We start from the raw sequence: 144,179 nt of genomic DNA, 5'->3' as shown, positions 1-144,179 counted from the left end.
CTTCTGGGAAGTACAACTTTCCCTCTTTGGGGGAGCACAGAAACTCCCCGCTTCTCCGGAGTCTCCCCCAATGCCCAGACCATGTCAAGAGACAGCATGGGAGGCGCAGCCTGCTGCACACTTTTATTAACCAGGGTTCAAACACTTGTTCACCTCAGGTTCAAACACCTCAGGAAAAGTCTCTATCCTCAGACAAAAAAGAGAACAGCTCTCAGCTTATGACTGTGCATCAACTACAGTCTATACTGAACACAGTATAGAGACAGAAGCTGACGTGACACTATGTGAGACACTTAGACCAAGGAGCTAGTCATTGTGGACCCCAGCCACTTAATTCTGGCATCCACAGCACAGTAGGAAGCTTCAATTCCTGACACTCATTGGAGTGCCCTACTGCTCAGTTTCCTGCCTACCTACTACCCCTTCCAGATCAGTTCTCTGATCACTTGAACAGTACAAAGGCAGCAAATGGTAAATCTATACCTATTACAACCCATGAAAACTAAAAATGAAGAAACAAAAGGACACAGCACAAGTGCTAAGGCAATTCCTCCTGAAACGAGTCTCAATTCATCAGCACCGCAGAATATGCCTGAAGAGTTCATGTAACAATGCTCATAGAACTCAAAAAACAGCGGATGATAACAAACAGGAATAGAATAAAGTCCAAGAAAAAGAGAGCTGCAATTAGAGCTTACAGAGCTGCAAATATGCTATAACCAAATTAAAAATTATAATTGAGGACCTCAACAGCAGACAAATGCAATCAGTGAAGAGAATTAATGAATGTGAAAGCACAATGTTGAAGAACACACAAATAGAAAAGAGAATAAACAAATGAGAAAAGTGGGGGAGCCCTCTGGGATAACCTAAAGAAAATAACATCCATACCATGGGGGTCCCATGAGAAGACAAATGTATAGAAAATTTATTTAAAGAGAAGAAATAATTGCTGAGAATCATCTCAATCTGGAAAACAAACCAGACATTTTACATAACCTAAGAGGCCCAGAGAATTTAAAACAAAATAATACCAGACACACATACACCAAGACATGTTAAAATAACTGTTGAAAGCTAATAACAGGAGTGTAAAGTCAGGACTGGACACGGGGCAGGTTCTCTGATCCCATGCAGACCGGGTAAAGGAGCAGTCAGAGTCCTCAGTGGTTTTGCAGGTTTTTATTGGGGTTCAGCGGGTACGTGGCAGGCAGGGGTGCTGGGGGGCTGGGAGACTGGCAGTCCTCCCAGCCCCCAGCAAATCTTCACTCTATCTGGGCTCTCTGGCTTTCTCTACTTCTGCTTCGGGCTTCTTCTCTTTTGGCTTCTTTCTCAGCTTCTGCTGGCATCCCCGTGACGCCACCCTTAAAAGCACAGTCTTAGCCCAGCTGAATCCCATCTACCTATGCCCACACCCTATTCCAGGTGCCCGCCATCAGGCATGCATTCAGGACAAGGATCCATCATCTATCCTGATGGCGGAAGGGCAGAAAAGCCTGACATTTTCTTTACCCTACAAGGAGCAAAATACTAAAATTATCAAAAGAAAAAAAGGTAACTGTAGCAGCAGGATGGCACAGTGCAGGTTTTCTACGGACCTACGCAGGCAGGTGAAGGAGGATAGTCCTGGAGCCCTCGGTGGCTTTTTTTTAAAAGATTTATTTATTTATTTATTTATACAAGAACCGGGGTACAGGCCAGATGCACAGGAGGGTGAGAGCATCCACCAGAGACAGAGCAGGGAACAGAACAGGCAGACTGAGGAAATACACTGCTGAGGGGAGCAGCGGGCAAGACAGGAGAGGTCTGCAGCGCCATGTGGGACCCTCACTGGTGGCTGGGATTGAACCGGCGCTGCAGAGGCTGCGGACAGCTTCACAGCACTGCACTCAACCGCCTGTGCCACCAGGCGAGGCCCGCCCTCGGTGGCTTTTATTGTGATTTTACCAGGTACACAGCAGGTAGGGGTACCCGGGGGCCGGGAGGTTGGCAGGGCTCCCAGCCCTTGGTACATCTGTACTCTTTCTGGGCTTTCCAGCACGTTCTCTTGTGGTCTCATTCTCTCTCTTCTGCTGGTTCTCTCCTGCTCTCTCACTTGTTCTGGTAGTTCCATTCCTCTGGCATCCCGTGATGCCGCCCTTATAGGCCCAGTCTCAGCCCAGGTGTAACCACCTACATATGCCCACACCCCACTCCAGGTGCCCACCATCAGGCTTGCATCAGGACCTCAGGGATCCATCATTAATCCTAATGCAGGAGGGCAGAAAAGCCTGACAAGCATTTACCCTACAGCAACCTATAAGGGAACACCAGTTAGACTGTTGATAGACATTTCTGTAAAAACACTACAAGCAAGAAGGGATTGTCAAGAGATATTTAAAGCACTTAAAGAAAACCTAGAGTCCTTTACCCTGTAAGATTCACATTCTAAACAGAAGAATCACATTCTAAATTGAAAAGCAAAAATCAAAGAATGATTCAACACCAAGCCACACAGGAAAGAAGTCCTAAAAGAGTTACAATAAAGCAGCAGAATAACAAATGTAGAGGAAAGGGACACCTAAATTATAAAACTTGGAGAAGGAAAGGAGTGAAATGGGACCCATCAGGACAAGTAGGAAATCAGTCCACCCAACGGGTCACACAAATATTTCATCAATATGCCAAACTAAAATCAACAGAAGTAACACAGAAGAAAATGGAAATAGAACTGCAACAAAACATAAAAAGACCTCAAGAAAAAAAGACAAGACAAACCAATCAAATAAAATTAACAAAATGGCAATGAACATGTATGTATCAGATGATCATCTTTAAAAAATGACCTGAATTTACCAGTCCAAAGATATAAAGTGGTTGAATGGATTTCAAAGTCAAGTCTAACCTTCTGCTGTTTACAGGTAACCATCTTATCAACAAAGATGAGCAAAGATGTAGAGTTAGAGTCAAAAGATAATCCCGGGGCCTACTTGGTGGCACAAAGGGTTAAGACTCAGCACGATGAAGCAATCCACAGCCACTGCAGCACTAGTTCCATCCCCAGCCAGGGCTGTGACCCACATAGTGCAGCAGACCTCTCCTGACTCACCTGCTGCTCCCCTCAGCAGTGTACTTCAGTTAATCTGCCTATTCTGCTCCCCACTCTGGTGAATCCTATCACCCTTCTACCTCTGGCCTATCCCCCAGTTCTTGTATACATAAATAAATCTTTTTTAAAAAAGATAATCCTAAGGGAATGAGAGAAAACCCAACTTCCTCATCCTTTTGTGCTGTTTTTGTTAGTTACCGTATACATGTTACACAAATAGACAGGAGTGATGACGCCAAAAGCAGCGAGACAGACCGGCAGTGATGGAGGAAGTAGGGACAGGGCCTTTTGATCACAGAAAATGTCGGCCAGGTTTACTTCTTTAAGGTAATGGACTCACTCTAAGGAGCAAAATCCAAATACCCTTTTTGTCCTAAGCAGGAGTGGGGTAAAGGATGGTGGGAGTTATTCCGCACCCAATTTGTTCCTGAGAAGCAGACGAAGTGAGAAAAATCAGGATGCTCACAGACAAGGCACATATTGAAATACTGCCCCTCCTGGGGCGCAGCACAGGGGTGCAGGCGAGGGATTACATCGGGCACAGGACTCCATCCACCTGCCTGTTCTAGTACCTGAAGGATTCTCACCTATGTCCTGGGTCATCAGGACATTCCAGAAGGCGTGGATGATGACCTGAATCTCTTGCAAACACTTATCCAGAAAAACTCACCTCATACAAGGATGAGTAATCAAAAATGAGCCATTTGAGGAAAAGGCACCAGGAAAGGCAGCTGAGGACAGGAGAAGCAGCATCCCCAGAACACTGTGAGGTTCACATATGAGGATTCTTCTAGTGGCACTGTTTGCATTATTGTTTGTAATACTATTATTTGTAATAACAATAACAATAACAACAACACTCTGAAACCCGAGAATGACCCAAAACCCATGAACAAGGAATTACACAATTATTTAACTACTTTGAATTCATTAAAATAAAAATAAAAAGTTGTATCTTTACAGGCTAATTTCAAAATATCCTTATATAAATAATTTTAAGTAATTTATTAAATAAGCAACATGTAAACATATTGCAAAATTCTAACAATATAAACCGTATGCAGTGAAAGGAAAGGTACTCTTTAGCCCCAGTTCTCAGCTTCTGAGAGCCCCTCACCAGGAACAGTCACTGTTCCCAGATTCTTGTGCCTGCACATATTTAAGTTTTATAAAGTAAATTCGGAACCGTGTATGATTTTATTTGGGCACATGTACAATGCCAGGGATGAACAGCCTTAAGAATCTCCTGTGCTCTGTTTATTCATCTCTCTCTGCCCACATGGCTTCTTTACTTTCCAGTTTGCACCTTCTTCATTGAATCTTTACCAGATGTGTATATTACTTTTATGTTTACTTTTTTAAAAAGCTTATTTAAAGTAGTGATTAGGCAGTAAGGAAGTAAGGAAATTAATGCCTTCAAAGAATGTTGTCCAGGGGCCTCCCTGGTGGCACAAGGGGTTAAGACGCAGTCTATGAGGCAATCCGCAGTGAGTTCGATCCCTGGCTACCAGGGAGCTACCCACATGGCGCAGCAGACCTCTCCTGTCTCGCCTGCTGCTCTCCTCAGCAGTGTATTTCAGTCAGTCTGCCTGTTCTGTTTCCCACTCTGTTTTTGGTGAATCCTCTCACCCCCCACACCTCTGGCCTGTACCCCAGCTCTTGTATGCATAAATAAATAAATCTTTAAAAAAAAAAAAAAAGAATGTTGTCCAGAAAAGAAGTGATAGAGCAGCAGCTGAGGAAGCAGCAGCTCTGGGGAAAAGTATCTTCAGTGTGAGGGAGCATAGGGTAGTTTTTTTTACACAGGAAACAATCAATTGGAGACAAGCACAGGTGAGTGAGAGAGGATGCTTGAGGAAGCACTGGCATTCCATGGGCTGAGAGTAGGGGCAGCAGGCCAGGCAGTAAGGATAACCCTGGGGGGGATTTTTTCCTTCCAGTTCTTTCTTTCTGGCATCATTTTCCCACATAATAGTTCACATGGTTCGAGATTCCGCCAATCATATGAGGTCTGATTAAAGACAGAGGGGTAACTCATGGGGAATGGTGAGATGTTGGGGACAAAAGGAATTGGGGGAGTGAAGATGGGCTGGCAAGGGAGTACTCAAGGGGAGGAGGGCTCTGGGCCAGAAAGGAGACAAGTGGAACCAGAAAATGATGAAAGTACAGAATTGGGGAGGGGTTAGCATCAAAATGAAGATGAAAAACTGGTTTAGGGGCAGGGATTAAAGAGCAGCAATAATTAAAAACAAAAAGATGCTATGCTGAGTGACACAAAATCCAGGCTCATAAGTAAGCTCTTGGTAGATGCTTGGCAGCAAAGAAAAAAAATACTGAAACAAGACTAAAAGCAATTTCAAGCCTTTCTTGGGAAACTAACTTTACTTTGGTTAAAATGACCCCACACCTAAATGAGGTATGTTTGGCCAGGAAGTGAGTATGAGGGAAAGAAAATGCCTTCGTCAATTAGCTACCAATGCAGCAAAGCATTAAATTAGGCTTTTCAGATTATAAGGTTACAGCACCTGCCCTACACAGCAGGAGAATCTACATTCATGCACAACTGGTTATGGGGAAAAAAAAAAAAAAGAGTCCCTTACACAAGGGCTGAAATGCTCGGAGGAAATGAGTCATTTTAGAGACAGAGCATCCCATCCTTAATTGGAGAGGACAGTTTGTCCCACCCAGAGACAAGCCCTGGGTACCTATGTAGATGGAGCTGTCATTTGGAATGACTTGTCCAAAGTGCTTGAGGAAACACTCAGAGGAGCAGAATCTGGAAAATAAATACCTGAGCAGTGACTATTGAACAACATCCCAGAAGGATAGAAACAAATCAAGAGGAAACCACATTCTCTTAGCCCTTCCTTGTCCAGGAATCTTCCTCTACCCCCTTCCAGTTCTTTCTGTCCAGCATCATTTCCTCACATAAAAACGCATATGGCTCATGATTTTTCCAGGAGTATGAGATCCAATTAAAGGGAGATGAGGCATATAATTGTAACAAGAGTTATTCTTCATCAAGCTTGTGGCTAATAAATTTTGGCACACCAAAATGATAGAAAAAGATGCAGTTGTTAATGATAATGAAGGTGCTGAATTTTCTAGGGCCTAAAAGTTGAAGTTCAGGATCAAGTGTATGGGCAATCTCTTCTGTATGAATATAAAAATGTGGGCTTTGAAAGTACTATATTGTGTCTCTATATATATGTTCATATATAGAGAGGCATGTATATGCAGATACATATTTATATATGTGTCTATATATGGTTTAGTGGCAAGGATTAAATATGAATACAATGTATCTACATATACAGACACATATATGAATACGATGTATCTACATATCCTAACACGAAAGATTTCCAAATGAAAAAATATCAACCTTAAGAAGTTGCAGAAAAAAATAAATGAGAAGGAAAAAATGAGTGTGAGTGCCTGAATCCATGTTCTGTGTATGAGTCAACACTCAGAAAGTGGGCTGGAGCTAAAATATGTACAGTATATCCTCAGAGGAGAGTGGCTATAGGTGGGAGGACAGGTTTCGGGCTTTGCTCTGTAGACATCTATGTTATTTGAAACTTGTGCAATAAGGACGTATTCGTGTGTTCGTTGTTAAGTCCTTGGTGTCTGACTATTTTGTTCTGAGAACTTGGAAAGGGATTGAAACCTTGGTGTTGCAGAGATAGCCAGAGTGGCTCGGGAGCCTGAAATCAGCACACCAAGCAGTTAAATCCAGGGAAGTGTTAATATTGGGGAGCTTTGGGATTTCCTTAACCTACATTTAGAGATTTGATGTGATGTGTACCTAGAGACCCCAAGAGCTCACCATTCATTTTCTCCCTTAGAATTCCAGAAATCTTTTTTTTTAATAATTTTTTTATAGAGGCATGTTTTATTTATTTATTTGTTTGTTTGTTTGTTTATACATGCACTGGGTACAGTCAGAAGCGCGGGAGGGTGAGCGAGGAGCAGAGCAGGCAGAAGGACCGAAGTACACTGCTGAGGGGAGCAGCGGGCGGCAGGAGAAGTCTGCGCACCATGTGGGACCCTCCTCCAGTGGCCGGGGAGCGGCCGGGGATCGAACTGGCGCTGCGGAGGCTGCGGGCAGCTTCGCAACCCAGCACTCAACCGCTGCGCCACCGGGGAGGCCCTCCAGAAATATCTTGACTACCTCCCCTTGGTGCTTGGGCAGTGCCCCCCCAGAAGGGAAACCTACAATAACCCTCCCTGTAGCACTGACCTAGAGTCCTCTATAACAATTTTACTGAATTGAAGTATCTTATTTTTTATGAACAAAAATAAATCAAATCTGATTTACTGTTGTTCTCTATTCTGGATCTTCCAGTGAAGTACAGTCCTTGCAATGACTTTCAGATATTTCTGAAATCAGCAGAGGGTGTTTCCTATTCTTTTAATAACAAGTTCTTTCAGTGACTATGTGATGTCTGTGATATCCTTGACTATAGCCCCAGCTCCTTTGGGCCCTGCTGCTATGTGTGGGGCCAAGTAGCATTCCTATCTTTGGACATAGCCTGGAAGCGCTGCGCGGGGAGACTGATTCATAGGAGAGATCAGCATTGTGCTTCCTGCCATGTCATTCGGCTCCTCTTCTAACCAAGAGCAAATGTTCATTTTTGGTTGTAGGCTTCTTCTTCCAGGACTGGGTCAGTGTGTAAGGATTATGAAACCCAGTGCCTCATCCCCTCGTGATGTGAAAAGCAAATGGAAATTCTTTGAGGAGGAATAAGTGGGTGGCTGCTGCTCAGTTTCCTAAGAGTTGCATTTTGAGATGAGCAGGAGGGCAATACCTAGCTGATAGCAACATGCAGGGTGACAGGGCATCACTCTGACACCTGCAAACATTCCTGGCTCTTGTTATGCATCATTGGTGATTATGTCTTTGAACAAGAAGAAATGGTCAGAAGGGAAGTTTTATGTAAAGAAAGGGAGAGAGAGTTATGCAATTTCTATTTGGTTACTTCCTGAACTACTGGAGTTCAGTGGCAACATTAACAGAATCAATGGGACGTATTTCAAAATGGTGGTGATGGTGGGAGAGGAACCCCCAGAGGACTCTTGGTTGGGGGTGCACAGGACTGATGTTCTGCTAGTATTGGCCAGCGTGCTGCAAGGAGCAGCTGTGGTTCTGCTGAATTGGAGTTCGTGCCATCTAAGAGGTTAAATATTTTAAATATGTCTGGGTGCATTCCAAAAATCATATTCAGTGTGACACAATAATTATTACTGGAAAATTACTAAAAGGGATTTTTTTTGTAGTTCATACTACAGAAAGTGAAATTCAATAATCTTCAACTGATGAGAGGGAGGGAGAAAGGCAAAGGACAGACTGAAAAGAAGAAATCACTGGGGACCAAGCCAGAATTGGAGACGACTGTAGTAAGAATTCTCTGCTTATTAGATGAGCACGTGGGTGAAATAAGATTGTGAAACCCCTTAATATGTAAAATAGAGCTGATTCTGGTTAGCTATCAACTGGAGTAAAGCATGAAGAAAACCCTTGTTACAACCTCTTTTTTTTTTTTTTGAGGCATGTATTTTATTCATTTATTTGTTTGTTTGTTTGTTTTGTTTATACAAGCACTGGGTACAGTCAGAAGCGCGGGAGGGTGAGAGAATTCACCAGAGCCAGAGCGGGGAGCAGAGCAGGCAAAAGGACCGAAGCACACTGCTGAGGGAAGCAGCGGGCGGCAGGAGAGGTCAACCGCTGAGCCACCGGGGAGACCCTAGTTTAGTAAATTTTAAATAGGTACATTCCAGGCTCTATGTCTGTGTGTCTGGTAAGAGAAAAATATATCTCATTTCACCTAAGAAGTAACTATAAACCACCTTTAGAGTCACATGGTTTGCAGAGCATGCTGTTCTCACTCGTGGGTCAGAGGAAGAGGTGGTTCCTTCTTGGTCCCATTTGGACACCCTGTTTTCTCTTCTTCAACATATCCATGCAGGACTTTGAGAGGCTCAGCGTGGCTTAGCGTACCTCAGCGTTCTTATTTGTAAAACCGTCATGGCCTGGTAACCGTACGTTCTTTGTCCTTGTTCTGTTCCTCACTCTCCTCCTGTTTATCTTTTCTTGCAGACAAAGCCAGAAAACCAGGCATAACCAGCGGAAACCAAGATGGACATAGAAGTAAGCCAAGGGCTAAGCCACAACCTCATTACCATAGTGAAAAGCCTACCTGCCAGCTCTGGGACAGATCCAGGCAAGCTAAACCTGGAAGAAAGGGGGGCTGAATGCAGCTCCTGAAACCCTTCACTTATTTCCCTGAAATCCTGCTGACTTAGACCCTCCAGCCTCTTCCCCTCTTGGGTACACCCCTATGTAAGTCTCTGCTTCTCCCCAGTTCAACTGAGTGGACTTTGAGACTGTGGTCCCCCAGTCCTCAGGTTTGTTGTCCCCTGATTAAATCTGATTTCCTTCTACCAACTCTTGTCTCTTGAGTTTTGTTTTATGAGTGGTGAGTAGCCATACCCAAACTCCAGTAACAAAATGGGCACTTTGGACTGGTTTGGACTAGATCAATAATTTCAACTTAAAAGAAGAAGGAAAGGAGAAAGCAGCAAAATCTTTGTGCAAACCTAGCTTGAGCAGAACTGCAGCAAACTGGAGCAGTTTGGGCCAAAGTAGGGGTGTTTGGCTAGGCTCCTTCCTTGTTCACCCTCCAATGTGGCTCACAAGGTACATCCCTGAAACCCTAAGATTCTGAGAAACCATTTCATTGTCCCACCTCATTGTTCACAGTGGCCCTTGCCAGCTCCAAATTTGCAGTTCTCTTGTTCTGAGTGCTGCCTCTTTCATGAAACCATTTAGTGCCCTGCCCACCACGATTGCATCTTTTTGTGCCACTGACACTCTTGAATTTGTGACACTATTGAATTTGTGAGCATATCAAACACCCACCCTACATTTGTAAAATAACCTAGATACGGTCATTTATCTTCCTTTGGAGATGGTCTGTCCATGTGTTTCTTTTGAGAAGTGACTCAAAACATACTTGGGAAACTGAATGGAACTGAAAGTACTCCAGGGAAAAAAGAGATAGGGGCTTTATTCACAGACTGGGACTCTGGATCTCCTCCTGCAGCTTGTCGCCTGGACTGGCAGAATCTAAGCTCTTAGCCCAGAGCACATACCAGGACTGAGCAGAGCCAGCACAGACCTGACACCCAAGTCCTTTTCCAAGACCTCCTTTTGCTAGTACACATGTTGGCCAGGCCATGGTGTTGGAAGGGCATGGAAGACACCTGCATGAGTTGATTTATGGCCTCCCCTTTCAGCATCACTGAAATCAGCCCCAGGAGTGGGGGATTAAGTAACTCCTGAAAGCACCACCAGGAGGGAATGATAGGGCCTGTGCCAGTACCCCACGTGCCTTAGATATTTAAGAGCACTGGGAGTAGGGTTCTGCTTTCCAGAATAGAGTGCCTTATCTCTGCCATCCTAACTCTGGGAATTCTGTGTAAACTTCAGTGGGCTTAGAAACATACTTCACACAGTGTGATTTTATTCAAGGCCAGCCTTATCCTGTGGGGCTAAACACAAGGTGGCGTGTAGCAGAGTATGGAGGAGCAGGTGGAGACATGGTTGGAGCACCATCTAGTGTCAGTAAAGAATAGTGCATGTGATAAAAGAAAATGATTTTTTTTTTCCCTCCAATGGTTGCATAAATAGTGCTCAAAGATGTTCAGTCTCCAAAAACAATTCCACTGGAAATATGTTTTAAAGAAAAATTACACCAAACATAATTTTGAGTCATTTCTTGGTGATACCAAAGATATATAAGTATTATTCTAAGAAGTGCCAGTTATGATACAGCACTATAAACGTAAGAGATGAGAAAAAAATTTCTGGAAGAAATTTTCCATCCCATTAAAGTTTCTATTTTTAAAATATTGAACATCCAACTATAACGTACCACTTAACCATTAAAGATAAAGAAGCTTATCTATAGAAGTGGCTAAGTGATATTAAAAAGAAAGAAAATCTAAGCCGGTTTCATAGATGGTTACAGTATATGTGAGAAATGCATTGGAAGATACACACATAAATATATCAATGCATGCTTGTTTTGTTACCCTGGAGGGATACCTAATAAAAATAACTAGTAATTGTGGTTTCTCTGGGGAGAGAATCAAGGGACTGGGGAAATGAATGGAAATAAAACACAAACACACACATACACATATAATATATACATATTAAAGTCCTTGTTCTTGTCAGTGCATGCCAGTTATTACTATTTTTATTATTGTAGTAGCAGTAGTGGTAATAGTCATAAATATTGTCAATTTTCTCTTTCTTCTCGAAAAGCTGAGTGCAGAAATTATACCTGGTCTTTGAGCTTGCTGATTATTTGCATAACCGGGTAAGTTATAGATAAATGGGAGCTGAAGGTACTTTCCAAGTAAATTAATTCAGTTACTTGGAGCTTGATGCAAATGAGTCTAAGGAAGGAGTTCTCGGTGGCAAGAGTCCTAGTACCAGCATAAAAATTATCTTCATTTATAAGAGAAATTAGGAAAAAGAATATAGCTGATTCAGTGGAAACTCATTGCTGAAAAATAATTCAAGCTGCCAAATGTCTTTTGAAATATGAATCTAAGAATCTTTGTGTTGTAAAAGTCTCAAAGCTACTCCAATCCTGTGTTTACCGTTTTCTTGGCTATAGAACACTTGCTTCTTAGGAAATCTTCTTCTGCAGCCTATATTTAGGATTGTAACCCTGAAGTTGGCAAGAAGGTAAGCCATACCCTTGTCTGTGTATTTGAATTCTTTCTCTCTCTTATGCTGTATCACACTTTTTACCAAAAACATACTAAAATATATGCACCTAAAATTTATCATTAAAATAATTATCGTGGGGGCCTCCCTGGTGGCCTACGGGTTAAGTCTCAGTGCTGTCACTCCTATAACCTGAGTTCAATCCCTAGCCAGGTTGCTGACCCACATATGGGGCAGCAGACCTCTCCTGTCTCTCCTACTGCTCCCCTCAGCAGTGTATTTCAGTAAATCTGCCTTTTCAACTCCCACTTTGTCTCTGGTGAATCCTCTCACCGCTAGCACCTCTGGTCTACACCCCAGTTCTAAATAAATAAACAAACAAACAAACAAATAAATAAATAAATAATAAATAATCATTTTGGAAAGCAGTACATATATTTCAATGGTACCATCATTGATCAAGACAATTTGGGGCTTCCTCCTTTGGAATTGCTTTTTTTTTATTTTAAATTTTTTTATTTTTGCATCATTGTTCATTTTTAAACAATATTTGCTTTCCCCCACCCCTTCAGGTGGAATTGCTTTTATATCACCTTGCATTGGTGACATGAGAGATCATATTACATTATTGGGTCACACTCCTTGGAACTAAAAACTGTATTGCACAGCTCAGCCAACTTTCTCAGTCATCAGATTTATGTGTTATTTTTGCTTATTTCTGTTTTCTGTTTCTTATTTTAATTTATTATATTTTTTATTTCTAGAATTTAATATCCCCCAGTAGTGAGAAGACAATGGCAACAGGTATATAACATTTCACTGTTCTTCTCTAACTCCAAGAATTTTACTTCTGAAGGGGTTCAAAGTAACTTTAAAGGGTCCGAAGATGCAAAGACAAAGATAGATGGACAAACATGATTAATTTCAATTAAAAGTTTGAAAGTGATGGATGGGTAAGATCAGGAAGGGTAAAGGGGATGAGGATGATAAAGTCTTTAAAAAGGGGAATACCACCCTGTCTTTCAAGATGGTTTAGATGTGATGTGTATGACTGTAGAGATAGTCTTGGTTCTATGGCAACAGAAGATGTAAAACTAAAAGGCAAATAGGCCCTTTTATTTCTTCATAAATTATCCAACAGGGTTAAAGTCATAGCTCAAGTTAACCACTAGGTTTAGTGTTTAACTGGTCATAGTACTAATCAAAGTACACTTTGAATTAGTATTTATTGATATAATTTAGTTGAAATTGTAAAGTAAGTTTTATAACTATAATTTTAATACAAAAAGAAGAGAATTTAAGAGTATGGATTCTGACTCCATACCTCCCCGACCCCACCTCAAGTTTGAAATCCACCTTGATCTTGGGCAAATTAACTCATCTCTATACCTAGTCTCCTGCCTTGTAAAATGGGGATATTAATTGCACACTCTTAAAAGGCTATGGTGATATGGGGAATATAAAAATAAAATTTATTATTAAAAAAAAAAAAGGCTATGGTGAGGGCCTCCCCGGTGGCGCAGCGGTTGAGCGCTGGGTTGCAAAGCCGCCCGCAGCCTCTGCAGCACCAGTTCGATCCCCAGCTGCTCCCGGGCCACCAGAGGAGGGTCCCACATGGCCCGCAGACCTCTCCTGCCGCCGGCTGCTCCCCTCAGCAGTGTACTTTTGTCCTCCTGCCTGCTCTGCTCCCTGCTCTGGCTCTGGTGAATTCTCTCACTCTCCCGCGCTTCTGACTGTACCCAGTGCTTGTATAAATAAATAAAATACAATAAAATAAATCTTAAAAAAAAAAAAGGCTATGGTGAGAAATGTAGTGGAAAATTTTCTGCTTAAAGCAGCACTTGAACTTGGAGCTACCCAGGAGGCTAAACTCTTTCTGAATCCAAGTTTCCTAAAGGAAGATTCTTTCTTAACAGTGAGCTGCTGTTTGTTTTAACTATGTATTTAGACCTGAGGACTCATTGAGTTCTCTGCAGAGATTGCAATCCAGAGTACTAATAACCATGTGAACAATTCCCATAGCCCTTAAAAAACTGCCTTTTTCCTCTCAGAGAATGCCAACCTACTCAGTAAATTTCTTCACTAGCTTATGTTCCTTTGTCTGATAAGTCAATAGACGTAGTTTTTCTATTTGCATTTATCCATCCATTGCCCATTCATCTTTTCACTTAGTTTTTATTTATTAGTTCTGTTGTTCCTTGTTTTATTTGTTGATAGGCATAAGTAAGTTAGTATAGTGAAAGCACTGATAATTGATAGCTACTGTCACTCACTGGTCTCTTGTGTGTGAGAACAACATGTCACTGAAATTGTTGAATTATAGTGCTTTAATAAGCATACATATGTGATAATACATCGATTGACTGTTTCTAAACCAAGTTTGCGAATAAGGATGTGGGACTCAAGAAGTTTGTTTGGAACCTAGAGAAATGACTGGGAAAACTGAGTCTGTCCAGTGGGCAAGAGGCCGACATACTCAGGTCCAAGTCCAGACACTTTGAAGTTTGAAAAAATATTCATTCTGATCTTGTGGAGTTTTGAAGTTATAACTCTGAATTCTTTAAGGAAATGGGGTTAAAAGGTAGTTTGTTGGTATGGGAGCATATTTGCAGCCTTGACCTTGAATCATAAGCTCCCAGCATAGCATGCAAGGGCGGGCTTCTGTTACAAGGAAATGGCAGTTTCTCTGAGCAAAGCTACTGAGGACACCTCTCAGTAAGTGATAGAGATCAAGATAATAGTGTTTCCTAGACCTGCTGTTCTGTGTAACCTGAAGCTCCAGGTCGTGTCCCCGCCTACCTAGTCAGTTAGGTGGCAGCAGAATTCCAGTCTTTCCCCTGGTGACATCCAGCCTATAGCTGATACCCACTGCCCTTCCTACTTGCTTGGGAAATCCTGGAACACATTTGAACGGATCCGTGAAGAAAGGTCTTAGGCAAATTTGATCAGCCTCCAAGTGCTACAGAAACTTTAAACACAGAAATGGACAGTCTCACTGAGGTCAGAACTCTAGAAGGCCAGGCCTGAAGGCCAAAGCATCTTCTCTGCAGGTCAGAAACAGGACCGTGGCACTGTGTGACAAGGACAAGGGAATAGGGTCACTCAGATAGGGTCGACATTCCAAGTTGTAAAATTTGGATACCACTCTGCTCACATGTGAGCGGTTCCTCATTGAAATTAATTAGTTGCAATCTCTATTTCCTATCGATTCCCCAACTGGCATGGTGCATCTCCTTTCCCCCAACCAACACTGGAAAACTACAAGAGGAGGAAACTTGGATTCTATAGTTGACCAACAGACCACCCACCCCATTGTTCTTCTGTCTAAGGTTAAAGGTGAATCCAGACTCTGACGGCGTTAGCACATAGGAGAGGAATAGTGGCTCTAAAGTTTGGGACTCGTCACCTTCCTTCCCTTAAACTCCTGTCCTGAATCCGGAGAATGCCTGATTACCCCTTTCAACATCAGTTCAAAAGGCACAAAACGCAACACTTAAGGAATAAAATTATATTAAAAAAAGACCAAAACTGGACAATACATAATCTCTAAAGCAAAAGTATTAGAGCACACAGCAGGTAGATTTAAAATAAGCTTGATAGATACGTCCTCAAGGAGAAAGTGTATGTATTGGGCAATTTGAATAAGAAATCATAAAAAGAACTGAGTGGAAATATTAGGTGTTAAAATTAAATCATTGAATAAATACCATCATATGTAAAAGATGAAGTGAGAGGAAAATAAATTGTCGTTTTTACATTTGTTATTCTTCCTCCTCCCCCAGCATCTGCACCTCCTCTTGTAGAATTTCCTACCTGATGAAATAGATCCAGCTCACATTACAAAAGTTGAAAATTCAAACTATACACTTCGCATCAGAGGTTCTCAATGATTAACCCCTGGTCTCATAACATTTGGACTGAGGGCCTCCCCTGGTGGCACAGCGGATGAGAGCTGAGCTGCTAAGCTGCCCACAGCCTCTGCAGCGCTGGTTCCATGCCCGCGACCAGCGAGGGTCCCACATGGCGTGCAGACCTCTCCTGCCCCCCCCCACCCCCGCTGCTCCCCTCAGCAGTGTACTTCTTCGTCAGTCTGCCTGTTCTGCTCCCCACTCTGACTCTGGTGAATTCTCTCACCCTCCCGCGCTTCTGACTGTACCCAGTGCTTGTATAAATAAATAAATAAATCTTTAAAAAAAAATTTTTTTTTGGACTGAATTTTCCTCTCACAGTTTTGCCAAAAAGATAACTTAACCATCCCAACCACAGACACTAAAACAAGAAGTTAACTTTTAGACGATATTAACTTTAACCAAGATATTTGATAACTTATTTTCCTCTCACTTCATCCTGAATGTGTGTTCTATGTGAGAACATCCTCCCAAAGTATTTCCAATGTGGGTCTCTGTGGCAAACATTTTGAGCCCTTTGGGTTAGATCAGCCACCACTGAAGCCCAAATGACTCCCCATGAGGCAGAAGGATCATTTGGCTAAGTCCAGTATCTCCACACAGAATCTCCAGCAGGGTAGCTGGACTTCATACATGAACTCTTAGGGCTACAAGAGTCCAAGTTTTCTTTAAGGTTAGGCTGAGAGCTGGCATAATGATGCTTCCTCCATATTCAGTTGTTCAAAGGCATCGGAGACCAGTCCAGATTCAAAAGGATGAGAAACAGATTCTGCCTCTGAAGGTAAAACGTCAAAGAATGTGTAGCAATAGTTGGTTCATTGTAAGAATCAACAATACTTGATTCATCAACTATGGCCAGGCATGCATAGGAATAAAACATATAAAAACAAGGCTTGGTTATGTTTTCAAGATGCTCCCAATCATGTAAGCAAACACATGAAAACAGTGATCAAAATGAAGATGCCTGTAAAATTGCAAAATAGGGGCCTCCCTGGTGGTGCAGGGGTTGAAGGCAGCACTATCAAGCTACTGCCAGCCACTGCTGCATGTGTTCGATTGCCAGCTGGCGAGGGAGCTAACCCACATGGCGCAGCAGACCTCTCCTGCGTCGCCTGCTGCTCCCCTCAGCAGTGTATTTCGGTATGTCTGCGTATTGTGCTTTCCACTCTCTCTGGTGAATCCTCTCGTTCCTCATACCTCTGGCTTACATCCCAGTTCTTGTATGCATAAATAAACAAATCTTTGAAAAAAAAATTGCAAAATAACTCTAAGACGAAGGATCAACTCCAAAACTAGGATGTAACAAACTCTCTAATGCTGTTATGTATCAGTTACTCACTGATTTGCCCAAAATCATGATCTCAGCGAAGAGATTTCCCAACATAATCGCCCCCATTCTCAAATCAACTCTTCTGCTGTAACTTTAACAGAGCAGAAACCAGAAGAACCAATGCTTCTTGTTTCATTTCACAACACCTTGGAATCTTGTTTTATATCAGCTCTCATTGCTTTCCACTCAGAGATACCATTTAACAGATGCTTCTCAAATGCCCACACAGACCTCCAGCTACTTAAGAAGAGATTTTCACTTTCAAAGACCCACCCAGCTGCTCCTTAAAGGCTCTGAAACCTTCCCCTTGCAATTATTATTTTAATTCGCTGCCTCTCCTGAGCCATGAGGCAACACATTTGCAGGTTCCAAGGCTAACAGCGTTAAAGACATTTAAAGGTGATTGTGTTTTCTTAGCACAACTGAAGTTCTTACTGTGTACAGAGACTAGACAAGAGACCACTTTGAGCAAATAGTTTGAGCAAGTAATTTCTGCCTCAGGGAAGAATCACCCAGACAAGATTTTTAAACTGTCCATTTGTTTTACATGATTGATAAAGTGACACATAAACAAAATTAGACACAAACAAAAATGCAGAAAATTAGAAAAGTAAAAAACAGAAAGGGAATTAGTTATAATCTCACCATCCTAAAACAGTACTGCTTACCATTTGAATTTCTTACTTCTGGTATTCCATTTATTTATTCACATATTTAATTTTTTTTAATTAAATTAAATTTTTTTAAAGATTTATGTATTTATTTATATAAGAACCAGGGTACAGGCCAGATGTGCAGGAGGGTGAAAGGATTCACCAGAGACAGAGCGGGGAACTGAACAGGCAGACTGACGAAATACACTGCTGAGGGGAGCAGCGGGCGAGACAGGAGAGGTCTGCCGCGCCATGTGGGACTCTCACTGCCTGGCCCGGATCAAATTTGTGCTGCAGAGGCTGCGGACAGCTTCAAAGCGCAGCGCTCAACCACCTGTGCCACCAGGGGAGCCCCCACATATTTAATTTTAGTTAATGAAAGTAATGTTTTTTTTTTAAAGAGCAGTTTTAACTTTACAGAGAAATTGAGTAGCCATTACATACATTCCCCATATAACCTCCTTCCTTGAACACAACTTCTGTTTTTAACATCCTGCATTAGTTGGTGCATTTGTTACAATGAATGAACCAAACTGATGGTCCCTTTACAGTGGGATTTACTGTTTGTGTTGTACAGGATGTTGGCATAAGTGTAGGATCAGTCTCCTACATGAAGTCACGCTGACTAGGTTCAACATCTATCATTTCTGTAGTCAGGTCTCAACCACACACTTCCACATACAGCTCTTTTCTGTTTTTCATGTCAGGGCTTAACATGGGCCTCTCTTTGTGTTGCTACCCGCTTCCTCTCCATGTTGATAAGTTCTCCTAAATATCATAACACATACCAGCCTGTACTTAACTGTTTCCCTGAATGGTGAAACTTCACGCTGCTCACAATTCTTTCACTTATTGTATAGGATATTTAAAAACCAGCTCATGAAAATAGCTTCCCATGACCTAGATAATTCTTGGTTAAAAAAAAAAAGTCAATTTAGGAAGAACCACGCTGAGTGGCGTCCCCCAGCACCTCACGAACAAAAAGCTTTTGTCTGAAGGCTTGAGGCCCATACCAGCTAGCGAGTGCCATTTCAGCGTGGCAGCTGCCCAGCCCCCTTGGGGAACGCCTTCCCTGGAGGCCCAGGAAGGGGGAGGCTGGCCTGGGTCTGGCTTCCCTGCTCCTCTGGATAGGAGTGGTCTGGGCCTCTGCATTCACTGCCCTCTCAGGCTCATCCATCCAGGCCTCCTCAGAGTCATTATATATAAGCCTGACATGATTTTCTTTTGCTTATGGGACTGGCTGGTTTAAGGGAGAATATAGTACTGGTGTTGGTGGAAATGACCTTGGCCGGAGGGGGAGTGACTTGATGAATTCTGTCTCTCTGATTACCCAGCCAAGCCTAACTGCCCCACAAAAACCTCAAGCTATGTAATTCTGACCAGAAAATTTTCACACAGAGAAAGACTACAAGGATAATATCCCTTTGCCATTGGTCATGTACGTGCACTCCAGAATTAATGAGAATAGCAGCATGCATTTCTTTGTTTATTTGCTTACTTATATTTGCTTTTTCTTTTTGTTTTTTTTTTTTACAAGGAAAGCAAAGGTGGTTTTTTTGTGTTTTTTTTTTTTTTAAGATTGATTTATTTATTTATACAAGCACTGGGTACAGTCAGAAGCACAGGAGGGTGAGAGAATTCACCAGAGCCAGAGCGGAGAGCAGAACAGGCAGAAGGACTGAAGTACACTGCTGAGGGGAGCAGCGGGCGGCAGGAGAAGTCTGCGGGCCATGTGTGACCCTCCTCTGGTGGCCGGGGAGCAGCCAGGGATCAAACCGGCGCTGCAGAGGCTGCGGGTGGCTTCGCAACCCAGAGCTCAACTGCTGCGCCACCAGGGAGGCCCTATATTTGCTTCTTTATCCATGCATGCAGGCTGTAGAATCATAAATTTCAGTATCTGCTGAGCCCCAACTCTTGAAAGCACTTTCTCAGATATTAGCTCATGTCACCCCACAAGGATTCAGTGCAGGGGGTGTCACTATTGCCACTTTACAGTGAGAGGCCTTGGAATGTCTGAAGGTGTCAGAGCTGACACTGCCTGTGCTGCTCTTCACGTCAGCCCCACAGCTGGTATGTGGCAGAACTGGAAGCTGAATCCAGGACGCTGCTTTGCTCACCTGCCCCAGCTGCCTAAGAACGGGCCAGCCAGCCCTTCCAAGAGGCACCATCCCATTCAGGGTATATGCAAGCTCTAGCCTGTGGGGCCTGCTGTGAGAAGCCTTGTTTGTTTTTGCTGACCTCTGACCCAGAACTATTTGTTCCAACCAGTCCCCAGTCTGTTGTCCTGGCTCAAAACAAAGTGAAGGAAAGCTCTTTCCTCAAGCCCTGCTTTTATACTCAGACGGTCAGTGAAAATGAGTAGTGCAGTCATGTGGTCGATGAGTCATTTTGGGCCTGAAGTAAACAGCAAGATATAATATCATTCTGGGACTAGCAGGGCACTCACAGCTGGGAGGCAGTAAACATTAGGAGCATAGTCTTTGGGCCAGAGAGACTTGCACTCCAGTCCTATCCTTTACTACTTCATTGTGCTGTGTTACTTTATGCCAGTGACTTAACTCCTCTGGGCCACAGTTTTCTTATCTGTAAAGCAGAGCTAATCATAGTGCATGTTTCATAGAGCAGTTATGGATTATATAAACAGTACCCAAAAAACTTAAGCACTTAGCCTACTGCCTGGCAGAACTAAGCCCTCAAGATACTGTAGTTTTTATGATTCAGTAGTGAGGAAAATCCAGAAGAGGCAATGTGTGGGTCCACAATGTGTCTGATGTCTAGTATCCAAACATGTCTGCATTTGAAAGAGCCACATCACCCTCAGACTTCCTGTTGGCACAGACATCCATGGTTTTAGTCAGTAACTTCTTAGGGAAAGTCACGATTGTGACATACATGTGTACGTCTCCAAGAGGCCAAGAATTTCCGGAAAAATCTCCCCATGACAAATCGTCTTGAGTTTTCTGACATATATGCTAACAGCCTCTCAGAAGATGGGGAAGTTCAATTTCAGACTTCTTCCCACAACTGGATGGATTTTACCTCAGTAAAGTCTTGATCTCCATGCTCATGGTCCTTCCAGCTTGGTGGGAGGTGGTGACAGTCTGTGTTTCCATGTGGGACCATCCCAACCTTTAGGTCAGTTGTAATTCTGCTGGGAGGGTCAGGGTGCTGCAATTCACTAGGTGGAGAGTTTTATATGATATGTGAAGTGGTGGGAGTTAAATAGCAAAATTTATGTAAAAGTCTCTGCCAATTGTAGAAATTCTTACAAATCCAGCAAGGATGCTGTTGCTGTCACTTTTCCTACCTTTGAGAAGTTGGGTACATGAAATACAAGCCAGGCTCTAGGGCCACACCTAAGCGCATGCGCACGCTCCACACCACGTCGCACTACATTCTATAGCGAGGAAAGGTTTGCTTGTGTTTTTTGAGGATTGGTTTGGACAAAGGTGCACATTTCTGCCAGTGTTTTGACGCCGGTTCTTTGTTTCAAAGCCAACAGGGCACTGACAGGTCTTCCCTTCTCGGGGGTCAAGCTCAATCTGCTGAGCTACCACACGGTGTCCAGCAGATGGCGCTGCCTCCCACGTGGACCCGGCCCGCCTGCCGTGGCTCCCGAGGAGACCAGTTATGTGGCGCCTGGAAATGGGTCTTCGCGCAGCTGGCGTGCCTTGCAAACGCAAACGATGACACACCGGCTTGACGAGGGTCTTTGTCAGAAGCAATCCGGATCTGGCGTCACCGCGTAATGGAAAACAAAGTGTTTCAGCCTGCTGGCCGGAGTTCACATTTGCTCACCATTGATTCTGGGGCATTTACAGGCAGAATGAGTTCATATGAAATTTCAGGCCCTTGCCATGACTCAGATCCACTTTCTGTAAAACAGAGTCAACATTACACTTCCCCTTACTTTGGGCCATTACTTGAACTTTTGGGTCACCAATTGTATTTGTACTAACGGAAGGAATTTGAGTATTTCATAAGCACCCTTTTTTTTTTTTTCAAAAAGGCAAAACTAACTTGGGACTGATTTGTAGTATAAGATTTTTGTCACTCTTAGCAGGAAAAGTAGTTGGCCTTATTTATTATTCATGTGTTCAAAAGTATGCTGTGTAGAAATACAGCATACTGGCAGGAAGCCCACGGGGTGATTTTTCCTGGATGTGGTGAGGACTGGACCAGGCATAGAAGACAGAGGGCCAGGTGACCAGTGAGGAGAGAGTAAACTGAGGACATGGGCCCCAGAGCTTTTGTGTGTGTATATGTCTGGTAACTAAAAAATATATAGATGACTGGAGTTGATGTGTTCTGAGGATTATGGCAGAATTTTGATATTGAAAAAAGACAAGAGGAGGCTAGAATTCGAGAGAAACATCAGACCTGGCAGCACTGGGAAGGGTTTGAGCAATGGAACAAGGGGTCTGAGTAATACGCTGGATTCATATCAGGCCAAGCACCTGAAGAGAATTAACTTGGAAGGTAAGGCGAGAGGGCATGGGAAACCTTTTCATCTGCAGAAGGCCAGGAACAGCAGGTGGCCTAGCTTCCAGGTACTCCAGATAGGTTCCCCCAGTCATGCAGAGAGGATTCTCTTACCTGCCCTGCCATCTTCAACCCTATATCCCCGTACCTAATTCCACTTAATTGTCCTCTCAGGATTTTTTTCTACAAATGTTCAATCCCTTTTCTCACCTAGTGAAATATCAAATCTCACTGCCCACTAAAAGTTTTCCTACGAACATCTCTATCAGGTTGAATTTTCTGTCCTTTTATTTATGGGTGTTTTCTGTTGTTGGTTTTTGTTTGTTTGTTTTTTCCTTACAGACGAGAAAGGATCTTTGCGGACTGAAGAAGATAGGAAACTCTCTACGCCCTCCTTGAGCTCTCTTTTCCTTCCCAGCCTCACTGGGAAGCTCTCCATCTGGCCTACTGATCTCTTGCTTCAGTGAAATTGGATGCGTAGCCAGAGAAGGCTGGTGTGTATGAGCTCTTTGCTCCTTTCAGACCCAAGGATTTGGTAGTTTCAGGTGAGAGCAAGCAAGCAAATAAACAGTCCCAAATACTCAAAATCAAGTCAATCAGAGTTTATAGGTTTATAGGTCCAAGTCAAGTCACCCCCACCCCTCAGGGCACACAGGAAGAATGATGCTCGGATGTGTAATATATTCCCATGGATGTACAGGATGTTGTAATACCTGACTTGTGATGTGAATTCTGCCCTTTTCTGCCTCACACAGATAAACTTGTTGGATTAAAAAAAATAAAATCCAGAATCTTTATGGGCATGTTTGTGTGTGTATGTTTCGTGAGAGAGGAAACAAAATACAAATGGAAATTTTGCTAAGTAAAGGATTATGACTGATCTCAGCGCATCGAGGTAGTAGAGCAATAAGATCAAATAAAAACCACGCCAAGTGAAACCACACCCAAGCTATCCATTGTTATCCACACACACGCATGCACATACGCACGCAGTCTCACTCACATACATAAAACCATGCTCGGCAAGGCAAGTCTAATGTCTGATCTTTTGTCGAAAAAGGTAAGGTGAGGTCACATCATCTGGAAGTTAGGGAGACTCTTCACTCTCGCCGCTCTCTTTTGCAAGGTGATTGGGTACAGGTACAGATTGATGTCTGCTAAGTGTCTCATTCTATTTTCAGAGCCAAGGTCAGGTGCCTCCTACAAGTCGAGGAGGCTTGCCAATAAGACTGTGGCCACGTTCCACATTGCCAGGTAAGTCCTGGGTGATAGTGCCTGATGAGCCCAGCACTCGTAAAGCAGCAGGACGAGAGACTGGCTGAGATATTGCTCAATGTTATCAGGTTGACAGCATTGGTTTTATGTAATTTGAGAGGAGTGTGGAATGTCAGCCAGGCTTTTATCACTCACCCCTCTTCCCTTCCTGAGGATTGTTTGCATTGTGGAGATTTCCTGTCTATATTTTTAGTGTCTGATTCTCTGTGGTTGCTCAAGTCTCTGTGGCCATATTTTACTGACTCACACAGATCCCTCTGATAGAACTGATGCCTTTCAGTGGCAAGCAGTCGTCGTGGAAAGTCCAAGAACTGTCCCATCGTTTACCTAATTGGTTTCTGCTGAGTTTTCAGAAGTTTTACAGAAAAATTAACTTCCAGAGTTTTAGTTTCATTAGTTTCCCTTCTTCATGCTGAGTCAGAAAAAGGAGATATTCGGGGTAAAGTAAAAAGGAAGGGGTGCAGCAAATGTTCATAAAGCATTTTCTTTGCTGGCCCCTCTCCCTGCTGCCTTGGCATGCCAGCTGGCACTCCCAACCCTGCGTCTGCGGGCAGGGCTACTTGGTGAAACAGCTGAGTCACAGCTTTGCTTCTCCTCTATAATTACAAATTTTATCACCTCATCTGACATAGAAAGGGTGTTGGTTGGAAATGAAATACACATTAGGAATAAGCTCTTTAGAAACACCAAAAAATAGCAAAAGTGGCAAAAAAGGGATTTTATAACGTGAAGGCTTTTTTCCCCAAATGTCTGGAGCTAAGGTTCTAAAGAGACAGGGGAGTCATCTCCCTTTCTTTCCATACAATCATGGAAATTAAAACAGCAAAGTAAACAATGCTGCAAATTTCTCATTCTATCAACACATCTACTCCTTTTGTTTTGAGCTTGGTGCACTCGCTGGCCTACGTACCAGGCCAGCCGCTCCTTCCCCACATTTTCTCATCCTTTGCTTTTTGCACTGTCTTATTCAAAATCACCTTCGCTATGAAATTTTCTTGACCCACCTAGTAGATATTCCTCCATGATATATTACTTTGCTTCTGAAACTAAAAAAAAAAAAAAAAAAAGGCCTGAGGGCTCTGTCCATGTATACCCATCTCTGACCGATTGGAAGTTCTTCCAGAGTCAGGGCCATGCCTTCTAATGTCTGTATTTCTCTAGTGCTTCTTCCCTCCACGGGGCAGTTTTCACTGTGAGTAGCATCCAGTCTCACATTTCTGTCGATTCCACCTTCGATCAACCCTGCGTCTTCCCGATGGAGTTGAGAACAAGGTCCCCTTTCCAAAAGCACGTGTGAATAGCCCCAAAATAGCCAGGACAAGCAAACTAATTAAGTTTCCTCTTCTGCCACTATCCAAACAGGACCTTGCCCGGACCATCTCCTATGAACTGACAAATCCGGATATTTCTATTGCATGGTTGCTATTTGCCATATGGTTCCCGGACAGGTTTCCAGGTAACCTTAATGGCTGTGCTTCTGGGGAAGGAGGAGTAGAAAATAACTCACCTCTTCAGTAAGTGGTTTTAAAAATACAACAGCATTTAAAAGCTTTTAAAGAGCAGCTCTCTCCTTCCGCCTGCCCAAGCCCTGTTTGCTTTGTGATAGGAGCCTCTGTAATATCTCCCGCCTGGCAACATCTGATTAGGACAGAAGGGCAGATATAAAGGCCAGAAGATTGATTTTTCTGTGGAGGGGTTTCTGTGAGGGGCGTGGGAGAGAAATCTACAAGGGGAAGCAGCAGGCAGTGAGCCTCACTTCTCCATATGCTCTTCATTCTTGTGAAAGGCTGAACAGACTCTTTGTCTCAATAAGTAAGGCCCACTCCACTGAGGGCAGCAGCTTACCCTGGGCGTCCTAAGGGGACGGGGACCTTAGGGAAAGAGGCTGGGTCGATCACAACCCTTCCTCCCACCTGCGTTTCCATCCAGAGCTTCAGGAGAAATGTCCCCAAATTGTTTGTGTGTTTTGCTTTGATGTGGGCGGACTTACTCCAGTGTGGCTGGATCCAAGGTTCAAACTAGGCCTAACTGTCCAGTTTTGGAAACTGGGAGGAGTTTTCCCCTCTTCCCGGGCTTGGGGTTTTCCTTCCCCAGAGTATTGAGCAAGAACCTCATGTTTACAAAATCCCTGGCCCCATGATTTCTTCCTGTTAGGGCAGGAGGATAAGTAAGTACAAAATGTCAAGTAGACCTGAACTTCTTTCCCTTCGTTCTTGCACCGCACAAAGTTACCAAAAGAACAGGTGCAGGTGACGTGCCAGGCTGGGAGGGGATATACTGGTTGAGCTCCAAAAATATGATTTATTAATCGTCACTACTGTAAATCAAATCACTAAACCTTCTGCAAAGAGTGTTATTTTTTAAACACTATACCTCAAAGCTGTATATAATGGACTATTAGTAGTGAACTTATGGTAGTACTTACATGCATTAGTACTCAGATAAACATCTGAAACTTATATAATCTTATAGTGCAATGTTATGTCAGTTAAAAAAAGATTCTAGGAGAAATTTATTAAAAAGGAAAAAAATCAAAACCTATAGTTCGATTAATTTATTTTTAGTGAATAGAATTTTAAGGGGCTTACCTTATTGTTGGTATTTTGGGAGTATAGGACAGTATATTTTAAATTCCCTGGGAAATGCAGGTTTTATTTATTTATTTATTTAAAGATTTATCTATTTATGCATATAAGAGCTGGAGAACAGGCCAGAGATGCAGGGGGTGAGAGGATTCACCAGAGACAGAGCGGGAAACAGAACAGGCAGACTGACTGAAATACACTGTTGAAGGGAGCAGCAGGCAAGACAGGAGAGGTCATCTGCACCATGTGGTTTGCTCCGTGGCCGGCCCGCCGGGGATCAAACTCGTGCTGCAGAGGCTGCAGATTGCTTCATAGTGTGGTGATTAACCCCTTGCGCCAATAGGGAGACCAGCAGTTTTTATTTTTAATGCTGTTTGAGTCCTCTTAAATATATACACTCTTCCCTGGTTGGTTTTTAAGCAAATATAGACATATATAATATTTATATAGATATACATCAACAAACTTTTGAAATCCAGTCTTTGTATATTTGATGATCTTTAACAGCTGCTAAATCAACCCCAAATCTTCTCTAGTTTTTTCTCGCCCTCTGGTGTTGCCTTGAGCAGAAAATTGCAGCCCCTTGCCAACTCGATTGACTCTCCTAGACATATGTTCGGTGGACCTGTACACTTGGATGAGCAAATTGCTTCTCATATGTGAGGCAGAACTTGGTTTCACACCACCTCCTAGGTCTTGTCATTTTATACAGTGGGGCCTGTGAGACCTAATGAAAGCAGGCCCATCCATCTTGTAGACAACATGTGCTATTTTTTGTGTGTAAAGGGATAACCATATGTATTTTGGTGTTTACCAACTTCATGAAAATAGAGATTCCAAACCATCACCAAAATAAGGAATAAACCTTAATCTTTTGGCTGTAAGGACTGAAAGTATCAAGTTTCTATAAGGGGCCCTTATACAGTAACTTAGAAAACTGGGGCCATACAGGAGTGCAATGATGCGGGCTAAATAGTTCATGATAAGATACATCGAGGCTCAACAAGTTCCCAATTCCCAGAAGAATGGAATTCTCTGAGTAGAATCAACCTTGGGTGGGAAATTCTTTGGGGGAGGGAGGGAGAAGCCAAAACCAATCTGTTGGACACAAGGAAGTAGGACCTGATGATGACCTTAGAATCCAAATAAATCAAAAATGTTAAGATCGATTACCCTCCCTGTATTATATATTACCCAAAATAAAAATTAATCAAAGCCACAACATAAATGTAAAAAAATTTTCCCATGGTAACTCTCTAGTTGATTTAAATGTTATTAATTTTTCCTTTCTCTGTGAATTGCTGCCTTTCTAAGGTAAGGCTTGGTCTGCCTGTCAGCTACCAGCAAACCTAATTGGGTGGGGAGAGGAGCAGAAGGGCTACGAGGTTATCATCTGTGAGAATGTAGATGCTCCAGCTTGGGGTTAGATGTTCAAAAAGCAAACAGAATAAAGAGAGCCCCAGCAAGAGCTCAAAAGTGGGTGGATTTCAAAATATATAGAGCAGCTCCTTGTAGGTCCTAAGCCCTGGTACTTAGTTTATGGTTTACACATATTCATTTTCTGACTGGAAGGCTAGAGGCAAACAGACAGCTCATTAGGAAAATAACCAAAGAGCTAAATATAATGGAGGAAGTAGGCAGCAGAGCCCAGACAGATGAGCGTGGCTCCCTGTCCTTCATGAGCCATCAGAGGCCAAGACAAACTGGAGTGTCCGTCCCTCAAAGGTCGTCATCTAGGTCTTTGTCACCCCAGGAAGTGAAGGGAGTTTCAAAGGGCCTTTTGTGGAACACACAGAGCTCTGGCCCCTGAGACTCAAATCAGGATCTGGAAACCTGTGTAGCAACCGCTTGCATGGATAATGCTTAGACACCAGGCAAGCCCTTCATCCTATTTTTTTCTCCCCCCTTTTTTTTTTAAATGAGAACTAAGGTTTCCCTGTAGTTGGGAAAGAGATCACTAAAAAGCAAACAAAACAAAACAAAAATAAAGTCTGAAGTTATTTACTTATTTTTGGACAAAACCCAAGATGTTGCATAATATTTGTGTTGGATGTTTTTCAGACGACTATATAGGAAATATATTAAAAACCATTCACAATGTAGTTATGTACATGGTATATCATACTGCCCAGTGGGTAATGTAACATTTATACACACACACAGAGAGACATCTATAAAATGTTTACAAATGTTTACAAAATATTCAGTATGTATTACAAGTTTCAATATTTATTTTAAGATAAACCAGACCTATGAATAGATCAACAAAACCTTGTTAAACATTGAAATATAACTTCAAGTAGATCCTCAACTGTTTTATGACATTAGTTTCTTTTATTGGATCCCGTCTTCTGTGTACATTATTTCTTTCTTTTGCTTAGAATGGCCAATGATGCATCTCTGTTCTTTTCTGTCCTCAGTGAATGTGAGAAATGTTAGGAATACTCTCTCTCACAAGACCTAGGAGTTGTGCCCGTGTTTACTGTTTTGCTCCTGAGTCTCATTTAGTTTCCAATCATCACATAATTCTTGTTTTTTTTTTTTTAAGATTTATTTATTTTTTTATTTAAGAACTGGGGTACAGGGCAGAGGTGTGAGGGGTGAGAGGACTCACCAGAGACAGAGTGGGGAACACAACAGGCAGACTGACTGAAATACACTGCTGAGGGTAGCAGTGGGCGAGACAGGAGAGGTCTGCTGTGCCATGTGGGTAGCTCCCTGGCTGGCCAGGGATAGAACTCATGCTGTAGAGGCTGTGGATAGCTCGATAGTGCTGTGCTTAACCCATTGTGTCACCAGGAAAGCCCACAATTCTTGTTTATTATGTTTATTTAGTTTTACTAAAGTAGCATCTCAAGGGCGCTTCAGATTTTGTGTTGTGAGGAGACGCCCAAGCCATGGGCGCAGGAGGCCTCGCCCCCTTCCCTGACTGTTACTCCACTTTCTGGCCTGATGGCTGCTCTTTTAGGTTCTCTGAGATTTAGCTTCTGTAACTGCTCACTGAGTTATTATGGACATCGAACAAACTAGTGACTATAAAAGCACTATTCAAATGTAAATTATGAGTTATTATTAGTGAAGTTTCTATTTTATTCCAAGACAAAGGAACACTGGTAGTCATTCATTTGTGTGTGTGTTTTTTTTTTTTATTCTCATCATTCGCTTTACATGTTTTTCCTTCTATTTCTGTCTATGCTTCTCTTCAAATTTTATAAGTCTAAAATAGTGTCGTCATTTTTGAGTCATGGCTGTGAGTCAGCCATTGAGAATATGAATCAGCTGAAATTAAGGGAAGAATCATCTCAAGTCCAGTAGGACCTGACATTATGGCGTCAACTTGTGTTGAAGACAAAGAAACTTCTTTCATTGTAAAGTTCTAAATGAATCCCTAAGTCAAAGTAGTATGCTAGACCTTATAGGGAAAAGAATCAGGGAATGCAATAAATAAAGAGTCAGAGGAATTTACAAATAGCTTCAGAGGGCAATTTTGAACCTGCAGGTCTAGTCACCTATAATCATCCTTGAAGACAAGAATATCATAATCTCAGCAAGCTAAATAAAGGAGGCCAACCAGTGAATCAGGCCTATAGTTATGCAATGGCTTGCCTTGCAGTTCCAAAAGCTTGCTGACAATAGGTTCTCTTTCTCTCCACCCTTTCTTTGAAGTTTCTTGACCCAGGAGCGTTGAACACCTGTTAGAAGCCCATGCCTAAATCAAATTCCTTAGGCATTCGTCATTATCATCTGCCATGTTTCCATTGTGATTGATGTGTTCGTAAACCAGTGGTTCAAGTTCATCTGTGCAACTCTAATGCAGGAGTTGCAATCTTTGATTTTGAGCCATTGTCCCCTTTGGGTGTCTGGTAGACTCTAGGGACCTCTTCTCACAAAGGTGTTTTTAAGAATGTAAATCAAAATATGTAGGATACTAAGGAAAACAATTTTATTAAAAAGAGTTATTTAATGCATTTTAAAATATAAGCTATAGTACTACATGCTTCTTTATTAACACGTTAAATAAGATCTAGTGGTGGGTTTAGTATATGTAATACACATTCAGAGTATACTGAATGTACCAAAGGTCGTAGATGTATGTTACTGCTACTTCAAGGTTTGGGTAACAGCTGTTGATGGAAAAAAGTCACAATGGTGACAAACGATTGTAGTTTGTTACCTATATTTATAATTGAAGGAAATACTTAACGTCAGCTACAGATTTGCAAAAATCTGTGAAGAGTCTTTACACCATCCAAATTTATAGACCCTTGGAATTCCATTCAAGAGTCCTCTGGGCCTCCATGGACTATAGGATAATCACTACTGCCAGTGTGATTTCCTTCCTACTGACCCAAAGGACAGCCATGTGGAGTAAGAAGAATTGCATTATCTTCATCTTCTTGGCTCTCTCTCCTTTTAAAACCCAATATCCTCAGCTTATCTCCAACGGCAGACTTGAAGCATCACTTTTCAAAAATAAAGGTGGTAAACCAAAAGGATGATACCTAGGCACTCATGTTTATTTACTTGTTTGTTCCTGAATCACACAAAGTGTTTCCAGACAAATGTCTGAGGAAATGACTCAACTTGATACAAGTTGAGTCGAAACTAGATGAGGGAATTTCTATGAATAGAAAAAAGGAAATTCAAATTGTGTGGTAGGTTTAGGAAGTATGGAAATGAGATCATACTTAGAGAACATTAAATTTAAATTTACTTTTGAAAATAATGTTTTTTTTGAAGTGGTAAGTAATGTGTCATCTAGTTGGTGGGCAATACTGAGGGTGATGGCAACCACTGGTGTCTCTGGGAAATAGACTAAGTTAGCCTCTGCTGAAGACAGTTGCTCCTCATGGGAAGTGGGGATACTGAAGTGCAAGAGGGCAGCTTTCCAGGTTAGCCTTGCTGTTATCTTTGTACTTAATTCAATGCTATGTCTCCCACAGAAGGAGTGTGGCCCACGGCATTCTGCATTTCTCATTTTTCCTTTTTTTAAAAAAAATTATTGAACTAATATTGGTGTATACAATTACATAGGTATGTTACATAGACCCAGAAGTCTAGTTTTCATCCTTCACCATACATTCAACCCTTTTCACCTGATTTACCCAACCCCATCCCCCCTACATTTCTGGTTACCAGTATTTTTTTCTTAGAGTCTAAGAGTTTGCTTTTGTTTTGTTTGTTCATTAGCTATGTTTCTTTATCTTCCACATGTGTGAAACCATATGGTGTTTGTCTTTCTTTCCAGGTCTTATTTCACTTAGCATAATGCCCTATTGCACACAGCAGGATTTCATCTTGTTTTTGTAGGTGAGTAGCATTCTATTGTGTGTATGTGTGTGTGTACATCTTTTTTATTCAATCATCAGCTTCTTTTCAATTCTCTCTTTCTAAGAATCATATAGTTCAACTTTGGTCTCAGATTAGGGCCACTGGGATTAATGCAAACTCTCCAGCTGTGCTTAACACCACCGTCTGCACTTGTACTTGCTAACACCAGCCATGGAATCCTCTCATTTTCCATCCCTTTCACAGAAGGCTAATGGTGAAAGTCTCAGCCATGGCTTTATCCAAGGGTGTAGTTTTAAAACTGAGCTACAGGAAAAATACCACTGAAAGTTTCCCTAGAACTCATCTTTGCAGTGTTTTAAACAGAATTGGGAAGCATTTGGGGTCCCTTGCTCCCATGAAGAATTTGTTCCATGCTTTTCTTTATAGAAGCTATTTCCTTCCTGGAACATTTAAAAAACCACTGCACACAGTGTTCTGGGAGCTGTAGGAGGATTAAGAATGACCTTTAGCTGAGGAACCAGGCAGCACAACTACAGCTGATTCTGACCTATTTTCTTTTTATGTGTATAATGTTGCACCTCGAGGGAAAACACTGGCAAGGTCCCAAGCCAGCCTCAATCCAACTCTAAATATTCTCAGAGAAATGGCCTTCGGTTGGTAGAGAAATTGTCTAAATATACACCAGGGTAAATCCCAGTTTAAATCTGCTAAAGGTGCTTTCATTCAAAGGTGGGAAGGGGGCTGGGATTTCTTTGTCAAGTACAGACATAGGATAAGATGATGCTACACCTCACCCCAGCTGCTGCTTGATAGTTTGTGGAGCACTTCACATTGCCTCGTTTGATTCTTTTAGAGATAAGGTTAATTAAAGCAATGATATAGCTAAGTTATACAATTATATACAGACACAATTAACAAGGGGTAAGAGCCCTCATCTTTATTTTTAATCTTCCTATGTGTTTAATAGTTAATAAAACAGATATGCTAATTAAGAGATGAATCACAATACACAAAGTTAATTAGGAGAATAAACACTTATGAAACACCTACTGTGAGCCAGCATTGTACAATGGATTATTCCACTTGATCCTTATAACAGCTTGGTAGTCTTAGGTATTCTACCAATGGCAAAACTGATGGTGAGAGGATTCACTGAGGGTACACGGTAAGTATATGATCTGAGATGGCCACCTCTGTCACATCTGGGGAAGATTCTAGGATGCAGGAGATCAGCAGAGCCGGCTTCCTCTTCCAAGGCTAGCATCCCTGTTCTGTGCATGACTGGGGTAGGGCTAGGTACCAGACCGAGAGCCAGGTGGGAGGGAGGACTGGATGCAGCCTCAGAACATCCATGTTCAACTTCATTGGCATGTGGTGAGCTAGAGTGCTTCCTGGTGCCTGAGATTCCAGCAGCACCATGACGCGCTGTGAGATCTCTGGAAGTTGTCATTCTGTTGGACATGGTACCTGTGCTCCAGCCCACATCGCCGTACATATTGATTCTGCATTCCTGACTAAAATAAGTGAATTTTTGTGTTGAAAAATCAAAATGAATTTGAGTGAAAATGGGAAATTGCTAAATTTTACCAAATATGGTGAGTTGGACTAAATAGTAATGTAAGGAAGTTACTGGGCAAGAATTGTCTATACTCCCCCCAAACACAATTTCTTTTTAGGAGATGAGACAGGGAGGATGAAAATATGGTAACTGCAACCATCTTAGCAGTGGGTTAATCAGATTCAAACAAGCAGCTACAGATGAACATAAATTACCAAACAAAATATTAGAGAGCTGGAAGCCTCCACCATAGTTCTTGCTGACATCTTGCTTGGGTGACCCACTCACTCCAAAGGTCAGAGAATATGGTGAATATGGCTAAAAAATAGTGTGCTAATCAGGCCCATTTTGAAGCCTGTCCTCCCTTGGCTGAGCCTGATTCCTCTCTAAAATCTGGAAACAAATAGCAAACCGGGTGAGAACAGCTTTCTCTTCAGAGCAGAGTCTCTGTTTTCATGTAGACTTAGACATATTAATAACACCAAAGCAAATACAAGCAAAAATTAAAAGGAGGAAAGAAACTCACAATCAAAATGCGGATGAAGAAGAATGCTCTGAAGAGGGCCTCCCCGTGGTGCAGCGGTTGAGGGCTGGGTTGCGAGGCTGCCCGCAGCCTCTGCAGCGCCGGTTCAATCCCCGGCCGCCGGCACGAGGGTCCCACATGGCGCGCAGACCTCTCCTGCCGCCCGCTGCTCCCCTCAGCAGTGTATTTCGTCGGTCTGCCTGTGCTGTTACCCGCTCTGGCTCTGGTGAGTTCTCTCACCCTCCTGCGCTTCTGACTGTGCCCAGTGCTTGTATAAATAAATAATAAAAATAAAATCTTAAAAAAAAGAGAATACTCTGAAGAACTTTTCCAGCCAACCAAAGAATTTCAGCTGCATAATTATCTGCACACTCAAAGAAGTTAAAAATATATACACACAAAAAGAAAAATATTTTCTTTTTGAAAATAAGTTCAAGATGAAATATAAGAGAGCAAAGAAAAATAATCAAAAGATATATAAGCTAAGAGTGGTGAAAGAAATGGAAGATGGTAAAACTGTCCTAGAAAAGAACATCATATTAAAACAGATGGTGAAGACACATTCAGTAATGCAGAGGTGAGACTAAAGAAAATGGTATTTACAAAATACAGAAAAAAACAAATAAATTAAGTAGAGAGAAGATGAACTATGAAAGACAGCCAGTAGCCAGTCAGGTGTGGGATAGGAGTATACCTGAAGTAGAAAAGAGAACAAATGGAATAGAAAATAAGAATGTCAGAAATAAAACTAAGAAAACTTCAATGAAATAAAATATGACCCTGCTCTACAGATTGAAAGAGATTTCAGGAAAAAAGGAAAGCAACCCTGATATCAGAAAAATCAACACAAAGACACCATAGTGATTCAAGTTACTAAATTATAAATGCAATATTAGAAACACCTGGGTTTTTAGTCTGAAAAAGCAGGTTTCCTATAACTGGCAAAAGAGCAGATTGATCAGATTTCTTGACAGAGATAGTCAATTAGAGAAAAAGTGAACAACAACATCTGGTTGAATTGAGATGAATCAAAATAAATGTCAAAAGACTGGGGCAGAATCCTGAATCCATTTAAATAAGGAATGAAAACTAAATACATGCAAATTTATGATTAAAAAATAGACTGTAATTATTGTAAATCCTAGATATATAAATATACAGTGAAATATAATGTAATAGTCCAAAACTGCCAGTAGGAAAATAAACATTTTTTCTTCTCCTCATTCATAATATGGAACCAGAGCTACCATCAAAGAAAGCTGAATTCAAGAAACAAAATTTACTTGATTACTTTTAGAAATCGATTTGTAATATTTAAAACTTTTGATTTGTAAATGATTTCTGAATATCCTCTACACAGTCCTTATATTTTATGATTTTGTGTTTTTTCATGCTTTGAGAGGAGTCTGTGAGGCAAGGTAAGAGACTGTCAGCAGGGATGACGCTTAAAATATAACAGCTAAAAAGGAGTGAGAATGTTTCTGGCCATTGTTGGTCATTTCACTTTTGCATTATTAGGAATAATCTGAATCTCTATCAGCAGCATTTAAATTATGAAATGATGATATAAGTAAGCAATAGAATACCATGCTGTTGTTAAAAATGCTAAAATAAGTCAACAGAGACTGACATGAAGTGAGGGTCAAGTAATGACATTAAGTAAAAATTAAGTTGCAGATCTCTGGTTTAATATCCTATTTGCATAAACAAAAAAAAACAGTGCATGAATATGTACTCTCAGTGGCTCCCTGGGGAGTGTGAGGTCAGTAGTAGGGGCTTCTACTTTCTCCTTTTCAAACTATTATTTCATTAATTTTATGGTTTTACTTTATTGCTTATGTACTATTTGAAGTTTGCAAAGAGGCATTTTTCTTTATAAGAGATTAAGAAAAAGACAAAGAACAAACTTGAATTTTTTATTGGATGACTATAACAGCATGGTCAGTGAATTGGAGAGATAATTTAGTGGTATTGATTTTCCAAGGAGTATCCTTAAAGGTTTTTTCCCACCAAGAGGTGAAAACTTACTCTGGCCATGATAGAGCACCTCACCTCCAGGTGGCTAACAGGAGGAGGGCCTGGTTACAAGAGCAGATGGAGGCCTGGGAAAGCTGCAGTGGTCTGTGGAATGGCTTAGACTCCAGGGTGGTGTTAGAAGGAAGCGGACTCCTAGCAGGCTGAAGGGTTGACCTGGTTTGAAGTTGCCAAGGCAGTGAAGGATGCTGGCCTAGAACACAGGCAGGGGAATGGACATTTTACCTTCTTTAAAAATGTTTACTTCAACACGACTGAGAGGAAGAATTAAATTTCAAGGAGGTAGAATGTGAGTTGGCTCTGAGGAGACATGCTGGTTCCCTCAGAAACTTGGTAAATCTTGGGGCTTAGAGCTAAGTCCGAAGGCACCACAGCAGGACGAGAGGTACAGCAGCATGACAAGATTTGTGTTCACCACCTGGTGCTGGTACCATATGACCCCTCCAAACCTGTTTCTTCTTGGTGGGATGTCCCGCTTCCTGTGATAAAAGGTTTTGAAGGAGAATCAATTGGGAACCTGTGTGAAAATGCTTAGAAAGGGAAGAAAGCACTGTAATGTGGGCTATAAAAAAATCCACCTAACTCCCCCACTTTTGCACATTTTCATTGCCAGAGTTGCTTTATCTGCTTCTCTGACCTCTGGCACCTTTCTCCTCATAGGTCTTGCTTGAAATTCCTGCTTGCTCACCAATTACCTAGCAAGCGTCACACCGCACAGATGGTCTGCCTGTCTGCTGACAACACAGAGGGCGGGTTGGCCATTTTAATGGTGCAGATGTTATTGCTGTCTCTGGCTGATAGGACTCTATCAGTGTGGCCAGGACTTGTTGCTGTAACCCCAGAAACCTCCACCAACAGAGGGCACCTGCTAATCTTGGCTCTGTCTGCACTCATCATGCACCAGCCTCCCACCCAGGAAAGAGAGCCGATTTCTGGGAAAGGTTGGTAGTCACTGTTCCTCCCCAGCTCAGAATTTCCCACGTGAAATCTTACGGGCCAGGTTGAGATCCACTGGCCACAAAACTGATACCTCTCAATTTTGGCAACTTTCCCAAGAACTAATTTAGCAACACGAGAAGGCCATGAGATAAGAACCTCAAATACCAAACGCCTGTGATAAGACAATAACCTGAAGCACAAGCAGTTCATTTTCCCAGAAATGCTTGGTAAGGGAAGAGCAACAACTGAGTGAAAAAGTTCAACAATCAAAAAGCAGTACCCCGAACGCCTTTGGCTAATGAAAAGTGATTTGGAAAAACATGCATTCAGTGTGTCTAAAGGCCTTATCTCTGAGCCTTGCCAATATGTTCTCTCTTCCTAGTACCCTCTTCTCTCCTCCAGTTCCCACTCATCTTTCTGATATTAGCTTCCAGGCCTTATCCTGTTCCTTCATGGCTCCATGCGCCACGTTTTCATTTTGTGGCATTTACAATCGAAATAAAATATTTGCGTAATTCTCACTCATCTTCTTCAAAGGTGAATTCCCACCACCTAGCACAAAGCCTTAGTGCACTCAAATATTTGTTTTATGAATGCATAAACATATATGACCGGGTTTGAAGTCACCAGACAATGGATGCCATCTACCCTCAGTATATAAAGCAGGATGCTAGACCATGTGGAGGGCTTCCAGAGAAGGCTGTCAGAAATCCAGTGTTGCTCTCTTAGCTTCTGGTTCATCTCACTGGCATGAGGCTGAAGTTGAGAAGTCAGCTGACAAGGGGAATCAACCCTCACAGAGAGTGGAGAGTGTGATTTCCTTACCACAGCCTACTGACAGTGGCGTCATAAAGACCGGTAGATGTTGGCCAGGATGCAGAGAAAAGGGAAACCTTCATTCACTGTTGTTATATAAATTGATGCAGTGAACTATGGAAAACAATATGGAAGTTTCATTAAAAATTAAAAATAGAACTGCCATATTATCCTGCAATCCCATTGAAATTGAAATTAATTTCTTGGACCTCCCTGGTGATGCAGGGGTTAAAGTCTCAGCACTATCAAGCTATTGCCAGCCACTGTGGGCTGAGTTTGATCCCTGGCCAGTGAACTAACCCAGATGGCACAGCAGACCTCTCCTGTCTCACCCACCGCTCCCCTCCGCAGTGTATTTCAGTAGATGTGCTTGTTCTGCTCCCCACTCTGTCTCCAGTGAATCCTCTCACCCTTCCCCGCACCGCACTTCTGGTCTACACCCCAGTTCTTGTATGCATAGATAAATAAATCTTCAGAAAGAACTAATTTCTCAAAGAGGCATTTATACTCCCATGTCTAATGCAAAACTGTTCACAATAGCCAAGACAGGGAAGAAACCTAAGTGTTCATAGACTAACTCTACACAGACACACACACACAGACACAGACACACAGACACACACACACACAATGGAGTATTATTACTCAGCCTTTAAAAAAGAATCCTGCCATTTGTGACAACATGAATGGATCCGAAGAATATTATGCTAAATGCAACATGCCAGACAGAGAGATAAACACTGTACTTTTTCACTTATATGCTTTTATGTAGAATCTAAAATAGTCAAACTCATAGAAGCAAATTGGTGATTTCCAGGGCCTAGGGGGATGGTAACAGGGAGGTAATAGTCAAAGGGTACAAATTTTCAGATTGATAAATCCCCCCCCCCCACACACACATACCACATCATCATCATAAAAATGGGGAGAGGGAAGTTGGGGAGGTGATGGATATGTTTGTGGCCTTGAGGTGATGGATTCACAGGTACATATCCTCAAATCCGTTGATTTGTAGACATTAAATATGTACAGTGTTACACATGTGAATCATACCTCAATAATGTGGTTTAAAAAAACACCTGATTTGGGATTCTTAAGGCTTGGGGGGTCACAAAGGGCTGGTGTCTGATTCATGGCTGAAATAAACAACCCTACAGCCGAGTCCAGGGCGCATTTAGGAAGCCACTGCAGGGCAACGGGTCACCCGTGCTGACATTTGTTTATGGCTGGGGAGGAAAAGTGGGTGAGATACCAGGTCCTTGAAAGAAGGGCTGTTTCCTACCTGAGGAGACTGTGCAGCCTTATTATGGGATGACTGGCCGGAGGGACGGCCCTGCCAACCTCCTGAGAGGCTGGAGGAGCACAGGGCACTGTTCAGGGTGCCCAGTCCGCAGGCTGACAATGCCCGGAGGAACCAAGGTCGCACTGCAGAGGTGACTGTAAATAGGATCTCCCTGCCCCTAGAGCTCCTCCTGCCCCTCTGCTCCTTCAGCCCCATGGGATGCAGAGTAGTGGGAGGAGCGGGGAGGGTGGCAAGAAGCACTTGGCTTCCAGTCTAAAGCAAGCCTAAGCTCTAGGAATGGAGACACTTTAATTTTAAATGGATTTCAGAGTTCTGGATATTATACCAGACTGCACTGACTAGTTACAGAAATGAGGGCTATGCTAAGAGTGAACACAGGCCTATTAGAAGCTGTCCAGGAGGCATTGTGAGACCTGTCAGAGGTTTCGTCCCTGGGGGCAGAGAAATTCACCAGAATGGGTTTGTTGGAGTCCACTGAGATCAAACAGTGTTGCTTTGCGATTGCCCCACCCAGACCATCTGGTTGGACACAGTCATATCTATTTAATCCCCACACAAACATGGGCTTTACATATATCCTAACTTCAGAGATGATGGAAGATTTCAGGGTTTAGGCAAATTTTTCTGGGTCACAGTTTCATAAATTGTGAGAGTAGGACTGAGACTAGGACTCAGAGACAGGGGGTAGGGCTCTCTGATCCACTCTTAGCTCTTTATACTACAAAGCACCTTCAATTTTATTCCCCAAACTTCATGTCTTGTTTGCAGGTCCCCCTTTTGAATTGACCTCACAATCTATAAGCCAAGTCAACTTTAACCCAAAGACAGGGAAAATGTATGTATGTAGGCAGGGGGAGGAGCCATAATAGATCATTTGGGCTAGAATAGTGAGTTAAGGGCGGGGGGAGCAGATGGGGTGCTGGTAATTGGCTACCATCGCTATAAAGATTTGCACACATGGGCAGAAAGAGGAAGAAAGGGAAGTAGGAGGTGGCATTGCCTACGGTCCCTAGTGTCCCCTTACAGCTGTTCTCAGCTGTGGAGCTCTGTAGCTCAGGCGGCCCTGAGACCCCTGGAGGCGATATTGGAGCTCCTCTGATGAGGCTGACTTAAGTGAACTCTCCCTGAGAAAGAAAACACTACAGGTGTAAGGGAGGGTTGTTTTTTCACAGGTGATTTTCCCTAAAGTATCTTAGCTGAAATGAACTGTGCCAACCCCCTCTAGTAACTAGGTAACAAGAAGAAGCACTCATCTGTATAGACAAGCTTCTCTTAAGAAGTCTCCCTAGCTGATAATACTGCACCGACAAACAGGTGTTGTGGAACAAGGGGTGGGAGGCAGGATGCTGCTGAAGACCAAGATCCTGGCCTTTTTATTGCTAGAATAATCATACAGCATCAGTTGTGAGGGGAAGGAGGACAAAAGAGAAGGGAGGGGTGAATTAGAAAATGTGCTCTGTCATCTATAGTATCAGGGGTTGTGGGTCTGCCCTCAGGCACTTCTCATCTGCTTAATGACTCGGTATTGTAATTGACATCCAGCCCTAGATCCCCAGCCTTGCTTTCAGCCTTATCAACAAGGCTTTCCACTGATTTGCTTCTGCTGTCCCTTGTCATACATACCTTGGTCCTCCGCCACTCTGTCCCCGCCCCCCCTCTCCTCCCCCCGTTCCTGGTCATACCTTGTGATGTATAAGTTGGGAGTATGTTTCTGCATCGGTTCTTGGCACCCCGGGCATTCCCAGTCATACCTCGTGATGCATAGCCTTTCCAGGGTGATCAAGCTTTAAGCTCTTGGTTGATTTGAAAGGCACCTTGTAAGGTTTGGCTCCTGTGACTGATTGACCGACCAGTTGTGACCTTGTATAGGAATGCAAAACTGCAGGTAACAAAAATGGTGGCCGAACGGCAGCTTGGGATTAGCAGACCCACAGTAGCACAATGGACTAAGGTAGGGTGCCATGGGTGGTTTGGTGATAGGTGCACTATGAAATAACACTTGAGGGGTAGTTTCCTATTCTCCCCAAAAACATAAGATCATATCAACCAATAGTAGCTCTATAACATACAAACAAAACTCTCCCCTGTGAAAACAACTACAGAAGGAGAATAGAAAATTCAAAGTTAGGTTCAGGTTTGGAACCAGCGCATTCAGTTGGTGGTGGCTGTGATATTTGGAGCTGACATGGTAATTGGAAAGATCCACAGAGCAACCGGGAGCAGAGCCTTTCAAAAGATTTGGGTTGTTTCTCTATCAGAAGGGATCTAAAAATCACTGTTTAACAAAAACCTAAATTAACCCAATAGGGTTTTCAGTTCTGGCTGGCTGCTTGTTTGATAGGTAGATTGCTATAAACTCTCCAAGCCCAAATGAAAGGTAGCAAAAAAACATTAGAGAGTCAGCAATAAAAGCATGGTCAGGGCCTCCCCTGGTGGCACAGCGGTTGAGCGCTGGGCTGTGAGGCTGCCCGCAGCCTCTGCAGCGCCGGTTCATTCCCCAGCCGCCGGCGAGGGTCCCACAAAAAATAAATAAATAAGCATGGACAGAAAACATAGTAGTTGCCAAGCATCACTCTACATGTGTGTTATCACCCTTTAAGGCAGGGCTATCCTATTTATGGGGTTCAGGGGTCTGAGGCTGGAGGACTTTCTAAACTTGCCCGTGGACTATGGCTGGTGGACTCTCAGGCAGGCTGTCTGGCTTGACTGCCCTGAATTATTGATACTTGTATGTGGCACATCTTGTTTGGTGCTTTGCAGCCCCTCGTATTTGTATCATTTTTTAGTTGTGGCTGCGGGCTGTTCTCAGCCCCTCTCTAGGAAGCTCCTGGGGTCTCATCATGCTCTGCCATGAGCTGTCATTAAAACATCTATAAAATGAAGGCAGCTATTCTGAATGCTGTTGATGGCTTCTGCTGGCTCCATCATCACTGAACACAAAAGTCCTTTGATTATCTTCAAAATGTCTATCACTTGGAAGGTTACAGAAATGCAAGGCATTGTCAGTAAAAGCACATGCTGAAGCTGGAAAAATGACATATGACATTATCTTTGGACTGCTGTCCTCTGTCCTTGAGAAGTGGGAGAAAATCTACTGAAAAATAAATTATTAGGAAATGAAATCAGAACCTGTCATTTATGATAATAAAAGTAACCTTTGAAACCATTTCATTTCATATACCAAACCATTATAGTCTTGTTTAGATGCTCACATTCCAGAGGTGATTAGAGGTGGGGAAGCCAGCATCAGATGTCCCTTTGATGGTGCCCAGTTAACTATGGCCAAGGAACTCCCAGAGTCGAGTCAGTCTGCCATCACTAATTCCTCCATGACTGTGGACTGAGCAGCAGAGCACACAAACCTGGATGATAATGGCAGCTCTGGCAGGAACCCAAATCCTCTGGCAACATGATTTTTTTTTTTTTTTTTTTTTTGCATAGAAGAGCTGGGGTTTAGTGTAGGCCAGAGGTGCAGGGGGGCGGTGAGAGATTTCACTAGAAACAGAGTGGGGAGCAGAACAGGAGGATTTACTGAAATACACTGCTGAGGGGGATGGTGGGTGAGAGAGGAGAGGTCTGCTATGCCATGTGGGTTAGCTCTCTGGCCACGGATCGGATTGAACTCAGGCTATTGCAGTGATAGTGCTGAGATTAACCCCTAGGACACCAGGGATGCCCCTGGCAACATGATTTTTAAATATGTCATATATGAGTAGTCTGCTTCATTTGTTTCAATAAATGATTGTTGAGCACCTTCTATAAGCCAGGCACTAGGCTAGAGCTGGGACACCTTAGTGAACAAGAATTTCTACTCTTATAGAATTTACTAGATTAATAATATAATTAGTATTTAGATACAACTGTGATAAAGGCCACGAAGAAGTATATGAAAACATGTCAGGTTAGTCTGAGTTAGTCAAAGCTTTCTGAAAAAAGTGCTATTTAAGCGGAGGAGGAACACTTGGCTTGTGAGAAGGGGTGGGGCTGGTCGTGCAGCGAGCACAGTGAGTGCTAAGTAAGGCCCTGGAATAGGAAAAGCAGGGGCTGGTGAACTGGTGTGACTGGTGTGCAGAGTGGGAATAGCAGGAGTGAGACTGGAACGTAGAACACGCTGCCTATCTACAACCCACAGGCATTCTGGAAGCCCATTAGAATCATGAAGTACAGCAAAACAGTAAGGCCACTCCTCCAGCGCCCCAGCTTTGGAACCCAAGTATGGTGGGCTCATTTTTAGGACGTTCTCTCCACTTCACAGACCCAGATACAGAATTCTTATCATTCATCTACAAATGTCCTCATGGATCCAAGCAACTAATTACAGTGAAACAAAGCAGCGTGCCTGGTCAGTTGAACTAGGCAGGCAGGAGTTGAAAATGACACCTTTCCCCCGTCACACACAGCAAAATCATCTGATGGCAACTTGGGAATTAAGCAATCATAAAATATCAGAGCCACCTACTGCCACTGCCAGCGTCCAGTCCCGACCTCAGGAAGGTAAAACCAGTGGAACAGGTACATGTAGGTCTAACATTCAATAAAACAAACTCCAAACTTTGAGGCTCCAAGCTTCTTTCTGTCTTTGCCCCCTTTACAATCAGTTTGGATTTAGTGTCCATGGAAGGGGGCTCCAGCGATCTCCCTGCGCGTTCCGCACACAATGCAGATGAAGACAGCGGCTTCTCTTGCAACCCCAAGAGCTTTCTGAACAGTAATCAAACGTCCATGCCCTAGTACAGCTACCTATTTTCACTTTACATCTGGGGCAAGGGTTGAACGTGCAATGTTCATAGTCCAGTGGGAAGAGGCTGCTGACACCCTCATACCTCCTCGCGGCTCCTCATAAACCTGGTGAAAGTCACAGCGGGCACTGATGGCTACAAGCGTTTAATACTAGCGCTCAGTTGAGGTGTTCTTCCTTTCTTCCTCCATTATTTCTTCAGAGAACTTGTAGAACTGGAAGTCAAGGATCCAGGTAGGAGGACATCTCTGTGTCTAACTCAAACAAGATAACCAGAGACCTGGAGTCTCTGAGTCAGTCTTTTTTTTTTTTTGTTTTTTACATCATTTTTCATTTTTGCAGTGTAAGCTTTTTCATCTTGGTTATATTCCCCAGACAATTCCCCCCCCCTTTTTTTGACCGTAATCCCTCCTACTGACCCCCACCCCCCGCAGTGTGTCTCTGGCTTATAGTTGCTTGTTGATTTTGATTTTTAATTTATTATGGTTAATCTTTCTCCTGCTCCCTTATTTAGGTTTTCTAAAATTCTAGTACTCTGTGTTGTGAGTCAGTCTTTTTAATATGAAAACAGTGGATTTCCAAGACTGTGCCCCTGCCTCCTACCTCCAACTGCCCCAGTCACCTTCAACGGACGCACCATTCACACGGCACACATTTGAAAACACCTTTTCTCAAAAAGTATTTTGGCATTGCTTCAAATTTGTTATTTCTGACCAAATAAACGCGCTGAGAATAACCCACCAGACATCACCCTGACCCCCACATTCTAGCCTCCTCTGCATCAGGTTTTCCTTACCTGTGTGCTATTAACTGGAATTGTCACTTTATGAAGATGTCTCCCACCCTAAATAGGTGCCAACGTTTGAGGGGTGGTATGGAGAAGGGGTTGAGAACACAGATGCTGGGGATAGTCATCGTAGGTGCCACCACTTACTAGCTGTGAGATGAGAAGTTGACTGGCCTATAAAATGAGGCTAACAGCGTTACAGTGAGGATAGGACAATGCCTGCAAAAAGTGTGTTACTCAGAGCAATCCCTTAATAAATGGTAATTATTCATTATTGTCCCCCCAGTATTGTTGCTTCTGGAGGGTATGTCGTACACCTGTCAAATATTCAGGGTCCTTAAGCAAGTACCCCACTCACTCCTGCTTTCCATATTCACTGGCTAGAGCCCAGAGTTCCTAGAGTAATAGTCCTGTCCCAGGAAGATCACTTCATTGGGGTGCAAAAGAGTATGTTGTTGCAGTGGTGGTGGCTGATTTCAGGACAAATTTAGAAGTCTTGAAATGAGATAAAGTAAAAACAAGTACCAGAATTGCAAAGTTAACATTTTTATTGAACTGAAATTGGTGTAGAACAAGGGCCACAGCTGCTGAACTTGGTAACAACTGAAAAGTCCCTGTGACATTTTGCCTTCAAGAGTCCTGACATGGTTTGGGTAAACGACTGAGAAACAGTGGAAATATATCACTATATATTTTAACACTTCAAAATATTTTGAAATGAGCCTCACAGTCTTGCTCAGTTTTCAGGTTACAAAGAACATTATAACATCTTCTGTTGCCTTCATTTAGTAGTGTCAGATAATATCCTTTCCCAAAATGCTCTTCTCGAATTGCTGGCTGTATCTCCCCACCCTGGTCTGGTACACACAAGAAAAGGATTTAGTAACACTTAGGCAAGTAATAAACCGTAAAAACTTCAAAAGTAGTAAAGGCATTACTAAGCATACGTGACTCAACACTCACGCTGCTGGAAAGACAACGAAATGGCTAGTTTCAGCCAAGTTCCAGAAGCAGAAGATGCCACTAGTGGAAAGGGATGAGGCAACCAAGGAGAGTGGGAACTGATGGGCCCTGTGTGTCTAGACCTCATCTCACCATCTGGCTTCTAACGTGCAAGTACGCATTGCTTTACATCAGAAGGTGAGATACTTTAAGGGCAAAGAAAGATCCTATAAAGGTTAAAAGGTCAATCAAGAGATAAGGAAAATTAATACTGAATTTTTATAATCAATGTATGGAGCAATATATATAAACTGATCACACCAATTACTTTTGTGAGAGCAAGCATTAAACATCTGTCACTACTTAAGAGTTGATAACTACCCCTCTAAGGTATTCTAAGGGAAATAAATAAGCAACAAGACAGGAAATGAAATCACATCAAAACAAAACACATCTAGTTAATGTTCTTTTGGTTTGTTTTTAAATCAGCTGCTGGGTTAAATGATGGTACTAGTAAAGATCTTCAAGAATGCTTTGAATTATTTTAGTGAAATATGATAAGAAAAACCAACACAACTCATTCATCTTAACAATAGTTTTACACTTACTATTTCTCGCTCACTCACTCTCAAAAAACAACAAAACAAACAACAAAATCCCAAAACAAACACAAACTAAGTTCTCCAACCAGAGTAACTAAGTGGCCACCCATTCCTGCAGCAATCATTTCAGAGAATCTAAAAATCTTGCAGCAGAAGATGAAGAAGAATGATTATAAATATTTTAATAGGCTCATGCCCATCTTCAAAAAGGGATGCAGCTTTGGGTAACAGATTCAGAGATTTTATCTCTCAAATTTGCAAAGGATAGTTTGTAAAGTTCTGCCCAAACTATGTAACAAACATCAAAATTAAGGCTTCTAAAGGTAGGTGGTCAAGCATACAGCTGTGTGATGCTGGATTTTCATAAAGCATCTCCAGCTTCCATTATTCCCCAATTTGTAAACCAGAAGATGTGCTGATGTAGGTGGGTAGGAGCTCCAAAGACTTAACAACCAACTGGAAGGCTTGCTTGTAAAAAAGTTCTGAAATAAGAGTCGGCAGTGGAACAATTTGAGAGGATGCCTCACATCCTATAGTGGGGACAGTGATTGCACCTGCTGGATGGGGATGAGGTGAAAAAAAAAATCAAAACCGGTAGTTGCAGTTCATCTTAAGACTTAGTGATATAGAGACCTTAAGTTTTAGTGCTACATCCAAGTCACTGATTCTTATGTTTTAGCTTGCCAATATCACCTAGTGGATATTCATGAAAAAGCAGAGACATGGGACTATCCCCAGAGATTCGAATTCGAGTGATTCGAGTGTTCCAAGCACCGTGCTTCTGAGAAACAGCGCTCGCAGTAAACAGCAACACAATCTGTGATTAGAAGGCCAAGAGGTCCAACAAGTGACACCATTGAGATCATTGTGGAGAGATCCCTTAGGAGACTCCACTAGAAGAGAGCGAGGACCAAATCTACCCCAAATTAAATTAAATTTTCTTTCCTTTTTTCTTAAACTGAAGGCTTCAAATTAACATTTAATAATGATTGTACCAATTTTGAGGTAAAAGGAAGAGCACCAGGGATCTCTAATGTTGAAAGAAATCAAATTCCTATTCTACAAAGACATCAAATTTCTGCAGTAATGTTAAAAAGCTATAGTCACAGGGTGTGTATAGTTTGTATATTCTTGTATCCTTTACTATAGTATCTATTCTTTCCAGTTAATGTTTGAGAAGAACTCCCAAGAGAAGAGTTCATCTATACGCTCTTTCCGGTTTTCCAGATACCAACCTTTTCTGGTTTACAGTGATACACAACAAAGTTATTAATTATTTTTTTTTGGATGCTGGAGACAAACATCTTTATTAAAGATACTACCAAAATTTTGGCAAACATTTCAAAACAGATTTGTAAACATAATGCTTCCCTTTTCAACTGGCAGCACTTTGAAAAGACAATACGATAAGACAACACAACTTGAATCAACATTAGTTCAAAATCCTTGTATTTTTGACCATATAACTTATGTTCCCACATGATAAAACAAGTGATAGTTTAAATCAACGTCAACAGATAAACTCCATGAAATGAAAAGTTTGTGCTGTTTGATGAATCACAGTATGTTATGTTTAAATATATCCGCTCTTTTTTTTTTATATTCCTGGCAACCAGGATGAGAAAAAAAAAAAAAATCTTTAAATATACATTTCATGTAGGTAATAGCTTCTTTGCATATCTCTCTTCAAAAATACTTTATAGCAGTATATAAATAGGTTACCTACACATTAAATTTTATATTTTGCCCCAAAACTATAGATCTGTTTCATTTTCATTACATATCAATTTTGCCCAACATTAATAAAGCTGACAAACTGTTGAAATGGAAATGCTTTTGTCTTCCACAATAGAAGTAGCAATTTGACAGGAAAAAACAAAACAAAACAAACCTACAGTAACACTCGTCAGTTGTTTAACCTGAGCGTTTGGCCTACTGAGAGTAGCAGCTTTTTTTCCTTCATGCACGCTCACATCCATACCACCTCTGCATACACACAGGTCGAGCACACGCTTTCAGACGCTGGTAGGCCACAGTGTGCTTCCCACTACTCTAATCAAGTGGGAGGCAGTGCAGCTAATGATTAACCACACTATGTACACAACTAGCAAACACCTTAAGGCAACCATTGCAATGGGGGTTAACTTGCAGGGCGGATTTACTGTTCGAGATTAAGTCAGACTAGGTAGACGTATGTGCATGTGTGTCCACACACGTATACAAACTCACATATCTATTTCTTAACCCTCCAAAACAATGTTTAAATTTTTTTTTGTATTTTGTGCAAATTTCTAAATATTCTACCATTTAAGGCAAAGAGTTCGCATTAAGAATGGTCAGAAAATAGGCTTATGTTTATCCAAAAGCATTTCACCTTGCACATCACTTTTTTTTTTAAATACACATAACTTTAAAGTGTGGACACTGGATCCCAAATATCTAAAAAAAATCATTTCTAACGACAAACACGAGTTCTTAAGGAAAAAAAAATTGAAGTATAGACACTGGAACCCCAATATCTAAAAAGAAATGATTTCTATTGACAAACACAAGTCTTGAGGAGGGGGAAAAAAGAACCAGAAAAAGCAGCTTCAAAATGCAGGGAAGCAAAGTAAAATGGGGGAAAAAAAAGTAACTCAAGTGTACTAATACTGAAACTTTTAACAGGCAAAGTTTCATTTTTTAGAATCTTCGAGCAACTTATTTGGAATTTCAAATAAATAAGTGTAAGTTTATTCACATCTTCTGGTCCAAGCAGAGCTCTACTGCCAAGACTCTGCTTGCTGTTGGTCAAATTCACCTATTAGTCTTTTGATGTGAGCCAGCTTGTTATGAAGATACTCGCATCTGTATTTTTCTTCATGGTAATTGGGACTCGACTGTGGACAAAAAGAACAATGAAGAATTAGGTTGTAGAGTTTAAAATACTTCTCAACTACAGGTCTGAAACCAACAGTGGGGATACCTACCTGCTTGATCTTCTTATATTCTTGTAAGACTTCTTCATGAACATTCTACAAAATTAAAAATTAGAAATCAGAAAAGAAGTTTTATTTTTTGGCAATATGAACGAAGAACTAACCACACATTCAGTCATGGAGTGGGAACTATTACTGGTGTGAATATGAATTGGTATAATCTTTAGGGAAGGCAGTTTGGTGACTGCTATCAAAAATACCAAAGGCAAAGCTGACTCAGCACTTAATGTTTTTCTTTCAGACTAACATGTCCAAGTGAAATGATATTCCTACAAGGTAACTTGCTACAGTTTTGCTTATAAAGTAAAACACAACTAAATGTTCATTCATCCAAACAAAGGGATACCTAAAGGTCATTGGGGGGGGAGGAGTGCTTATCTACAGATATGAAAAAATTTTCTAAGAAAAAAGCTTATACAGAATGAGTTACACAATTTGACATCATTTGTTTAAAAAGGGGGAAATACCATACTAGTCTAAGAATTTCATTACACCTTGGATACATATTTTTCATTTTAATAAAACCAGTAATAATATATCATAATTTAATGTTCTGTAACACAGACAATGGTCCATTTTATAACTGATGACATTATTTTTCTATATTTATTTATATAATTTTACATCATTGTTCATTTTTGTACAGTATTTGCTTTCTCCTCAGGTGTAGTCCCCATAGAAGTCCACCACCAATTCACCCATGCACCATCACCACAGTCCTTTGTGCTCTTCCCTTCCGTGTTTTGATCTCTCCCCTTATAAATCATAATGTCTCTGATTTATAGTTGCCTGTTAATTTTGGTTTTTTATTTGTTATTTTTTTTCCCTGATCCCTCATTTCGTTCCCCTACATTCCTCTTATAAGTGAAACCATCTGATATTTTTCTTATTCCTTCTGGCTTATTTCACTGAACATAATCTCTTCTAGCTCCATCCATGCTGCTGCGAATGGCATGAATTTATCTTTTTTGATTGCTGAATAGCATACCACATCTCCTTGATACAGTCACTGATAACATTTTAGATTAAATTAAACGTTGCACATATGTGATTTTGCTAGTATACATAGATCTTGTATCATAGGCACACACCCAGACCTCTCAATACACTGGAAACCAGTACTGTTGTCTCTGGGGAGGGTATCAGCAAAAAATAGCTAATTCTTATGTGACTTATAACCTGGGGTACTATAGACCTAAACATTTTCCAAATGTGTGCATTTATTTTGCATAACTCTATGATCACCTCATTTTATGGTTGGGCATTCTGAGCCAAGTTAAGTAACTTGCCCAAGGTCACGTAAGTATAGATAGAGCTGGGAGTCAAATCCAGGCAGTCTGGCTCCAGAGCCTGCTCCTAAGCACTAAGCAATCCTTGGGATTACATTTCAGTGTAAGTATAATAATGGTATACCAGTAAACAGAAAACAAAACAAAACAAAACAAAAAACAACACAAAACAACAAACCCACACCCAAATCACCAATCTCTTGCACCCTAAGCACCAGCTCCTCTGGCAAAGTCTTCTACAAGCAGCTTGTTAAAAAGATGGAACTCCCACTAATAGAAAACACAGGGCATCTCTAGGGCATACTCTCAGGCTATTTTCCCTGTTGTGGGAAAACCCATCCACTCCTGTATGTAGTTTCCTTTCATAATGACTGTTGTGGGCCAGGATGGAGGGGCCATCTATGGCTGTAAAGTTTGAAAAAATGATACAACCTACATAAAGGTAGGAAACATTCAATTTATATCAATCCTTTTGCTAAGAACTTTTAAGAACAGAGAGAAGACAGGTATGGTCTCTACTGTTCTTTGATGCTGTGGTAATATTGCTACTTACAGTAGGAAAGTGAAAACAGATTAATACTTGTTAACGGTCAATTTCTGGAACAGCTGGAAGCATTAAGCTTTTCTTCACTTAACCCCCAAAACTCTGTGGTACTTAAGCCCACTTTCTAATAAAGACAGTCTATATCTTCCCTATTCTATGTCTGATTGAAGTTTCAAAAAAAATATTTTTTGCATTTATTTGGAATAGTTTCTGGGAATGGGACCAGGTCTAGGAGCAGTAATCCGAGTTGACAATGTAATCAAATATTTAGATGAATCCCAAATCCAAATTTTTCCTCTTTAGCTGTGTTTTTTTTCCTTAATGTACTATATACATTATAGTAAATACATATGTATGTATTATTTATATTTATACAAATCATGTTAAATAAAAAATGTACTTTTCCCTACTGGCTGATATACACGTTCGTTGTGTTTACTTATTTTAAGGACTACTTCAAACATTTGGTTGCTTAGTCAATTTTAAATGAAGACCAAAAGCTGCAGAGACTGGTCTGTCAGGAGACTTGCTATGGAGTCTAGGGACAAGTAGGCAGCGAAAAAGAGAAGGAAAATATGAAAGTCAGTTCATGAAGGGCAATTTTTTACCTGATACTCTTTTGAACCTGGAGAAAGGCGCTTTCGTTGAGCATCCAGTTTGATAAATCTTCTAGCAACAGTCTCCATCCTGGCATGCAAGGCCCTGTACTCATCATACTCAGCATTGAAGTCATCCTTGTAATTCTGGCGTTGCTCATAGGAGACAATAGCAATATATTTTCTAATAAGGAATGAAAAATAGTGTCAGAGTAAACATTAGATACTCTGAATTTTAAACCAAATACTTGTAAACTCTACCCACCCATGTTCCCCTAGATTGAATGCCACTCTGCCACTGTCTGCTTCCATGTCACTCCTTCAAAGACCTTCCAGGAGAAGTTGTCTCACAGGAGAGCTGAAGAGCTTCACTAAAGGTGTATACACATGAAAAAAATGTGGTGGCATAGAACTAACGTGCAAATATGGAAAAAGAAAACAACACATTTTTGTGGCTTCCTAGACCTTTCTGTCTGCAAAAGAATTCATCACCACACAGCAACAGAAGCAACCCCATATGTTACTAGTCAGGAAGGCAGAAGGGCTGCATGGGTAACATGACACCAGGACAATGTCACATGGCATTAACATTAAGCACTGAGGTCAAAGCTCTCTCCAGACCTGCTGCTTTGTGAGAGGGAGTCTATGTTAGGCCTTTCCCACCTGCGGCCCGCAAGGTGGCTCACTCAGGCCTGTTCCCTCTATCACTGTCCTCATGTTTCTACTAGCAAGCAGAAAAGCGGACTTGTTTATCTTATATAAAAATGAGAGACTGGGGGATAAGAAAAAGCTGTATTTCTCTTTATCTTTTCTAACACTTTAAGTGTCACACAATGTGTAATCAAAAGCCAGTGGCACACTAGTAATCAAACTTTCTTTTCTTTAAAAAATCATGCCACAAAATCTGTTTTACTTCGGGTGTGAACATCGTTCAGGACCTGGAGACTGAAGATTACTTTTCCAGTGTGTCAATTTAGTGTGTAGTAAATTAAAAAGGCATTTTAATATTAAACAAAGTCAGTATTTGGGGAACTGCAATCATCTCATGGTCTGGCCTGCTCTTTGCACTTGGTGCTCCTGCTGGAGAATCCACAATTCCCTTGATTTTTGGAGATAAAAAATGAGATTTCAAAGCAATTTTAGGCAGGTGGCAGGGGACATAGCATGCCCCCAGGAGGGGTACACATGTATTCTTTACTGTGGGAAAACCTTAGCGTCCAAGCCTCTCCAAAATGATATGAGATAATCTTATTGGTTTTATTTAAAACACAATAGATAGCACAGATGCCTGGAGTTGGAAAGTGAAAAAAATGATGCTGCAAGCAACCTTAATGTCCTCATTAATATTTTTATTCATGCTGAGTTAGAGAGTGTGAAGGTTTAATTTTCTAAGTGCAATTGAGACTGTTAATAGTACACTGATTTTAAGTGGCCCTGCTGGTGTTTTTGCTGTAGAAGCACATGGCAGGCCAAAGCAGTGAAGCAGTCCTCTCAGGACACCAGCTGCCCTGACTGCACCCCCAAGAGGGCCCAGAGTGAGGAAGAGATTTAAGATAGGTGTACAAAATGGTTAAACCAATATGAAACTCAGGCTCAATTTGTTATATAAAGCCCTTATCTTGCTTTCTCAAAAAATCACACCCTCAGTATTTTATTTAGTAATTTCCTTAGGAAAAAAATACAAAGCTGGCCAACAGCAGTGCTATTATAGATTATTTAGTTATATTGGCATTTTAACCAAAAACATTTCACCGTTTTTAACAAAAATCATTCTAGATCTATAGTTGGCTCTTAATGCAGAGATGAAATAAAATTTTAAACAGTTTGAGTAATTCATAAACACAACAGAAGTATTATTATTATATTAAAAATTAGGAATGTTGTGGTTAAGAATGAATTATTCAGAGGCTGATCATTAAGGTTTTAGAGTAAGGCCTTTTAGTTTTCCTGTGAAGTAACCCAAGTTGAATTGAAGTCCACAATTTTGGTGATTTTTCTTTATCTTTCTCACCATTTTTAGCAAATTCATTGTATTTATATAAGATTTAGTTTTGATTACTCTGTTTTTACTTAAATTAAGCAAACAATTACATAATTATTTTTAAAAAGCTAGAAACACAGCAAACCTACAGATGTGCACTGAGACAAAATCAGCAATCATTCATAGACCAGCAAGTTAAAAAAAAGTTCTAAAAATTTAGAATTAACTGATTAAGTCCACAGAACACAGCAATGCTGACTCCATGGAGAAAAGGTTAGAATTATTTTTCAGTCACCCCATATGATTTTGTTATAGAGAATAAGTATACATCCCTATTAGAAAAAAGAGAACGTTCTGTTACGAGACGAGCACATGTCACCATAGTGATTTGAGATGGCTATCTTTCACAAGGCTGTTAAGCAGTGAGTTTGCAGTGGGAGAGGTGACATGCTCTCCCATCTATGAATGGAATCAGGCTATCTCCCAAATGACACTCCCTGGGCGAATTCAGTAGTGACTGCTTTTCAAAGCTCCTTGCCCCGAACTCTAAAATCATACACTACCTCAGATGAGAGAGTATTTAGAAAGGTTTCTTTCATTCCTTTTAGTTAAGAGATGATAACCAGCATCATGGTTTCATGCTGCATCATTCCCCAATAAGTATAAGTTTTACACGTATTGACTACTGTGTCAAGCAAAAGCAACGCATTTTTAGTGTGAAATGTTCTCTACTTTGGAAATGAGCATTTCAAGGACATGGCAGGCTAAACAACATAGTTTAACCTTGTCTATCACGAGAAGCTTGTCTAGCCAAATTCCATTTTTCATTCTATATTCAAGCTATTCGGCACATTTCCTAATTTTCAAAGCTGTCTTTTGTCAGTTGTTTGCTCTTTCACTCTCCATTTTTCCAGGCACTTGCAACTTAATTATTTTCTTCTTATAGAAGGCTCTGAGACCATAAAAGCTAGAATTATGTGTCCAAGTTATAATTTCTGTGATAACCAGTTACAAAAATGTTCCCAGCTCAGCCTTTAGCAACTTGTTGTCATAACAAGAAAAACATCATAATCAGTGCTAAAGTGATATGATAACATTTTACTAATCTCTCCTGTTAAAATTAATTTGATGGCCGAGTTTTATTTAAATACAAACCAACCTATCTCTACTCTGTATTGACTGCAGATGTAGAAGCACTCTATCAGTTATAAACTGCCCCTTTTGAAGGGGCCCATGTGAAATGACTGTGCATTGACAGACTGACAGCTTTGAGGAATCAGATCCCTGAAGTCTTCTCTAATCAAATGCTTGGCTTGGCCCTGGAACAAAGAACAGGCTTCTCTTTTAAAGGCCAATGAGCAGAGCTCAGCGCAGGGGGAGGCAAAACCTGCTCAAGCAGACAAGGGTGGATTTGGGATAAGCAGGCTTAATGGCAGCCTTTTAATTGCAGGGGTGGCTCCAGGACTCTATTTCTGGAACTTCTTACTTTTCTGATTTGCAAATTACGGGAAAAGAATTTGCAAACTTCTAAAATTAAACAGTTGTCTCCCATTGGCAGACATCTGAACTTACATCAAATAATCTGGGAGTTCGATTGTTGAAGAAGGCTCCGTAGAGGCAGTGCAACCCTCTTTAACTCCTACAAAGAAAAAAAAAAAAAAAAAAAATCAAGTGTTCACCAAACAGTATGGTTGTTAAATGCCTATAATTCTAAAATAGATCAGAAACATCTGGAACACTTTTCCTCAAATTCTATTCTTCCATTTCAATAAGCAACAGTGAGCAAGGAATACAATTGAACACAAACAATAGAGGCCCTATGATCAGCGCCAGCAGAACCACGCCAGGCATTGAAAGCACCCTGGCTACTGCAGTGTCTGCACAATAAAGGAATTCCGTCTTAACCCAAGGTCAGTCTTCTTTTCTTTCAGCAACAGTTGTGGCATCTGCCCAGCAATTCAAAGATTGTGGTGGCAGATGCGGTCAGACAATGGGAGATACAAATTTTACATCAACATCTACTTTTCATAGGATGCAAGCAAGGCAGATGAGACAACCGAGTCAGGTAGCAGACTGCTTCGGTCATTATATTTTCACTGAGATCTTTTTGTATGCAGACAGTGGAACTGGATAAGAACTTTTCCCATCAGTTTAAAATAATTTACAGCCAAGTTATTATTGAACACCAACTTACACTCCTCTAATTTCTAACCCTCATAATACTATACAGATTTGCTTTTAAAGGGAAAAAATAAAATGGTACTCATGGAAGGCTATGCTGTGAAAATGAGTAAAATTCCTCAGTATTCCATTTGTTTGAATGGATCATTTCCAGAGAGTATATTTAGACTTTATTATAGCAGGTTTTTTTTTTTTTTTTTTTTTTTTTTAACATTCCAAGTAGAATCAAACTAATAACTCAAACCCTAACCCTATCTGCTGGTAAAACAAACATACATGTTCAACACAAAACAAAAGTGAATATTGGATAATGTCTTGGGTTATATATTTTAAAGGACAAAACATACTAAGAAAATTGAGCAGTCTGTGGCTTATTGTTCATGTAGATGTATCTCTCTCTCTCCCTCTCCTTAATTGAGGCTTGTGTAAAAGAGCTTCTTTCCACAATAGCCTGAGTCTACAGTAAAAGGCATCATATGCATGTCACTTGGCTTCCACTTTGTCTGTGGATACCAGGTAAGTTCCAATAGATGTTGCAGGAGACATGGGTCTGGATCTATCCTTTGTGATCATCTCAATTGGTTTTGAAAGGCACTATATCCTCAATAGCAAATTCAAAGAGACTAGATCTGCTTCTCAAGGTGTCTAACTCTGAGAACATTCAAACACTGTGGCGGTCTCCACATACCAGAAATCAGTCCTCCCAGTGCTCACCTCTGACTCAAGATCATTATCAGAAATGGGATATACCCAGGAACCTCACTTACTAACTCTGAGTGTGGGGTATAATCACCTCACACTTTTTCCTGACATGGCAAATTAAAACATGAAGCTAGTGTTTGAGGAAAAAGCTTATACCTATCTTTTGGGCCACTATATATAGTTCTACACTGATTTAACCATTTCAACAGATATGCTCTAATATGCAATATACTCAATCCAGGTCAACGGTATGACATCAAACTATTATAATCAAAGCTTCTTTCATATAGCAAGATGGTTAGTTAAATCTAAGGTTACACACTCTCCGTGTTATGGACTGCGAAAAGTTGAGTCATTTTAAATAGAGCTAGGGCAGTCCTATTAGAGGAATTCTATATGGACTGGGCTAAACCACCAAAACATTCCAAGCCAGCAAGAACAAGAAAATCCTGTTTGAAAGGACAGATAAAAATGATATAAGTGGGGCTTCCCTGGTGGCACAGGCGGTTGAGTGCAGCGCTGTGAAGCTGTCCACAGCCTCTGCAGTGATGGTTTGATCCCCGCAGGCTGTGGAGATACCCACATGGCAAGAAGACCTCTCCCATCTCGCCCGCTACTCCCCTCAGCAGTATTTCAGTCAGTCTGCCTGTTCTGTTCCCTGCTCTGTCTCTGGTAAATCCTCTCACCCTTCCGCACATCTGGCCTGTACCCCAGTTCTTGTATAAATAAAAAAAAATTTTTTTTAAAAAAAATGATAAAAGTGAACTTTTGCCTACTTTTACTCTGTGACCCCTCCACCTGGCCACTTTTACCTTGTGACTCCTTCATCTCAGCATTACCTCATCTTCTGTTACTACATCTTTTTCCTCTATTAAAAAAAAAAAAATCCTGACTTTTAGTCCTCTTTGAACATGTTTTAGGTTTCTACCTAAATCTGTGTACACCAAATTACAGTTCTCTACTATTCCCAACCAAACGCACTTTGGCTGACCAACTAACCTTGCTGTTCCCACATTACAGGTTAACAGGGCAAAATACAGAAAGAAAATACTCTTTAACTCCATTCATTAGAGTAACTTGTCTAAAGTTATATTTTTCTGGGGGATTTTGCCTTAGTTGTGCTGGGATTTAAGTTGGCAGCAATACTAAATGACGGACTTATGTGTGCTGGCACATAAAACTTAGGTTTTAGAGGATTTTTTTTTAATAAGGAAAATCTAATTTTTGTCATTAGGCTTTTGAAGATCACTACACTTCAGGTAAGCAATCTTTCTACTAATTGGCTTTTCTTTAAAAGTAAAACATTATTTTAAGTGTCACTGACTATATTATTTAGCTTCTAAAGCTTCCAATATTTTGAAATGGTCAATTTTACTAACACTAATTAACATTATTTTACTAAAACAGGGTTCTCAAAATTGAAAAAAAAATTCCTAAGATCTATTAAGCTGAGAGGCAACAGTTTTGAAAAGACAAGATGATGTTATAGATCTGCAAATGTAATTTTACTTTGCCTGTTCTATGAAGAACTTGACATTTCCCCTGTGCTAATATTAATTAAAGCAGGGGTGATCCTGTTTTCTCTGGCAAAGAAGGAAATGAGTATTTTTATTGCTTTTGTGTGTCTGGTTTAAGAATCAGTTCAAGAATGGCCTATCAGGTCATGTTAAGGTTGCACCGTACCATGAGAATTATGAGAAAAAGCAACAAGTCCACCTTTTCTGAGGGGGTTTCTTAAAGGATGACAGAGTCATTGTCAAATGTCACCACCATCTTACTAACAAATAAAGAAACCATATTTAATAGTTGGCTATATAGAGACTGAAGTGACTGCTGTTAAATGCAAGAAAAAATCTGCTCAAAAGCAAACACTGATATTAATAACTAAATGGAAGGTCATGTGGTAAGCATTAGTAATTATAAACAGCATAGTCTTACACCCATGATAGCCTATTCTTCCCATTCATTTAACACGTGTAGCTGGGTTTTGATAAATGTGAAATACCTTCATTGGAATCAGGACTGGAGTTGTTCAGCTTGGCAATTTCCTCTTCTCTTTCAAGGTCCTCTTCCTTTTCCTCACTTGTCTCAACGTCATGTTTTTTTATTTGTTCCTTTTCCTTGTGTTTTTTAGACTTCTTTTTGGACTTTTTGTGAGACATTGACTGGTTTTCTTCCATAGGCTTTGGACACTTCAGTAGCACTGAACCAGGGGGTAAGGTTTCCAGAGAAGTCCTAGAGGTATATTTGTCTTGCTGGTCCTCATAGATACTACCATTTTGACTAAAACTGTCAACAGGTAGGTCTTGAGTCCCCCGGCCTTCTGGAGTGCTAGGGGAATTGGAGTTAGAATTTACAGTCTGAGGAGGATTGGAGACGGGCAGGTGGGTTGAAGGCAGCGGTGGAGGGGTGGGGATGGCAGCGGCTGCAGGGGGTGGTGGGAGGCCTGCAGCCGATTTTTCACTGGTGGTATTCAAATGACCGTTTAATGTTGGCGGCACTCTATTTGTCAGATGAGATATTCGAGCTTTTTTATTCATTAGAGGATCAATGAAATCTGAATCTAAGAGCCGTTTCTGGGAGGAAAGAACAAAAAAAATGAGCCAGTTTACACAAAAATTCAATACATGCATGGCTGATTACCACATGAACTGAGAAACTTTATTAATAAGTTTATCACCAGGGTTGTATTAACCTTTCTCCAAGCTTAAGCAGAAACAAATAATCCATAAATGCTCTTATGTACCAATGTGCTCCTGTTTGATTATACCAGCTGTCATTTATCATTTTACCTGTCTTAAGAGGGGAACACCCAATATCATTGGAGTAGTTTCTCTAAGTATCTCTACTGTTGTTGAAATGATAGTCCATTCCCCACCTCCTTAAATATAACTCTGCATTACTGAAGATGTCTTAAGACAGGGTCCATGTATCTATTGTAGAATTATAGCTTCCCAGATTTTAAAAATTATGCTAATAAAAAAATATGCTAATATTTGCCTATTTCAGCAATAATAGTAGGTAAATTAAAAAGGGAATTCAGACAGTTGAAAAGCATAAAACATTACAATTTAATACTGTGGCTTATGCTTCAGCTTGAAAGAAAGTCAGTTAATCACCCTATTAATTTGTTCTGTCTTCAACTCAGTACCATGATTTGGCAACCAGTATATATATAATCAGGTCAGAGCATTGGTAGCTTCACAGTAGTTGGCATTCCTAGTGAGGCTTCTATAGGAAGTGTACATGCAAGGACAGCACTGCTTTTATTTTGCTCCTCATCTGTTCCTCACAACAGGTCTAACATTTTCTGCCACTGGAATAGCCTTTTGCCCAGGGCGGGTGTTCTTACTGTTCTCCCCTCATTTGTCCAATGTCCCCAGTCTTTGGAAAGAGGGTCCAGAGAGAAGAGCCCTCTGTCAGTAACACTGTAATGAGCGGTCTGTTCTACTACCACTCCCAAAGATGTAGGCACCTGAGAGTTCAAGGTTGGCAGTGTTTTCTGAGGACAAGGTGGGGCTGAATTCTAATACTGTCCATAGTCTATCTCTCCACATCTTTTTTCCAGGATGGTCAAATCTCTTCGAGTCTGACTGAAATATTCTGACCGAGACCTAATTGAAAAGTACTTTTTAAAATATGAATGAAAATGGCAGAAATATTTATTTGCTTATGGCAAAAATATTTTCTCTAAGGATATTTTTCTGTAACATGTTTCTGATAAAGTTAAGTATCTTCAATTGCGTATGGACTGGATACTGGATATGGGACTAGATAAGCAGATAATCTTACAACAAAATATAAACTTTAAATATGGAAAAGCAAGATAGACAATTTTGACAAGCAACAAATGTTGCAGAAAAGAGTTGTCAGCTGGGAGCCAAGACCTGAATTCTAGACCAAGATCTGTGATGAAAACTGTTGACTCTGGGAAAGCAAGCTGTGCAGCTAGCTTCTCGGGGCTTCCTTTCTCTCACTTGGAAATCAGAGCACCTGGATTAGATGGCCCCTAAGTCCATTTGATTATATAACCTTATGAAATACCTGTGGAGAAGATGCAGTGTCTCTACTAGAACAGACGGGTGATTCTGAATGGCTGGTGCTGGCAGCATTCTGAGATGGATTTAGTTTTCTGTAAAGGACACACATTTCAGTTAAGGAGAGAATTTTAAGATGTTCATGATAGAAAGCTTACCCTGGGCTTCCCTTTTCTCACCTCAACACTAAAATAACAATGACTAAAATAATTACTTATTTGCATCACATTTTAAGAAAAAAAAAAAAAATAGAGAACAAAAGACCTTACCTAGAGAGCACTGACTCTAGTGACCGTCTGTCTGTTTCACTATATCCAGGCCAGTCTCTTTGAAGTTCTTTAAAAACATAATCCTTTAATGTATATGAGAGGTCCTTAGGATTCAGATTGGCTACCTAATACACATATGAAAAAGAAACATTAGATCCTTTTAGATCCTTTTAATATTTCTTTTTTTTTTAAATAAAAGCCTATTAGAGAAAGTTCATAATCATTCATTCATTCATTCCCCCATCCCTTATATGCCCTTATTCCTTTCCCAATCTTCTTTCCTCTACCACCCCCCCACCCCCTTAAGCTCAGATTCTTCCTGGCATTTACTGATGTTTGCAGGTTTTTGAAAGTGTTTTACAAATTATATTGTTTTGCTATATAAATGTCCAGTATTTTGTATCATTACTTGCTTTCTTACACTAATTCTCTCAGATTCTGTTTTTTTTTTTTGAAAATGGCTGTATTTCATCCTTTCTATGCCTTCACAACAGTGTGGATATAGGATCTCTTTTTTATTTTTGTAGGCACTGCCTAGCCCTGCCTGGTGGAAGACTGTGCCTAGTGACTCACTCACTGCAGGTTTTTTTTAAATTTTATTTTATATAATTCTTACATCATTTTTCATTTTTGCACAATGTATGCATTTTCATTTTGGTTATAATCCCCATACAATTACACCCCCCCATATTTTGACCCTTATCCTTCCTCTCCCCCCCCCGTAGTGTGTCTCTGGTTTATAGTTGCTTGTTGATTTTGATTTTCACTTTGTATTAATTAGTCTTTTTCCTGGTCCCTTATTTAGGTTTTCTAGATTCCTGCTGTGAGAGAGACCATCCAGTGTTTTCTTTTTCTTTTTGACTTATTTTGCTGAGCATGATCCCTTCCAGCTCCATCCATGTTGCTGCAAACTGCGTGTGTTTATCTTTTTTGATTGCTTAGTAATATTAGGATCTCTTCTTAACCCAATCATCTGTTGACTGCCATTTAGGCTTCTTCCAGGTACTAGGTATTATAAATAATGTTGCTATGAACATTGTGGAACATGTGGATTTTATTATTAATGGTTTCACATCATTTGGATAGATGCCCAAGAGTGAAATTGCTGGGTCATATGATATTTCCAATTTTAGATTTTTTAAAGTAAATCCAGATTGCTTTCCATAACTGTTGTACCAGTTTATATTCCCATCAACAGTGTAATAGGGTTCCTCTTTTAGGAATTCTTTCTTACATTCTTTTTGGGAGATATCTGTTATACATTCAAACATAGACATTCTCAGTATGTGGTTACATATAAGGGTTTGGTGTTCAGAAGACAGCTGCGATGGGAGTTTAAATTAGGAAATAGCAACAAATAGATATTTTTGGACAACCACTTGATGGATTTGAGCATTAATCAACATTTATGACCCAAAGTCAGCATGAAAAATATAGAAGTTACAGTTTAAGAAATCACTAACAATTAATGACCTACTTTTATACTTAAGCTTGTGATTATATGGTAACTAATCAGTGCTAACACTTTATTTCTAATTTCATAGATTCAGGAAATACAAAGAACTTGGGAGTTGGGTATAATTTTGGGGTCAATGTTCAAAAGGGCATCCACTAGTCATATTCTATGAATATTTAAATATTCATATTCTTAATTGAAGACAGGTGCCTGATCTCAGCACACCCAATGGTAGAAAGAAGAGTAATACAGGAAGCAAAGAATACGAGTAATACAGGAAGATCAAAGCATATCCTCAACTATTTAACAGATAAAAATATTCTAGTTTATACCAACCAAAGATCTATAAAATGCATTACACAAGTTCACCTATATAAACTAATAAAAATTACAATAATAGTTCAGGTGATTCAAGACTATAAGCAGACAATAATAACTTCTTGCTTACTTTTTAAATGGAATTTTAGGGCATAATTTTTTAAATCCAAATGAGAATGATTCAAAACTTCAATTTTTAAATAATAATCCAAAAACATTTGACATACAATATCTAGAAGTGTCCACAATTAACTCTTAATTAAATGCTTAGAAAAAGATGGCTTAACTTACTATCCAGGAATTATATTTCTAGACCATTGATCAAGATGATCCTGACGCTTCTTTACCTCAAAAACAATGACAAGGTAAGGGACTCTCTCAGCTGTCCTCACCTGATGTAGAATTGCTCCCAGGGAGTTTTTGTCTTTTTGATTGACACCATCTTTCTGCAGTCGTGCCAGCAGTTCAGGTTTCTTGTAGGCCTTCAGTGCCAGTAAGTGAATCACCCTGTCTCTATATGGCCGCTGAGAAACACTGCTGCTGCCATGTGTCTTTCGAATTGTATTTGCAGGGTTCATGGGGGTTGACCTTTTCCTCTCAGGCACTGCATCTGAAACAGCTTGAGGCGCTTTGCGAATCTGCACTCTTTTCCCTGAAGTCCAATGGAAAAGACACTTATACATTTGCAAGTAATATAAGGCGGATCATGTTTCTTCAACTACGACTTAGGTACCTCTTCATTTCTAGATGGAATAAAGGCCACTTTATTTTGGCTTTTACTTTAAAGAGATAAGCAAACAGAAAACATTTTGAATAAAATGGCCTAAAAATGAATTAGGAATTTTTTGGATGGAATTGTTTACTGGAATAAGTATGCATTATAAGAGTATTTTGACCACTTTGCAGCACATGGAAAATAGTGACATACAGCACAACAACAGTCTGGAAATTTTAAGGTTGTAGTTATTTGACGTTAAATGGAAATAAAATGAATTCCATGCTATTTCTAATTTCATAGATTCAGGAACTACAAACAACTTGGGAGTTGGGTATAATTTGGGGGCCAATGTTCACAAGGGCATCCACTAGTCATATTCTTTTCAATAGGCATAAAAAATTTTAAAACTCAAAAAGAAAAAACAAAACAAACTAACCCACCAACAAAACAGTTTCTGCAATGCTAAGACTCTACAGATGAGTTAGAGAAATGGAAAATCGTAAAAAGGATGCCTTCATACCACTCCCGAGTAGGTCAGTGCCACTCATGTAACTAGCCCACTTTCTGCTTGAATTTAACACTGAGAAGTGTTTGGTAAGTGGCTACTTCTAGAAAATATCGTGTGCTGAAGTGACCTGGATACTCTGTGGATGTTCGAAGTTATCTAAGACATGTTTGGTCACTGACAATACCTGGTGGCCATTCCTTACTGAAACAGAAAATAGAATGAAACTGCATAAGCCCTCATTTTATGATTTCTGAGACAGAATCATTCTAAGCACCCATGGGAAAAGTGGGGGGAAGAAGTGGTAATGACACACAATGTGAAGGCAACTGTATTAAGGACAAACTAGCAAGTGGAAATGAAAAATAAGTAAAGGCAGTCTCTAAGTGTTATGATCTAAGGGATGGGGGAAGGAGGAACAGTTTAAAGGAACAGGAGCTTTAGTGATTGGTAATTCTGTCCATTCTAGGGATTCCTGAGGCCTGCTCAGGGCTGTTTATTTAAAACCATCTTACCTATAGAGAAGAAGAAAGGATGAATGATCTCACTGGCTCCTATTATTTTTTCCTAATTAATTAATTTATTTATACAAGAACCAGGGTACAGGCCAGATGCGCGGGAGGGTTAGAGGATTCACCAGAGACAAAGTGGGGAACAGAACAGGCAGATTGACTGAAGTACACTGCTGAGGGGAGCAGCGGGTGAGACAGGAGAGGTCTGCCACGCCATGTGGGACCCTTGTCAGCTGGCGGGGATCGAACCAGCGCTGCAGAGGCTGTGGACAGCTTCACAGCGCTGCGCTCAACTGCCTGCGCCACTAGGGGAGGCCTGGCTTCTATTATTTCTATCTGAATACAACCAATTGTAAATATCAGATCAAAATTTGCACAACAAAGGAACTCAACATTAAAGGGACACTGCCCAATGATAAGAAAAGCTACTACATTAAGGTAAATCAGAGTTTAGGAGGCAGCTTTAGATCTGGTTTCTGTATTTTTCTAAATATAGAGACAGCTAGATCGATGTCAGATGGGCAGGGAACTAATTAATATTTATTATGTACCAATTACGTGCGGAGGTGGGGGGGCACATGTGCTGAGAGCTTTATACACATTTAATCTCACAGTAACCCGATGAGGTAGATAAATGAAAAAAAAAAAATGAAGCATTCAACATGATAAACTCAAATGATAAAGTGCTCACTTGACATTTGGAAGGCTCTGAGATTAATAGTCCAAATTTTCTACTTGTATTTCTTTGTGGGAAAGTTTTTTTTTTTTTTAAAGATTTATTTATTTATTTATACAAGCACTGGGTACAGTCAGGAGAGCGGGAGGGTGAGAGAATTCACCAGAGCCAGAGTGGGGAGCAGATCAGGCAAGAAGGACCGAAGTACATACACTGCTGAGGGGAGCAGCGGAAGCAGTAGAAGAGGTCTGCGGGCCATGTGGGACCCTTACCGGTGGCCGGGGATCGAACCAGTGCTGCAGAGGCTGTGGGCAGCTTCGCATCCCAGCGCTCAACCAATGCGCCACTGGGAACAAACACTTAATATATGCCTTTGCTTTGTGCTGGGTTGCAAGTTCTATGTGGGCAGGGCTGGGGCTGCTTTGTCTATCAGCAGACTTTCAATCAGTACTTGATGAGTAGCAAAGTGCAATGACTAGCAAAGTGCTAAAGTAACAGCAAAAGAACAAGTACAGCAAGAAAACAAGTAGACAATAGAGGAGCCAGAATCAACATGGCCTATATTTTTACACATGGCCAGTCTGCCAGGATCTAAAGACATAGTGAAATTTCTAACGTGGCAAATGCAAACCTTACAATTCACTTTCTCACTTGCCATAGTCTTAACCAACAGTACTATTTCTTGAAATTTTAATAGCTATTTGTGGGGAAAAAAATAGGGTCAGGGTCACAAAAGGAAAATGCTCTAAATCCCACATTCTGCCCCTCCTTGAAATCTTTTTAACTTATGCTTCCCCAAAACCAACTGACCATGGAGCTCTACCCTCCTACCCCTGGAGATAGATGGACAGAAAATATCCTTTTAGTTAAGCTCACAGACATCATGACTGGCTACTTAGAATGAATTGAAGCTAGCAAGGGAAGCAAATAAAAATGAAAAGAGAATGTGATGATGACAGTACTACCATTGTGTTCCAGACTGCACTATCTCTTCCCTACCGCTGACCCACCTTGGGTCCTCAGTCTCAGAAGAGCTCTAAGGTCTCCTGGGTTTAACCCCACCTCTCCCTGAAGTTGGCATAGGCAGACAAATAAAGGAGGTTCACTATGCCTTTAAGAGGGGGTATAAGTGCAATGTTTGGAGAGAAACCAGAATTTGGTCAGGGATATGGCAGCACTGGAGTCTTACCTGGGGTCTAATGCTAGGCTGTCATCACTCAAAAAACCTCTAATCCTCAACACACTCACTTCACCTTAACCTCATTTTTCTCTTAAACAGCTGGTTATGGAGTAACCCACTCCTTTCAAATGCTGAAAGAATAATCCAGCCATACTGAGTAACTGGGTTATATTCAAAGATTGCTTGCTGTCTCCCCATCCCTTTTGTGTTTATTTAACCAGGAAGGAGTCCTCTGGTTCAAGGTAAGAAAAGCTAGGATGAAAAACACCCCCCACCCCCGCCGCCAAAACAAAAAAAAACAAACAAAAAACACTAATAGTATAAGTAGTTATAAAATTGAAAGGCTAAGAGGAAAAAAAAAAAAAGAAAAAAAGTGAAGCAGGAAAATGACAGGTTCAAAGCAGGCAGAATAAAGGCTTTATTTTTATTTTTTTACATTTGCCTCAGAAAAGCCCTTTTAATAAAGCCTGTGGGAGAACCTAATTCTCTTCCCAGACCCAACTGCTAATCAATTCCCTGGGCTCCTTATATAAACAGCAGCAGCAGTGGGTCCGACAGTGTTGCATAATCTGAGACTATATCTGAATCGTTGTTTCATAACAAGGAGTCCATGTCTTTTCCCCATTTACTATGAAATAGTAAAAATGTTCCCTCTGTCTATTGGCTCTGAGTAAACAACCTTAAAGGAAGATCTTAAAACTGGATGTCAGAAAGAGAGCAGGGACTGCAGTCTCTTCTGCAGTTGTTTTTCTCTTCTGTGGAACCTGCCCGGAAACCCTGGCAACACTAACCCAAGGCTTTAAAAACACTGGCAGGACCTTGAGGATGGTGTGACTCTGTCATTGTGAAATATATAATCCATGGCAAGGAATCCACAGACACCATTTGGCATTTATGATCACTTTTGCAAAAAGCTAGCTATCTACCTACCTATCTACCTACCCACCTGCCTGCAACAGTCACAAAATGTTAGAACTACAAAAGACCGTAAGTGTTACCTAATGCAAGCATTCCTTCCTTACATGAAATAATTAAGGTCCACAGATGTTAAATAGTTTGTCCAAGGTCACTTGAACATGTACTAACTCCATAAAAATGAGGATGGGGGCCAGAAGTTTGGAAAATCAGAAACAGACCCTCAGAAATTAGATAAATAGATTGACTGGTTTTTCTATATGCCTAAAAAAGTACTAGCCTGTATAAAAACTTATAATTCAAGTCAGTGAGCAAACTTAAAATAGTGATGAACTGGAAGCAATGGTTTCTTTTTTAACCAAGGGGGATAATTATAACAATAGAACAGTGCTTACCACTGATATAAATACCAGACCAGAAGTGGAAATCTTACTGAAGAAATAATGTTTTCGAGGTTTAAGTCTCTCCTGTTCCTATCTATGCAAAATAGGTTCTGGTGGTACTTAGCCCACAAGAGTGGAAGAAGCCCTTATGTCTGGGTGATGAGGTCAGGTGACCCTGAGGAAGACAGTCTTCATGTCCTTTTACTGGGCCTGTGCCCTCATTCAACTGTCAGAGGCCTGGCCTGACATTATGCCACAACATCACAATGGGACCATCATTTTCATGTATGTCTACCACCCACGCTGACTCTGGCAAAAGAAGTCTGTTCTATAGGTACCTGTAAACTAGCACAGGTGAGCTTTGGATATCATTTTATATGATCTATTCAATGTGAACTAAAGAGGTTTCTCGTGTTGTATTAACAAAAAGAATACAACTTGTTAATGAGGATAAATCCGTATCACTTGCTATTTGCTGATACCAACAACTTGATATGTAAAATGGGGAGGGATAAAGAGCTGAATTCAGAGGGTGACTGTGAGATTTAGACAAATAACTACATGTAGGGTGTTCAGGAGGGCCTTGTGCATGACAAGCTCTCAGTGCTGTGTTAGGTTAGTATCAAAGGATGACTGACTAGCATTTTAAAAAATGGAATGAATCAGAGAGTTTTGAGATATTGGAAAAGCAGGTTGATACAAACTGAGATACCGAGACAGGAAGAATCATGGTAAAGGACTAGCAGTGAATCAAGTTAAAATAAAAAATCAAAGCATGCTATAACAAAGAGGAGTAAGAAAATTAAAAAAAAAAAAAAAGTCAATCAGGTTACTAGTGTTTAGTTCCCCCATCCAGAATTGATCAGACTTTCTTAGGAGTAGCGTGTTTAGTCTTGAACTCTGAGGTAGAGAATTGGAGGCAGCCCAGAGGAGAGCAATAAAAATAATTAAAGGGTTGGGATACAGGTCATATTAAGAAAAGTTAAAAGGAGCTGGGGTTATCTGACCTTGAGAATAAAAGGCTAGGGAGGTTAATGACAAGATTTAAGATCAGAGAAGAACACTGTGCTGTGATGGTTAGCGGCTGGGGCACAGCACAGAGGACAAGGCTGAGCAGGGCTGGCAGAGATCCCCGCAGGCTCTGTGGGAGAGTACAGGTGTGCAGAAGAGGATGACCAACTCTTTTTAGAATGGCGAAGATGTAATTTGGTTGAGATTTAAACTTAGATAATCTCAAATTTTATGAGGTCATTCCCTAATATGTATGTAAATACACAAAAATTATTTGTGGTGCCTATAGGAGACCCTACAAGTTCTAAAATTCCTACTACTATTAGGGAGTATGCAGTCCATGGATCTATGGGAATTGAAAGTTTGTTGTGTAAGTGACAAATGAACTGTTTGTGACATATAAAAACAATCAAGAACACATGAACAAGGGGAGACCCAAGGATCATTCAATGGAAAAGAACATCAATTGCTGGTTTGCAGTTTTAGAATAAATCAAGGTGAAGGATTTTTGGTGAGTAATGTAGGGAAAAATCATTTTTAAGACTTGAGTCTTCCATTCCTTTGTCAAACACACCAATTTGTCTCACTGTTTATAAAATGTTAGTACTAGACAGAGGGGGGAAAAAGCACTTTTAACTTAACAGGAACAGCAAATTCATTGTCTGTATTTAAATTTAAGTGCCACACATCTTGTACATTTTAAAAACAATCTGAGATTTATGAGCCCAGTAAGTTAACTAAATTACTTATGACGTTAAGGCAAAAAGAACGGAGATTGAAAGTTGTTACCTCACTCAATACAAAAGAAAAGGGGAAAAATCTCCCTGCTGGTAACTTATTGGGCAGGGAACTGGGTCCTATGGGTACAGACACCTGGGGAAGCCATGAATTGTTGTTAAACCAAACTAAATGTATCTAAGCTAAGCACCAAGTCCCAGGAGCCCTGACTTTGTTCCAAAGAAATACTTATTAAAGACACTAGTGGAGTTTCTGAATGCCGATTATACTGCAGCCAGGTCAGCAATGGGGGAAACATAGAAGCAGAATTATACCAAACACGGAAAGATGTTGAATTAAGGGATCTGGTTCATCAAGAGGCTGTTTTTGTGAGCATCTACATTTACAAATTAACATCCTTTCATCATTTACTATGCAGTCACTTGTGTTATTAAACTGACCACGGCCTCGAAGAGTTCATCCTCACTCTTGATAATTCTCTGTACTCCTGTTAATAGTCACTGTGAATTGACTCTTTAAAATTGCTAGGGTCACTGTTCATACAAGAGAGACTCATCTTGCTGGGCTGGTCTTACTTCCCTTCAATCTGATGGGTATTTGAATGAGTTGATGATAAAGATGCTGGGCGTGGGGCAGGCTCTTAATTAATGGATGAGGATGAGGATCCATAAATGACATCACAATTGAGGTACCAAAGTGGCATCGCTCTAATGCTTTGCTATAGCACATTTTATACTTTTGCAAGAAAGCTTACTTGTGCAAAGGTTCTTTGAAAATAAAAGCAAAACCTGCCACAATGAGGTTAGCAACTCAAACATTCTACTAAAAATTTTACTATAAAAATAACCTGACCCAAAAGTGTAAAACAAGAACCACACCATCCCTCATTGCAATTACATCACCTAGTGATAAAGAAAACACAACAGTTCCACAATTACTACCTCACAGAGTAAAGTAACTTGACCAGATCTCAGTATTTTAAAATAATAACAAACAGCCAACAGAGGATTCAGAATTTATGAAAGAAGTAAAACTTGATCTGTTCAATTATTAGCTGTGTGAAGAGAAAAAATGGCTTATGCCCACATTATCCAAAATTCTCTGAAAACCAATTTCTTTGTATTCTTTAAGTGAACATTACCGGTATTTACCTATAATGATCCTGATTTATTCCCATCATTCAGCAAGAAGGAGAAAGATATCTATACAAACCTACATATGGTCCACCGGGCTTGATAACTTTTGTGCTTCGGTTGCGGGATTCCTCTTCTGCCTGGGTCATTCTTTCTCTTGTCATCTGATATGAGTCGTTTGTTGCACACACTGTAATTTTATCTTGTATAAATCCCAGGCAGTTGAGCTGCGAGGCTCCGGAGCTGTCAGGTAAGATAGTGGCTTGTTAGAACGATGCCCTCTTCTCTTTGCACAACGAAAACAAGCAAAGATTGCATGATCCTAAAATCAGCAGCCCCCAAATTAACTTTACAATCCCTTTTTAGATTTAAATTCACATCGGCAATTTTTTAATGTAAAAATTATTTAAAATATTTAAGTACCTCTTCATGGCTTTTTTCTTTTGAACAGAATAGGTGAAATGAACTCTCAGAGACCAAATCCGTGCAATTTTGAATTAAAAAATCAGCATTTGGAAAGAAGATAGTCTTGATGGATGCTGTAGTTCTACTTATTTTTAATAGTCCATTATTTTTACTAATTATTTACCACTGATAACAGAAATGTTAATTATTTACTTTAGTGGGACCGAACATGCATAATTCAGAACTGACTACATGGAACAAACCCACCACAATGCTTTTGATTTTTAATAAGATATTAATTTTAAGTCTAAAATATTGCCAAACATTAGGGCTTAGGTTGTTATCTTTAGTCCAAAGATCCTAAAATCTTGCTGAACTTATATCTACCACTTTGTTAAAACTTCAGTATAAGACGAACTATGTATGTATACAGCAAACATTGAACAAGAGATTTTGGCAGAGATAATTAAAAGGAAACTGTCACTTAAGTAATCATGAATATTAGCTCAGGAAATGACTCTATTTCAAAATATTCTACTAAAATTAGGGAATCATGAGAACAGTTATACTGGTATTTGAAAAGGAAATTACTTATGGCCTAAAATAGACTAGAATACAAAAACAATGAAAAGTCCATTACAGTTCTGATACTAATTAGAAATAGTTGTGTTAGGATGCTAAAAAAATAAGGATTGATAAAACTTTGTAAATTGCTAATAGTACAAATGCTACTTAAAAAATCAGTTCATTCATCTCATAAAAATTTAATGGGCAGGAATTGCATGCCAGCAATGTGTTGAGGTATACAGGACATGACAAAGACTACCTCCTTCAAGGAATTCACTGTTTAAAGGGTGTCAAGGATGAGCAGAATGGAAATTGTGACAAATATGGGAGTGGGAAGGCAGACATCATCCTAGGAAGGGAGTTCATCTGGACTTACAGGGGAGGCAAAGACTTCCAAGAGGAAGTGATGCCTGAGCTGATCTAGAAAGATGACTAAGCAAAGGGGAAGAGATACCTTGACAGTTTCAATATTTTGACATATGCACATAAACTTTCCTAGAGCCTAGCTCACCATTTGCTGCACTTGTGTGTCCATTACTATACAGGGCTATATGCACCAAATTACTATACAGGGTTATATGCACCTATTTTCACTGGGTCTGTGAATGGGGAGATATAGGAATTCTTAATTTTGACTTTGTGATTTCCTCTACTTTACATATCAGAAAGGTGCAGTTCAAGGAGATTTAAAGAGAAAGATGTTAAAAGAGTCTGCTATGTTTTTTTTTTTTTTTAAACCTATCTATTGAGCATCTATTTTGAACTGTCAGCACTGTAAGATTTAAAAAGGACATAAGGAAGCTCCTGTCCTTGAGGAGCTTGCACAATTATAGGAGAGATAAGATCCATGGGAAAGAAAAATTCAACTGCACAGAAAAAAATGAAGGCACATTGTGAAAAGGTTTGCTTGCTGGGCTGAGAACCAAAAGTAGGGTGCATTTGTTTTTATAGTGGCACATTTCAATTTATACTCATAACAAATTTTATAAAGCACCTTGGATCATACTAATGCATTTGCCCCAATTTTCTCACAATAATTGTTTCTTTTTGCTTGCTGCATCATGTATAGTTTTGTAAGTGACCTTAAATCCTTCTCCAAACAAACAAAGTAGAAATAAACACACAGGATGTTTATGATGTAGCGGTGAAACCTTATTACCTCTGATGATATGACTGGCTTTCAAGAGGGGATTAAGGTTCCTAATAAAATTCTAACAGAACACAATTCAATCTGCTGTCAGAATATTCTCACTATTAAAAATAATTCTCTATAGACAAGCATTAAGGTGATTCTACCACAATTAGAAGTTGCTGTGCTCTGTGGTGCATAAAGGACACTGGACTGGGAGCTAGAAGAACTCAGTATCATTCAGAGCAGTCACTAACTCATTAGCCATGTAACTGTGGATAAGTCACCTGTGAAATGAGTCAAATTGTGCAAGGACCATTATGCTTGGTGATTCTATATTGTCCAATAGAACTTTCTGCAGTGTGACAATGTTCTGTATCTGTATTATCCACCATACCAGCCACAAGCCATATGGCTACTGAGCTTATAGCATGTCGGTAAGAAGTGAATTGTTCTTTTACTTTTTATCAACTTGAATGTAAATAACCTCATGAGCTGGTGGCTATCACAGTGGACCTTGTGGAAATGTCTATATGCGCTTTAACATGTGATTTATAAACTATACCAAAAATGTAAGTTGGGGTGGGCAAAGTTAGTAAGCAAAATTAACATACAATCAGGAAAAATGGCTAAGATAAAAAAAAGTTATTCAGTCACCTTAAATAGGAGGGGAAATTTAGAACTCTTTCAGTAAAGGGTCTCAGTCTCTACCTTCCATATTCACTTGAAACAGCTTTTCTTTCCTTTTCCTCACATGCACAGCAAGTGCTTATGCAGTTTCATATACTGTGCAGAGGAGAAAAAGGGATATGGAAGGAACTTGGGTGCTTTGTCATAAAGAATTCTCCTAGGAAGCTGGGGGCTCTCAGGCCTTGGCTTAACCCAGAAGCTGTACAAACTGCCTCTCCGACCCCATGTCGTCTGTCTGTATGCCCCCCCCCCCTTCAAGGGGCCCATTCTTTAATCAGAAACAACCACAGCAAAGAACAGTGAGACAAACAGCTTATTGTTTGTAGACGACCTCAGCAGATAAGGGTTCCATGGTACCCTGGGTGTGGGTTTGTATTCTTGTCCTTCTCCCTCCTTTTTCTTCTTTAGGGAATAAAAATCAGAAGTGACTGCTTTACTAGGATTAATTTCTAGTTGCCATTCTGCTAAGAGTAAATATTTTTAAAAATTAACCTTAAAACAAGGCTTACACATGAAAGAAGGGGATATGTGAGATATATTTTTCCTCCTTCACTCTGAGTGTCAGCCTTAAGTACTCTACATTATATTATTTAAATGCAGTAAATAAAACTTTCAAGTCTCCAAACTCGTCTTTAATTTAAAAAAAAAGTTTATAGGTCAAAAAACAAAACAAAACAAAACCACACCTTGATTGTCCCTTTAGTGCAAGAATCTTACAATTTTGTGATTATAGCCCACATTAGCAATAGCAAATATTAATTTGTAGTGCACCATAGGTGTTAAAAATAGTTCTCAAATAAATAAATGAGCTCTGCTATTCGACTCAATAAATATTTATGGAATGACTACAATGCATTTTTTTAATTTTAAAATACCCTCTTAAATAAAACATTACTAAATAAGAAAACTAAATTAAAGAATTATTTTCCCTTTAACATAACCTGAAATGTACTTACCTAGAGAATGTTTGCTGGATGCAGTCAAAACTGCCTTGAGGGTTGTCTTTACCCACATTTGACAAATAGAAGTTAAAGGTATGCACTTCTTTGGAGGGATCATTTTTGGGGATTTTGACAAGCTAACAGGAGGTAAAAAGAGAGAAATACCTCATATTATAAATTCATCATAGAATGTTCTGATGACCTATTTATTGTCTTTCATGTGACATTCATTTATATCCTCTTAATATATCTTTGTAACATTTAAATTATCAAAGTGTTGAAAGAATCTGGCAAGTCCTATCTTTAACTCACCACATTCTTATTTCCATTTTCTGCCCTTAGGTGTTATAGTCACTTCTGCTTAGAAATTAATTTATAAGAGGGACCCTCATTATTTCAAAGTGGCAAGTGATTACAGTTTACATGGCAGACACAGTCGAATTAGTTAAGCACTTGCTAAAAAGCTTCTCCTCTTTTGAGCTACATAGCTTCTGTCTTTGGCTGACATGACCACCTGCTGAATAGCTTCTACATTATTTAAATGGTCTGCATCCATTTCCCAATGTTTTCCTCTCTTATTTATGCACATTTCACTTTAATTTCTGCTTCTCTGAGTAATATTTTTGAGGAGTAACTAGTAGCGTAAGGTCAATGCCATAACTTACATTCTACAAGAAATGCAGCAAAGGTGTTTCTACCTGCCCTATGATTCCCTTACCTATTCTCATGTTTACAGAAAAGGGTCACTAGAACCTGTACTCAAATCTATAAATGCTTAGTATTCTTTTGATGAAAAATTTTAAGTTAATTACTGCCTGTTAAGCTCTGACATCTATTAAGCAGAGTACTTCAGCAAAGTTCTGAACAGACTTTTGTATTATTTAAATGTAGAGGTTTCCTTTTTCATTCTTTAAACTGATCTTTCTTAAGTAATATTGACACTTTTCATGGTGAGAATTTATCTTTCTTTTTAAAAACAGACACACAATTTAGAGTCATGTATACATTTGAAAAACTCAACAGCAAAAATATCTCATATGAATTTATTACTGGGCTGACTCCTCAAAGCTTTAGGGTCAAGCCTGATGGTAAGCATAGAATGCTCTAGGAACTCTTGCTCTTTAACTGTCCCTTGAATAGGAAAAATAATGCTACAGCATTTAAAAAATATTATCATGAATCAAAGATTAAAGAATCAGATTAAAAAGAAACAGTTTAAAAAGCATATACAACACATGCTATGTGCCTGCTGAAGTGTTTGAAGCATACACTAAGAGTAGATTAGAACAGCAGTTCTCAATGAGGGCCAATTTTGCCCCCTGGGGGACATGTGGTCTTAGAGGCTGCTACTGGCTTCTATTGGAGGCCAGAGATAATGGCCAACACCCTACAATACACAGAACCACCCCACAACAAAGCATTATCCAGTCTAAAATGTCAGTAGGGAGGAAGCTGAGAAACTATGGCTTAGAAGAAGAGGTAGTCAGTTCCTTAGAAAAGTAATTCTTACTTCAACTGACTTCCGGAAGTTAATGAAGTGAAGAGGAAAATACTATTTTTAAAGAAATAAAAGTTCCACTTTAATTCAAATGAAAGAAGCCATTAATGGATTTAAAAACCTTAATTCCTGCTTTATAATGTCCAATCAGAAGACACTGAAAAGCAAGGAAGTGCATAAGAACCTTATTTAAAGTATGTTTAGTTGTAGAAAGTGAAGAGTAAATACCTACCTCAAATTGGAATTTTTACAATTTCTCAACATCATAAAGTCAGCAAACACTTAATGAGCAGGATAAAAATGTACTTCTTTTGGAATGCCTACTCTAGATAGCAATTTTAAAAAAGGTCTTGAAGAGACACAAAAATATCTGACCTAATATCAAGCTATTCCTGTAAAAGACCTGAGTGCAAAATGTCACCAAACAAGCAATCTTTATAGTTTTCAAAATTCCAAAAGCTTAAATTTATGTAATCTACAGATTTAGTTATATCCTCTCATTTGCTAGAAATGGTTTAGATATTTTAGATACAAAGTTGATACTGCTATCAATATCTGAATATACTCTGAAGAATGAAATGGATGCACAAAGGAGCACTTAATGTCTATAGTTTTAAGTCTGCATAACAGTTTAGCCCTGTGGACCGTAAGTAAAGCAGAGACTCAATGAAAAGAGTAGGTTGTGTAGGATATTAGGACAGGTGTGGTAAGAAGGGAGTGGGAGGCTTTAGAACTAAACTATGGGGACCTCAGAGTGAACCAGGTCCATAGGGTTATTAAAGGTTAAAAGGGGATCTGAGACCTTGTCCCATCTAGAGTCATTTCAGAGATCTAACTTGCAGAGGATCTTGTGGATATCGCTCCTCTCTCTGATATATAGGAGCCTATTCCAGTGAAATTGGAACTATTACAATGCATTTTCTTATAAGCCGCCCTTTCATTTATGGGATAGGAGGAAGGGGAGGTGAAAATGAAATGACTATTACTGGTGAGTGTCGGGTCAGCTCTGGGGACTGGGCTAATCGCCATGGAAAAAGAAATTCTTAGGTCTGATTTAGAAACAATCTTGGAAGAGCATCCCTTTATGTGACAGGAACTTCTTTATGTTAGTCAGTATTTTTCCTCCAGGTCAGTGGGAAAACCTTTATATTTAGAAACCTATAGTCTACTTGAACCTTTCACCTAAGTGCCGTAAGAATCAAGTGATTTTTTTTTTAAGTATTAAAGATTACGATTCTACACAGTTTCTTATTCATGATGGAGAATGTAAATATACTATACCATGTTCTGGACAATTGGAAAAGCAGATTTTAATTTTCAATCCAAAAATGAGAATCTGATTTCCAAAGGCTGAGGACCACAATCCACAACCGTCCTCCCAAACTACTTAGAAAAGTTTCAGGAAACAGTCATACATTTATAATTAACATCTTGGACAGACCAATATGTGAAGTCAAAGCTTCTAATTATTCTAAGATGCAAGTTCAGGCATGAGGCAATGAAATACTGTCTGAAAGGTCATTTCAACATCAAATCACAGACCTCTATTTACATAAGGATATAGGGCAGAAGCACAATTCTCTCACTGCTACAAATTTCTCTAAGGGCCTGCTGAAAGTCATTGATACCTTTATCCAGAGATTTCCTTTTTTAAGCCTGATACTTTCCATGCAGTATTAGATTAAGGTACAGACAAGATGAAAGAGAGAACCAGCAAGTTTTGTTTTTTTTTTTTCCTACTTAAATGTTTTGTGTTGAAATTCTGGGTATTAACAAATTATTTAAACTTATAGAAGCTTTCCTTTGAGTAATTCTATGTGTAGTAATATCCACCCTTTACTGCCTTACAATAGGTGATAAAAAACGCTCATTGAGATGCTCATGATGCAGCAATCCCACAGTTTGATAGGACAATTCTTGGTTCTTAAAGCAGAACCACAGTGGTGACAAAGCATTTGAGATTATCCAATTGGGTTTCTTCATTTTATAGATTATATGTATTGTGTTTCTCCCCTAGCCAGAATATAAGCCTTGAAAGCGGACGTTTGTTTCCTGAATAAATCCTCAGCATCTCTACTAGCCACAGAGGAGTTATTCCACACATGTCTGCTGGGCAAATGAAAATGTTAATGCCTGAACCAGGACTAGAACTTAAGTGTCTGCTCTATTTCCACCAGTATTTCCAAAGCATGAAGTCTCCTTATATGACAAAGGGGGCCTGTCCTCAAATAAATTTGGGAAATTCCAAGTTAAACAAGACAACTTGATTTGCTACATGTCCATTCATACTTAATAGTTGTTCCTAAGTTGTAGGACCTCAGAACTCCCCTACTTCATTCCTGTAGTATCTTAGGAGGCCAACCTGTCTCACAATCCTGACTGATTATTATATCTATCATTTTATTATTTATCTTAGCTTAGATTAAAAACTGCTGCAATCAATTAACTGTTAGAATTCTATTACTCTCAAATCATGTCCAGATTTTTAAATGATTCTGTGATTTCCCAACAATCTCAAAAATTCAGGTTAGCTAGTACATGTATTTGCATGTACTATTCAGGTTCCAAACATGAGGGGCAGAATAAATAATCTAGAATCGGAACAGAAAATAGAAACCTGAACCTGAAAGCCACAAGTCCTATTTTTTAAATTAGAGCTCCAGTTATGACTCTAAGCCTAACATGATGGGCATTATGTCAGCCCAGATGTGGAAACCAATGGTTGGATGGGTGGGTATAGAGGAGCAGGTGATGGATGGTTATCTTTCATCGGCAATAGAAAAAGTTAAGTATTAGAGAAACCAGTATGAGTAACTATTCCTACTGCCAGGGACTGGCAGGGGGTGACGAGGATCCCACACATACTAGAAATCTCTGCAATTTCCATGTGATAGATACTTTACTGAGGAGAGCAGTAAAAATGCCAAATTTATCTAGTACAAGGAGAAATATTGGCAGGTCATAGAGCAATTAACATGAATAACGCAGAACAAAATAAGTCTCTTTCTTTACATTCTTCCTTTTTAGCTAGATGTATATTAAGGAAAAAAAAAAGTAAAGTAGGAACAATTTTCCCTATTATTCTTCATATCGTTCCCTTAGATCCAGTATTAGAGTTTCTTAGGTTCTTGATGAAAGGGTAGAGTAGGCCAAATATTGAGGTTTGTGATTTGGTTCTGCCACTTCGATGGGAGATAGTCTTATTAGAAATAATAAGAACTGTACTCCCATCCCTTATATGTTGCTTTAAATTTATGGCCATTTGAGGGGAGAAGATCATTAATGTCAATATTTCAAAACTAATTTTAATTGGTTACAAGTAAACAATAACATCCATGGACGCGCTCATTTTTAAAAGTCAATACACCCAAATTGATATAAAACTTGAACAGAAAAAATACCTTGAATGATTTTTGACTCTCTTAAATACAATTTCTCTTAATATGAAACTAGCCTCTAATTGTTGGTGTGTCCTATGAGACTGATCTACTGATTCGCTCATTTAATTCATTTATTCCACAAGTATTAACTTGGTCCCTACCCTGCCTAGCACTGTTCTGGGTTTCTGCGAAACATTAGAGAATAAAAGCAACAAAGTCCCCTGTCATTGAGGCACATGGGGCTGGAAATCCAATAGCAAGATGCTGGTGACTGGGGCCTTTGGGAAGAACCAGATGGACCTCGGATTATGTGTTGCAGGTAGAGACAGCAGGATTCCCAGACATATTGAATGAGAGGAATGAAAGAAATAAAGAATGACATCTCCTAGATGGTCTCCCCTAGAAAAGTAAACCTGTCTGAGTATATGTGTGTGTATATATACACATACATAGATATGTGTGTGTATAGCATCTTGCATATAGTCTCTCTATCTCTCTGGTATGAGGCCAAGTGTTTAATGTAGCTGAATCCGTACTAGTTAAGTATACTAAAACAGCATTGATCAATACTGGTTTCACCAACTAAAACACTGACTCATTTTGCTGCTTCAATGGCTAAAAATTATTTAGAAGAAACCAGGTGGCTGGGTATAGTTGATTAGCAGCTGGGTATTTCCAGGAAAATGTTGGGGGTGGGGGGAATATGGATGACAGTTAATGGCAAGGGAAAGATGCAAATAGCAGAGAGTAGAAATACTGTAACAGGATAAATATACACAGACTATGCAGCATGAAGGAACAAAAATCTTGAATTTAAAAATGAATGCAAAATCGCCAAAGTAGTGTTTGAAAAAAAAATGAGAGAGTCCATAGACAGAATCAGGGAAGTGTGTGTTCAAAATGTAGTCACGGCCATACTTTTTTGGTAGCAATAACTAAAACCTCCCGTTGAATTCTGTAACTCTTACAAAAGTGCTTTTCATTTTCATTTTATTAACCAGCATTTTCCAAAATTTAAGTATATTTTATATTATCAATGCTTATATAGGAAAGAACTATCATGGTATCTCTAAATTTGCCCAGTTTCTCACATTATTATCTCCCAGTTACTCACATTATTTATCTCCCAGTTAATAAACCACTAGTCATCAAATAATTGAGGTTTTGGCATCCTGGGGAGTAAACCTTGACTCCTCTCTCCCTCACACTACCCGAATCCCTCAACATCCAGATAGTCACCAGATCTACTGACTTTATTTCCTAAATTATGTCTTAAATATATGTCCTTATCTGCACCCTCAGCTTTGGTTCAGTTGTCATATTTTGCTTGGACAACTTGTTTTTGGCCTCTGCTTTTGCCCATTCTTGACCCCATTTTCTAATCACACAGCTACCAAAATGAGATTTATAAAGTGCTAATCTGATCATATCTGTCCTGAGTGTCATCATTTTTTTTCATGCTTCCCCATTACTTATTAGTCTAAGCTCCTTAACAGGTCATGTAAGGTTTCTGTCACATAGACCTGGGCTTCACTCTCTGCCTTAGGTTTGATGTTCCATCAGCAATAATGTGCTGCTAGGCACCACGACATACTACACTATGTCCCACTTCTTATCTTATGCTAACTTCTGCTTTATTTTAAGACTCATCTCAGGAGCTCACCTTTAGAAGCCCTTGCCTGGGTCCTCACAGTCTCTTGGGCTCACCTCCACTGCTACCTTCACTATACTGCATGCTAAGTACTTGTTCATCCATCTGTCCCACCAGACTGTGAGTTCTTTGGGGGTATGGACCATGGTCTTACTTTCATACCTATCTGGAACATAGCAGCAACTTAATAAATATTTGTTTTATTCATCTGAAGAAACTTGGAACTACATTCAATAACTCAGAAGAAGTCTTATGCCAGGGATACTAAAAAGTTAGAAATGGAACTAAAATAGATCACTTAATAATCTTTGGAAAACCAGGACTCCCTAGAGCAGACAAAAATAAATAACGGAATGAAAGGAGAAAAAAAAAAATCCCACATAGCTGCCTGCTTTGTGGTATTGAATGTCAGGATGAGAAAGTTTCTGACCTCTCTTGGGCTATGTTTAGCCCCAAACTCTAGACCAAGTGGCTTCCTGGGTTTGTGGGACTTAAACTTATTTTATACATTTTTCTTTTAAAAAAAGTATTTTCATCTTTATTAAAATACTTGCAGAATACAGACCTTGTCAAATTCCACTAGAAAACATGATCCAGTGTCTTTAAAACCACTCTGCATTTTAAAGGACCGAGGGAGACCACACTAAATAATTCTGAATTTATAATTGCTTCATCAAATAAGAGGCAGAATTTTGTTTAAAAATGATTTCTCAGAAATAAAGCCCAAATCTGATTCTAAAAGGAAAACAAAAAATCTTAAATATGAATGCCAGCTTCTAATTCACTGCCAATCTTCTTTCCCTCTCTCCCTGCTCTTTTTTTTTTTTTTTTTTTTTTTTTGCATTATGCCAGGAAGAACTGCTGGCAAACCGTAGGGGAGAACAGAAGTCATGCATGGCAGTCAGCAACAGTTGTGTAAATCTAGGGGAGAGACTTGTACTGGACAGATGTGAATCCTCAAAATTAGCATAAGTTGCTAAAAGCAGCCCTGGCCCCAGACTTTGCAAAACGCATGGTTTTTACCCCAGCCTGATCAATGTCACCATGAAAACTTGTAAGTTCAATAACATAAACAATATTTAAGCCCAAAGACTATCTCCATATTAATTTGGAAATATATTCAATTCTCAATTCTCTGTTTTTCAACACTAACAGCTTTTAAACTGTTTTCAATGACTACAGAACACTTTTATGAAGTAAATCTACAGAGAAACCCACCAAAGTACTACACATAGGTTAGAATGGCTTTGGTTGAGGAAAGGGGTGATGAGGAATGGGATGGCTGAAGCAGCCACTATAGCAACATCATAGAATCCCCAGGCTCTGGGGACCAAAGGCACAAAGCCACAGCTCTATGCTAAGGAAAAAGAAACTAACAAGATATATAGTAGTTGGGGATATCATTTTATTACATTCTAGTTCTAGTCACATCTTCAATGTCAATCACAAAAAGTGTATATAAAATATGAACTCTCAGGTGTCATTTTTGAGACACGTACCAGATTGGATAGCTATCATAGACAGAAAATGGTGTCTTGTCTTGTCCTCTCTCCTTGTAAATGCTTTCTTTAACATTGATCCCTTCATATTTCTAGTTCTAATTTGGGTTTCTTTCAATGGCTCAAGAAGAAAAAAGTGAGAACTCTCTTTTACACACAGATAAAATGGGAGCAAAGCAAACATATCAGAGCCTCACTGGTGGTGCAGGGGTTAAAGTCTCAGGGCTATCAAGCTATCCCCAGTCACTGCAGAGTGAGTTTGATCCCTGGCCAGGGAGCTACTGCACATGGCTTAGCAGACCTCTTCTGTCTTGCCCCCTGTTCCCCTCGGCAGTGTATTTTAGTAGATCTGCCTGTTCTGCTCCACACTCTGATGAATCTTCTCAACCCCCTACCCCAGCACCTCTGGCCTATACCTTATGTGCATAAATAAAATAAAATAAATCTTAAGAAAAAGCAAACAGACCACATCTAGTATATTAGATGGTAGACGCCATCCACCTGTGTTACCTGGGGCATGTGTCCCATTAATTTGCAGTTTTCTCATCAATAAAATGTGGATAATGATATTACTTCGCTCATGTGATTATTGTAAAGTTTAAATAGATAAGCCATGCATTATAATATGTGCCCCCAAATGTCTACTCTCATAAAGATGACACTAGGGGACTCCCAATCTGATTCTGGCCTGTTTTATTCACATGCCTTCCCCAGTATGATGTTTTGGTTTATAAAATTTTTCAAATTGTAAGCACTCATAATAACTGTCCAGTGGATAATTAAAAGTTGACTCTACTTATTAAGAACACTCAGTATTTATAAAAACAAGGTGTTAGAAACCTTCAGGGTCAAAGCTTAAGTGTAGCTTAAATAGAAGCAAAAAAAAAAAAAAAAAGCTATCTGGAAAAACAACCAACCAAAAAGATCGGCAATACTTTCAATTGTTCCAAACTCAAAAGTACAGCAAGATAAGATATAAGAACGAAACAGTCACAACAGGTATCCATAGAAAGCTAAAAAATTATAGATGCCTGCTGCTACTCAAAAAGGGTAGCAAACACTGCTTCCCAAGTGCCTTATCCATAAAAAAATATGCCTTCTTCAGAGTCCCCAGAGAGCTCCAGATACTAGCTACAGCACAACAAAGAAACAAAGAAAATAGAATTAAGGACTCTCATGAGAATGACAACTTTGTGACTAAAACATTCAATCTTCATAAATGCAGTTTGCAGGTTTTTTTCCCTTGTGTCAAAGCTATAGGTAGGTCTAAAAATGAACAGAGCAGTAGTTTCACAGTGTTTTTGATCGCTTTCCAAACATGTGTTCTGAAAATAAATTCTTGAGGGTAGAGTCCATTAAATTTATTTTGATGCAGTTTTCATTTGTTAATTTCCCTTAAGCCTACAAAAGGAATACAACTATTCTTGATATATATATATATGTATAAAGCTTTTGATATGCACAGTACATGAAGAGCTAAATTAGAAACTGCAGTTCTGATATCTAGGAGACTTAGGAGATCTGATGTAAATAAGAGGGCCTGTCAAGTCGCTAAGATCAATTGATTTATGACTAAAAATACAGGACAAAAAATTATTCCTTTTTAAGAACCACATATGTTTAGGTTGTTGGCAAATCCATCACACCTGTTCCTTCATATTAAAGGCAAAGCTTTTATATATGGATCAGGTAATTACAATATTTAAATAATTCTTATCACAGAATTCAGATTGATTGTAGATAGTTATTTAGTTCTGCTAGATGGCAGAACCACATACCACAGGATGACTATGACAATGAAAGTAGATGAGATAAAATTTTATCCATTGCAGGTAGCTCATTGCATTGCCCATGAAAAAGATATCTGTATCACAAGGCTTTATGATAAGTTCATAATATTCTTTTAAGGAAGACAGGCATCTAAAGATGAGGGTGGAAGCTCAAAACCACCAAATTATTAGGACCACAAGATAGCAAAATATGTTAAAAAAAAAGTTACAGAAATACAGGAATTATTTCAAAGAAAATTCATGAATTAATAAAATTAAAACTCCCTCCTATATTGGGAGAAATGAATTAAGATAAAGAAATGAAAACCTTTAAACCACTCTTAGCAATATCAGATGGAGGTAGATGATATCTTCATGATGTCTTAAAGTAATACCAGATCTTATCAAGCAAAGTATGTTGTCAAAAAACTTTAAAACATTAACAAATGATCAGCTTTGAAAAAAAAAAAAAAACACCCCACAAAACATGCATTCAGTAATGGCCATGGGAAACACCTGGTGCAAAGGCACTTTCAAAAGGTTGTGGAGATACCAGCAGCTTTCTAGGGCTGGGAGTGGGGGTGGCAATTTGTTGACAGTTATCAAAAACTTTAAAAGCATTTACAACTTCTGACCTAGAAATTCCACATCTAGGAATCTAGCCTGAGGATATAATTTGATATGGAAATAAAGATTTATACACAAGAATGTTTATCACACCATTATTGTTATATAGAACTATATGAGAAACAAGAGAATAGCTAAAGAATGCCAGTGTACTATAAAATAAAATGTTAGGTAACTATTTAAGAGTCATTTTTACTATTTAACGACATGGGAAAATGTTCATGATATGTGTCAAATGGGAAAAAGCAGGTTATAAAAAAAGTAGTAAATACACTGCGATTGCAATATTTTTTAGCAGTACGGGTAAAGCTATGAAAAAAAAGCCTAAAAGAAATCCAGCAACATTAAATGGTTTTCACTGTTAAGGACACTTATTATTCATCTTTATCCTGCATACACTTCTAAATTGTACATTCATTTGTTTTTCAATCAAAAAACTTTCTAAAAAGGCTGCTTTAAAAAATAAGAGATTTTGAGTTATCCCTGTACTTGACCTTCATGACTCAACCATCTCAAATATCTTTGAAAAAAATTATCTTTAAAAAAACAACAACAGAGGGTCTCCCTGGTGGCGCAGGTGGTTGAGCGCCGCACTGTGAAGCTGTTTGCAGCCTCTGCAGCGTGGGTTCAATCCTGGCTGGCCGGCGAGAATCCCACATGGCAAGCAGACCTCTCCTGTCTCGCCCGCTGTTCTCCTCAGCAGTGTGTTTCATCAGTCTGCCTGTTCTGTTCCCTGCTCTGTCTCTGGTGAATCCTCTCACCCACCCACGCATCTGACCTGTACCCTGGTTCTTGTACAAATAAATAAATCTTTAAAAAAAAAAAAAAACCAGAATCAGAAATTGTGAAATATAAGAGTTTATCCAAAATTAATCCCGGGTTCATACTTACTCTTCATGTTTTCCCAGAAAGGAACAGAACACTAGCTTACTTAATAAAAAACAAAGCAAAACACCAAGAATCCCTTGTAGAAAGTTTTCCTTTATAGCCAAACACAAAACTTTCAAACAATTGTAGATTTAGTAAGTCAGCATTATTATCTGTCAGTGAAAATGGAACACCCTCAAGTATCTTCCCTCCTTGCTCATCTGTAAAAACTGACAACTAGATTAAGAGAAAACAAAATTATTCTTCGGATTAGTCATAAGAAATTCTTAGTATTAACTAGTAGAGTATTACATATTCATAAACATGGATGCCTTATATTCTTTTTCTAAAATAAGATATATCCCATATAATTTATTGCATGATTAATAAACACTCAAGTTTTTTTGTATTATCAAAAACTGCCCCTTTTGCTATGATTACTTAAGCACCAAACCTCTAATACTGTGCATCAAATTTAGTTCTTCTTAATGAGTTCTCTATTGTATTCTGAGTTTTATCATCTAAAGGAAACTCTGTAAGAGCTGTATCTTTTTAAATTTAATTGAGTACTACTTTGTCCTTTGTCCTTTCTTTGTCCTAATCTGTCCTTTCTAGAACAGATCCATTCCTAGAACACCTTATAAAACACCAACTGGTAACTCAGAAAGGAAAGTGGTCTCTCCTACACCCTTGATAACACCAGCAACACTGCCTGTACCTTCTTTCTACTGGGTAGAGAGATCACAGATGAGAAGAAAACTTTCCTTCTCTACTGATAGATGACAAAGCAACTCTGTCAAGTAGTTGACTAGCAAGACATTGAGCTGGTGTCTAGCTACAGATAATTTCTCAAGACCTGACTTCTGTTTTCTTTGTTAACTTGTTTTTTCCAACCTTGAAAAGTAATCCTTTCTCCTAAATTCTTGACATATTTAAATTTGGCATCTCCCTTTCTTTTCTTCTCATATATAAGTAATAACTAATTTAAGGAATCTACTGGATAAGCAAGCTAAAATGCAAATCTGACCACATTAACTCCTTAGCTGAAATTCTTTCATATAGATTATTTTCTACAGTGTTTTCTAAAAAAACAATAGACTAGGACCCACTGGAAGGTACTTTAGTGGACTGTGACTAGGATTCTTTTAAAATAAAACAGAAAATACCAGAGTACACTAATGAAGGCTAAATACGGTGCTGTGAAACTTTTGTTTTAACTGTATGAATGTATACACCTGTATGTGTGAAAAATGCAAAAATTTTTTCTTACCATGAATTGTTTATAAATGGGTTTGAAAGCATCTATGGCAATAGTTTTTTCCTAGCTGAGAAGGCCACAGATCCCATTCAGAAAATAATGAAAAGTTATGAACTTTCTCCAGAGAAGAGAATGTATGCACATCTACCCATATTATATTCTTAATGATAGTGAACCAATTGTAAGAAAACCTGGAAGAAAAAAAAAAATATTTTTTTGAAGTTCAGTTTCCAGACCCCAAGGAAGATTTTATAGTAAAGAGCACTGACTGCCAAGGTGATATTCCAATTTCTCTTTCTTTCTTTCTTTTCTTTTCTTTTTTTTTTTTTTTAATACAAGCACTGGGTATAGTCAGAAGCGCGGGAGGGTGAGAGAATTCACCAGAGCCAGAGCGGGGAACAGAACAGGCAGACGGATGAAATATACTACTGCTGAGGGGAGCAGCGGAAGCGGCAGGAGAGGTCTGTGCGCCATGTGGGACCCTCGCCGGTGGCCGGCCGGGAACCGAACCGGTGCTGCAGAGGCTGAGGGCAGCTTCGCAGCCCAGCGCTCAACCGCTGTGCCACCAGGGGAGGCCAGATATCCAATTTCTTAAGAAGGTGGGAACAGCGGCCACATTTGTTTACCATTTTGCTCAAGCTGAGCCAGAGGCCAACTTTTGGTAATCTGTCAGATCTCAACTCAGTGTCTCTTCTCTGAGAACTTCCTGACTGTCCCTTTTTGCCCTTGTTAGTTGGGGAGGTGCTCCAACTGTTATGTTAATGTGAGAATGAAAAAAAAATGTTTACTGAACATGAACTGCAGGGAGCTATCAACATAGTGATGAGAACAGTCTCTAGAATCAGATTCTTAGATTTGAGTTCATGCCCCTTACTCAGTAATTTTTTGATTTTCAACAAATAATTTCACTTCAGAGCCATGGCTTACTTATCAGCAAAATGGAAGTATTTGCTTTACACATTCCTACAATGATTAAAGGAAATTAATATATGTAAAATATTTAATACAGTATTCTTAGCATGCAATAAATATTCAACAAGTTTTACAGTAATTATTAAAAAATGGAATCTGTAAACAAAATAACAATATATTATAGTGCATTTATGCTAAATACAGTGTAAACTAGAAAACTAGTTAGCAGAATTAGAGAATTCTTAGCTGCTAAGAACATAGTCACTAGCTGCAAAGATGTCAGTGGGCTTTGTAAATCTTTAAGTCCTTTCTTCTAAACTTGTTTTTAAAATAAGTTACTTTTGAAGTACAGGTTATAAATACATATCTGGTTATATATTTATAACTACATATTTATAAGCAATATATTTATAATGTATAGCTGGTTATAAATATATATTCCCCCCTGTAAATTCTCCAGATTATTTAACATAACTAGTTAACATGAAAGCTAGTCAAGGGTGGGGTCAGGAAAGAAAACTTTTGAAAAGATTCTATTTAAATAAAATTATGTTAACAGAGCACAGGAACTCTTCCATTGCATTGTTGTGGCTCACTGAATCTAAGATGCCAGCAACTGGAAGTTAATTCATGATTTTATGTACCCCTGCATAATATAAAATGCTGACACACTACAACACAATACTAAGCTGCCAAAGATAATGAGATGCATTCCAATTTCAAAGATGTTAAATGTTAAAAAGAAAACACATCTTGCAATCAAAGACAGTATTTGTGTGTGTGTATGTTAACTACTGTTTGAAATAAGATTGGGGCTTGGGCTTTTTTTTTGGTTTTAAATTCTTTTTTTTTAAAAGATTAATTTATTTATACAAGAACTGGGGTATACGCCAGATGTGGGGGAGGGTGAGAGGATTCACCAGAGACAGAGCGGGGAACAGAACAGTCAGACTGACGAAATACACTGCTGAGGGGAGCAACGGGCATGGCTGGAGAGGTCTGCCGTGCCATGTGGGACCCTTGCTGGCCCGCTGCGATTGAACCGGTGCTGCAGAGGCTGCGGACAGCTTCACAGTGCTACGTTCAACCACCTGCGCCACCAGGGGAGGCCCAAAATTCTAACTTTTTTTAAAACAAAGTTCTTATAAGCACATCTTGTACGCCTAGGATAGGGCCTTGCACATATTAAGAGGCCAAAAGACATTTAAATAATGCTCATGGTTCCAATTTTAAGGGGTGGTTTTGCTAGAAGAACTACAAGGTATTATGTACTATGGGATGGCAAAAGATTATTATTTTCTAAACTTAAAGAAGTGGGTGCTATTGGGCCTCCCTGGTGGCAGTGCTGCACTGTGAAGCTGTCCGCAGCCTCTGTAATGCCATTTTGATCCCGGCTGGCCAAGCAGCAAACCACTTGCCGGGGTAGATCTCGCACGCTGCTCCCCTCAGCAGTGTGTTTCAGTCAGTCTGCCTGTTCAGTTCCCTACTATGTCTCTGGTGAGTCCTCTCACCCTCCCGCGCATCTGCCTGTACCCTGGTTCTTGTATAAACAAATAAATCTTAAAAAAAAAAAAAAAAAAGCTATTAAAGGGCCTCCCCTGGTGGTGCAGCAGTTGAGTGCTGGGTTGTGAGGCTGCCCGCAGCCTCTGCAGTGCCAGTTCGATCCCCGGCCACCGGTGAGGTCCCACAAAAAAAAAAAAAAAAAAAAAAAAAAAAAGTGGGTGCTATTAAAGTGACTGCAACATAGATTAATCAGTTTTACAAGTTTCAGTTTTTGGTGGGAAACAAAAAAGCAAAACCTTCAGTGGCAGAGTTTTGGCATAATTGATGATTTCAGTAAAGAACCTGAGCTGCTATTTCAAGGTCCTATTTACCTTTATCTATATAGGTATCTACTGTGATGCCGGGAACATGTTGAGTATTCATAAACTCTTAATGAATAAAGCAGTGAGTTAAGCTTATGTCTTTATTCATTAAGAGTTTATGAATACTCAACATGTTCCCGGCATCACAGTAGATACCTATATAGATAAAGGTAAATAGGACCTTGAAATAGCAGCTCAGGTTCTTTACATGAAGAGGAGCTGGACCTCCAAAGTGAATAAAGTTTTGGGAGGACAGGGCAGGGTAGTTTTGTTTTCAACTCATAGCCATGATCATGTTTGGGGAGTCTTATCCGGCTATAACACACAGAGGAGCCTGTGTGAGGCTACAGTAAGCAAGTACTTTGACACAGTTTACTCAGGTAGCTTCCATGCTCTCCACCCCCACACATAGTCAAAGTCACCCTCCTGCCATCTGCCACTGCACACTCTTCTAGGGTCCAGATCCTCTTCATGTCAGTAGTGCCTGTACTGGTACTTGCTGAAGGTGTGAGGATACAAGTAAGAAATATTACTCACTGTTCTCCTTACTTGGAAAATTAGTTCTTATCCAAAAAGAAAAGAACAGAGGTGAATGGCAATTCAAAATAGAGAAGGTGGTTAATACACTAACTTCAAATGATGATCCAATTACAGTTTGGGAAGAGTTTCCAGATTATCAGCCATTATCTTCGGCCAAAATGAGATTTATGCATACATATATATAATATATGCATATAAAATAAATACATATAAAAGTATTTACAAACTATATATAATTATGCATCTTTAAATGTATCAAAGTTAAAATTTCTTTCAAATAAAGAATACCTTAGTAAATTAACATGTGATTAAAAGACTTGGAAGTCAATGCAAATATTAAAATGGGATCTATGTGTGTCAACCACGGTAATAAAAAAACAAAATGTCATTACAAAGGAATATAATTCTAACATCCTTCTAGTATTAATTATATTCAGAGCTGATCTTACAAAGGTAGCTGCTAGTCAGCAACATTTGGGCAGACTGACTAAACATAACTGTTGGCAAGACCAGTGGGCTAGTCAAACCAAAATCAGCAGGGGGAAAGAGAATGCAGGCATATCATCTAAGAAGCAATGGCAGTGCTAGGGATTTATTTTTGCCTCTGCTGCTGTTTCAAGCTGATAGTTATCTTTGCTTCCCAGGTATCAAGTAGGTTAGAGAAGGACAGTCTGCGGGAAGCATATGCAGGTGGGCTGAAATTGCCTACTAATTTCAAATACTGTGTAATTTAGTTTTCCAGACCAGACCTTCTCCCTAGCCCCCAAGGTAAAATAATTAACAAAATATTTTTGAATGTTTTACTAAGTTTTGGAAGTTAAAAAAAAGTTATTTAGAGCTAGTGACTCTACTGCAACAGTTTTAGAGTACTATTTAAGCCTTCAAAGTTAGCAGTTAAATGCAGATTCCATCTTCAAAAGATCACAGTGCCTTGTTGGAAGGCATACATTAAAAACTCGTTTGACTGGCTATTCCTTATTCATTCTTGAAAAAGTGTTTATGACTCAGTAATTTTACAGCAGACACTACATGGTACTTATAGAAAATATTTTCTATTTTCAATTGTCAAAAGTAATTTCTAAGTTATATATGGAAAACTAACATCTATATTCTCAAGCTTCTGGGATTGCTGAGATCAAGAGTAAGCAACTAAATTAGAGATAATTTGGAAACAAATAGTCTCATAACAAATACTGAGTTCATACTGGGGTCTGGGATCCCGCTTACTGTGGTAAAGTTAACATTTTTCCTCACTGCCTTGGAACATTCATTCCCTGGATAAGAGTCCTTGAGGCCAAGATAAGTCCACTCTGCAAGGCCACCAGAGACCAGTAGGCGTGGCCATTATCAGCCGTTGAAAATCTTGTCAGTTCAGATTTTGCCTGACTTATAAACACACCATAGATCTACCTTTTTGTGTATGTGTGTTTTCACTATTTTTAATAGGCCTGGAATTTTACATACCTTCTGTCAGGATATAACATGCTGATTCATACCAGTCAGAAAGAACACATAGCCCTGTTCCTGACAGTCCTGTTTCCAATGAAGTGCCCAGAGAAGGGTTCTGGAAAAGTCCTACATTATTCTTTCCTGAATGTTAGTTTATATGTGTTTCTCAGACTGAGTTCCCTGAGGGCAGAGCCTGTATCTTATCCATCCTGTATTTTTGCACAATGAATAGCACAGTACTTGGCACCAATAGGGGCTGAAAAAAAGTGCAATATGCACACAAAACAGAACAATAAACCTATCAGCACATTCACTGATTACATAATTTAGCGTGAAGAACATTCTGTTAGTAAATGAATGCGTCAATAACAACTGTTATTATTTGAAAATACTGAGTAAAGGTGCTTCCAGCACCTCTCCTTTGAATGCTGTGGAGTAGAGGGGAGAAACTTCTCCTGGCAGCTGTGAGGCCTACACTACAGTCATAGCTCTGTCTATGGACAAGAAGCTATGTCTTTGGACAAGAAGCTTTCAAATAAGTATAAAAATACAATGTAAGTTTTAAAACCTCATTAGAATAGACATTTTTGGGGAAATTTTCACTTGCCACATTTTCAGTATCTAGATTAAACATCAGAGAGAATTATTTTGATTTGTATAAAACTTACCTGATGATAGCTTTTGGAAACTGTGTTCATTATACCAATACACATATCCCTCTGAATGTTGTTATGTGAACATCAATATATTAGCCCATGTGAATCTTGTAGCTGCCTTTTCTGTTCAATTAGTGTTCTACAGAATTTATAATCCTAGTAAATTTATAATCCTTATTAAATATTTAGTTATGAGTATCTTAGGGATGGATTAGAATTACAAGGATCACTCTTCAGAATCAATGAGGCATTTAAGAATCTATTTATACTAGGCAGGCTTGGGGGTCTCAGGGTGCCCCTCCCCCTGACAGATTCATTCAGCTCTTGACATTTGTGAGTTTAGTAATCAGCATCAACGACTCCCAAAGACAGCCCTTGTTTTTCTGCATCCAGAAAATGCCTTCAGTGTGCAATTTCTTGAGCACCCTCTTTCACCAAAGGAAATGAGATAAAAAAATTTACATTTTTTAATGCTATAAAAAGCTGCAGCTTAACAGTGATGATAAAAATCAATGATTCCCAGAATTTTCACTCTTTACCAGCAAACTGCTATACTTTGTTTAATGTTCCTGAGTTTAGGTTGAAGAAAACTTCAATCTAAGAACATGTTCAGGCATAAAAGTAAATATACTTAAAAGTTAACCTGCCAAGACCCATTCTGACCTTCCAAAGACAGACATAAGGAGGGGGGAAATCCTATAATTAGTAACAAGGAACACCATAGCATAACCACATAGTACTTAACATCAGGGCAACAGGAAACAATCTTAACATTAAATGTTCACTTACAAAGTGGTCTTTTAAGAACACTTAAGTTATGCTTCATGACACCATTATGATAGCTAGTGCATATTTTTAATCATGTTTGATACAAAAAGACTAGACTAGATTTGCCTAATTTCTTTTGTAGGAAAAGCTTTGAAGTTTTTGAAATACCATATTAAAAGATGACCAAAATTTCTCATTAAGAAAAGCATCTTTTGTGGGAAATCTAAATTTAAACGTTCCAATGTAAAGTCCTAAGCATAGAAAAACCTAGAAGCATACTTTAGAATTTTTAAAGCAATCAGAACAGGCAATATTAAATTATCATGGTTTTTGAGAAAAACAGAGGCGCACTGTACAGAAGACCCTCACATTTGTGGTTCTGCATATTCCCTGTGGGCAGTGCCAACCCACTCTCTCCCCTGTAATGACTCTTTGTTTCTACTAACCCCAAAGGGCTGGTAAGAGCTCTGCAAAGTGAAGGGGGGAAGGGTGAATGGAATGCAGCTGCAGGCTCTGAAACAATGCTGAGTCCATATATTTTGTTCCCAGTTAGAATAATAAAAAGGAGACTGGGGTGGGGGTGGAGGATTGAAGAGACAGAATCCAGAATTAGCAAGGTAGGACACCAAGTAGCTCAGAGCATTCAGTCACCCAGGCCCCTCCTCCTTCCATCCCAAGTCTACTTCACCAAATCTAATAACCATTCATTTGGGTTAAAAAGCTTATCTGTTGGGCCTCCCTGGTGGCACAGGCAGTTGAGCGCCACACTGAGAAGCTGTGGGCAGCCTCTGCAGCGTGGGTTCGATCCCAGCCGGCCGGCGAGGGTCCCACATGGCGCAGCAGACCCTCTCCTCTCTCGCCTGCAGCTCCCCTCAGCAGTGTATTTCGTCAGTCTGCCTATTCTGTTCCCCGCTCTGTCTCTGGTGACTCTTCTCACCCTCCTGCACATCTGACCTGTACCCTGGTTCTTGCATAAAAATAAATAAATCTTTAAAAAAAAAAAAGCTTATCTGTTAAAATTCAAACACCCACTAATATCTAAACCTACCAGTCATTTATATCTAAATTACTTTTATCAGTGAACATCAGTAGTTCTCCCCCTATGTGCAGTATTCTTCTGTTACTTCAGCTAGCAGAGGTAAACTGAGGTTGAAAAATATTACCTACAAGATATTTTAAGACAAAGGTGTACCACTTTCACAAAATTAAATTATATGATTATGGCTGTTGTATTTTATTGTTAGATTTTGGGTTTACCTCTTACTGTGCCTAACTATAAATTATACTTTATCATAAGTATGTCTGCATAGGAAAAAGCACAGAATCTATAGGGTTAGGTACGATCCAAGAGTTCAGGAATCCACCAGATCTTGCACCTGTATCCCCTATGAATAAGGAGGGGACTACTGTATACGCAAGCAAAGAATGGAGTATGAAGACAGTAAAATAAGCAAAGACTACCTGGTACACTCGCACACGTGACAAAAGAAAGTGGTGGGCAGGTAGATAAGAGAATTCAGAAATGGAGGTCCAAGGTCTCAAACTGCCTGCTTTACAGATGGTTCCAAGGCCTAGGGGCAACTGGTGTGCTAACAAGTGCAAGTGTCTGAATTAAGAGCCTGCAAATGTCGGTTCCCCATTATACAGTTTTTCAGTGTAAACTGGTAGAAGAAAATGCCCTTCACTTCCATTTCCCTGGCCCTTAAGTCCCAACTGGAGGAAGGGGAGGTAAGGGAAGAGGCAGAACACAAAGGAGGTGACAGCTGCTAGTGAGGGAAAAGCAGCTCAAACCTTACTATCTTCTAGGTCTTGCCCTCTCCTTTCCAGATAAACCTTTACTGAAAATCCATGGCACCCTCCAGGGCTCATGGATTCAGGCCTGCCTTTGAAATCTCCCTTTAGGTATTACTGATGCCATTAAATCTTGCAAGAAAAGCAAACAATTGAAGTTAATCCCTCAAATACAGAATCAGCATGTGCTAAGACTACCTGACAAGTTATAAAACAAAAATCAGAACATTTGTTCTGATTATGAACCTATTCATGAACACTCAGTTACTAGGAGAGAGGAGGAAAAAAGGACTAAATTGTAAATTTATCAGTGGAAGCAAAGCTCTGACATTCACATACAAGGATCTCCAAGTTAGTATCACACAAGATTTAGAAGTACTTCTCATTGGTGTAACATTATCTAACCTTGTAACTCTTGAAATGTCTTCAAGTTATAAATTTCAGAAAGATGATATATATTTACACTGCACTTTTTTCATTTTGTAGCAGCAAAAATTCACAAGTATAGATTTGCAATAAGCAAGAATATTCCACATTCAGCTTGCCTTTTCTCTACAGCTCTAAAATTCATTTACATATACTCCAAATTTTCATATTAAGATCAGTATATAGAGACAAATTCAGAACTGAATGTTAATTAGGTGAAGGAATGACTGAGTATTATTTATTAACTATTAATTATAATAATTAAAGAATTATGCTTACATTTCTCCTATAAAGTTTATCAACTATTATAAATACAACATTCATAGGTCCATTTTATTAGGAATTATCATTTATTATGCTCTTAAATGCAGCAATAAAAAAGACACAGAACACTTTGTTTATTCTGTGCACTGTAAAAACTCAATTTGCTATTTATACATTTTATTTCCTAGTATGTACAGTCCAAGAAATGAAGGCTACAGATGCAAACATTAGTTAACAGTAACAACAATTTCATAATTATCATTTTCCTGAAATGAATAACGCCTTGCAGTTGCTTAACTGTAGTACAGAAAATAAATTCTCATAATACTTTGATGTTTTATATTAATATAAAAAAGGTTGAAAATAATCCATGGTTTGGAAAAAAGCATTCTAAGTGTACCTGAATCATTTCTTAAATAAATCAAGAAGATAATTCAAGTATCTTAAAGCAGTCAGAAATTTACATTTAATAACAAAGCTTACACATGAGTGACATTCTACTAAAAAACAGGCGAAAACAAATTTTAATTTTAAGAGTTAAAAACAATAATGTGTTAGTTAATAAGAAGATTAGATTTTCTTGCTAAATCAATAGGAGTACTCACCCCTTGGAGCCCTTGGAACTGAATGGAAGGTCGAAAAGGAATTAAATTCTATTAAAAAAAAATAAGAAACAAACAGGTCAACCTTGGTTACTGTGACACAACTGAATTGTTTAAACTTTAAGTCTGTGTATTTAGTCACGTGTGATGGTCTCCGAAAATATCTCTTCATTACACATTTGGGTTTGCCAGTCATTATAATAAAATTAAAATCCCCATGATCAACATATAATTCTCTGAATCAGACAACAAAGGCTTCTATCTCCTGGTAATGTAGTTAACATGATTTGGCAAAAATGATTAGCATACTGATTCAATTTACATAAAGAAATTCTCGTTTAGTTTCTTGATATATTTTAAAAAGGGGTGGGGAAAGGGAAGAGAATTGGAAGCAGAACAAAATTCTAGAAATAAAAAATAAAAGTACTTGAGAATGAACTTTGGCTTTCCTTTTCCTCTCTTTTTATCAGAGATCAATTTTTAGTTGTGGGTCAAACAGATTATCATATTTTTCTCACAAAATTTGCTTCAGGAGAATATAATTTTTGAACAGCATTTTATTTTAGTATGAGCTTTGTCCTCTTCATAGCATCAATATTTTATAATAGAGTTGTATATTTAGACTATCTACCATAGTCTCAGGCACAATTTCCTGTATCCAAGGTCACCAGTATGTTTTTTCTATGGAAATGCTTTTCCATAGAAATCACAATTGGGTAATATTTAGTAGCAATACATTAGTCTCTACAGTATTTCTCATGCCTTCATATCCAAATTCAATGCACAGAGACAAAAACAGTGGTTTCTGATCTTGCTTATCCAAGCAAAAATATGTATGTGCCTGCCTCTAGGCTTTTGCACATTAGCTACCATTTCCTACCACTACCTATGACTTCAGAAACTGCAGATTTAAAAGGTTACTAATCAAGATTACTATAAACTAAATAAGGAAAGGATAAGTACTTAAGAGGGTAGGTAATGTAAATAAAATATCAAAGTGGCAATATTAATCTTTTTCTCATTTATAAAAATGGAGAAATACATTCCTGGAGTAAAAACACTGTAACAGATACAATTGATATTATCATAATATACTATTGTCCTTCTACCACCCTAAAAAGATCATTTTAAAAATATTTGAGGTAACATTGGTTTACATCACTATATATAACTCAGGAATAGGTTCCCACCACCTCAGATGTGCATCACCACACCATACCTACACTACAGCACCCACATTCCTTTATCTCATACCATTGGGCCCCCACCCCTCTAGTGGCCTCAACTCTGCAAGTCACTTCTAGACTATGCTTTCATTTAGTTTTGTGTGTTCCTTTGTTTTGTTTCTCTACATTACACAAATAAATGAAATCATTAGGTATCTGTCTTTCTCCCTCTGGCTTATTTCACCTAGAATAATGCCCTCCTGGGCCTCCCCGGGGGCCTAGAAGTTATGTCTCAGCACCATCACTGAGATAGTGAGATGGCCCACTGTGATAGCCTTTGTTCCATCCCCAGCCAGGGAGCTAACCCACATATGGCACAGTAGACTTGTCTAGTTCACTGCTCCCCTTAGCAGTGTATTTCGGTAAATCTGCCTGCTCTGCTCCCCACTCCGGTGAATCCGCTCATCTCCCCTCCTCTGGCCTACCCCGCAGTTCTTCAACACAAAAATAAAACTTAAAAAACAAAAACAAAACATTGCAATTCTATCCAAGTTGTTTCAAATGGCAAGAGTTCATCTTTTATTCTTTTAATAGCTGAGTAGTATTCCATTGGATATATGTACCACATTTTCTTAATCTAGCCATCTGTCACTGGCGCTTAGGTTGTTTCCATAATGTGGCTATTGTAAATAGTGATGATAAAGGAATGCATACATCCCTTTGAATTAGTGTTTCTATGTTCTTTGGGTAATGCCACGGAGTAGAATTACTGAATCATATAGTACGTCTATTTTTAATATTTTGAGAAATCTCCATATTGCTTACCATAGTGGCTAGACCAGACTGCATTCCCACCAACAGTGAACAACCTCACCAACATTTGTTTTTTCTGGTTTTTTTCTTGTTTTGATAAGAGCCATACTCACTGCCATGAAGTGTTATCTCATTGTAACCTGTAGGTCATCTGTATGTCTTTTTGGAAAAGTATCTATTTAGCTCCTCTGCCCATTTTTTGTTGTTGTTGTTGTTAGGCTCTTTGTTCTCTTTTTAATGAATTGTATGTATTCTTGGTAGATCTTAGATAATTAGCCCCTACTAAAATATGATGCTCAAATATTTTCTCCCATTCAGTAGGGTATATTTTTCTTTTACAGTACACAAACTTATAAAAGGATCATTTCACTTTAGACTTATCAGTGGAATCAAAGTACAAATGAATAACAAACTTTTTTGGTGTGTGAGAAATGGATTTTTACAAAGGAAAAGATAAAATGCTTGACGTTTTAAAATATTTTTTAGTAGTGATTTATTCTAATTCATGGTCTTTTTGAAAATATAAAATACAAATTAATACTAACTTGATATTTTTTAGAAGGGAAAAACTTGACCCCAAACTACTTCCGATAGCTAAATCTCTTCATGAAACAATGGCAAGATGCCTGCAGAAGCCCTCTCACCTGGAGGTAAGGTTGTCCTACAATTTAAGCAACACAGATTTGGGTTCTAGCTCTAAGGGTGTTTCAATCAGCTTTGCATCTTGAACCTTTCTTCGAATCACCAACATTGAGCATCTCGTAGGAGGCCACTGAAACTTTCTTCCCTGCAACCAAGAGGCACTGCAATTTTAAATTTTCTTTCCATCAAGTTCATCAATTTGTCTTGGTCAAATGAATACTAACATTTCTCAGTTTTCAAATTGTCGACTTCTCTGCTAGATGTTACTTCTTCCTTACACTTAAAAACACTAGGCTTCTAGCTCTTCCCTTTTCTCTTTCTAAATGCACTTTGCTGGTTTGGTGATGATTCTGCATCTTTTCTCTATTCCTTAACTGCGATCTCTCCACAATCTCCTTTTATCTGTCTAGGACAGTGGTTGCATTAGAAACTCTCAGTGGCAGCAAAACTGGCAAACCCTAGACCAACCCCTTCTCCCCTACTCCTCCCCACAACCAAACTGGCACCTCTTTTCTTTTTTGGCAAGGTACTTCTATCTTTTTGGTTTTCCTGGCTCAACCTTGAATTTAGTCTTTTCCCCCTCTTCCCCTTACACATTCTAGTATTCAATTATACACCACTGGGATTGAAGATTTCCAGATCCAGAGGTAATACAGTTGATGCCTACCAGCCATAAGCAAGGTATCCTATTAGCAGCTAAGATGGAGCCAAAACTCAATCGTCCCATTTTGCCATACTGCTTTTCTTCTACTACTTTGTACTCCACAAACATTTGTTAAAGAAGATTCAACAGTGTGTGGGCCTAATCCTTCAAGCTATAAAGTTTACATTTTAGATGGACAACATGTGAGAATGATTAAGTCCTAGGCTAAATACTACCTGGAATCTTCAAAAAGGAGAAGAGTATGGGTTAGAACAGATAGTACAAAAGCCAAAGGGGATACAAAAAAGTGGATCTTGAGCAGCAATTTAGATGAGACAAAATCTAGGGAGCAGGAAAACCCTAAGCAAAAAAGCAAGGAACTAGGATTAGGTACTATGTGGCAGAAGGAAGGTCTCTCAGTACATGCACAGAAAACACAAGTTGTGTTGAAACACAACACAAAGGAGGGGAATTGGACCTGGCTATCCCTGCCTAATCTTTCCTTGACCTCAAAATTTGTGTGTTTTTTTTTTTTTGCTTCTACCTGTTACAGAAAAAAAAAAAAAAAAGGACATTAATTCAGGACTTCAGAAGGCTTATCCTGTGAAATGAAATAACTCCACCCTAATCCTCTCCATTACCCATTCAGGAGTGGCCTTTAACCCTTGCCTTTGACATGAAAAATAATTGGAAGCTCTTCTAATTTGGAATAAGAAAATAAGTTGCTGAAGTGTTTCAGGAAAGCAGCTGTTTTAGTCGTGGGTAAGAAAGATGGAGATGACTGCAGCTAGGGAAAAGGATTAGAGATCAGCTTCAAGGGATCTTTTATTTAGAAATACTCTGTCAATAAAGATCTAAATTAGTATGGCTGCATCTAGAGCAAACAGGTGATGGTGGACTGTTTGGACAATCTGAAGGAAGAATGAAAAAGTGTGCTGAAAGCTTCAATATCAGGTACCAAAAAAGAATGAAGCAAAGGTGGCTCTAGAACTCCCAATCATCTTCCAGCCAGTCAGCCCAGATCAAATCAAGCTCTTAGTCTTGACTTTGAAAGCCCTTTGCTGTATCAGGGTCCCATCACAAAGCACCTAGATAGAAGCCTTCCTCCTCTACTTCTTCAATTCCGTTCAAGTGGTGTTCATCATTTAAATAGCTAGCAAAAGTTCTCTCAAAAGTCACTCTCAGCCTGACACACAACCTGCAGTGGTGGGCTCCTTCCCAGTAGATTCTAACAGCAAAACAAACTCCTCTTCATGGTAAACAGACTCTTAATCTATAGGAGGGGCCAATTTAATTGTCTACTTTCTCCCATTGTGGGTCAATCAGGTTTGCCTTTTTTGGTATTCTATTTCTACCTCCTTCGTGTTTTTTCAAGCTGGCATACCTCCCCAAACACTATTTTGCAAATCCATATCAAGAAGTTTGATTAATTCAAGTTTGTGATTAATTTTCTCAGCTAAGTCTTCCTTTGGGTAAACCAGGAATCAAACATTCGATGTTGTTTAAGGACCCATGCCAGGTAAATGTGAAAAGAGACTGGACATGAAGTAAGAAGTGGTAAGTATCTACAGAATGAATGCCCAAGAGGAAAAGGTTACAAATTTTAAAAAGCTGAAACCTTTTCTTGTCAAACAAAACATTACTGCTATTGTTTTGCTATCTCTGAAGTATGCTCAGTTTAAGTTAATTCCCATTAGCTGTTTGCAATTCTATTACATTAGGGGTATATTTTTTCACAGGTTGTCTTACTCCTAGTTGTTATGATATGGAAAGCCAAACACATATTTAACTTACAAGTATTAGAGCTAATTAAAAAAAAAAGATGCTGGACTTGTTTTCTTTACATATGCAGTATACTACTATATACATTACTCTCCCTATAGATTAATATTCAGGGCTGTAGAGACAAAACAATATGACTGTGCATTATATTAATTTAGGAACTTTTGAGAGTAATTTTGACTATCTGGTTGTTTTTTTTTTTTTAAAGATTTATGTATTTTTATACAAGAGCTGGGGTGCAGGCAGAGAAATGAGAGGGTAAGCGGATTCATCAGAAACATAGTGGGGAGCAGAACAGGCAGACAACCAAATACACTGCGGAGGGGAGCATCGGGCAAGACAGGAGGGGTCTGCCACGTCATGTGGGAATCTCCCTGGCTGGCTGGGAATTGAACCTGTGCTGCAGAGGCTGCGGACAGCTTCACAGGGCTGCGCTCAACCCGCTGTGCCACTGGGGAGACCCTGTCTGATTTTTGCCTCATAACCTATATTTAAAACTTAACTAGGTATGCTTATAGTTCTATCTGTATTTCTTGATTACACATCAAAAACATAAGTTTTTATTTACAGAGTTTCATAATGTACAGAGAATTTATATATCCCTTGTCTCAAGTGAGCCTCCCAAACTAGCCCTTCGGTAAGGGTAAGAATGCATCATCACCCCCCATTCAAAGGAGGTAAATAACTCTCCAATAGGTAAAGTACATTGCTCAGAATCTCCAAGTTAGAGGTTAATAATACTGGACCGCAAATCCTCTGAAACCTAAATAAAGAACTCTCTCTTGCCTCTATAACAAGTCACCCCTCAATGCTGAATATTTAAAACATTTAAAAACCCTTAAGAGAGCTCAGTTCCATTGGCTTGTTTCCAAGGAAACTTTTTATAATTTCCAAAGTTCAGTTTCTGACTAAATTGTAAAATTAGGCTTTTTTTTTTTTTTTTTTTTGGCTATAAGCAACATGTATATAGTAAAGGAGAAAATGTAGAAAATGTAAATATTTTGTTATTTTTCTTTAAAAATAGTAACATCCTCATTTATGGAATAGTTGTTATTGCTTTTCCAACAGAACAAAAAAGATCAGTATTACTGAAATGTTCCTTTAAGACAGTTGACAACCCAGAAGAGAAAAATACACAAGAGAACCTCTAATGCTTTACTGAATTTAATCCCAATTTTAGACAAAAAGATGTTACTAGGCTATAGTTCTTGAATGTTTTTAAAACATAAGGAAACAGAACTCTACACCACTTACATGTACCTGACCACTGTGCTAATGGGACAGTTAGCAGGAATAGTAAGTTTTAAAAGTCAATACCATTAAAAGCAAATGTCTCAAGCAGTTTAGTTTTTTAGCTAAAAGCACAAAAGTAACTTCAATTACTGCATATACTATAAAATGCAACCCAATTTTAAAAGATAATGTGATTATAGGTGGCAAGTTTTAAAATAATGTTTATCTTGCTAAGCACATTCCCATTACAAATGAGTTTCAATATGGCTTCAGCTTTTGATGTTTAGCTTGAGTTAAATATTTGCACCAAGCAATTCTTGAAAATGAGGTAAACCTAGGGTTTCACTGAATAGTAATTGAGCTGTGAGTAGTGATTTGGTATCCTCATTCAACAAGGGAACACAAAGCAAACTGGCACTAGCGAGGAAAGACTCACTTGGACTGATGCTTCAACCTGATAATGGTGATAGTTTGCAGTCAAAAAGTTTTCAGTATTTTTAGAGCTCCTTGGATTAACCTGTATTTCAAGGGATGTAGGATATTTTAAAGCATAGAATACAAATATAGGTAATACTAGAATGCTTGGAAGTTTGATTATACTTTTGACAATTGCCATTACAAGCTGATTCTACCTACTGCTACAAAAACTGCCCTGAGACCAAAGAGATCTATGTCCATTTATTTCCAGGGACTGTGCTTCCTGATATATGACAACTACAAACGTAGCATATAATTTACTAAGTAATTACTAAGTAATCTGAACTCTGAGTAATAATTTGTCAAGTCAGAAATTCTTTTAAGGTAGAAGAGCAAAGCTCTATATTCTTTGGAGTTTAATAAAAAAAAGTTACTTAACCTGTAAAAGATGTTACAGCCATCTCTTAGGTACATATTGCTTATCCATGCAGACAAATTTAATCTATAGTTTTACTCTATCAACCACCGTTGGTTTTGTCAATGTACAAACATAAGGTATAACATTCTGAGTCTAGAAAAGTATAATTTCTCTAAGAAACATAGCGAGCTTATAGAGATTTTTCAAATTTTATTTTAGAGATATACTTGAAAACCTTTGGTTTTCCTTCTGAACCTTCCACTATGGAACTTTGATTTAACTCAAAGTTAACCCCAAATTATTTAAAATCAACCAACAGCTTTATTGGTATTTATACTTGGGATTTATCTGAGCACCGAAGCTGCATTATAAGTCATGACAAAGGTAATGCGAAAGTAATTCCAAAGTCAAATATATTTTTGGAACTTTGCCAAAACCAGAACACTTTCTATAACTGGTGACGGTTCCGGTGACTGCTTTAAGTGGGATTGTTTCAAAAAACAATTACAGCTACCTAGTTACTACTTAATGAGTGCTTAATATGTGCATGTACAACAATCTTTTTTTTAACCATCATCTCCATGAATTCTCCCAGCACCCATGTGGAGTGGATACTACTATTCTCACTTCTGCAATAAGTCCTATGAATTACCTAACATTACACAGTTAATAAATGATGTGGAACTCAAAGCCTGGCCTGTCTCACTTTAACAACTGTGTTCTTACCACCTTCTACAGTTAGCCTCTCCTGCCCTTGCTTAACAACAGTTATATAAAATGTGAATTATCTGGAAGCTACAAAATTAGGAAATGATAACTTTTTTTTTTAATAATATAGCTTAAGGGAAATATCAGGCACTTTAAGAATTTGTTTCGTCATGCAAGTAAATAGCAAAAAATATTTATGACTTTCCCAGGGATACAATTTGTATTGGAGAGCACCTTTTATTCCCTAAAAGAGGAACTAAACCATTTTAAGAACTTGTAGTTATTATTTGTAGTTATTATTTTTTAATTCAAAGATTGTATTATAGTCTTTAAAAATATTACCTGATAGGGAAGCCAAAGACTAATACTTATGTTTTAACTGCAGTGATAAAAAAAAAAAAAAATTTCTGGAAACCCTTTCTAGAGAAAAGAGACAAAGAAAATTGGAACCAAAGGAGTAAATAGTACAAAATCAGACCGATGATCCTGATCAGTTATACTCAGTTCTTGTCAAAAACAGGTACTACATTTAGAATGAAAGCATGAATTTGAAATTTAGAGATAACCCAAAGCTACTTAATAAATGGTATTTCCTTTTTTACCCCCATTATTTTATTAGATGCCAAGAAAGAGTAATTAAGCTTCACAAAATGTAGTATTTTGCTTTGTGAATCAATGTAACTTTAGAATATCCTCTGCAGATTGGGAAAAGCCAGATTAAAGAGCATATGGTATCACAAATGATTTCTTTCTAGCCATTATATATTCCCTGCCCCACAAATGAAAAAGGTATTACCAAAACAGTAGTGAGAAGAGGCCAAAAAACTAATCTATTTAGCACAATCCTTATTTTGAAAGATGGTTTCTGGGAAACTGAGGTGATGTGGTGATACCAGTCAAATGAAAAATAAATTATTATCACAAACCTTAGGATTTGAAACAGCTTCCAGAGAAAGAGGAAAATAAAAACTGAGTAGCTAAAAAGTTAACTACTATGGACCAGCCTTTAAATTATGCATAATATTCCATCATTCCTCCACCCCAAGCTTAATGTAAACTTTAAAATTGTATAAGCTTACTAGCTATATCTGACTATAAATGCAAATGAAGATTGTTTCCTTAGGGTCAGGATGGCTAAAACAAAAGTATTAAGAGAAATGTAAAATGAATTTTGAATTTGATGGTGAAGATTATTTTTAGTACTGGAACGTAATAAAAATGAAGCATCTAAAACACATCTCACAAAGGAAATCATCAGAAAGCTTGAAACAGGGAAATTATAAGATCATACCTAATATAAAAAGATGACAAGATCATTCTGGCTGCTGTGCAGAGAATGGATTCGGGGTAAAGCTGGGGAGGGAAAGTGGAAGCTTGGAGGCCTGTGAAGTACATGGCACATGTGAAGGGAGATAATGGTGGCTAGGACTAGAGTGTAGTGGTGAATGGGTTAATTAAGATTGACAGAACTTGCTGAAGAATCAGATATGTCAATTACTAGGCAATTGGTGGGGAATGCTGTTACTTACTGAGATGGGGACTACTCAGGAAGATACAGGTTTGAGGAGTGAAATCAAGAGTTATGTTTGGATATGTTAAAGTTGTGGTACCTACTAAGCTATGATGAGGAAATGGGATGTTGGAAATGAGTGGACCTGGGAGATGGTAGAAGCTGGAGATAAATATGTGGAAGTGACCAACTTACAGGTGACATTTAATCTCACAGAACTAGATGACTCACAGAAGTCACTTGAGTGGAGGATACTCTGCAGGAAACTCAAAAAGAATGGACAGGGAGAGTAGGAGGACTATCAGGAAAATGTTTCCAATGGGAAAGAGTACTCAACAGGACAGAATGCTGCTGAGGTCAGGTAAGACACAAACAAGAGAGACGACTTGGTAACAAGTTGCCACCTCAGGGGTGTGACCGAGACAACCCAACTGGAGTGGGCCGAGCACTGGATGGGAGGGAGACAGATTCTGCTTCTCAGACACATCCTCAAACATAATCTTCCCTCTTGAGGGACCCTCCCATAAACAGTGAATTAATTTTTTTCACATGTCAGCCTATTTCACATTTCTTGATGGTAGGGGGGATCCATGACTTATTTAACTTGCTGTATCTCCAGTGTCCTAGTTACTATGCCAAGCACATGCCAGATTAATAAATGTTTGCTAAATGAGTGTTTGGTAGTTGTAATTCTGACTATCTCAATCTTTTATGAAGGAGAAAAAAACCTCTTACGTTACTCAACTAAGTTTTTACTACATGGGTGTTTTCTGGTTCTCTGAGGCATATGGTTTCTAATAAAGGAAACCAAAAAATGACGATACTAAGTAAATATTATTTCAAAAGATGCTAACGCGGAAGTTTCCAGGTAAGCATAGTTAGATGCTAAAGTATCTCAATGAATCTTATTAGAAAGTTTGAGCCTGGTTCCACCCTTGAATAAACCTGTTTAGTGGAAAAGTCATCTAGCAAGCTTATCTCCACAGACCATAAGTTAAGCAGCCACAACTGATCTATGACAATGTATAACAAAAGCTTTACTATTTTTTTCCCAAAAAAATCTGTCAAAAGGAAATAAGAATCAAAAACCAGGACAGAAATTAAGGCAATCCAGAAGAGAGAACACTAACCTTTCCTTTCAAGGTTTTTAGGAATCATTTCAAAATGATGCTTGAAATACAAATTGAGGCACTATTTCAATAATCACTGGGGACAGAAACCATACAAGTTCAGATCTTCACGTTAAGTCAAATTAGATTTTCAAATTATGCTCTATAAGTCTTAAGTGCAATCTATAGAAAAGGCTTTTGAATAAGGAAGTCTGTAAAATACAAACAAAATTCAAAAATCTCTGCTCAAAACCAAGTTTTTCCCCACCTAATAATGTTAACTTCCCCCAAATCACCAATCTGCCAAATTTTCAACCAAACAGAAGAGTTCGTAAGACATATAAACTATATAGCACTGTTCTAGTCTAGCACAAAATACACATCTTAAATGTAAAACATACAATCAAATCCAAGTCTCTCAGTCATCAAACAAAATCCTAAATGAATGTTCACTAAAATGGTACTCATCATTTTTAGCTCCTCCACCCCTCTTAATCTTACAACTGCTTCTGATTTTCCTGTTCCTGCGAAAGGTACTCCTGGTGTTGATTAGAAATTTCCCAATTCAATTCTAATCCTTTAAAACATGTTGTTAAATCCTGTTCTTATCTAATTCCACAAGCATTCTAATTTCGACCCAAATCATCTCTGTCCTGCTTCATAACTTGTCTATTTCCTGCTGGATTCACCACCTATTCATCAGGCCAGATACTAAATGATCTTGATACATTGCTCAAATCGCTTTAATTTTTATCTCCCCAGTGTTAACAGAACAAAATCCAATCTGCCTTTCCTCTCTTCAGTCCAACTAGATCTTTCTCCTGCACTCCAGGATAAGTGGAATAGGCCCTTTATGATTCTCAGAGCCTGTCCTAGCTTTTCTACTTGTGTCCTTCCCTTGCCTGGGCCATTCCTCATGTGGAGATGTGGTTGTCCATCCAGTCTCTGCCTGCTAAAATCTTACTAAAATCCTTTAATACTCAAGAATGATTTTGAGACCAGTAACAGATAAGATCCCTAATCAGAAAAGAAATACAGGCCATTTGTCTGACAATCCAGTTAACTATGAAACTAGTAGCCAAATTTTCTGACTGTAGAGTTCAATTTAAGGTGCTAATTTGATTCATGCATTTTAAAGGAACATATATCCTAATTAAAGACTCTCTCTAAATGCTAGATTTTTGGCCTTATCAGGCAAAGTATCAGGTAGGGAGGGGCATAAACATTTACATGGCTCTCAAGATCCCTAACGCCACAACAGAAATTACAGATAGGTAGATAAACTGGAAGAGAGAGAGGGGAAAAGAAAGACAGAGAAAGCAAATTCTCCTTGGTTAATTCTGACTTGAATTATGTCATGTTTTTCAGCTTCAATTTGATTTTCAGCTTCAATTTGATTCAGCTTCAGACATAGCCATTAATTTCTTGTCTTCAACTCCAGCCCTGCTTTTCTAGATTTTTGCATAAGTCATGGGAAATGTCCAGTGGAGCTGAGGTATGCAGGAGTCAAGTGTGAATTACATACATGCTGTTTTCTTTAAAACTTAGCTTATTTTGAAATGCAGAAATACTCTCATGAGGTCACATTTCAGAGATACTTTCTCAAATACTCAAATACATTTTCTCCCAAACTGGCAAATACGTGGTTGGACTCTAATGACAAGTAAGAGAGGAGAGAGAGGAGAGAAAGGAAAGAGAAGAGAGAGGAGAGAGAGGGGAGAGAAGAGAGAGAGGGGAAAGAGGGAGGGATGGAGGGAGGGATGGAGGGAGGGATGGAGGGAGGGAGAGAGAGAGAAAGACAGAGAGAGAGAGAGAGAGAGAGAGAGAGAGAGAGAGAGAGAGAGAGAGAGAGAGAGTCTCGTCACCACAAATTGTGAAAATGACCCGGTATTGGTTCAGCAGAAATTCTCATTTTCCTGAGAATTTTTGGCTTTATCACGAATTACCTAATAAGTACTATGAGCACAGCTTTCATAGTTTTTCTTACAAGTGCAAATAGAGCAAATGGAAAGGCTGGATCTGGTAATTGTCCTCTAAACTTTCCTGTAAATCATTCCAAGAATTCTATGCCCCTTTCCTTTTAAATTCTCTTCTTGAACATGTTCCAATCCTTCACATATGTTCTTTCTTTCTTCTCCCAATTCTGGTGCCAAGATTCCCTGTCTATCTTTTTAGGCAATCTGGCTACTGCTTTTCACTGGGAGGAGCACCCTCCCTTGCACTGAACACCTGATAATTTGAATACACTTTTAAGCGCACTTACTGCAACACAGGGCACAAATTTGACCTTACTTGATAAACTACATTTTAAGATCAAGTTCAAACTGAAGATGGGTAGAAGTTAAAGCCCAGTAAGGTTAACGAACTTAAAGTAAAGCTGGCTGTATTTTAAAAGTGCGAGGAAAGGAACTTCCTAACACAAACTTCATTGTTTTACTTAGTAAACATGTCTCATGGCAGTGGCAGTTCTGTGCTGGCAGGTCTGTGTGCTGGAGTAGCGCCTTAAGGAGAATAGGGTCTTTTTATATTTGTAAGGCAGATTACTGCACCCACACTCTTAAAATTGTTTGAGGCAGAAAAGGGAAGAGATAAGGAAACAGTACAGCATGAGTCTTTTCTCTCCCTTAATCCATAATGAATCAAATGCTTAAGTTCACAGGGTATAAAGAAAGGCTAAGGAGAGGAATCGCCTCCCCCATGAACTGTGGGATCGGTGATTTTAAAAGATCAAGTAATACATTAAAGGGAGCCATTCATTAGGAAGGATAGTAGTTTTGGAGGTTTATAAAATACCTCATGCTTTGACTGGAACTAATAATATTTGGTAATACTGAGACCAAGCCTCATACAAAAATTAAATGCATTTGTTCAAATTTTCAAAATGATCATTTTCCTATTCAAGGCAGGAAATTATTTAATGCCAATGAGGGGTCAATTTTATGGTGAAGAACAGAACTGGACTTTTAGTCGTGGACTTAATGTAATGAAATACACATGTTGATTTTTAATGCTGCACACCTGAAATCCATGATACAATGCAATGTTACTTCATATTTTTTTTTTTAGTAAATAAAGAAAAAGTATGTAAAGCCTGCAATTAGAGTTGACAAGAAAACAGATTAACCGAATCTTTCTTAAAAGGCTTTCTGATCTTTAGGCATAGAGAATGAATATCCCCTGCCCCAAAACACATCTGTGCAAGCTTTTTATGTAACAGTTGAGTAAATATGATATTATTTGAGCCATCACCTTTGAACCATGAGTAAATGTTTTTAAAAACTATATGGACAAACTCAGCAATCACAGCATCTAAAAATAGTATTTTGATAAGATTATTGTTATTCCAAACGAATTATTCAAAAGTCAATATAAAGAAAGCTACATTACTGGAGAAATCAGCTAAAATATATTTTAGAATTTTAAACATAGTTATAGGAGAAATATGTAATTGGAGTAACATATGCTTTTTTAAAATATGTAGAACTCATACAGACCACACAATCACAGATACCAATTTAAGGGTTATAAAGTTGTAATTTGTGATTTTAATTTTGTAACCTGTCTCCACATTCAAAATTATCTGTAGTTTAAAAAAAGGAGCTTTGCAAAAATATTCTAGGTATCTATAACAGTATATCTGAATTTATTTAAGAAAATAACTTCAGTTAACATTTTTTTATATATCATCAATTTCAAACTTTTTGTATTCAAAAGGAGTGGCAAACTACTTTTAGGAAATATTTACTTCAACTATAATTCCCACTCCTGGACTCACATGTCTCTGACCCCCATCTTCTCCCCCACCTCAGTCCCTATTTAGAAAGGTTCCAAGTTAGCATTCTTCATATCGTCTCTAAAAATAGAAAACTTGAATAATGAAGGTCAATTAGGTTTGTTTGTCTTTGAAACAGTGAGGAATTGTTTCCATGAACCCTAATAATTCCATATACTTGCTCAATTACACCTAAAGGACTTCTGTATTCTGTCTAAATTACAGTTCCCTAAAATTCCTAAATTTACCTCCTAAAGCCTTAGGACAGGGGGATTAATTTAGTAAAGTAAATCCAATGAATAAAATAATCTGGATAAAAATAACTCTTTGAAGCTTAACTTAGGAAATTCAAACCTGCTGAAATTTCTAGCCCTTTGAAAAGTCATTAGAAGAGGACGAATAATAATCATAACTGTGCACAGGCCAGAGCCACTTGAAGGCCACTTGTCCTGCATCAAGCACCTTCCTATCTGAGCACAAGTAGGGTGGGGGTAGTTTTATGTGAGAAATCAAAGCCATTTTGTTCCCAGTTTTGATGGCTTTACCCTCAGACACTTCTTCCCAATTAGTCAATGCATGTCAACATATTTCTAAAAAGCAGATATAATTTAAAGTCAGGAGTCCTACTTCTGAGGTTAGAAGGTATAAAAGGCCTTTTACTTGGTGGAGAAAAGCTCAACCAGATGCGGACTCCTGGCAGCTGTTACTGTGACTATGGGGAAGCCCTGACCGCCCGGATTAAGTCAGGAAGAGGACACATTTGTGGGAGGTTGAGCTGAGCATACCAGAGGAAAGTGCAATAAGCACCAACAGTGTGTACAGTCACCCAAAGAGTCCCTCATTTCTTTTTTTAATTGCTTTCTCCTTTTCAACCATATGGGGTTAACAGTCTCATCTGAACTCCTGCTTTTCCATGTTCCTTAAAAAGCGTTTCTGGGGCTGAAGTGTAAAGTAAGGCCTGGGGACAGGAATTAATTAAGTCAGAAAAAAAAGACTGTCCAATTTTACTGGCACATCAGCTTATTTCTTACCCCTGTGCCTGGTATGCTACTGTTTTTGCCACCAGCTTTTCAGGAGAAAAGGAATCTACCTGGGTCTGTTCTCAGAATAAAGTGCAGAGAAAAAATCTTTTCCCTTTCCTTTTTCTGCCTCTGTACAAACTGATTAGACCCATTAATTTGCAAGCACAGAGATGGAAAAAAGATAACTATATTATCATAGGCAACAGAAGTAGTCAAGAGCAAAGAAAGCCACTGGCTTTGGTACCTTTGATTATCAAACAAAACAAACAAAAACCAAATAAAAATCAATTAAGTTGAGGGTTGGGAGAGAAAGAAAATTTTTGATCTCTCTGTCTCTTCGAAGACACTGGTATATAAATATAGGGACTTTGGAATCAAAGCTCTCCAACCTGAATCCCAAACATGTCACTACAGTGTAGGAACAGAAATGAAAGTCAGCGAACAGTGCTGTTCCCTAGGCTCTAGTGGTCATGCAGATCAGTGGATACTGGTGAACTGTCACCTCACCATCCCTTCGTGAGTGTCCCCTGTTACATATCACTTTTCTGCCAAATGTATAGTACCTGTCAATCTTACTGAAATCAACTCTATAGTTTTCCTGTTCTCCATCTAAGGTGGCTGGTTGACTTACTGTCTGCAGGGGTGTCTCTCCCCACCCTGTGTCAGCCTTTCTCGGGTTCCCTGCATCTATTTTTCACTGGAGGTTGGCCTCCTCCTGCTAGCTTCTTCCTCTCTGGCCTGTGTTTTTCTTTTTACATCTCCTGACCTACCTTCTTCCCACTGTCAATCCTTCCCACGCCCTTCCCTTGGAACAAGCAAGCTTATCTCTCCATCTCACAGGGCTGAGTTTCTCTCCAGTGCCTGCTTCTGTCCCTCTGCCTGCCTATCTGGCTTCCCCCATATGGGCCTCCCACTTCATGATGCTGCTATTCTTTCCCTGCAGGTGCACCTGACTCGCAGTAGCTACTAACACATGTGTATTTCTTCAATCTCCTTACATCTCTGCTGCTAGGTATTCACTGACCTCCCAGCTACACTGTAAGACTCTTCATGGGATTTCACCATCTATAGAAAGCCTATCTATATTTCACAGTCTATCTTTATCCTTGTGCATGTACACTTCCCTCCCTTCCCATAAGTCTGAGTGTTTCTCACCATATGTTTCACTGCTGGTGACACCTGTGTCCTGGTGTGTACATTCATGTGTCCACCCACTTCCGAGTACCCTCCTGAGAGCAAGCTCACCTTTTTGACTCTCTCCTTTTTAGAGCTACACTATGTGAGTTCATGTACTTCCCAAGCTGTGCACAACTTGTGCTTCCCTGTTTGCCCACTTTCGTAGGGGTCTCAGACTTCCCTGGCCCAAGTTCATGAACTCCTACTGAATGAGGGTTCACACCTCTCCTGTGATCCTGCTTTCAACTGTCTTTCTTCTATGCATTTAAAGTGCCTGGCACTAGTGGGAGCTCAACAGATGTTCATTCTTTCTCCACTTTTATCTGAAGAACTATGTGAGTCTGCGTCTGGCTGTCCCTCTGGCCCTCCGTGCCTGTCTTATGAGATCAGTTAACTGGAGTGTTTCCTTGGATGGACTGAGCTATTTGTGAAGATGCCCTGTGGGTTTTATCTCAATAAACTCTCCTCTCCCATTAAATGCTGCGCGTCTCTCTCCCTCTCACAGCATATCCCTCCTCTCATACAGTGTGTACATCCCCGTTTGCCTCCGCCACACACAGCATTGAGAGTTAATAAACCGCTCCGACAAGTACACAGATTTCAGCGTCTCTTCTCGGTGCCTCTCTCCCCGTCTTCTTTTTTTTCCCCCCAAAGTGAAAACGCGTTCCAAGGTTTCTACCCTAATTGCCGCGTATGTGTGTTAATCGGACCCTCTCGCTGTGCTCGCTGTGTGTGTCCACGGGGCTCTCTCTGAAGTCGAGGTCCGTGGTGAGAGGCCGGGAGCCTCCGTCTGGGATGCAATGTGTCTTCCCCACACCCTCGCCCCACATCTCAAGGGCTCTGAGTTTGCCAGAAAATCGCTATCCCCAGTAACCGAAGTGTTGCTCCTGGGTGAACGCTGGATGCGTGGCCTCCGCAGTCCGCCGAGCTGGTGTACCAGCGCCGGACTCGGACTCGGACAGTCTCTGGGAACACCAAGCACCGGAGTCCCCGAGTGCCTGGGAGTGCAAGGTGTGTCCCCCCATTCCTTTCCACGCGAAGCGACTGCGCCCAGGCTCAGCAAGTACAGCGTGTCCCCCGCCCCCATATGCGGAGCGCCTCCGTCCCCGTCTCTGGGTACACCGAGTGTCCGCGCACACACCAAGCACCTGTATCTCCAGTTCCCGCGAGTACAGGGGGTCTCCGGCTCCAAAGGCGGAGCGCCCGCGTCCGCGTCCCCACGGGTGCAGGGTGCCTACGTGTTACACCGCAAGCGCTGCCGCCCGGAGCCCGCGGGTCGTCGCGGCTCCGTTCCCCACGCGCCGGGCGCGCCGCCGCCCCGGTCAGCGTGGCCACCTCGCTCGGCGCCCCGGCGCCCCTCTCCCACGTCGCGACCGAAAAATCCAGGAAACCCGCGGTCGCCGTCGGAAAGTCCCGCAGCAGCCGCACGGGCGAGCCAGGGATAAGGCCGCCCCGGCCCCGCCGCCAGGGGCCGCCCGCCCGCCCGCCCGCCTCCCGGAGCCCGGGCGCCCCGCGGGCCGCGGCGTCAGCGACCTGCCCAGCTGTGCCGCCGCGGGCGCTGACGGCAGCGGCGGGCGGTCAGACGTCCCGCGACCCGGGTCAGGGGTCGGCACCGCCGGGCGACGGGGAGCGCCCGCGCCCGCTCCCGCTCCTCGCCCGGCGGGTCGGCCGGCCCGGCCCGCTCACCTTGTGGCTCTGGTAGGTTTCGAGCGCCCGGATCGCCGTCTCGGTGAGTTTCACATGCAGTACGGTGATGTTGTCCTGCCCCAGCCGCCCGCACGACAGCCCGTAGCGCTGCTCCTCCCGCAGGCCCGCCGCCCCCCCTGCCGCCATCTTAAACTCCCCGGGGTGCCGCCGCCGACGCCGCTCGGGCTCTAGCCTCCACTGCGGCCGCGGCTGCTCGGGCTTCTGCAGCCGCCGCCACAGCTACGGCCATCCCGCTGCTGACGTACTGTCATATACTGCGCGCAGCCAGATCTCGGACTGCCACAGCGGGCACCCGCCCCACCCCGCGGCCCGCGCCCCGCCCCCGGCTCGCTCATTGGCCCGGTTCCCCTCCAGGGCCGCCCTCATTGGCCGCCCTCCGCACGCCCGGGGGGCGGGGCCCAAAGTCTCAGGAGTTTTGCTCCCGGGACGGGACGTCCGAGAGGTAAGAGACTGACGTCGAGGTGACGCGCCAACTTAATCATTTCTGACGTCACGTCTGGTCGTCCCGGTCCGCTGGCCGCGATTGGCCAGGGTGGTTTGGGAGAACCTCGGTAAACCGGGTCTCCGGGTGGCGGAGGCTGATTACCTGGAGTCCTAGCCCCGCCCCTTAGGGGGATAGTAGTGAGGGCTGGAGAGAGGAGGGGAGAGTTTTCTTCCTCTGTTGGTCGTCCCTGGCGATGTGGGATGGAGAACTTGGTCCCCCGACGGCTGGGGAAGCTTGGGGAGTTCGGTGTGCGCGAGTGAAGGAGTAGACCGAGTGGGTGGAGAGCTTTTCCTCAAAACTCAGTTTAGTGCTATTGTTGAGCAAATGGAATTGAGGAGGTTGACTTAATCCCACATCTCACCCTAAATTTACTCATTCCACCCTAGGCTCGGGTTGTGCTAGATTGTGTGGAGCAGGTTAAGTACAACGCCAAGCCTGAGGCTGAGATACCCTTAGTTCGGTAGGCATGGTACTATGAAAATTGAAATTCTAGGTCTTTCCCTAGTCGACTCGGTTGTGGCCCCAGGGGACTTCCTCGGAAGCTCACTGATGGGGCAGGGTACCTTTTTGTGGGACTTGAAGAGGCACTCCTGATTAGGGTGGTCTCTTTTTTATAAAAGTATCATGGAAGCATAGAACTGGCCTTAGCCTGAATGAAAGGAACACCGACACCTCTCATTCCCGGTCCTGTTGGAGTTCTGCCCATTTTATTTGACACGGATATGAGAAAAACTAGCTTAGGCTTAAGCTATTGAGGTTAAGCGGAGGAGATGGGAGATGGGGGTGTGAGGATGCGGGCAGGCCGGGCATACTTTCCATTCCTGGCGACATTGGGCGTGTAGGCGTGGCTAAGGGAGGGAGCCTAATCATGAGCCCTCTTCAGGCGGTGTGTGAATAGACTGACAGATAAGCTTCCCCTCTGAGAGGATGAATTAACTGGGTGATCAGAAACAGCAGATAAAGACAAAATATTGATAGCTATGAAGCCCTCAAAGGTAGTTCTTAAAATTATTCTTCTGAAATTTGAGATGCTTGTTTCCCTCAGATTGTACAACATAGTTGCGTTTCACAGGGATTCCCCAGAAAAATTTGTAGGCATTTAACCAGTATTTCCCATCCTTTAAATTTGGATGGGCTATGATTTTCCAGAAAAGTCCAAGAGGGAGTTTTTCATGAATCATCCCTCCCCCCACCTGAATAAATCCCTTCCTCAGGCTACAGGTACTATCTCTTGATTCAGACCCTCGAGACTTGTATGAGTTTAATGTGAATTACAAAGCGAATCCTCCTTCCATCGAGTATGGGTTATGTGGAAACACCTGCATTGAAGCGCTGGTTCCATTACAGGAGAGCATTTTTTAATTGACTTAATTTTAATCCACTAGAATTGGCTAGCTGTTAAGATGTGATTAACACTTGTTAATTTAGTTTACTAGAGTGTTAATTATCTTAAATTCATTGAATGGAGAAATTAAGGCAATCACGAAAAAACTAAAAATAATTTTATACTTTAATTATTTTCTTGTGTTCGCTTCACTTTGATAGGGAAGTTCTGACCACATATCTAAATCTTTAATTAGTTTGGGGGGAGGGGTTAGTCAGAACAAGTAAAACCTGTATCCTACAGCTTTTCCGGTGAATGTGGTAAATCCCCGCCCACATGACACTAACTTGGCCTTCTCTTACTCAGAACTTCTGATGACATCCAAGGGGTGGGGGAGGAGCAAGGGTGGCTTTTATAAGTGTAACCTGTAGCCCCTTACTAGTAATTGATTTTCTTAATTATGGTAAAAAAATTTTTTTTTTCTCATATCCAATTTTAGGGACAGTGGGTAATTGTTTAGTGAGTTCTTTGTGGTTTTTTCCCCTTCTGAGCTTTTCTACTAGGAAAGGAAGCAGTGACTGTGTATAAAGTACTATGGTATTCAGTAGTGTGTGTTTCTTGGTTGCTTAGTGCGCATTGTGCCTTCCTGAATCAGAGGTAACTTGTGATGCTGATAAGGGTAATTCAGTTTGAGGGAACTGATGAAAGCTGCTCTTAGGGAAGTTTGCCATTTTAAAGATAGTATTCATATCATTATTCAGTTCAAATCATAAGTAATGAATGAATGCAATTAAATGTAAAATGTGGAGGATTTAAAAACTAAACTGTATATAATCTCTTATTTCAAGGAATTTTTGTTTAAAAAATTGAACCCGTATACACCAAGCAAAACAGAGAATTGTAAATGCTAACTTGGGTGGTGGTGGTGATAAGCACAAAAATTCAGAGAAAGAAGTCTCGAGATGTTTTATGGAGGAACTTGAACATCTCTTAAAGGCTAATTAAAGTCTAGGTGAGTAGAGGTGGTATAGATGGGGAGAGGCCAACTAAAAATGATCTTAATGATCGTTATAGCTGAACCCATTCATTTCATGAATGAGGAAACAGACACCCTTAATTTAAAAGCAACCTGCCTCATCTATTACCACCAGGAGAGGCAGGGTCTGAATCAGCTCTTTAAGTGTCCTTCCAGTCACTACATACACTGAGTAGCTATCATTTGGATTTAATAACTAAGAAATCTGTCTTACATGATGTCAGTGCAGAGAAAGGCAAAATGGAAGTAACTCAATGCAGGCTGATCCCATCTCTGATATCTTGTGTGTAGTGCAGACAGAGGACTAGTGAACATTATGGCCTTCTCTGACTTTCAAATGTAGAACCAACCCCTATTCCTGGTTGTACATATCAGTAATAACCATTTCTCACTTCTCCTTGGGAACTGAAGTCACCCGTTTATAGAGGTTGGGGGACCATTAGGTATTGAGTGAAGCAGGCTAGACTTGGTGCCACAGGGACTAAAGGTGTGACCTGTGATGAGCTAGGGGTTCTTCAAGGTCAGTTTTCTTGTTTTTTGTTATCTTGTTTCAGCTAATTGTTGGCTAGGTAAACATGCAAAAGCCCAGTATTCTCTGATGTTTTGATTTTTAAAGAAAAACTTGAAATTGCTGATTTTTATTTGTTAGCACCTAACTAAAATTTTCAGTAATTATTTTCTGGACACTAAAAATATCTTTGGACCTGTATTAACTCACAGCACTCTAGTTTTCAGCCTATACTTTAGTGATTTCCAATTCAGATGGTTATTCCACCTTATACATGTTTTAGTAATTTTATGTTATTTCTTAAAGCCATCTATAAAAAGGTTCTACTAATTACAAAACTTTCTGTTGTGAAAAGAGAACACAGAACCTTACAGAGTTATAGCAAAGAAGTGCTCTGTAAGGAGAATTTTCAGGTGGAAGTTATTTCCCTTTGGGATTCTCTTTCCCTGATACCACCTGCCCTACATGGCATTTGCTCCCTTTACCTCTGCACCATTATACTACTCTCCTTTCAAACTTTGCTCAATCCTGTGCAAAAATCTCCTTTCCTTGATGGCTTTAAAAGAATTTCACTAAATATTTATAGAGAATTAAAATGAAAAACCTACACATTTAGAGACTTTTTTTCCCCCCCAAACACATCTTTTAAGCCAAACAATTACGCTACCTGTGAGATTAATTTTTACTCTGTTTAGGTGCAAGAAATGTCACATTGCATTATTACTGTCATCATTGTTAAATTTTGCTCTGAGCCCTCCGTTTCACTGTATGGTAGGACAAAAAATCCACGCACCTTACAAAGGGCAAAATATATGAAGAAGTTTCTATGGTCCATGTCCATCACTGCTGGTTAATCCATTAGAAGCGTAAGAGTTTTCCTTTTTAGGAAGGATTTGGGATGGATTCTATCTACACAAAAGGAACCATAATTTCTTCTTGGTTCAGTTCTTCCCTGAGTGTAAACTGGGTTTGCATAGCAAACATACTGTGGTTTTTGTTTTTGTTTTTTTTTTTTTTGTTTTGTTTTTAATTTAGATTGAGTATTAGGATTAGTGTGGGGGTGTGAGGTGTAGGGGGGATTGAGGGTGGCATTAATAGGGATTATGAAAAGGGAAGCTGAAATTCTCCCTAGTCACTACTTGGCACCAAAACATATGTGATGAGTCAAGACCAAATGATTTGCTGAAAGAAATGGCTCATCTGGGAACTTTGTTGAGACTGACAGCATTGGGCTTCCAGGTCCAACCTCTTTCTCCAGGTGTTGGCTTTCCCGAGGAACTGAAAGGATGTGGACTTGGGCTGTACCCTTCCTTAGATTGGCAACCGCTGTCCCTTTCCAACCTTAGGGGAAACAGTCCCAGCTCTAGGCCTTCGCTGCTATACTCTCTTAGTCTCTAAAGTTCTTTCCTTTTCCTAGGACATTCTTGTTCTTTTCAAAAATTGTGGTCTGAAAGTAAGGAAAGTTTCCTCCACCCCCACTCTCTTTCCCTACCCCATGTCCTCCCCAACAGTTCAGTCTTCTTTTTTTTTTTTCCCAAAGATTGATTTATTTATTTATACGAGCACTGGGTACAGTCAGAAGTGCGGGAGGGTGAGAGAATTCACCAGAGCCAGAGGGGAGAGCAGAACAGGCAGACTGACGAAGTACACTACTGAGGGAAGCAGCGGGCGTGGCAGGAGAGGTCTGTAGGCCACCTGGGACCCTCGCCCGGCGGCCGGGGATTGAACAGGCGCTGCAGAGGTTGCTGGCAGCCTCACAACCCAGTGCTCAACCGCTGCGCCACCAGGGAGGCCCCAGTTCAGTCTTCTGACCTCTTTTGTGGGGCTGAGGAGAAGGCTAGGCACCTCTCTTTCTCAGGCCATCTCTCATTCTCAGATTTATCAAAAACACAGCTCTAGTGATACTCAGTTTTCATTGACATCTTTCTGAGCTTATTTTACTTTTCGATTCTTGCCTTTTCCTACTTCAGTAGCAATCTTTAGGAAAATTATGTCGTTTAAAAGCCTAACACACAGGTTCAATTCTCCTGCTTACTAAGAAAACTCTCTCCTCCTATACTGTTGAAAAAAATGTTCTGTCCACAGAATTGCACAATGTAGGGACCAAAGTGTCCCATTTTCCCACATGATAATGTTTTGATGACTTTTAAGTGTGGTGCAAAATGTCCATAAAGGTGCCAGATGAGCTCTGAGGAGGGTGGTACAGAATGACCTCCCAACTCATACTATTTCCACACTGTTTTGTACTGAAACGGAGCATGTATATTTCTGAATAAACAAAGGAGGTCAGAAGACTGAAATGTCTGTTCAGCTTTTCACTTTTAAACATGCTAATAGTTGGACAAATGCCGTCAACATAAAAACAATATTGATAGATAATAACAATTTATTCTTGGTGGAACATTGCAATTTCAAAGCAATGAAATTAGATTATCTCTAGAGTTTTCTCTCTGTGAGTAACCTTTGCTTACACTCATTTTACCTTTGAAGTAACTGAGGCTCAAGAGAGGCTGTGTATCACTCAGCCGGCAAGTGTCAGAGCTCAGTCAAAACCTAACATTTCCTTTTTCAAATTTAGTACTCCTGTCTTTGTATGTGACTCTTAAGATAAGGAGAAATGTACCGAATGTTTTTTGTTGTCACAGTAAAATTACTAAAAATTACTTAAGTCACTCCACTTACTCACTGCCTCTACATAGACATTAAATATTCTATTAAATAGTAAGAAGGGAAATAAAATGATCCATTCAGCTTCAGTTTATTACAACTAACATATTGGCTTTAGTGAGGTTAATGAAAGCTAATTTTTTTTTATATCTGGCATAGATAATTTGTGAAATTTGGCAACTCTTCGCAGGAAAAATATGCAGAATGCATAGTACACATTTGAAAATGCTTATATTGCAGTTGTTATATCTGCTTTTATTGCGTATTGTTCATATCTATGATTTATTTGATAATGAGTCTTTGGTCAAAAGTACAATCCCCAGTAGTATCACTGTTCCATGGAAAAATGTACATATTTTATAATATGGTTTCTAGAACATATTATGGTAAAAAGTAGAGGATAAACATATCATGTATTTGGACACAGAAGATTTCTGTTTTTAAAGAATTAGAATTGCCACTGCCCTGATCCAATTTTGCTTTCAGTCAGCTATTTATTCCAGTATCATATTTATCATCTTTGATCTTTTGATCTGTTGTGGCCTACTATTTTGATAGCTTTTGCTGTTGCTTTGGATTTTTGAACCAATATGACCTTTACAGGTTAGAATATTTATAGAATTAGAAACATGACTGTAAACTCTAATAGGGTGTGTAAGGTATGAGGATAAGGGCTATTACATGAGAACTACTATATAGACACTGATTCAGTCATGTGAGTTCTGGATTGCTGAAACATATTCAGCTCAGGGTGTTGGGAAAAACTTTATGGAAAAGTTCACATTGGAACATCAAAGGTTTGTGGGTGTGACAGTGGGAATATTGAAACATCCTAAGTTTAGGGTTCTTATATTAACAGTGACGTGTTATTCACAAAGTGTTTTTGGGAAGACAGCACTCTGGTTTACCTGTATATGGGGCACATGAAGGAGCTGTGACAGATGGAGTCAGAAAGAAGGTGGCTGGGGAGAGATTATGAAGAGATCTGTCAATATTGGGTTAAGAGTTTTTTCTGTGATCAGTGGGGAGACATTGGAGGATTCTGACCAGGAGGTGGCATAATCTAACCCCACTCTATGCTATTCAGGTGATAGTGTCAGGGCGAAAGGATGTCCTGAGCAAACTCCATACAGGCTTTGTGGATGCTACCCCAACTCCATCAAGACACTGGGAACTACAAATCCCATGATACCCAAAGGGAAGTTGTGAGGACCTAAGGGTGGAGTTAAGCAGCCATTTTCTATGTTTGTAAATAAAACCAGCCATGTTAGTGGGGTCTCGGGCACTTGGCTCATGCTCTTGGCCACAACTCCATCAAGACACTGGGAACTACAAATCCCATGATACCCAAAGGGAAGTTGTGAGGACCTAAGGGTGGAGTTAAGCAGCCATTTTCTATGTTTGTAAATAAAACCAGCCATGTTAGTGGGGTCTCGGGCACTTGGCTCATGCTCTTGGCCAAGCAGGTTTGGTCTCAGTGGGTCATTTGGGATTCCAGGTTGGTGGAACGGGTAGGACTCATTTAAGAATTTATCTCCCTCTTTTCTCCCTGAGTTGTACATTTCCTCATTCCCTTGTAAATAAACCTTTCCCTTGTAAATAAACCTTTGTTAATCTTTTGTGTGGGCCCACAGTGTAAGTCCCTTTTAAGTGTGCAGGTGAGGACCCACAGTCAGGCAACCTGTTTTATATTGGGGTTGCCCTGTAACAATAGCAGTCTGAATAATAGATTGGCATAGGAAGGATAATGGAAAAAGGTGCTGAAGTGGGAAGCAAAGGTAATGAGACCGTATGCTACAATATTCCTATATTGTTCATAACAATGGAGAAATGGGGGAGGCTAGCAAAGGCTCTGAGGAGATAGTATTAAATAATTTGGCAGCTTTATTTGCATATAAGAGTGAATGAGTATGAGGAATCCAAAATAATTACTAGCTTCATGTATGGTTTACTAGAAGATAGTGTTCATATGAAAAGATAGAAGGAAATTACAAGAAGGAGCTTGTTTAGATTAGAGGTAATGGTAGAATATATAAGTGAGAATGTTGGCAAGTTTTTGGAAATGTCAGTCTTAAGCCTGAGCGTCATCTCATTGACATAATAGCAGGAGTCATGGAATTGAACAAGTTTCTGAGAGAAGTTATGAGAAAGAGAAAGGAGAGAACTGAGGAGTATTTCCAGACCACATCCACCAGTGTGCATGCACTTTCTCATTCAGAATCATGGCTATAGTGAGGCATTGTTACTAGAGTGTTATCTTACGCCTGAGGTGTATGTGTGATCTTGTACATATCAATATTTTCAAGTTTTTACCAATAGTAACATCACAGTCACTGGCATTCAAACATGTTTTTTGGAGAGAAAGGAAAAGGAGTGGAATTAACAGCGGTTCCTTAGGCATTGGACTTACTCAGCACATGTCCATGGAGATTTGTTAAACTCACACACCTCAAGCATTGGGTATGTTATGATAGCAAGTTTTACAAACAGTGTTGGGGATCCTGAAGCTACTTTGATCTGAAATGTACCGGAAACAAGAGATTGAATGGGAGAGACCCAGCAGGCAGACTTGTGTTGTTTGGGAATTTGTTTTTAAAGATGTATTTATTTATGAATACAAGAACTGGGGTGTAGGCCAGTGAAGCAGGGGATGGTGGTGGTGGTGAGAGGATTCACCAGAGACAGAGTGGAGAGCAGAACAGGCAGATCTACTGAAATACACTGCTGAGGGGAGCAGCGGGCAAAACTGGAGAGGTCTGCGCCGTGTGGGTCAGCAACCTGACCTGGGATCAAACTCGTGCTGCAGTGGCTGCAGATAGCTTCATAGTGCTGAGACTTAACCCCTTGTGCCACCAGGGAGATCCTCATTTGGGAATTTGAAATAGGGAATGATCAGTGGATATAATAATGTGAAAGAGTCTTTAGTAAGAGATTGTTGCTACTGGTAGTAGCTACATACTTATTGAATAAAGTTTGCAGGGTGTACATTGAATACTTTTCCATCACTAAATAGTTGAAAATTTCAGTTCAGTTCTAGAGAATATTATGCAATTGGATAAAGAAAAGCCCATTTATCTCCAAGGACAGGTATTGTTTCATAGTACTTAAAGTGGTAATGTCCCCTTCAAATTGGCATAGCAAATTAATTTTAACAATGAGTAATTAACAGTAAAATTTTGGATAATCTATAATACGATTTTGGAAACATTAACTGAGAATAAGGAAAACTTCTTTTTTTTCTGATTCTGTCACTCTAATGCTCACCTTGAATAAATGATTTTTCTTATGTGTAAAATGATTTCAGGTGATTTAAATACTCAGGGTATTTGAATTGTGATGTTTTCAATTTTTCTCAACTAAGCCAACAACAACAACAAAATAAAAAGTATAAGGTATGGTTTGATTGCCTGCAAAAGAGTTTTAACCTCAAATAGGGATATTTTTAAAAACAACAATGTTAATGATCTTTTATGACTCTCATCCTGGTGAAGATACTGGTGTTAGAGCCAGCAGATTGTATTAAACTTCAATATATAGTACAGAAAGACATGCAAAATGATTAGTTTTGTCAAATCCTTGTTGACAGTCTTAGTATTTGCATGGAGTAGGAGGTCTATTTTGTATAGATTTTGACTTGATTAATATCCTTGCCTCCATTCTAGGTTCCTGGATCTTTTTTTAAATAAGTTTCTATCTTGTGGTTTTAAAATTAAGCAATTATTTATACACTTATTCTAAGCATATAGGTTTGTCCAGCTCAACTGAATGTTACTTTGTAATATTTGCCAAAATAAAAACATGGCATTGGAAATTTACTTTAAAAATAGAAAATTTAAAGGCTTTGTTTGCAATGACATTTGTCCAGAAAGTTTGCTATAGTCACATTACATTAGAGTAAACATTAAGATTTATTTTTAACTTACATGCTGTAAAATCTCTTTTTTTTTTAAGATTTATTTTATTTATTTGTGCATGCAAGAGCTGGGATGCAGGCCAGAGGTATGGGTTGGGAGGTGGGGGAGAGGATTCACTAGAGACAGAATTGGGAGCAGAACAGGCGGACTGACTGAAATACACTGCTTAGGGGAGCAGCAGGCAAGCCAGGAGACATCTGCTGCACCATGTGGGTTAGCTCCCTGACTAGGGATCGAATTCATGTTGCAGTGACTGCTCATTGCTTCATAGTGCTGAATCTTAACCCCTTGCACCCACCAGGGAGGCCCTCTGTAAAAGCTACTTTTTGTTTTAAGCATTTGACAAACATTTCTATCATTACCTCCCTCCCGCCCCAAATGTCATATAAATGGAATCAGTGGGTATGTAGCCCTTTTTGTATCCTGGTTTCTTTTAGCATAATGAGTTTGAAATTCATCCATGTTGTTGCATGTACCTGAACTTTTTTCTTTTTGTTCATGAATAGTACTTCATTGTAAGGATATGTAACAGTTTGTTTAGTCACCAGTTGAAGGATATTTTGCAGTGTATTCATTTTTGGTGAATTTGAATAAAATTGCTATAAACATTCATAAATGGTTTCTAGGTGAACATAAGTCTTAATTCTCTTGCACAAATACCTATGATTGGGATTAACTGCATGTATTAAGTGTGTATTTAACCTTATAGTAATCTATCAAATCATTTTCCAAAGTGGTTATACCATTTTGCATTTGAGAGTTAAGGTTTTTTTTTTTTTTACATACTTACCAGTACTTAGTAGTGTCAGTTTTTTTATTTTAGTTTTTAATAGTAGTCACTTGGAGGGTGTGTGTTGTTATTTCATTTTGTTTTAATTTTGCATTTCTCTAATGACTGATGTGGGGAATATCATTTCATCTGCTTATTTGTTATTGATATCTCTTTTATTGAAGAGTTTAGATTTTTTTTTCTGTTTCAAAAATTGGGTTGTTTGTTTTCATATTATTAAACGTTTGAAAATTCTTTATATAATCTGGATAGAAGTTCTTTGTCAGCTTTGTTATTTGCAAATAATTTCTCCCGATATGTGACTGTTTTTTTTTTAAGTTTTCTCAAAATACCCTTTGCAGAGCAAAATGTGTCTTTTTGTATATCAAACTTTTAGCTTTGATGAGTCCAATTTGTCAGTTTTTCCATGGACAGTGCTTTTGGTGTTGTATCTGAAAACTCTGTCAGCGCAAGCTTACAAAAAATCACCTATATGGTTTCCTTTAAATGTTTTACATTTAAGTCTGTTTTTGAAGTTTGTTTTTTATAAGATGTGAAGTCAGAGTCTTTGGTTCTTTTTTTTGCATATGGATTTGCATGATTTGTTAATAGGTCAGTCTTTGTTGAATCGCTCTTGGATCAAAAATCAATTGACCATTGTATTTATGAGGGTCTATTTCTGGAATCTATTCTTTATTGATCGATTGTCTATCCTTTCACAATATTACACAGTGGCATGATTTTGTAGATTTACAGTAGGTTTTACTTTCAAATATGTCTGTTAGAAGAAAACAAATTTTCACACAGCACTTCTAGGGTAAATGATTTTCAGGCTTTTCTGCCCTCCAACAATTAGGATTGCCCTGCCTGGTAGGGCACCTGCATTTTCTTACATTATTATAAGTTGTGTTGTTTATGTCTGTGGGACATGGCAGCAGTATTGATACAGTCACAGAGAGAAGCAGAGGCAGGAGAGAGAAGGGCAGAACAACAGCCAGGGAGCCCAGAGTGAAGACTTGCTGGGGGCCTGGGGGCTTCCTGGGGGCCTCGAGGCCTGGTGGTCTCCTGACCCCCTGGCATCCCTGCCTGCTGTGTACCGTTTTGCTGCACTCTTAATAAGAGCCTGAGAAAACCACCAAGGGCTTCAGGACTCTCCTTTACCTGGTCTGCTTGAATCTTAGAAAACCTGCTCTGTGACCATCCTCCCACTACAGCACTTTAGTCAGTTTCCTTTCTAATCTTTTTAGCCATGCAAATGAATTATTTTTCAACAACTGAAGGTTTTTAGTTTTCAGTTGGTTTATATATTGATTGCAAACTCAGAACAGGCTAATAGGCATACTTCATATAGCCCCTCCCTGGGTAGAAAGTGATACCTGTGGACTATGGCATTTAACTTGAGCTTTCTCTGCATCACAGTCAAAATGCAAAACTTTGCAAAATATCTTCTAAGCTACCATTTGATCAAGTTGCCTTGATGGGCTTCCCAGGGAGCCCCTCCCTTCTTACAGGTCATCTCACCTGCCTGAGCAGCCTGGACAGTGATGACACCCAACGACCCATTGATAACCAGCTTCCTGTCTGGTAAGAGTGGCAGTTAGTAGAAACCAGCTGTTAGGATTCATCCCATTGAAGATTTTGCCTTTTTAGAAGTGACGCTTAGAGAGCCAGGCTGAATGGTGTCTGATTTGGAGAATTTTCTTCATGAAAGAGGTTTGATTTCTAGGGCCTCGGTGATTGAACTTTTTTATTTTTTAACAGGTACCTTCCAATTTCCAGTTTCTGTGTGAGCTCAGTTAGATAGATAAATGTTGTTTTCATCAAGTGTTTGTAGGGCTGTTACTCCTTACTGAAAAACAAACAAGCACGGAGGCTTCTGTAAAAAACGTTCTTGAATTACCAATTCTTAGTAGTTTCACAAGTTTCCAGACAGAATTTTAATATTCTCCAAAAGGCAAAGAATTCTCTGCCCAAGATAAGACTGTACATTCTGGATTTGGCAGAGTTCTCAGTGCCTGATAGTATATGGCTTCACATAGTCTAAGGACAGAGTCTTTTTCTTGGGCGGCTGCTGCCAATTTCATCCTAGCGTTTTGTTGTTGTTTTATTTGTTAACTCAGATTTATGAATATTATTTAAAACCACATTATTTATTAGGAGGTTGAAAAAGTTTGCAACCTTTGCAGTTTCTATAGCATTGCTATCTTGCTATATGCTATATGATGTACCTAAATATGAGACAGTCAAATTGTAGCTGAAGTTTTTTTTTTTTTATACTAAGAAAGCTGGTTTCCTATACCCAATTAAAGGAAGTCTAATGTTTTATAACACCTGGTAGTAACAAGTGACTTTCAGCATTGCATTGGTGACTTTCTAGTATTGTATTGGTGCATCTTAAGGCAGAAGTTCTCAAACTTTAGTTAGTGTACTTAAGAACTCCCCATGGGAAGCTTGTTAAAATGTATATTCCTGGGCTCCTGCCTGCCAACCTTTGGATTTAGTAGGTCTGGGTAGAGGCCAAGAATTTGTATTTTAACAACACCTTAACTCCTTTTGCCACCCTGAGCCATCTCTCAAGAAGTTGCAAATTCTATCAAGAACGGTTGTCCTTAAACTGAATTTTTAAAATATGATTTCACTCAGCATTAGTAGGTGTTATGAAGCCTAATGATGATTGACCTTCAGAGTTTTAAAGAGGTTAGCAATAACCAGTTTAGATTCCCTAGTTTTTAAACCAAGCTTTGACATCCAATGAGCAGTATACAGAGACTTAAGTTAGATTTCTTTCAATTAAGTTATTAGTTACACAATTTCCATTAGTTACACAATTTCCAGGTCATCTATGCATCCACAGATAGTATTAGATGAGGCAGGTAGATCAGGCAGAGATACCTGGGGAATTACACAAGGTTCTTTATAATCATTTATTGCCTACTGTGCCCTTAATGATATTACTCAGGATCCCATTAAGTGAGCTGTGCATATAGTAATTGGTCCCTTGACAACAGCCAGAGGGCGTCGAATCCTGTGGCTCCACCCATTCTGATCAAATTGGAGACAAGATAGAAATTGTTGCCTGGATTCTTCAAGGGCATTTTCCTTTATGGGCAAAGCCCCTGATCTCAAAAGGAGATTATAAAAACACAGCAGGAGTCCCTTGAGAGTCCTCCTCTAATTCAGGCAGGCACTTATGACCTATTTTAAAAAATAATTTGAGCATCCCGTCAAACACAAGCAATCAAAGTCCAGATTCTTCAGCAGGTAGTCTGTAAACCTAGAGTTGCATTGTTTCCATCTGCCCACACCAACAGCTTTCGTTTATTTTGGGTAGGGCTCTACCCTCTCTTTGTTGATAATTAGGTAAGATGGAGCATTTCAAGCAAAGCAACTGCACAAATGAATATGACATGATGTCAATTGATTCTTCCTGTTTGTAACAAAAGGTATTAGATTTGTTGATCTGGGGCTCAAATTCAGACAAAATACTGCATTTTGCCAAATTAGAATACCCACATCAGAGGTTCTCTTGCTCTCTTCTTGGAAGCCTTGTGCTTGTTCCTATTATACCTTATGAAACTTTTCTAACTTTCCAAGCAAAACTTTGACAAAGAGATTCATAGACTCTTCTAGAGTTGGAAAGTACTTTAAAGACTATCCAATTCTATCTCTTAACTAATTTTTGAATCTTACTATGGTTCTACTTTAACTACGCCTGTTAATTGTTAGCTTCTTAAGGGAGAAATTTCTATCTTACTCACATATATTTTTAATCACCATGAGATTATATTAATAATTAAGGCTTCATTTTGCACAATTGGCCTGAGTATTTGTGAATTTGATCATGAAGTTGGCAGATGTCTTTTCTCGTTCCCAGTTTTCCACTTGCATGGTTTGGCTGTCACATTTCCTCAGTTCAGATCCTTGCCTTGTTACTTACTAGTTCTGTGATGACCCTTTGCAAGTTACTTTACTTCTCTGGGACTTAGTTTTCTTTCTGTAAAATGGCACTCAATAAAATATTGCATGCTTCTGATCACTATCAGCCAGGCTATACTGTCTTAATTTTCATCATTTCAGGGTGTCTTTTTTTTTTTTTTTACAAGATTTCATCATATCTGCTGTTGGCACTGGTGCCTTTAGCTCTCCCTAAAATTAGTCTGCATTTTCTGCATCTATTAATTTCTGACTATATCTTGTCCAATAGAAATCTGCAGTACCAAGAATTACATGACAATGCTCTAGGTTCTAAGAAGATAATTTAAAGGGTTGTGAAACTATATAGCTTAATAGGCTGTGATGCAGCCTGGTGTGATCCTGAATCTGTCATTTATTTCAGTTTACTTTGATAAGCCTTAATTCTTCATAAGGAAACGGAGGTGATAATAATACCTACCTTATGCAGTATAATGTTAGATGTTTTAACATGCAAAAGCATTCAGAACAGTGACTACTACACAAAAGAGATACCATGATCTGAGGTGGGGCCCAGGCATTCTGTATATTTAAAAACTAAGTGTGTAGTGGGGATTGAGAATGTCTAGATGTACTAGATGATTCTCAGAGTCTAGCCTAATTAGCAGTGTAATTAGTTTACATGCTTATGTTTCCTGTTCTTTCATTTGTTAGTTTAAATTCTCTCTAGAAAATACTGTGGGAAGACAGAAATTATTTGAAAGTTGTTAAAAGTCTGACAAATTAACAGTTACAATTATTTAGTATGTGCCTACTGGATATGCTTTATTATGGTAGGTTGCCTATGATTCTAAGTAAAACAACTTTTCAATTGAAAATATAAGTCATTTTTAGGTTGCTTCAGTTCACTGGCCTACTACATAATATAGACATCACTACTTAAAAAAAGGATTTTCATGATTCAGTTAACAAAGTCAGGATATGTATGCTCATGTAGAACAGCAGAGTTAATTAATTGGGTGTTTGGAGTCTGGTGCTGTAATGAATTGGGTTATCAGGTGGCAACTTAATTGGGCTATTGAATGAATTAACACCCTTCCATGTGGGAAGTTCACACTTAGCTTCATCACTCTTGTCAGTGAACTGGTGGCAGTGCCCAAAAGATCAAAGTACACTCCTGAGAAAAATCCAAGTAGTTCATGTTAAAGAGTAATGAGTATCAGAGGCATCCGGACCCTGTCATGTAATGTTGCTAATATCTGCTATAACATTCACTGCAGACAAACTGGGAAAATACAAAGACATGGAAGAAAACTAACACCATCCACAATCCCCTACCCTTAAAACAACTGTCTCTAAGAACTTTATACATCAGCTTCTCCCAGTTGTAATTATATACATTCTTGAGATTAAAATTGGAGTCATACTACAGATAACTTAAATTCTCTCTCTCCCCAGACTTATTCCAAAGTCCCACTTTTTTCTCTATTCTACCACTTAGGAATTTTAATTTTTAAAAGTGGAAGGTGAGCTACTGCTGATTATATCTTCTTTCTTAAAATGTAGACAATATGGAAGCATACCTGGGTACTAGAAGGTATAAACACAAAAAATTGGGAGAGCAGTGCTTATACTTCTTGGTGCTGGCTTATTTTTCCGTGGTGGAAAATCTCCTTTGAAGAGAGGGACAAGCACACCTTGCACTGCTGGGGATTCCTGAGGTCCTCATTGTGTAATGAGTTCACAGCAGGATCCATGCATCTGCCATGCAGGCACTGGATTTTCATCATTTGATTTCCAAATGCCTTTGAAGCACTCATTACATAATTTTGCCAGACCTACTACAAAACGAAAATGTGGAGCCTTGTTTAAAAAGCAGAAATATTAAAATAGAAAGCCTTTTCCTTTCCCCAGCAACCTTACTCTCAGCCTGTAATGGTGTTTTTATTTGCTGTTCATAGTGTTTTGCATCTTCAGGCTTGGGTAACTTGGTGGGTGAATGTAGATTCTCCAGGGCTCCATCCTGTGATGAAACACTTACACCATGCGCTATCTGCTGGGTCCCCCTTCTGTCTGTCAGGCACTGAGAAGACCTTCAGCTACTGGTAGGAGGCAGAATAGTTGTGCCAGACATTTCCTCTTCCCCTGGGCCTGAGCATTTGCACTGTTCACACAGTGGGAGCCCATGGTGAATGGGTGAATGTGTTGTGTTCAAGAGCAACACAAATCTCCATGCCAGAAAGTACTAGGTACCTGGATTGGAGGTGGGTGAAAGGCTCTGGGACTTGTTTGAGGTACTGCCAGTCCAGGTCAGAGAGAGCTGCTGCCAAGCCTGGGCAATCTTTCTGTCTGTGCCCAGACCCCTGCAGGGGTCAGCAGCAAGAAATAGCTGAGGGCGAGGAAAGGAAGGCATAGGGATCCCAAAGTACCTGGGCGGCTGAGAACCTGTTCCAGCAAGACAGGTAAACTGAGGCTCCAAGCTCCCAGTGTATGCATTATGGTCTCACAGGACTTCACTTTCAAATCTCAAACTCCCGAAAAATGAGTAGAATTTCAAGACAGAGTATTGAACCTCATAGGGTTGGAGTGTCATCTGAGCAGGTGTTTTGTGCAGTTGAACTGTTTACATAGCAGTGAGGCCCTGTGCCTCTGGATTAACTTTATAGTCACTGAAATGAAGAAAATTTTTTTGGAAGAATGAGAAATATTTGAATATCACTTTTATTTCTTGTACAGCAGTGCTTCTAAACTTTAACATGAAACATCTGAGTTTCTTGTTAAAATGCAAATTCTAATTTAGTAGGAAGTAGTGGGGCCTGAGACTCTGCATTTACAAGTTCCATTCTGATGCCAAAGCTGGTCTGGAAACCTGTCATTGCTTAAAAATTCTTTATTTGGAAATAATTAGACTCACATTACCCAACATGCAACAGTAACATCTTATATGTAATCTAGTGAGATACGTAATATTGATAGTGTATGATAGAGGGGTACTCAGGGACCCCAAACTTTTAAGGGGCTTATCCTCTAAAAGGGATTTGGCCATCTGCATACACAAAGTCAAAGGAGTCATACTCTCAGTGTGATAGATCTTTGAAAGAATTAGTGTGCATAGAGAAGTTATTCCTAGTAAAACTCTAAATATTACCCATCCTCTTGTGGACCGAACAGGTTTGGCTCAAACTGGGGTTTCTGAGGCCAGAAAGCTTGCCACAAGTTTAAGGTACCTTCTGGCGGGGAACCATGAAAAGGGGGTTAGGCATGTCCCAGAGAGGTGACACAGAAGAAGAGACACTAAATTCAAAACTCACCACATCAAGATTACAGCTGCCACTGTCTCTGCCAGGGACCAGGAGCAGCCTCTGCACATGTACTCACCCATGTGTCTCTTTTCCAAGTCTCCCTCCTGGCCTCTCTACGTTCCTCACCCATGTGTCTCTTCTGAGTATCTCTGCATGTCTCTCCATCTTTGTTCCATGTGTCTTTTCCCATGTGTCTCCTTCCAAGCCAGAAAAGCAAGAGAACAAGAGCATGCATGTGTTCAGTGCAAGCCAAGCGTGGGTGCTTCATTTCACTTCTAGTTCCCAGGAAAGTCATATTCATAGCATGCTGGAAATTGTAATTCTTAGTGCCTAAGATCTCTTCAGCATGGAAATGGGGGTGGGTTTCAGTCAGGACATCATTTATGGGCTCAGAATTTACCTCCTACTGTTCCTCTAGCAATACATGTACTATATATCAAAACCAGGAAATTGACATTGGTACAGTATTATTAACTAGACTGCAGACCTGATTCCATTTTCTTCATTTTTTTTAAAAAAAAAATTATTTATTTATTTATGCAAGCACTGGGTACAGTCAGAAGTGCGGGAGGGTGAGAGAATTCACCAGAGCCAGAGTGGGGAGCAGAACAGACAGACCGACGAAGTACACTGCTGAGGGGAGCAGCGGGCACGGCAAAGAGGTCTGTGTGCCATGTGGGACCCTTGCCAGTGGCCTGGGATCGAACAGGCACTGCAGAGGCTGCGGGCAGCTTCGCAGCCCAGTGCTCAACTGCTGCGCCACCAGGGAGGCCCCATTTTCTTCATTTTTTTAAAAAGATTTTTGTGTGTGTACAAGAACTGGGGTCTAGACCAGAGGTGCATGGGTTGAAGAGGATTCACCAGAGACAGAGTGGGAAGCAGAACAGGTAGATCTATTGAAACACTGCTGAGGGGAGCAGCAGGCAAAACAGGAGAGGTCTGCTGTGCAATGTGGATTAGCTCCCTGGCCAGGGATAGAACTCATGCTACAGTGGCTGGGGATAGCTTGATAGTGCTAAGACTTAACCCCTAGGCTACCAGGGAGGCCCCTCCGTTTTCTTTATTTACATACATTTGTGTGTGTCTGTAGTTGTACGTAATTGCATCCCATTTATGGATTGGTATTCCTATAACCACAATTAAGATATGGAACTGTTCGGTCACTGCAGAGGAATTTCCTCATGCTACCTCTTAATTCATATCCCATAAGGATATAGTAGGTACTGGAAATTCTCAATAATTCATACCATAACTGCCTGGTTTTTTATCTCATATGAAATTTGTCTCTAGAATTCAGCACATCATGAACTTGGCAGTTCTAAGTGCTTCAAGGCAAAGATGTAAGGTAATAATTGGGAGACAAAAATAACACTGGTCATTGGAAGGAAATACAGCATGTCCTAGTGCCATCCACTCATCCTGGAGTTTACTGTGCATGACCAAAGTGAAATGCAATTTGGGTCAATCTTTTTACTTTAAAGAGCCAAATAAAAATAAGAACCAGAAACTCTCAGCAAGTGTCCAGGATTTAGTTTGAAAATTAGTAAATATTAATTGATAAGGATGACCACATAAGATGTTTTTCATCATAACATTCAGAGGAAACACTAATTATTTGTGCATGGGCTAGCTTCCAAACTTCACACCTGTTTATGGCAATAAACCTACTTTGTAATGCCACTGAAAATAAGACTTGTTTCCCAAGAGACACCCTATAAAAAGAAAATATATCACAACTTGGTAAATATGACTCATAATTAACAACTTCTCTTGGGACTTTGCCAGCCTTTTTTTGCATTTTGGTGGGTAGCCTGGTGTTTAAGAACATTGCTCTTATCAGCTGTGTGACCTTTGCCAAGGGACTTAACATCTCTCTCACAGTTTCCTTATCTATAAATTGGATATGATAATAGGAACTAGGTCATAGGGTCATTTCTTAGATGAAGCACATAGAATAGTGCCTTGTTGTGTGCATATGCTCAGAGCCAACATATTATCTTGATATTAGAACTGGACTGGCCCTGTATGCCTTATGCCAACAGTTATCCCAAATTTTACTCCTTTATCTAAACTGTTGATCACCACAACTTTTATAATGAACATGTGTAGAGTTTTAAGGATAGAACTTTTTTTAAATGTAACTCTTTACAGAATAAGGCTAAGTCTTGGATCAAGTCATAGCCCTTAGTAATTACAGACTAATTGTGGAGCTTGGGTAAGGAATGTCATTAATTGTAATTTCCTTATCTATAATCAGGGATAGTAACAGTACTTATCTCATAAGCTTATTGTAAGCATTAAATGAAATAATTCACATAAGGTGTTTGACATTTAATTAGCACTTTATTGATATAAGTGCTAATTTTTTATTGATTCCTGATTTTCCCAGTAAGTATAGATAGCTGTGGAGTTCCCAAAGTACTTAGGAGAAGTGACATTGAACTAAATAAATATAAGCATATGTCCAGTCCACTGGCTCATCACACCTTGAAGACAGAGAAGTTGGAACTCATAACAATGTAGATCCCCAGGTGCCAGAGATTGTAATTATCCCCCATATCCATCTGCTTCTTCCTTTTAGTAATTAAACCTTGCCCCTTGCCTGTTTTTGAAGTGTGAATGGCCAAAAGAACCAGACACCATGTGTTCCCACTCTTCCTTGTAACTAGCTGTGACTGTTTTCTGCCAATGTAATGTGCACAAACTCTGCTTCCTGACTAAATGATTGCCTCTCCTGCCTGTCATAGCCCACAGACATGGTAGGGGACCAACTTCTATCATGTAAGCCAGGCTATACCCTTAAGGATTGGCAGAGCAAAGAGACAGCATTAATTTCCTGGATAACTTAAAGGAGCAGACCTGGCATCTCCACATTGGCCCTTTAGTAGTGCTGGATCAAAATGAGAAAGAAGTTAAGTTCTATCTTGTTGGCTGTACTATATTTTTTGAGACTCTTGTTATATCAGTTTAGACTGCATCCTAACTAATTTATCAAGCCCATCTCCAAAGATGTTGAATGCTAGAAAATAAACATTTTCTTGAGATTCTCCAGGAACTGTGATGCCAGCAATCTAGGGACCATACTTTGGAAAACATAAAGCCAATATGCTGTAAAGCTGTCCCCTTGCCTTTAAGCAAAATATAAGTTTTGGAAAGGGACCTATAATTTAGAAGATAGGAACATCCCTTGTTAAACATTTATTGTCTTGGAACTGTAATTTATTCAAGAATTCTGAAATAATTAATAAGCCACCTCAGTTTTCATTAGTAGGATTAAGTTACAAATTTGATGTGCGAAGATGAATGCTTAAGATATTCTTTACAACTATTGTCTAAAAATTTAAGTAACTTGCCTGATTTATTAGATTATTTGTTCAGTTCTATACCTTGGAATTAAAAGGGTGAGGTGGAGTCTTCCTGGTGGTACAAGGGGTAAAGTCTCAGCACTATGAAGCTATCAGCAGCCACTGCAGCACAAGTTGCATCCCGATCCCAACCAGGGAGTTACCCACATGAAGTAGCAGACCTCTCCTGTCTTGGCTGCTGCTCCCCTCAGCAGTGTGTTTCAGTCAATCCACCTATTCTGTTCCCCACTCTGTCTCTGGTGAATACTCTCACCCCTCCACCCCACCCCTCGTAAGATTATTCTGTGTATGCTGGCTAAGATGCTGAAGATGTTTTAGACTAAAAATAAAACAAATTAATATTGCAAATAAAAGAATATATATAATATGACTGCAGTTGTTTAAAAGCAGGAAAATTATAGTCCTTGATGATATGTGCTTAGGTAGTAAAATTAAAGATAATGAATTGATTATGTACCCTAAAAGTCAGGAGAGTGGAAATCTTTGAGAAGGGAGGGTTAGGGTATAGTAATTAGAAGGGGTCAAGAGAGGTCTTAAAGGTGCTGGCAGTATTTTACTTTACAATCTGGGTGGTAATTGTAAGAGGTTCACTTTGTTGTTTTGCCACCTATATATGTATATATGAGATTTCACAATAAAACCCATTAAAAGCATATTTCAGTATTATATTAAGCATGCATATATATTCTCTATTCATATATATATAGTTAGGAATGTGTGTGTATATATAAATATATATATTCCTGTGCATTCATAGAACATTTCACAAAGGATACATACACATAAAGATCCTTGGGATTGGTTATTATCTTTGGGTAGTGAGATTGTAGGGTAGAGAAAATTTCACTTCGCATTTTACAATTTGCATTTTTTCAATAATTTGCATTTTGCCTATAATTGCCTGTTACTTTAAAATATTTCCTTGAATATTGTGATTATAGATTATTCCATTTTCCATGCTTCTCTATTATTTGAACTTTCTTCATAATTGTGCTGTTTTAAAAATACTTTCTCAAAATTTGCTTATATATGTGTATATTATGATTTCTTATTTATATATGCTTGGAGAGTTTAGATAATAATGATAACAATCTTCATTTCTGAGGGTTACCTGGGGATAATACACTAAGAGAGGGGGAACTTTTACTTTTTACTTTGTATATTCTGCCTTGTTTGAACATTTTCTTTTATAATGTACCAGTGCTACTTTAAAAATTATAGCACATACCAAAGTGATACATGGCACGTGTTAATATATGTTGTTTGGTAGGCAAAATAGATGTGGAGAGAGGGAAAAGCGTCCTAAAAATGAGTCTGATTTGGAGGTAAGTTTCATCTACAAGAAACGATACCCTAGAAATACAAACCTACACTTCTCCCCTAATATGCATATGCCGTAGTCTCTGATAATGGCCAATCTGATGGCATCTTTGAAATCAAGCCACTAAAACAGGAATCCTCAAAACCAAGCCACAGCTATTATCCTGGGAAAGTATCCAAGAGCCATTTGTTGAATATATTGAGAAACAGTGCAGTGTTTAAATAATATTTCATCTACTAAATTCTCCCCGATTATTAATGCTTTAGTTTTGTAACATGTTATATGTTTCCTTTAGTGACAGGACTGAGAGGCACAGAACATGAGTGATGGTATAGAAGTTAGTAATTTCTGGATAAAACAAAGTAAAATATTAGCTTCGTAAGTCAGCCATTATTTTAATCTACTTTTTTTAAAAACACAAGATGCTTTTCAAACTGTTAATTAGCAGTGATACTATTTCCTAATTATTTAGTGAAACGCAGGGTAAGTGATCTAAAATTCAGCAGGAATGACTCAGCAAGACAAGATTTCACTTGAAGACTAAATGTATTATAGGAAAATAGCGCTAGTTTTAATCAAAGGTCTGACACCACAACTATGAGTAATCTCAATAGATTCAACAGTTTGTTGCTGATAATTAGATACTGCCAACAAATGATAATCAATAATAATGTTTTGTTGGCAACAGAGGTAATCAAGTATGGAAATGCAGAAATGAGCTATTCATCGGGGTAGGGCTTTTTTTAATAATGTCCGGCATTGGTATGAAACTAGCAGTTATCCTCATGTGGCTCCTGAGCATTTGTAGTGTGGCTAGTTTGAACTGAGATGTTTTATGTCAAATATGTACTAGATTTTGAAGACTCAGTTTGAAAAATGTAAGCTATTAACATTATGAAAATATTAACATTTTATATTTATTACATATTGAATATTTTAATATATTGTTTGAAAAAAGTATTAAAATTAATTTCACTGTTTCTTTTAATTTTTAAAAATGTGATTGTTAAAAATTACCTAAAAATTACCTAGAATTACCAAAGTGACTTTTTTTTTTTATGTTTCTGTTAGTGCTGGTGTCGAAGCAAACCAAAAATTCTCATTTTCACCTCCCTTACATTCCAGACAGGGAAAAGAATTCCAGAGAGGGAAGTACTTTGCTCAAAGGCACAAACATGGTTGGAGGGAAATGAGGACTAGAGCTTCCATCTTTTGATTCTCTGTCTCCTGTTTTCTAGTTACATAGCTGCCCCTAATGGTCAATTCAAAGCTGGAGAATGTCTTTCGGACATATACACATTAAACACTGTATTTCTTTAACCTTTATGAGCTAGATAATGATTAAAAAAATACAAAAAAAAACAAACAAAAAAACCTCGGGATTTGGAATAGGATTGAGAGTAAAAAGGGGTAGAAGACTTTCACATTCTATTTTACATACCTCTTTTCTATTTTTAAGCCTTGGGCCTATATTACTATTAAGAAAAAAAAAAAAGAGCCCTGGGTTGAGGGTGGGGGTGTGAAGCAGACAGATAAAGTTCAGAAGAAACTGTGGCTTGAAATTCAAATCTGGAGATATTTGAAGTGACTTTTCTACCATTATCTTCTTTCATATTTCTTGAACACCCTTGGTTAATTCTTCCTGCTCTCTTTGGACTGTTTTACTTTTTGCATTACTAAAGCAAAATCAACTGGTAGTAATTTTTGAATCTGCAGCTGTAGCTCACAAAAACCTATGTTTTCCCTACTTTTGTAAGCAGCAGGCTTATAAGAATGATTGGTGATTTTGTTTCAAGAGAATTCAAGCCCTGCCTTCTACAGAACATTTGCCAACAGACTAGATGTTTCTATTTGAAGCCATTTGCTACAATCATCCTTGAGATTGTTGTTCATGACTTTCTGAGCTGTTACTTCTAAAGGCAAATTCTTAGAACACAGTTCATTTAGCTTCAGAATATATACACAGCCTTCTTAATGGAGCAGCTGTGCTGAGTTCCTGAATGGAGAGATGATTTCTTCAGTGCATTTTTTATAGCCACACACCATTCCTAAGGATAATCTAAAACACAAATTATTTTTATTTTTACTTCTTTATCATAGGAAAGACATACTTGTGTAATCTGAGGAGTAGTGTTTACAGAAGCATTTTCTATTTTTGTGGTAGTTTCTTTTAAGTCTTTGCATTGTTGACTTTCTTAACTCCTAGAACCAATTTAGTGGTCTTCTCATCCAAGACAAAGAAAAATGCAGTTTGTCTGTACTTAACAGGACACTTGGAGTATGTATGGATATGGTATAAATTCCTCTGTTCAGGTTTTTGTCAATACTCTCATTTTCTCTACCTATTTCATCACCTTTAAGCTTTTCAATTCCTGAAACTAAAAATTATCCTACCCTGGAGAGTATTGTCATCTTCTCTACCCATGTTTTGTGAGGCAAGTATAAAGCTTCTTGACGGACATCTTGATTTTGAAAAAGATGATGTTTTATATATATATTCAAATAACTAAACTCATCCAGGAACTAAGTAATCATAGTTCCTTGAATTCCAAAATCTGCTTTCATTCATTTCACAGTCATGATTTGAAGTACCTACTATGTGCCAGGGTAGGGTTACAGTGTTAAAAATAATCCTGCTAGGTAGAAAATGCTGCATAGAGATCCTTGGGCCTTGCCTAAAGCCTTTGGAGGGGCAAGAAGGGGGGATGAAGAGGGCAAAGTTGACAAGTCTGGCTGAAGCAAGCATTCCTACTTCTAAAAATAGGTACTACATCCTCAGTCTTTGCCCTTGGCCTTCTCTCTGAGCTGAAGTTCCAGAAATTAGGCTATTTACCATGACCATACCTGGGCTCTGGTTTCAGCCTAACAAAGCATGAGCTGTGTGACCTCACCTTAGCTAGGAGTAGCTGCTCTTTTCATTTCCTCTGATGTGTAAAAGGAAGGACCGGGACTCTCTTAGCATTAAACTTTTAACATGCTTAAGAAGAGGTTGAGGTGAAAACTTCATCAAGGCTTCCTTTTAGACATGGTTTCTGGGGACCAACGGTCCTCAGTCACAGTGGTGTGTTGCAAAGTGGAAGTTTCAGGGATATTCATGCTCCTGGGTGCTTCTCCAGACAAATCAATAAAAATTTCTGGGGAGGGACACCTGGGGATGAGAATTTTGAAAAGTACAGCAGCTAATATGCAGCTAGTGTTGAAGATTACTGGTAGTGAAAGATAAGAGTTTCAGAGTAACAGAACCACTGAATACTTGTAATTCCATGGGAGTCACTTAATTTCTCTGAACCTCAGTTTACTTATCTGTAAAATGGAGACAAAATGGTTCCTTTCTCAAAGGTAGCTACATAGCACATAGTAAATACCAAATGAGAAGTAGATATAACAGCTAGAGTGGTTCTATTATATATGACAGCCATTAGCCATGTGATTATTTAAATTAAAATTAAAGTTAAAAATTTGGTTCCCAAGTCCCACTGGCCACATTTCAAGTACTCAGTAGCTACACGTGACTATTGGCTACCAAATTGGAGATGTCAATCATTTCTTTTACCACAGAAAGTGCTGTAACTCAAAAACACTGGTCTATAGGATCTGCTTCCCTAAGATCTATGTTTATTCAGAGAAAATTCATTTTTAACTGTTTTAGAAAGCCATTCCATTTGTTTTTGTGAGGAAAACAGCAGGCCTTTGGTATGAGCAGAAAAATGAAGGAAATCCAGGAAGTACCTTTTCTGTGGTGACTGTTTCCCCCCTTGTTCCTATATACCTGCAAATGAATTTACCTAGAAGTAAACAAACAAGTGGGAACATCCAATCGATTGTTCAAATAATAATCTCTCCTCCCCTTCCCGCCCCACAAGTTCTGAGACTTTAGTCCACTTTTGAAGTAGAACATTAACTTTTCCTCCCCTTTTTAGTGCCATAGGTGCTATACAGTAAAACTGATGTGTGTGTGTTTTCTGGAAAGTTGAAGAGGACTGGGCAGAAGGGGGAAGAAAGTGCTAGCATTGGTAAGGGAAGTCACTAAGTCTGTCAGTGAGAAAAGAAAGGCCTTAGATAGGATGTGTTTTATGATTTTATTTTTGGTAATATTTATACCAGGTATTTTGATATCTCTTTTCTAAAAATTCTGTAGTTATCATTTTGACTTGTCCACAGTGGATAAAAATACAGAACCTGAATTCAGAACTCCTGAGTTCCAACCACATTCCAGTATTTGCTAGTGGATGAGTGACCTTGGACAGGTTACCTAACCTGTTTGAGCCTCAGTTTTCTCCATCGGCAAAATGAAGATAAAGGCTAGTATCCACACCTAATAAGATTGTTACCAGGATTAAATGAAAGGATGCATGCAGAATCCTTGGTGTGGCATCAAATACCTGCTCAAAAAATATTCAGAGAAAAGATGTTTTATTGTTGGTAAGCAAATCATGTATACTTTTAACTATAACAAGTATAAGATAAATTCTTCGCAGGAGCTTTAAATCTATTTTAAAATGTAATGCTCTTATCCCTTTGTCATATCTTCTAGAATGAGTAGGTCTCTTTGTTTCTCAGAGAACATTTATAGTTTCTGTGTTACATAAATGTTCTACTTGCACTACTGTACTTGTTTAGTTAAGCACAGGCCTAGCAGCTGGGGAAGTGTCAAAGTCTGAAGAGCAAATGTATTGTTGATTTGAGCTACCATGTGTTAAAAATTGCTAATGTAACCAAGCAGTCTTAGAAATAAAGAAAGTAGGTTTTGGGCCCTTTTCCAGCAAGACTGATGGAAGAGGGACCACAGCCTACCTCTTTCATTTCTTTTGTTTTGTTGGCAAAGTTACTTTATTATTATTTTAAAATCTGCAAACATGACATGTCTTTGGGTTTTTTTTTTTTTTTTTTTTTTACTATTTAGATATTTCACACTCATTTGTTTTGTTATGCAGTGTGACAGTGTGACATACCTAAAAACTAACTCCCCAGTGAGTGGAAAGTGCTATCATTTATTTTTAGTCAGGAAGCTGTATTGGTTCATGGAGCTGCTTTCCCAGCTGAAATAACATAGCAGATTGGTGCTGTTTGAACACTGTTAATTGCTGAACTTTTCTTAAACTAGTAAATAGACCTGATTAGCTGGAACCCAAACAGTAACCCAAACAGACCAGACCACTTTTGAAAAGATAAATAATCTACTAACCTTAAACATTCCCTTTGGATTATCTTCCATTAGTGTGAAATGTTAATCTACAAAATTTCATTTTCCTCTTTAGAAAGACTTCAGGAAAATTTGTTTGGGGTATTAGAAACCGAGTTAAAGGTTATCATGTATCATGGCCAATGTATGACTTAGAAGATATTATCAGCAATGTTGTACTGTATCACTATTAGCTCATAAGACTGGAGCAGTAAATGTAGATCAGGTTACAGAAAGTCCCAATGTACAAGATCACATTGTACGTTGTCATTTCTGTTTGGGCAATTGTGAACAAACAGTCATGTCTTAAACAAGGGATTAATGAGCTTTTAATACATAAATGTTATATAGGTTCTTTATGAGGGCATCTTAATTCCCCAAATTGGAAAACTTTCTAGACTAGAAATCTGTTTTTACTCGGCATTATTAATAGTCGTGGAAGTACAGCTCCTTCCATTTTCTAGGTTCTGGACCCTTCATATTAAAATTAAGTTTGTTTGAGGTACTTATTTAAAAATTTCAACATTATTTTATTTACATATTGCTGATGTGAACCATGCATATGTCCTTAGCCCTAGAAGTGGAGGCTGGAACACAACAAAAATGACCAGAACATGGTCTTATGTCCAGAGTCAGGAGAGAGCGGTTTTAAAATACTACTCATTTTGCTGACTTAGACAAATAGTTTGATCCCCTTGTGCCTCTTATTGGTAAGGAAACTTCTTATCAATACAGGGGGTGGACTTGGTTCCTAAGTTTATTTTTTTTTCCCAGCTCAAAAATTCAATGGGAAAGTAAAATTTTATAATACTAAGACAAGTTTTACTGTTTTCTTGGCTCACTAATGAACAAATAGCCAGTAGGAAGAAGAAAAAGAAAACATTTACTAGCCTCTATTAGGATGAGGGTATATTAGCTCCTCGTCTTTTGTTCTTCCTTTTAGGAAAAAATGGAGTTGAGCTTATGCAACACACACAGACACACACAAATATTTAATGTAACATTGTTAAAAACCTTCCATAAACATTTATTTTTAAATGACTGTGTAGATGATGGAGGATAAGGATAGAAAAACCAGAAAGGAGACAACACAAGTCAGGAACTTAGTAGGGGTAGAGGGGATTAGGGTAAGCCATTAACCCATTTGTAGAAACCAAGACCCTTAGACGTCAATGCCCAGATCAGGAGGTATAACACCCAGACAGGTATCAGACTGCTGCAGGGAGTGTCAGGAGCACAAACCTTCCACCCACAAAGATGAGCCTCTCCCTACTGAAAGAAGATAAAAATCTAACGCTGCCCCCACAAAGGGGCAGCAGTCTTTCTGCCCACCTGTGACTATGCAGGTGCTTCTCTTCACCAACTCTTCCTCTGCAGGGCAGCAGCCTTCCTGCCTGCCCGTGACCTGTACCTGCCCGGGCTTGTCTTCAGTCACCTCCCTCAGCAGAGGCAGCTCTCCTCAAGGCCGCCCGCCTGCAACCATGCAGGCCTCTCTCAGCAAACCTGTCCCTTTCAGGGCAGCTCTTCCTGCCCGCTTGTATCTATGCAAGTGTCCTTTACTCTTCTGTCCCTTCTCTAATAAACCTGCTCTTTCAAGTATAACTAACATCTCTGTCTTGTGAGGAAACTTGCCTGGAAAACTCATCGTGTGCTGCTGGAAGAGGAGCTCTGGTGAAACCTTTTCCAGAGTGAACCCAAGGACCCTGCACTCCAAACTCACAGACTCTGAAAATGACATCATAGATATAAACATTTATTTTACTATTGGATATTTAATTAGTTTCACTGATTACATTTATATCACTATAAATAATGCTTTAGTGAAAACATTTGTACATAGGCCACTTTTCCCTTTGAGTCTATTTGGGTTATTTCCATAGGAAGTCCAGAAGTGAAATTATTAAGTCAATGATAAGGACAGCTTTTAGGTTCTTAGGTACCTGCTTTCAAAAGATTTAACCAAGCTGAAGTATCCTTAGAAATATATTACTTTATAGAATGATGCCCATTTGACCACAACCAGGACTGTTGTGGGGGAGAACAGGCGTGGGCTGGAGGTGAAGGAGTGAAAGAATTCACCAGAGACCTAGAGTAGAGAACAGAAAAGGTGGACTTATTGAAATAAATTGCGAAGAGAAGCAATGGGTGAAATAGAAGAGGTCTGCTGAGCAGAGATTGAGGGTCCTGAGGCTTTATTTATACTCCAGGCATCATGACTGGTTAGGGTGACTAGTCTTGGGTGGGTCCTGACTGATGATCTGAATTAGTGTAGAGGATCATCAGCTCTTCAGACCATCAGCTTAATGTCCAGATTTCCCATGGCAGTCCCATCCACTCCCTTTATCCATTCAAACTTCCTAAACTTGCCTGCTGGGCAAGGAATGGGGGCTTGGGTTTTTTAATTTATTTATTTATTTATTTATTTTTTATAGGACCCTTGCCTGTGGCCGGGGATCGAACTGGCGCTGCAGAGGCTGCGGGCAGCCTTGCAACCCAGCGCTCAACCGCTGCGCCACCAGGGGAGGCCCTGGGTTTTTAAATTTAGCAATGATACTCCAACATGGACAGCACTGAATAATTTTACCTTTTTTTTAAGTTTTCTCCCCCCATCAAAATTTTTTTTTTATTTGCCATTTGTTTACAAAAATGGATAAGTTTGGGAGGATAACTTCATACCTCAGTGTATGCGCATGCTTTACTTAACCTCCATCAAAGTTCTAGTACAATACCTTATACCTTATCCCTTCTTTACCAAACCTTGCTCCTTTCTTCCTGCTGGTCATCACCATAGTTTCCAGAGTCTGAGTTATTTTTGTGTTTTGCCAATTTGTTTTCTTTACCAGGATTTCAATATGTTTCTCCTATGTTTGATCTTTCAGGATTTAAAATTTTAGCCAAGTAGTAAGCCATCAATTTCATATAGTGAAAAGCTGTTTTATGATTGCAGACTATACGTCTACAGTTGGTGAACTTTAAGATTGCAGACTGGCTTAGTGCAGATTG

The 144,179-nt window shown here is 39.4% G+C and overlaps 1 protein-coding gene across 1 annotated transcript; it reads right to left on the bottom strand.

The window, feature by feature from the left end:
* Positions 1-30,584: 30,584 nt before the first annotated feature.
* Positions 30,585-113,518, bottom strand: ELL2 (elongation factor for RNA polymerase II 2; the record flags this gene model as incomplete). Its single annotated transcript, XM_084232922.1, has 13 exons — positions 30,585-30,685; positions 48,399-48,477; positions 48,568-48,612; positions 51,018-51,189; positions 54,559-54,625; positions 57,875-58,445; positions 59,914-60,001; positions 60,176-60,300; positions 62,342-62,601; positions 69,800-69,963; positions 73,468-73,589; positions 95,278-95,325; positions 113,372-113,518. The coding sequence occupies 13 exons, from the start codon at positions 113,516-113,518 to the stop codon at positions 30,585-30,587; spliced, it is 1,989 nt and encodes a 662-aa protein (XP_084089048.1).
* Between the last annotated feature and the right edge of the window lie 30,661 nt (positions 113,519-144,179).

The sequence above is a fragment of the Talpa europaea genome, assembly GCF_964194135.1.
Source record: "Talpa europaea genome assembly, chromosome: 5".
NCBI classification, from domain to species: Eukaryota; Metazoa; Chordata; class Mammalia; order Eulipotyphla; family Talpidae; genus Talpa; species Talpa europaea.
Note: the sequence above shows the minus strand (reverse complement) of the source record. Positions and strands in the feature narration are given on the sequence as shown.